Source organism: Eumetopias jubatus, unplaced genomic scaffold, assembly GCF_037043125.1.
Source record: "Eumetopias jubatus isolate StellerSeaLion01/CBP00866 unplaced genomic scaffold, mEumJub1_p1.0 scaffold_3, whole genome shotgun sequence".
Lineage (NCBI taxonomy): Eukaryota > Metazoa > Chordata > Mammalia > Carnivora > Otariidae > Eumetopias > Eumetopias jubatus.
In genome coordinates, this window is record NW_028274809.1 from 46,906,556 (window position 1) to 47,050,734 (window position 144,179).

At 34.4% G+C, this 144,179-nt stretch overlaps 1 protein-coding gene and 1 pseudogene across 1 annotated transcript; both read left to right on the forward strand.

Moving 5' to 3' along the window:
- The first annotated feature begins 655 nt into the window (after nt 1–655).
- On the forward strand, nt 656–102,593 carry CALCRL (calcitonin receptor like receptor). The gene is made up of 16 exons (XM_028121223.2): nt 656–849; nt 22,305–22,372; nt 57,906–57,996; nt 58,184–58,267; nt 59,495–59,587; nt 62,867–63,002; nt 65,958–66,068; nt 66,164–66,276; nt 67,659–67,750; nt 85,784–85,910; nt 88,899–89,052; nt 90,529–90,589; nt 90,674–90,740; nt 95,343–95,561; nt 95,715–95,756; nt 101,017–102,593. Exons 5-16 carry the CDS (start codon nt 59,534–59,536, stop codon nt 101,230–101,232), a joined length of 1,392 nt encoding a protein of 463 aa, XP_027977024.1. The 5' UTR covers nt 656–849; nt 22,305–22,372; nt 57,906–57,996; nt 58,184–58,267; nt 59,495–59,533; the 3' UTR covers nt 101,233–102,593.
- LOC114222608 (ubiquitin-conjugating enzyme E2 N pseudogene) lies at nt 75,029–75,700 on the forward strand (annotated as a pseudogene).
- Nucleotides 102,594–144,179: the final 41,586 nt, after the last annotated feature.

Here is a 144,179-nt window from a genome sequence, read left to right on the forward strand (position 1 = left end):
TACACACACAGTGGTTTTGTTTATGACACATACACACATAGTTATGTCATGGACAAAGTAAAAAAAGTTAAAAAACCTACAGGATAAAGTTTCATCATTTCATTGTGAAAAACTGATCGGGTAATGGCTCTGGTTATTAGAACTCAGTAAGAGTTGGATCACAGAGTTAATTATGATGGATGCAGGTATTATTTTTGTGTTTACTTATGAAGAAAGACATGTTAGACAATAGTTCCTCAATGCTTTGTAAAGTATAATTCAACACACACATGCACACACCACACTCACACTCCCCTAACTCCTTTAATTCTTGGAGCAGAATATTATATTCAGATTTCCTTCAAATCACAGGCAGCTCCATGTGGCAAGTTCTAACAGAACTCCGTCAAGGTGAAATCCAGCCAGCTTTGCTGCTAACAATGTATTCATACAGCATATGATCTCTGTCTGTTCAGGCTGCTTCTTGCTCATGTCTCAGAATAAGAAAGGAGTGCTGCTTTCCTGGGGTATGCTATTTGAGAAAGAAAGTAACCTAACACTAACTGCAGGCGGGGTCAGAGTGATGTAACAGGAAGCTCTGATGTTTCCCTTCTGCTGCTGAGCACATACAATGTGACAACACTTCCAATCTACTCAGAACAACCCTCTCTCTCCAGCAGAGAGTATCACCTCCTGATTTAGGATCATCAAGCTCTGCTAATTGGACCTCAGCCTGCCTGCGGGATTACATTGCAAGGCTTTCCCTGTCCCTCACCTTGCCCCGGGGGTAAATCTCTTCTGTGGAATCTCAGAAAATCAAATTCCATCCTAAGAATATTTCACCAAGAATTTCTTTAGAAGCTGTGCTGGGTAAGTACATTATTCAGAATAAATCTATGTATTCTGAATAGTATTCTCATTTAGTTTGGCAGTGTTTCTACTGTAGAATTTAGTGATATTGAAATAATATTGAAACATATTCTCATTTATTTCATATGTTAAAGAAACTCCAGTGTATTACTCCAAAATGTATACAAAATCTATTACTACTGGATATTATTATGTACAGTGATATTCTAGAAGATAAATTTGGCAAGTAATAAAAATCTAAATGGATTAAAAGGCATACTTCAAACAAGTAACTTAATCAGGGAACAATGCCTTTTAAAATTTGCTCTACTATTAGCTAGGCTTAAATTTTGACAGCTGGAAAACATTTCCCCCCCAGGAAGGGTCTTTAAACTTTTTATATAGTTAGTACTCTGAGAAAGGGGGGACAGAGTGACTACTTACGGGGTCCTGGAGTCTCAGTCACTCTGTAGTTGAACAAAATGGAGAATTAAAAGAAAAGTAATTACTTTGAATTTATTATGTGTCTTCTATTTGCCTTTCACCTTTATTTACACATATATATCTCCAACTATTGAACTAATAGAATTTTCATTGTTCATTGTTGCCAGATGTGGTTAAGTCTCTCTCTTGCTAACCCTGAATTGTTTCCGCCGTATTGGATCATGAGGTGGGCTACAAAAGAAAAAGAAAAAAAAAAAAAACCCAGCTAGGATTGAGAAAATGTTATTTGTCCATTAACTGTAATTTTACAACTCTTTAGCTAACAGCGTATTACTTCAATTTGTCTGGTATCCCTCTGCAGGCTTTTGGGGGAGGATGTGAAACAGAGATAACTGTGAAAAAAGAAAAGTAACAAAGTTTTCCCAAATATGTATGTCAGATTATTAAACATACAGATATCAATATGTATGTCAGGTTATTAAACAGAAATTAAAGTGTGTTAAAAAAATGTCCAGAAAAAAACTTACAGTACTGTTGAGATGAAACATCTGTTAATGCTTCCTTCACCAGTGCAGACTGTGCTGGACTGTTAGGAAACCATTGTCTACTCGGGTGTTGGTATAGAGCTGTCACAAATCTGTTGCTAAGAAAAATTAGCTGGCAGATTTGGGTTCAAATTATATTGACTGATATAATTTATTTATATAAAAATTAGATATCGGATTTGGGTTCAAATTATACTGACTGACATAATTTGACATAAGAACACACACACACACACACATATATATTCTTTCTCACCTATATAATTATACCCTGCAAAATGTCCTTCAGTGGAGAAATCCCGTACTTAATCACCCATAATCTGGCACAACAACAGTGGACTACAAACTCATTCTGAGTAACTCCCTCATAATTTTCTATGCATTTTTTCCACAAATTTCTCCAAATAATGGAAACTTCAATTGAGTCTTATTTTTGTGATTCTTAAAAATATTATGGCTGATTTCCTATTTCCTTTCCATCATCAATTGTACTGAATTCCCTGACACATATGTAGAAATGGAAAGCGTGTTTTTAGAAGGTGACTTTGTAAATAGCCATTAGATAATTAGGGAAGGAAATGAAAAGAACACATTAAATGCCTAACCCAATGCCATCGATTAGTAACAAAAATTAAAATAGCATTATTTTTAATTTAGATTATTTTCTTAAAGGAGGTATTATGTTAATATTGTATTTTATAAAAAGGAACTCCCCATAATTTTCTTCCATAATTTAATTAAATTTTTAAAAGTGTACTAATAGTATAACTTATAGGTTTTTTTGTTTTTTGTTTGTTCGTTTTTTTCAGGAACTACTGTTGAAAACCACTAAGAACTGAATTTCGAAGGTCATTAGGCAAAGACTTGTTATTTGAGAAAATAATTGAAAGTTAGAAATAAGAACTCATATTATTATATTCTAAAGTTTGCTTTCCTTAATGATAAGAGAATATCAGAGGATCAATGCATGCTTTCAGCCATAAAGAATTAACTTCTTTTTAAGATGCTATAGGATCATAAAATTAATGCAGAGTCTAAGGCCAGTTCTAAGTATGAAACATAGGATTCAGAAATCATAACAATAATGTGAGCTGAAGTATGTTTTACCTGCAATATTCAGTTATCTTTAAGAAATGTGCTTAATTATTACTACAAGTTCTTTTTTTTCTAACATATCTTAGCACTTTCCAAAATATTGTTTTGTTAGTTAAAAAATGTAAACTTTTAGAATATATAAAACTTCATTCACTCTAAAAAACAAAGATTGGAAAAAACAAGAAAACAAAAAGAAATTAGAATTGGTTCTGTAATTTTAAAAATTGTGTTAAATGAGTGACCAAGGTGTATATACTTTACTCGCTGGTGATGCCTAGCATAAGTTTAAATGGAACCAAAATGCTAGCATATTTAGGAGAACCTTCACATTCACTGTATTTTACCATTATTTTATGCATAATGAATTTATTTCAGTAAGAAATTCAAAATAATATTAAGACAAAGAAAGATGACCTTATATGCTTTATGTTAATGTGGATAAATCTTTTGATAACACATAAAACTAATCAAACTTCAGTTAATAGTATTATTACATATTTTTAACTTACATCATTTTTGTGACCATTATAACACTATTTACTTTCAATTTTTAGCTCCATGGTTAAAATTTGATAGTAACTTAATTTATAAGAATTGTCTTAGAGATATTTATACAAAAATTAACAAAACATTTTTTAAAGGGTCAAAATATACATTCACAAAACAAAACTGATTTTATACTCTGTGTATGACTATCAACACAGCTTGAAAAAATAATTCTTATTTTAGAGATATCAGGATTATGGTATCAACTTTTCAAAAAACATATATATTCAAAGGACATTATTTGAAATCATTGGCTTTATTCTCTATCTTATCTTTGCTTAGGATTCAGAGATGGCATTAACCCCAAAGCATAAGCTGTATCATTGCAATGGTGTTAATGAAAGACACTCAGTGTCAAATGTGTAGCACCTGAGTTTTTGACTCAATCAGACTAGCAGAATACTCTTAAGATGAAAAGTCAGTACATAACTGTTTAAAACATTTGTCTGTATCTGGGTTTGAAGTCCATGCATGAACTATAAACATTTATAATTTCTTAGGAAAGCGCTCTTTTTCTACCAAAGTACTTCTACCATGCAGCACTATTACATTATTTCAAGAAATAATAAGAAAATGTTTTGATGAAATTAGAAGGAAAATAAAAATTTACAAGAAACAGATCAGGGCTACAAACTAACCAGATATTTCAATTCCCATTTATTCCCATAGAATTCCCATAGGAATTCCTGCCCAAATTCCTTCATCAATAGCAGTTACACAACTCAAATAGTTTTCACACCTTAATTTTGGTTTACCTACCTATAATTTGGTTTATAATTTTGAAGATATAGAGTCTTAATTAGTATAAAATTGAAGCAGTAATAGGTAGAATACCTTTAATTGTAAAATTTGGAATGTAAGTATTGAGCTAGTGTTATTTAGGATAAAAGAACATATAATTAAATAAATTAAGTAAGCAAACCATTTAAATAATAGAAAATATATTTTTATACATTATATTGCCATTTCAATTTAAACAGAAAAGTCCTCAATAAATCTAGATTATTATTTTTTCATGTCTAATTAGTATTATAATTTTATTGGGCATTAAATCAATAATTTTTGCATTTTCCAATATTTGTGTAATCTTGAAAGCAAATTAGTTTTTAATTTAATAAATTATTTTACAAAAAATGAAGAAATGAATTTAATTTTTAACAACACAATAAAAGTCTTATTATTATTTAAAAATAAAAGAGAATCACTGGCTGTGAACTGAGTTAGAGTCTATGTTTATGAGATTACTAGTATTTTCAGATGATAATTACAAATATTTTCCTAGAACATGTTTCTTCCTTTTTTTCCTTTAGTTTGTTTACTTAAAAGAGATAGTATTCTACAAAACTAACACACTAATATATTATCGTTTGCAAAAGTGATCAAAATAGTGAATTTATTTTTTAAATGTAAAACAAGTTTTATCTTTTTATTCCTTTGTGCTTTGAATTAAATGTATGTTTTTTACCTTACTACCAACTAAAAGGTCAAAAATCTCAACACAGCTCAACCCAACATAAATATAAATAAGTAAATAAATAAATAACCAACCTACCCCTATAGTATTAAGGCTATAGCTCTATACTTTATTGAGGTTGTTGGATGGAGCCCAATTTTCAGAGAAATCTTATACCCCTTAACATGCAATGTATTTTTTAATTAGAAAATGTTAATATGGGGGCGCCTGGGTGGCTCAGTTGGTTAAGCGACTGCCTTCGGCTCAGGTCATGATCCCGGGGTCCCTGGATCGAGTCCCACATCGGGCTCCCTGCTCAGTAAGGGAGCCTGCTTCTCCCTCTGACCCTCCCCCCTCTCATGTACTCTCTCTCTCTCATTCTCTCTCTCTCAAATAAATAAATAAATCTTTAAAAAAAATGTTAATATGGCATAAACTTTTGTATAAATCTGTCATTATTTTTCTATTTGTGTTTAGGTTAACCTGAGCTCAACTGTGTTTCTTATGAAACCACAGTGACTCCTGAGCATGTCATTTGGTATATTAAATAACGGTGATACAGTAAATGGCAACTATCTGGTTTATAAGAGTGCCCCTCTCCTCACAGCTTAGTCACGTGGAGGTTCATTAGCATATTCATGAGCACACAGGCTTGGTTTTAGCAATCAAACTAAGATAAATTTGTCTAATATCCAAGTATCAATTTCATAAATTCTGCAAATGAGTATTAATCGAGTCCATCTTCATTAACATGATACCAATTGTTGTTTAGATATTTGGGGCATAAACCTCAATTTTGCCTTCTTTCCAAGGATAATTTGAAGGGAAAATCAGAACTTTGGTAAGTACTAGAGAAGAATAAAGCATGTTATAACTGAAAATAAGGAGGATTAAAACTATGCGAAAAGCATGTCGTCAAAATGTGTGTGTGTGTACGTGCTTTTTTGCTTAACTCTGTAGTTGTTTTCAAATGTGAGGCAAAAGAGCAGACTTACTTTTACTTAAATAATGGAAACCTAATATTAGACTAACATGTTTAAATATTTTATTAATCAGTCTACATATGTCTTCTTCAAAAAGTTATTTTCAATAAAACGTTCCCTGTTTGCCACAACTGCCTAGAATGGAGTACATTTCAGACAGCATTCATGTCATACATAGTGAGGACGCTGCTACATTTTAATTTTATTAGATATTTTAGTTAGTGAACTGGGAGTTTAATTTCCCAGTTCACTAACTAAAATATCTTTGAACTTGTCAGGTTTATTTGGGTAAATATATATATATATTGTCAGCTTAATCCTCTGGTCCTTGACATTATTAGATGAGTGCACATATCCTCATATTCCTGAGGGACACATAAATTTTATTTTTGCCTCAAACAGGAGAGTCTGCCTTCCCGGCTGCAGTTCTCCCTCCCAAAGTTAGCAGTGGATGAATTTTTCCATACTGCACTAATACAGGAGAACCCCTTTTCAAAGGGTGGCTTGCCCTATTGAGATCATTTAGCTGATTTCTTTGAGGATTTGCCTTCTGCCATGTACATTATTAATTACTCATGTATAAACTCATTTAACCTTCCCCAAAGCCTCAGGAATTATTATTATTGTTGTTGTTTATTGTTGCTTGCCAATAAGAAACTCCAAAATCAAGGCACAGAGCTTCTAAGTAATGGGCCCAAATCAGATAGTAATTCAAGTGGAGGTATCAAGAACTGAATCCTAGGAATCCAGACTCCAGAGCTCATGCTCTTAACCACTCTGCTTCCCTTTCCCATTGGTGGCTGGTATTTAGTCACCCCTAGTGTGAATGGATGCTGGTCCCCAAACCTTAGGTTAAAGTGCAGGTGGACCTCAGATATATTGAGGGTTTGGTTCTAGATCATCTCAATAAAGTGATACCATAATTAATAAAGCCAGCCGAATGAATTTTTTGGTTTCCCAGTACATATAAAAGTTATGTAAATAGTATAGTACAATAGCATTATGTTTAAAGAACAACACATATACCTTAATTAAAAAATACTGCTAAAATATGCCAACCATCATCTGGAGCTTTGAGTGAGTTGTAATGTTTTGCTGGTGGAGGGTCTTGCCTTGATGTTGATGGTGGCTGCTTTATCAACTAAGTTTATGGAGTATTCTAAATCCTTTGTTGTCATTTCAACAATCTTCACAGCATCTTTCCCAAGAATAGATTCCATTTCAAACCACTATCTTTGCTCATCCACAAATAGCAACTGCTCATCTGTTAAAGTTTGATCATGAGATTACAGCAATTCAGTCACATCCTCAGTCTCTCCTTCTAATTCTAGTTCTCTTGCTATTTCTACCACATCTTCAGTTATTTCCTCCACTGAAATCTTGAACCCCTCAAAGTCAGCCTTGAGGGTTGGAATCAGCTTCTCCCAAACTCCTGTGAATGTTGATATTTTGACCTTTTCCCATGAATCATGTATGTTTTTAATGGCATCTAAAATGGTGAATCCTTTCCAGAAGGTTTTCAGTTTATTTTGTCCAGATCCATCAGAGGAATCACTATCTATAGTAGTTTTAACCTTAGAAAATGTGTTTCTTAAATAATAAGACTTGAAAGTTGAAACTACTCCATTCATGGACTGCAGAATGGATGCTAAGCAGGCATGAGAACAACATTAATCAACATTCATTTCATTGTACATTAATCTCATTGTACAATCTCATTGTACATCAGACCTCTTGGGTGACCAGGTACATCTTCAATGAGCAGTAATCTTTTGAAAGGAATCATTTTTTTTCTGAGCAGTAGTTCTTGACAGTGGGCTTAAAATATTCAGTAAACCATGTTGTAAACAGATGTGCCATCCTCCAATCTTTGTTGTCCTATTTTATAGATCACAGGCAGAGTAGATTTAGCATAATCCTTACGGCTCTAGGATTTTTAAAATGGTAAATGAACACTGGCTTCAACTTGAAGTCACCAGCTGTATTAGCCCCTGACAGGAGAGTCAGTCTGTCCTTTGAAGCTTTGAAGAGGCATTGACTTTTCTTCTCTAGCTACGCAAGTCCTAGAGGACAACTTCTTCCTGTAGGAGGCTGTTTTGTGTACATTAAAAATCTGTTGTTTATTGTGGCCACCTTCATTAATGATCTTAGGAAGATCTTCTGAATAATTTGCTGCAGCTTCTACATCAGCACTTGCTGCTTCACCTTGCACTTTCGTGTTACAGAGATGGCTTCTTTCCTTAAACCTCATGAACAAACCTGAGCTAGCTTCAAACTTCTTATTCAGCTTCCTCACCTCTCTCAGCCTTCATAGATTGAAGAAAGTCAAGGTCATGCTCTGGATTAGGCTTTGGCTTAAGGGAATGTTATGGCTGGTTTGATCTTCCTTTTTATTTTTATTTTTTTAATTTATTTATTTATTTATTTATTTTTATGTAGTGTTCCATGATTCATTGTTTGTGTATAACACCCAGTGCTCCATGCAATACATGCCCTCCTTAATACCAACACCAGGCTAACCCATCCTGAAACTTTCTCCATTATCATCAATAAGACTCTATAGTTCTCTCAATATTTGTGTGTTCACTGGAGTAGCACTTTTAATTTCCTTCAAGAACTTTTCCTTTGCATTCACAACTTGGCTAACTGGTACAAGAAAGCCAGCTTTTGACCTATCTCAGCTTTCAACATGTCTTCCTCACTAAGCTTAATCATTTCTAGCTTTTGATTTTAAATGGGAAATATGCGACTCTTCAACTTCAACATTTAGGGGCCATTGTAGGGTTATTTTTTTTTTAAGATTTTATTTATTTATTTGAGAGAGAGAGAGAATGAGAGATAGAGAGCACGAGAGGGAAGAGGGTCAGAGGGAGAAGCAGACTCTCTGCTGAGCAGGGAGCCTGATGCCGGACTCGATCCTGGGACTCCAGGATCAAGACCTGAGCTGAAGGCAGTCGCTTAACCAACTGAGCCACCCAGGCACCCGGCCATTGTAGGGTTATTAATTGGCCTAATTTCAATATGGTTGTATCTTAGGGAATAGGGAGGCCCATGGAAAGGGACACAGATGGGTGAGCAGTCAGAATACACACAACATTTATTAAGTTTGCCATCTTATATTGGCATGGTCAGTGATGCCCAAAACAATTACTATAGTAAGATGAAAGAGCACCGATCGCAGATCACCATAATAATATAATAATAATGAAAAAGTTTGAAATACTCAGAGAATTACTAAAATGTGACACAGAGACATGAAGTTAGCAAGTGCTGTTGGACAAATGGTACTGATAAGCTTATTAAATGCAGGGTTACCAAAATCTTCAATTTGTAAAAAATACAATAGCCGAGAAGCCCAAGAAAATGAGACATGCCTGTGTATGGTAGGTAGAATCTGCAATTGGTAATTTCCCATCTTTCTTTCTGTATGCATTTTCTTCCACTAAGTTCCTTCATTTATACCTGTTTAACCCTCACCTTCCTCCAAACCAAACTCCCAGTAGTTACTCTCTATCCTCTGGTAGTTAAGAGTAGCTTGGGAAACAAAAATTTTGAAGAACTCTGTCTTCTTCAGAAAACCTCAGTGTTGCTCTTAAAGCCTTCAGCTAATTGGATGTGACCCAGACACATTATGCAGATAATCTCCTTTACTTGAAGTCAACTGATGTTAGATGTCAATCATATCTACAAAATACCTTTCAGCAACATCCAGACTAGTGTTTGATCAAACAGGGCACCATAGCCTGGCCAAGTTAACACATACATTTAACCGTTACAACTAGTTAGGGGCATTCGTCCATACTTGCTCTTTTTTCCCAAAAATTATTTAGGTTTTTAGATTTTGGAAATTCTTTAAAAATTCCTGCTGGAACAATAATTGGAATTGCAGTGTAGTCATTAGTTAGATTGAAAATGATTAACATCTTAATAATGTTAAGTCATCTAATTATGAGCATGGTATATATTCTCCAGTTACTCAGTGCTTTTTTTTTTTTTGGAGAGGGGTGGAGTCTGATTTGGTTCTAAATATAGGTAGAAGAAATATTTAAAACAATAACATTATAAATGAGGGAGGCTAAAAGATATAAGGTTTCTACACTCTCCCCCAAAAATGTAGCTTGTTTTTGCTCTACATGATTCACATAAGACCTTTCAGAATTGTTCTTTCTTTTATGAAATTAAAGTCTGTCTCCTTGCATATCTTATTTGGGGAACTTTCTGTTCACACCAGAATTTAATCCTATCAGAGAACAGTTATATGACTTATTGCTATGGAGGGGTGCTAGGGTTAAACAGACTGATCCTCAGTTTAGCAAGCACTCACAATGTGCCAGGCCCAGTGCTAGATGTTAAAGGTAAACAAGATAGGACCCCTGCTCTGGACAATATCAGCTCCACCTCCGTGCTCAATCCCGATTAAAGTATGAACTCTTGGGGTGCCTGGGTGGCTCAGTCATTAAGCGTCTGCCTTCGGCTCGGGTCATGATCCCAGCGTCCTGGGATCGAGCCCCGCATCAGGCTCCCTGCTCTGCGGGAAGCCTGCTTCTCCCTCTCCCGCTCCCCGTGCTTGTGTTCCCTCTCTTGCTGTGTCTCTCTCTGTCAAATAAATAAATAAAATCTTTAAAAAAAATAATAAAGTATGAACTCTTCATTTATTCTCCTGGCCTCCACTCGACTTTTCATCTTGTCCCAAGTTCAGGACTGAATGCCTGAAGCAGGATGTTTTCTAAAATGACAAAACTTGATAAATCAGATATTTTCTGTACATATTTATTATATTTGGGAAACCTTGGATTATAGATGAAACATAAAAAAAAAAAAACCCAACCCTGAAATAAAGAACAGTCTAATGGACTCTACCTAGTTCACAATTGTATGTGCTTTGGTTAAGATACTCTGAAATATCTTATTTTCAACTGCTTCTAATATAACTTTGACTTTTCATACTTTAACAGAAAGATTTCCTCGTATCTAAATTGCAAACATCATGGTTGGGTAACAGAAACTGTTCATTTTAAAGACAGAATGTGTTTAAAGATATTTTAAGAATAAAGCTTTGAAGAATGCTTGGTTTCATTAATTTGAACAGAAAGGCCTTCAAATGAGATATGAGCAAGTATTAAGGTTTAGAAAAAACTGGCAGGGGTGAAGCCCATAAAATGATTTTCCTAAATATTGTTTAATATTTTAATTAATTGAATTCCTCACATGAGTTAACTTCCTTAATTATACACTTTCCAAAAGGATTTCCTGTGCTGTGTTCCATGTTATCAGTTCAAAATTATTAGAAAACACTTACTGAATCTTTTTGATCATAAAATTAATATATGTCCATATTTAATGAACCAGATTCCAGTCTACTTCCTTCAAAATAAATACACCTAAATTAACAAAGAGTTTATGTTTGAGTCATTGTATAACTCAAATATCCTTTAAAAATTCACTAATTGTATGATTTTTCAGATTTAATCCTGAAAGCTGATTATTCACTAAATTCTCAACGTCACAAAAAACTACATATTTAAGGTTGCAAGCTCTCAACTATATCAGTTCCAGTACTCTCTGTACCATAAAGGACTACATGTTCAAAACTTTTCATGTTACATATAGTTCCTGAAGTTAGAGTCCTGAATAAGGTAAATAAATCTAGTTAATGGGTTTCTAACAGAAGTAGGAGACTCTAGCTCCATACGTCCTCAGAGGGTTTCGTTAAGTGTAACTATGATGTAGATCTTGAAGTAACATCTGCTTTAAAAAAAAAGTTAGATTCCTACATTTAGACAACATTCCACTCCTAATTACTCAAAGTCATATAGACTTAAGGGATTGTTCTACATTCTGGTCTATGATTTTACTTCCAGATATAACTGCATAATTTTATAATCAGTGAAGGACACAGACTGTAAATAAAACGTATGAGCTTTTCTAGCTTTTCTATCAATTCTAACTTGGATAACACTTTAGAATTAAATTTATAATAAGCAACAAAGGTCATTGTGCATCATATTTATTGATATAAGATTATAATAGAAATTAATGAAGGAATACCTATTTGAATGAATTAACCAACTTTTTTAAGTTTATTATGTTTCCTTTACTCTTCATCATTTATCCGTCATTACAGCACCTGAATATAGAAAAAATGCTAATCTTCCTTATTTGTGGGCCTGTAGTTCCTGGATTCCAGACTTCAGTATTTCTTCTTCCTTTAGACAAATATACTTCTTGTTAGTACTTCTGGTATCAACTGGCATAAAATTGAAGAAAGGTAAACACATTATCTGAAACAAGATTAAAAATTATCTGTGGATTTCTTTTAAAGAGCATAGGATGCTCTTCTCTCAGAAATTCATATGCCACCTTCCTCTCCTCCCTGGAGTCTTTGCTCAGATACAGACCTTTTTTGGGGACCTAACCTAGACACTATTTAAAGTCAGCTACACCTACACCACCATAACCCTTTTGCTCATCTTCATCTATTTTAGTTTGTGCGAGCTTTTTCCTGTAACATCAATCCCATTGCAACAAACCATCAACTATAATTTACATATATTCTATGTTATTGTTTATTTTCTGTCCATATCTTTAACACATAAACTCTACAAGTACAAGCACTCTGCTTTTTTTTCACAAATATATCCTAAGCATCTAGATAAGTGCCTGAACCTAGTAATGCTTAATACTGCTCAATAAATTATTAAATGAATGAATATATTTCTTTGTATCAGTCTCCACAGAAAACTAGATGGTGACTCTATGATTTTGTATGCAGTTATACAATAGATGCTAGAGCTGAAATTTTGAAGGTGTTAGAAACATGACCCATCGCCAAAGAGAAAATATTCAGAAACTAATTATCATTTTATTATTCTTAGGTCAACCTAATATTTATCCCACTGCTCTTATAAAGGGAAATAAATTAGTAAAGATGGTTTCTGTAACATAGTTAGTGTTCAGGTTTCACTGAATTCCAAGGAGTGACCTTTCAAACTAGGGTAAATGAGAAGGTTGCTTGGTATTTTAACACAAAATGTTGAAGCATTTCCTCAAATGGCCAAACAATGGCTGAACTTGGCAGAATTTCTTGTTGAAACTGGCAGACTTGCCAACTGTTGTCTCCCAACAAAAGTCTTACTCCATTACTTATTGCCTTTCTGGACAGTAACACTAAAAATTCTATAGAAGGAGGAAAAACTTAGCAGTGAAGTTGAAAAAAAGTAAAGCAATCATTTAAAATATGTATATATATATATGTAGAATACAAGCTTGTTTAATTCACAAAAAATTGTACAACTGTGTGATAAGTTATGTGTTTGAAAATCTATTATTTATCAAGCTTCTAAGTGTTGATTTATAATATTTAAAGATAATTCTAAAAAGAAAACCAACTGTCAATGCCCTTTCATCCTTGTATAGTTTTGGACATTTTCCAAACATTAAGCCAAAGAATTTTTTTAATAAACTGAAATATATATTTGTCATTACATAAAGTCATGATTTGTTTGAGGGCTTCATGATGGGTTTTCACAAACTATATCTTCTGAATTGACTCATCTCACAAGTTATGATGATACTTGTTTTTTTAAATTCAGATTCTCTATGTGTTGAAATTCATATATTTAACTTTATTTTCTTTTAAAACAGAGTGCTAATCATTCATTTACCTAGAAATATCATAAGAGGGTTTTTTTCTTCTGAGCCCAGATACGCATGTCACTTGTGTGTAACAATAATAATTGTTATGAAAACATAAATGTTATGAAACAGTAATTTTCCTTTGAGAAAAAGACTGCTTCTTAAATTATGCTCATAATATTCAGAGAAAATGTGTATATAAAATGTGTTTAAGTTAGTTTACTGTTTATTTCAACATATCATCTAATAACACACTGGCTGAATTTTAAACCACAAGCAACAAAACCAGCTTGGATTAAACAACTCTCTGTCCTGAATGAAGTATTGCTCAAAACGTAAGAGCAAATTGTCAAATAGCTTCTTCTTCCCACCATCCTTTCCTATTCTTTAACTTTTCTTGCCTGACTTTATTGGATATGGTCATTATCAAATAATGTACTTATAATAAATTCTTGATTACAAAACATAAATGATAACAATGCCCTTATAAAAACTGTATTTTGTTTTAAGGATTAGTCTACATTCAATTTATTCTGGTATGTTTATAGATAGCATCACAACCCAATATTCTACAACACATTTTCTTTGTCCCAAGTAGCTTAAAATAGACAAAATTAATAATAATAAAATAAAGCTGAGACCAACAGACAATTGACAAATTTTAATCTAGATGAGCTTGGCAAAATGCTGAAAAAAAGCACTTAAAAATAAACTTTACATCAATAAAAGCCCCAATAGAAGTTTCAATTCAAGTACTTCATTTTAAAATATTTTACAGGGGAACCTGACTGGCTCAGTCAGAAGAGCATGCGACTCTTGATCTCAGGGTTGTGAGTTCAAGCCCCACATTGGGTATAGAGATTCCTTAAAAATAAAATCTTTTAAAATAGGAGCACCTGGATGGCTCAGTCGGTTAAGCATCTGCCTTCAGCTCAGGTCATGATCTCAGGGTCCTGGGATCGAGCCCCACATCGGGCTCCCTGGTCAGCAACAAGTCTGCTTCTTCTCCCTTTGCCTATGTGATATCTCTCTCTCACTCTCTCTCAAATAAATAAAAAAAAATCTTAAAAAAATAAAATAAAATCCTAAAAAAAAATTTAAAAATAGAATGCAAAAAGGACTAATTTCTTACAGTGAGCAGACATACTTTATACTTTCCTCAAGCTAGTATCAGTCCTTACAGTGACAAATAGATACTCACAGTAGTCTGATTCAGAAAAAGGCAGTGCCAAAATATTTGTTCTCTCTCATCAAGATTCAAGGGAGACACCACATATTCTCGAGAGCCTTTTCTAATAGTGCTACTTGTAGGATGAAAAAGGCTGTTTTGAGGTTTGAATAATTGCCTGATATAAAAAATTGCTGTCAATTTAAAATAGTTTCACTAAATATTACAATTGGCTCTTGGCTGCATAGTGGATTTTAAGATATATCCTAATATACATATATATATATTAGTAATTTTTCAGCTTTTATATCTGCTAGATCACCTTGACTGTGTTAAGTATCTCTGTTCCAGGAGATTGATAGTAACACCAGAGACATAGTTAGCTAGCCTACAGCATAGAATAGGACCTTAAATCAATTTTGTAGTTCATGATGTTGCCCAAACAAATGTTATTAACAATTCTCTAATTAGTCCTATTTTAACTAATTCCTCTTTCTAGCTGTCCTCACCTCAGACATCTCTAGAGGAACAAATGTGCTGTCTATGTTTACATGCATCGAATCCTGGAGTAAATCCAGAACACTGCATTTTGTTACAGGTCTGGCGACAGTATCTTTAGTAAATGACAAGATGAAGGGTTTGAAGATTCACCAGAAATTGATAAAACAAAACATGAAAGGAACAAGTTAGGGAGTGAAGGGCCAATCTGGAGAACAGAGAAAAGAGAAGATTCAGAAAATTTTTCATCTAGAGAATAGATATATATGACTGTAAGAATACAGTCATATATAAATGTGCCATTAACTTAGTAATTATTGCTTACTGAGTAAACAGACTGACATAATATCAGAGTGCGAGATGCGTTTGAAAGTAAAAGAAATTAGATCAAGAAAAGGGAGTGAACAAAATAGAAAAGAGAGAAGATAAAAGGGGAGGCAATAAAAGAAGATAAATTGGTTCAATAAGATATATTTTATTTGCCAGAAGGTTAGAAAGTACAAATCCAGCACTGAACTGCATAAATTAAGATGCGGAGACACTTTGAATACATGGCCATGGACAAAAAGTTAGTATGCAAATGCCTTCCAACTGCTTGGCCAAACAGTTCAGATAGGAAAACTTTATCTACCCTTTTTTTCCTTTAATTTTTTTTGTTATGTTAATCACCATACATTACATCATTAGTTTTTGATGTAGTGTTCCATGATTCATTGTTTGTGCACAACACCCAGTGCTCCATGCAGAACACACCCTCCTCAATACCCATCACCAGGCTAACCCATCCCCCCATCCCCCTACCCTCTAGAACCCTCAGTTTGTTTTTCAGAATCCATCGTCTCTCATGGTTTGTCTCTCCCTCTGATTTCCGCCCCCTTCATACTTCCCCTCCTGCTATCTTCTTTTTTTTTTCTTAACATATATTGCATTATTTGTTTCAGAAGTACAGATCTGTGATTCAACAGTCTTGCACAATTCACAGCGCTCACCATAGCACATACCCTCCCCAATGTCTATTACCGAGCCACTCCATCCCTCACCCCCCAACCCCACTCCAGCAACCCTCAGTTTGTTTCCTGAGATTAAGAATTCCTCATATCAGTGAGGTCATATGATACATGTCTTTCTCTGATTGACTTATTTCAGTCAGCATAACACCCTCCAGTTCCAGCCATGTCATTGCAAATGGCAAGATCTCATTCCTTTTGATGGCTGCATAATATTCCATTGTATATATATACTACATCTTCTTTATCCATTCATCTGTCGATGGACATCTTGGCTCTTTCCACAGTTTGGCTATTGTGGACATTGCTGCTATAAACATCGGGGTGCACGTACCCCTTCGGATCCCTACATTTGTATCTTTGGAGTAAATACCCAGTAGTGCACTTGCTGGGTCGTATGGTAGCTCTATTTTCAACTTTTTGAGGAACCTCCATACTGTTTTCCAGAGTGGCTGCACCAGCTTGCATTCCCACCAACAGTGTAGGAGGGTTCCCCTTTCTCCGCATCCCCGTCAACATCTGTCATTTCCTGACTTGTTAATGTTAGCCATTCTGACTGGTGTGAGGTGGTATCTCATGGAGGTTTTGATTTGGATTTCCCTGATGCCGAGTGATGTGGAGCACTTTTTCATGTGTCTATTGGCCATTTGGATGTCTTCTTTAGAAAAATGTCTGTTCATGTCTTCTGCCCATTTCTTGATTGGAGTAGTGGTTCTTTGGGTGTTTAGTTTGATAAGTTCTTTATAGATTTTGGATACTAGCCCTTTATCTGATATGTCATTTGCAAATATCTTCTCCCATTCTGTCGGTTGTCTTTTGGTTTTGTTGACTGTTTCTTTTGCTGTGCAAAAGCTTTTTATCTTGATGAAATCCAAATAGTTCATTTTTGCCCTTGCTTCCCTTGCCTTTGGCGATGTTTCTAGGAAGAAGTTGCTGCAGCTGAGGCCGAAGAGGTTGCTGCCTGTGTTCTCCTTTAGGATTTTGATGGACTCCTGTCTCACATTTAGGTCTTTCAACCATTTTGAGTCTATTTTTGTGTGTGGTTTAAGGAAATGGTCCAGTTTCATTCTTCTGTATGTGGCTGTCCAATTTTCCCAACACCATTTGTTGAAGAGACTGTCTTTTTTCCATTGGACATTCTTTCCTGCTTTGTCGAAGATGAGTTGACCATAGAGTTGAGGGTCCATTTCTGGGCTCTCTCTTCTGTTCCATTGATCTATGTGTCTGTTTTTGTGCCAATACTATACTGTCTTGATGATGACAGCTTTATAATAGAGCTGGAAGTCCAGAATTGTAATGCCACCAGCTTTGCTTTGCTTTTTCAACATTCCTCTGGCTATTTGTATCTACCCTTTTGTTTGGGAAATTGGGTTGAGGGTTAAGCCTAGAAATTATTCCTTCTGATAAGAGGTGAAGAGTGTTTATGAAGAATTCGTGAGAGGCAAACACCACCTCCTGGATGATAATCATGTTCTAAGGCTTGGGCCCTATTAGTCAAGATAATGACCGTACTTTTGAGGGTTCATAGGGTCTGACCTACTGGCAAGTCTTAGTCTGTCTAGGACACTTTTTCAAAAGGCAGCACAGACATTGGGCTATATTCATCATACCACATCTAAAGCAGCAGAACTGTTTGGTAAAATACAAATCCCTTGGCTCATTCCAAATCTACCAAATCAGGCTGAGATCACTCAGCATACAGAGGGAAGAATGCTTAAATGATCCCTGTGTGCCCTGAAAATAGTTTTCTCTCTACTGAATTCTGGATGTGGTGAGACTTAAGACATAAAAACACAGTTAGGTTCAAATTTATAATAACAAAATAAAAGCATGAACAAGACACATGTTTAAACCAAGTGATTCTCTTTCTAAATAATAAAATAAGTGTTAATTCACATGAACTACATATAAATAACAAGACATATATATTACTTTCTCTTCTAATTTTGGCTTTGAGAATTATTAGTTTTGTGATTTGGGGGTGCATTTTCCCTGTCTGAATCATCCTAAAAGTCTTGAGAACCTGGTAATAATCCAAAATACAACTTTACTGACCCTTTCCTCTTTCACTGGACTCAGGGGTAAATACACACACACACACACACACACACACACACACACAATTGATTCATGGGCTGTTCATCATTGGTGTTCCAAAATTTCCTCCATACAACTAAGAGAGTAACCTAAAGTCAAATAGAATTCATACACCTAAATCATATTTATAAAATTCTTAGTGTTTAAATTGTGCATTGACTGTGATTTAACTGTGAAATATTCAAAGGGGGTCTATCTTAACAATATCCTGACAAAAGTAAGGTAAACTTTCAACTTGGATTGGTGATGTGTGAGGCAGCTGCATTTCTCCCACCCCAGTGCTCTGACCTATCCCAAATACATTGCATTTTGATATTTTGATCCATAAATCCACAACAAATGCATAATCCCAGATTAAGGAATTATACTCTTCATACTGTTCTACAAAAATGTTTTCTAATTTTGAAAATCTTGTACATACAGAAGATTATACATAGCATAAATATACTGTTTAAATAAATAAATGCCTGTTTATAGAACCCAGCTTGTCCAACATGTTCCTCTTAGTTAAGTCACACACATGGCCCCAGAAGTAAGCCATTACCCAAACTTGTATTTACTATTCCTTTGCGTTACTTTATGGCATTATCACATACGTACATTCTTTTAAGCAATGTGTTATTTAGTTTTGCTGTTTTTATTTTTATTTTTATGAAAGTGCAATCACTCTGAATATAGTCTTCGGAGATTGCTTCTTTCATTTAGCATTTTGGAGATGCAGCCCTATTAATGTATGTAGCTGTCTTTCTTTTCACTGTTGGAGTGTTCTATGGTATGAGTATACCATAGTGTATTTCATGTGGATTACTTCCACCATTTTACTATTACAAACAATGAAGCAGTGAACGTATTTTTTACGAATCTCCTGGTACACATATGCCTGAGTTTCTTCAGGGAATACTGTTTCGAGTGGGATTTCAGGATTTTAGCAATTCAAAGTGCTTGTACCAATTTATCCTCTCATCAACAGGGTATGAAGTTTCCACTGCACCACATCCTTTCCAACACTTTCTATTATTGTTAAACTTTTAAATTTCTGCCAGACTGGTGGGAGTAATGTAGTATTTTCATTGTGACTCAGTGTAAAATCATTGTGATTTTAATTTGCATTGCCCTGATTATGAATCACAGCAAATTCGTATGTAGAAAGAATTAAATTTTTTCTCTGAAACATTTGTTTTTAATTGGGTAGCAGTGACTTCATGTTGTAGAATTATGGGTAAGCCACTTTTGTTCATAATTATTTAAGAGAAGGACTATCTTGTTTTGGTTAGGTGGTCCAGGAAAAGGAGAAAGTGTATTTTATTACTTTTAAAACTGGGAAGGTATAAATAGCATTTCTCAGCATGTCAAGAACACAAACTGATAATGCCTAGAATCCTATCTCTAACTTCCCATTTCCTTTATTCAAATATCCCATCAAACACACATCAAAACCTCTTTTAAAAATAAAGAGAGGAAGAAAATGAATAATTCCATTCAGATGCATGTGCACTTTTTTAATAGACTTTATTTTTTAAAGCAGTTATAGGTTCACAGCAAAATTAATTGGAAGGAACAAAGACTACCCATACAGCTCTGTCCCCATTCATGCACAGTTTCCCTCACTATCAACGTCCGCCGTCAGACTAGCATATTTGTTACAATTGAGGAACCTACAGTTGACACAGCATGATCACCCAAAATACATAGTTTACATTAAGGTTCATTCTTGGTGTTTAACAGTCTATAATTTTGGACAAGTGTATAATGACATGTGTTGTATGCTTTTTATGATTTCTTGAATAGTTAAAATCATTTATGGAACTTACAAATCTCTTGAAAGAGATAGTGTCTCTCTACTGTGGTAAAAATTATTTCTTATACAGAAAAACACTATAGAAGGCATTAGAGTTTGTGTCTTTCACATAATCCCTCATTTTGGAAACCACTTGATTGTCCTTATACATATTAGCTGAATCTAACCAATATATTTTTTCAATGTTTTGTTTCTTCTTACTAAATATACTTAGAGTTACATCTTTTTAGCTGAATTGTTGTGCTTCATTATGACATTACATTAATAAGGTTTATCTATTATTCTTATTTGTTATATTTCTTTTCTTTGTTTTTAGGGTTTAGTTGATTTTGATTTCATTTTCTAATCAGTTCAGCCAATGGCACTACTTGAACAAAATTAGCTTTCTCTTGAGTTTTCTCTAGATAGATCTATCTAGAGGCTTTATGTTTTCTTTGCATCTTTTCTTCTTCGATGTTAGTTAACCTTTGGTACTACAGACACAGATATTTTTCAGAGAAAAGTGGAAGTCAGACCATGCTGACATATGCATTATTTTATTAAAATGTACAACACTTTGGGGTGTCTGGGTGGCTCAGTTGGTTAAGTGCCCAACTGTTGATTTTGGCTCAGGTCATGGTCTCAAGATTGTGCAATCGAGCCCCACAAAGGGCTCTGCACTCTATGGGGAGTCTGCTTGAGATTTTTCTCTCTCCCTCTGCCCCTCCCCCTGCTCATTCTCAATCTTTCTCTCTTGCTCTCAAATAAATAAATAAATCTTTTTTAAAAAGTACAGTGTGTTTACTAATCATAATTACTTCATCAGTAAATTTTCTGATAGCCAGAAGAAACTACTGACATATTTGTTTTTTACTTATCCCAAATCCCCAAAATGGTGGAAAGAAGCATTTTCAGCTGGAGTGAAAATAAAATCTCTAGAGCCATGCAGAAGAAAACCAGTAACACTTCATGGTCCTTTCTATTTCATGTGCTATTTTCTAACAAGTTGGGAAAATACTCAAAATAAACTTCAACTTTGAACCTTCTGAATTCTATATATATGCCAGTAAAGCCTGAGACTGACAAGAGTTTTTATTTTTTCCAAAATAGCTTGTAGAAAATCCAGATTCTAAAAATGTGCAGTGGTTGTTGGTGTAAAAATACACATCTCCTTAATAAGACTAGATCATGATCCTAATTGTAACATATACTACACAATTTAAAATAATATATAATAAATTATTAAAAATATGTGAAGATGGACAACTTTACAAACTAATCCAAAATGTTTTTTGAGTCACAAAAATCTGATTACAGAGATTGCTTTTAACATAGCTTTCTTAACTTTTGAGTTTTCATTTAAATATCCCTATTGACTTCATAGAAATCCTTGGCAATAATTCAAAGGTTATTTTTAGAAGTAGCTACAAATTGATGATCCATAAAAGTAAGTGCAAAAAAACCCTCTCAAATCACAATATAAACTAATGGAGATAAATAATTTGTGAACACAAATTTGACATCTTTGAAATTCAGTAAGTCCAAATACCATGTAAGTGCAAAGCTGGATTAAATTCAATTATAGCTATATCTTGCCTTCAACATTAGTTTGAGTCTGAAAAGAAGCATAAACCCCATTTATATACATTAAGGCTTTGTTCAGTGGTGGGTGAATCTCGCTTTTTGGTAATGTCTTATTTAAAGAAAGTTAAATGCTAACCTGCCATGATTTAGCTTCTGCCTCCTTTTTTGACAAGATCTGTGATGCTCTTTGCCTCTCACTCATTCCAGTTTGATCACATTGACCTTTCTGTACTTTGAACCAGCTACGTCATTCCACCCTCAGAACCACTGACCAATCCTTCCATACTTCCAGGAACAACCTTTCTCCCAAACATTTCAGGGCATCCACCCCTTCCGACTGCTAAGATCTTGAACAACAAGGACCATCCTTCATGTTTGTGCCCCTTAAAATCTTCATTATTAAAAAATAAGGTGCCAAGAACAAAGTTCTTGATTACTTCCAGGTTAGCATGATGGCAACCTGGCAACCTAAAAGTTCCTGACACATCTCCCAACTTCCCATTAAAATTCAGCATTTAAAATACAGGGGTTTATGGTTTGAACAAAAAACCCACACTGGTATATAACTAAGTTAAATTCTGTAAAAATCCCATTATTCACTACTAATATTACCAAATTCACAGGAATGTTCTCTTGTCATCCAGGGTTCTACGATGATACACCAACCACTTGTGCTGCCACCTGTCAAAACTTTGGATGGCCCTACTTTCAGGTATTGCATACATTACAAAAGAACATTCAGGACCTAAATAAAGGAACATGTTGGATTTCCAATGAAGTTGAGAATAATATGAACATGTTAACAATAGTAAGAAAGATTTCACAGAATGATTTATAACTTAATGTCAAACAACTCCCGAATAAAGGAAAACTTTGAAAGGTAGTCTAACAAAATGCTGGTAGAGATGGACATATGGACAACTGGAAACCTTATGAAGTTATTTCCTGGACCTCAGGGTAGGCATTTAGTCCCTAAATTCTTGTTCTCTTGGCCAGAGAACTAGGAGTGTTTAATTAATTTGAATGGGTCCAATCAGATTTATTAATATTAGTAATTTGATAATATTTGCCACAAACATACGTGTATGTACATACATGCACATATACAACGTCTGTAGTTACCCTTATTATAACTATATATATATATGTATTTCTATATGGATTACATAGAAAGCAAATTAAGTTTAACATTATTAAATAATAGAGCTAGGTTGCTCATTTGAACTAAATAACTTTCCTCTGTAGAGTTCTTTCTTTTCTGAATCATATAGTCACTGTTCTAGTCCTATATATGATTGTAAAACTTTCCCATAATTGGAACATAAGAGGATATCACTTATAAATAAGGGAACAGGAAAATGGGGGGTAAGCTGTTTTAAAGATCTAAGTTGTTCTAGAGACTATTTTTAGAACTCCCTGGCCAAACAGTTTCCACTTCAATCCTGGGCATTAATTACAAACTTCAGGGGCACTGGTGCTTCCAAAAAGATTACTGTTGTAGACAGATATGTCTTCTAATTTATATTTAGCATTATACTTCCATGTCAATAACATATTAATTATGCAATTATTATTACACCTCACAGCCCCCTTCCTGACAAAATTAAAGTAGTTTTCCTGTCCTAACTTATTTTTAGACTGCAAAGTATTTAACAATTCAATCATGTATCATCCTGATAAACTATAATAGCATTAATGAAAAAAGGCTCCTAAATAATTTTATCTTAAATTCAAAGCTGAGTGACATAATTCCTTCTTCTGATTTTTAAATTCCCAAGTCATTCTGCTGGACCCAAAAATAGACCCTCTAATTATTCTTTTTCCCACAGCTTGTCTTTGGGAACTCATCATTGTTGTTCTATCCTTTTATGTGTCAGCTTCCTTTGCACATTACATTTTATATGACTCACTGTTCCTTAGAGCAAGGTTTATGCTCAAAATGCCTACTTATATCTGAAAGCTGGATTTTTCTTCCTGAGCTTTTTTTGTCAAGTGGAGCCAGATCAATTTTTATAAGCCCCAATTTTGCTTAATGAAGACATATAGGAAGGAGCATAAAATGGAAGAAAATTCACTTACTAGGCAAAAACTGATTTTGACCTCCACTGTCTGTGTGTACCAGTCATCTTTATGTGGAAACTAAGAGGATTATACAATATTTTTTCTAAGTGTCTTTCCAACTTATAAATTTTAACATCTATTGATGCTTTGAAGGAGATAAATTGGAAGTGGCTTGAAATGAAAGGTACAAATTTAAACTGTTTTCTCTTCATTAGATTGATCTCTGACTTGAGGAGTATTGCTAAGATTTTTTGGGAGAAGTTTAATAAAAGTTTAAATACTACTCTTCTGTAGTATTTAAAATTTTATTTTTAACAAGTATTGTTTAGAGTGAATATGTATTTAAATTCCAGCAGAAAAGATGTTGAAAAATTGTCTCTGGGGAGATTAAAAAATATAAATGAGAACCAGGATTGCAGTTTGCTATCATATTAGTTTGACTCATCTATGGTTTAATTTTAACCTAATGAAAGAAGCACAGAACTGAAACTTAGAGAACTCCTAGTCTTAGATCATCTACTATGGCTGTGGGATAGAAGGCAAAAAGTCTCCTAAATTCCTACTTTCCAAATCTGTAAAATCAGCAGCTTTCACTATAAGACTTCTCAGGGTCCATTCAGCTCTGAGATTGTAGAACCTCTGAATGTAACTATGGTGAATTAAAGATAGGAATGAGATAAAATATTATCTGAAGTTCTTTGTAACAAAGTGATTTGTAATAGTTCAATTATAACTTTGAATATTTTTGCACTGCTTTATTTAATCATCAATTAGACTCAAAAACAGAACCGATGGTTGTGAGGTGGGAAAGAAAAAAATAAAGAGAATATCTCTGGCTAGATTGAATTTTGGCAATAGAAGGATCTGTTTCTAGTTACCACTACTGTTTAATAATCTTACTAAAAATCCTTTTATGTCCCAACATAGCAGCAATATTAATTTTTAAATTTCTAATAATTTGATAGTCCACTTTCACATTTAAATCTTAATCCAACTGAAACTGAATCTCAGATATACATTTTTCCTCCAAATTGATAGACAGGTTTATCGATACTTTTCATTAAGTAGTTAACCTTTTCTATTACTGATTTGAAATTTAACTAAATTGTTATATTTACTAAATTCTGTTAACAAAATTATTTTGAAGGGGTGCCTGCGTACTCAGTTGGTTGGGCTTCTGCCCTTGGCTCAGGTCATGATCCTAGGGTCCTGAGATAGAGCCCCATGTCTGGCTCCCTTCTCAGCGGGGAGCCTGCTTCTCCATCTCCCTCTACCACTCCCCCTGCTTGTGCTCTCTCTCTCTCTCTCTCAAATAAATAAATAAAATCTTAAAAAAATTATTGTGGATTCTAAGGTCCATTTGTCTTCTGCTATTTGTTCAGTTAAACTTTAGAATTATTCATTACCTTGATTGCATTACATTTATAGATTATCGGGGAGATAATTAAGCATCTTCATACATTTTAGTTTTTCATCTACTAATACAGTGTCTATTATTAAAAATTATTTTATGCCTGTAAAATAATTATATATATTTTCAAAATGGCTCTACCTGCAGAAATTGTAATAGTAATGCAATCAAGTAGGATTTTTAAAAACATTCATTGACAGTCATTTGTACAGGATTTTTTTAATAAAATTTCACCAAGGTGCATATTTTGTTGCATAGAAGATTTTGAACAAGGAAGACTTCATTGAAAATTTTCCTAGGAAAAGATTAGAAGAGTTTTGCACAGTAGCCAGGCAATCACTTCAAAGGAAAGGGAAGACAACAAACATTGCAGTTTTTCTTAAAATGTCCTGCTCATTCAGTGATTTATTTTCTACCTTTCTCTATCTTTCTGGCTTAATTACAATAAGATTAATTGGATCTGGAATAATGTGACTAGATACTATACTACATATAACATATGGAAGTGAGCTGTTGGTGCTACTAGTAAGCGAATAAATACAAGGCTTTAATAAGCAATGGGCTGGAACATACCAAAAAGGCTTCTTTTGTTATTAAGGATAATAAATTATAAGGAGGCTAAGAAAGTTCCTTTGAACCTGGGGCTTATAATTCTATGTGTAATAACTTATATTTGTAATTTATGATCATTAACAAATAGCTTACTTTTATTTTTTGATAATGAAGTTTTATTTTTGATAATGAAGAACATTATACCTTTGCAAAAACATAAGAGGTTGCCATTAGATGTGGGAAAACTCCCTAAACTTTTACCAAGATGCACTGACTCAGAAAATTAGCAATCAGTTGAACAGAGAGTACCTATATTGAAGGGATTTTTATATTGAAAAAGTTGTGTAGTGGGATAGACCCATACTTATGATTAAGAATTAGACCCTTGCGGCCAAATCTCAGCCAGAGTCCATCAGACTCCAGATGAATTCTAACAGTTGATGTGATGTGGATTTCCCCTATGTAGGAAAACCCCACATTAAAAGAAAGCACCTCCCCACCCCCCCAAAAAAACATTGTTTGTTTTGCTTAGATATTTTATTATTGTTTCATTTGTCTTCCATCCTATCTCCCAGGCCTTCCTTAAGCTTCCGTTCAAAGCAACCTAGTTATCTTTTTATGGAATATATCGATTTTGACAAAATCTTTCCTCCTCCCAAATTATACAGACCTTAGCCTGAATGTGACAAAGTAAAATTATCAGTTGGCTTGTGCCACTTCATTTATACCTATCAGGAGCTAGTTCTTAGCTTCCAGCCCGCTTTTCCTAAACTGCCCATACTTATATCTTTCTGAGATTATCTCATTTTCTGTTTATGTTATTCCATCAGTCACAATATACTTATAAATGCCAGATGGGGGGTGCCTGGGTGGCTCAGTTGGTTAAGCATCTGCCTTCTGCTCAGATCATGATCCTGAGGTCCTGGGATTAGCCCAGCATCAGGCTCCCTGCTGAACAGGGAGCTTGCTTCTCCTTCTCCTTCTGCCCCTCCCCCCAGCTCATGCTCTCGCTCTCTCTCTCTCAAATAAATAAATAAAACATTTAAAAATAAAAAAATAAGTGCCAGTTGGGCAAACCTTCTACGTTGTGGCTTGGTCCATTTATGTACATTGTCCTGCTAATATATTTAATCATATATTATTTATAAGTCTATGAGTTATTAAAAAACTGAAAAACATTTACATGTATTGCTTCCTGTAAAAGTGAACAAATTTTTACCTAAGAGAGTGGAAAAATGCCTAGGACCTAGGAATTAAAAAAGGATGTGAATATGAGGAAAGCACAGTCATTTATTGTATTTTACAGGAAATTCCTGCTGTGGCTAAAAGTTCGTTGCTCTCTCAGACTGCTATAGATATAAGACAAAGGAAAACCAACCCAAACTGTTGTAGCTTTTAATAGGCTGAATCTAAAGTTTGCCTGCCGTGAGAAACAGACTGGATTTAAAGAAAACTAAAGCTATGATTCAATAAACCTGGCAAATAGATAGGTGACAATTAGTTAACTCAAGCCAGCCTTTAGACCTACATTTATTTGTTTTAGGCTGTTTTATATGACCCCAACCACCAGATGAAAATTCAACACTTCTAGCAAATGTTTTGTCTACACACCAAAAAGTAAGAGAAATTTAAGTAACCAATAACTATCAATTCCCGTTGTAAAGAATTACCTAGTTGCAAAGATTATCCACATTATAAAAATAAAAGTTAGCTACTGTTAACGAGGCTTTAAGCTCTGGATAGCTCCTATCTATAAGGAAAAAGTTATGCCATGCTGAATTTGTTATTTTTTTATTATTTCAAAATAGGGTCAACTTGTTTTTCACATTTGCTGCATAATTAGTAACAAACTCCAACTTTAAATCATTTGGAATTCCACTTTATTGAGCGTGCTAATCTTAGTTACTTATTTCCAGAAAAAGTTTATTATTCCCTATTTACTCTCAATTTCTTCCGAAGTCTTTGAACATTCAACAAAAGATCCAGAAAACAGTGCTATGACACATAGGCTGCCTTATCACTGGAAACACTAATACACACACACATATAAAATCATAAAATACTTTAGAATGAATGTTCCCATCGTAAGTGTAAATTTTCTGAATCATAGCAGACCTTAGAATTTATGATTATATCCATATCATAAAAATATTCCTCAACAGTATCAAGATAAATTTTGTGTTTTCTTTACAAGGGAAAAATAATCTTAACTACTTCTATAACATCTCAGATTCTGCATTACATTTGCTAGGATATTTAGTGGAAAATTATATACAAACATAAATACATATATATTTATAACTTTGAAAAACATTAGCTGAACTTCAGGTGCATTCTGAGAAAAAAAATTCATGCAATAAAATGGAGAGAAAGAAGTGTGTTCACACAGATATATTAAGTTAAAAAGCATAAGACTATTTTGATTTACAGTTTGTAATGCCTGGTTTGGAAAAATCTACATATTTTTGTAGCCAGAAAAATTCTTCTAGGGACACCTAGGTGACTCAGTCAATTAAGCATCTGATTCTTGATTTGGGCTTAGATCATGATCTCAGGGTCCTGGAATCGAGCCCTGTTGTGGGGATCCCCACTCAGTGGGGAGTCTGCTTAAGGATTCTCTCCCTCTCCCTCTGCCCCTCCCTCTGTGGGTCCCTCTGCCCTTCCCCTGCTTGCAGACATGCACACACTCTCCAAATAAATAAATAAATAAATCTTTAAAAAAAAAAAAAAGGAAAGAAAAATTCTTCTATTACATTCTATTATTATTTTCTATTACTATCTTTGAAGGTCAAATTAATCTTTGCAAAATTTTAGTAGTGAACAGGGAATAGCCGTGTTTTCTCTAATAAGACTTATCTACCTAAATATTATAATGTAAATTGTAATTTCTATTCTCTCTATTACAATTCTATAACTTGGAAGTCTTTGATGCCATTTCTGGGCACAGAGCTTTAAAAAGCCTTATCTTCAACATTCTAATGTATTAGCTTTATAGCTTTGTAGGACCAGAAGATTCCTTACAGATTTTTGATACAACCCCCTACATTTTTGAAATGAAAAACAGAGAAACAGGCAAATAAAAAAATGGTTAAAAGAAAGAAAATAGTAACCTGGTATCACAACCAAAATTAATATGTTTCTTTTCAATATACTTGTATTGACTAATCTATACAATGACTACAAACTACAGAATCATGCCTTTTAGAAATTATCTATAAGCAATACTCCATTCTTCACATAAACTTAATTTTTCTCCAATTCTTCTGGATGTTCTCTTATACGGTGAACTTGATTAAGGGTATTGTTATCCCTAGGATATCACTAGTGTTAGAGTTGATAAATCCCTTTCACGATGCCCCCAAATAGTCACATTCTGTTCAATCTGTACTTCAAGAAGTCACCCTGTTTTGGGTTCATGTCCAATCCAGTGTCCACTGAATTTGTCAAGTTATTTTCTAACTGGGCTCACATCCTGTGCTGATGTATCTTAAACTTCAGGATAGTTGTTGCCTCAAGATCTCTCATGCAGTTTTAGCGCAAACTCTGTTCAAATAAGCACTGTGATTGTATCTCTGTTGAAAAAATTTGACCTATCAAATTTTTGAAATTGCTCTCCATAACCTGACATGAAAATGCTACCCAATTAACAGACAACGCACACATGTGCATAGAGACTGGCCACTGTGTCTATTCCAGGTCTTTCAGTTGCCATTTTATTGTATTTTTCTCTCTTTATGTAGCAACCTACTTAGCACGAGGGCCTTAAGAAACCCACTAGGCATTAGGTTTTTATATTGAAAAAGGTTTGAGGTAAAATTTATTTTATTACAGAAGATAAAGCCAGACTTAGCAGGGGTATCAAGCCGACTTCAAACATTGGTGAAGTAGACAAAAATAAAGACAAAGCACAAACTCTATTCATTCAATATAACTCCTTGAAGTCACTGATTTTTAAATCTGCCTGAACCCATATGTAAATATCTATTTTCTACTGAAATCTTAGTAATAAAGAACACATGACCATTTGTGGATATAATTGGCTGTTCACATTTTATCTTAAAAATGCTGTTAGCTCGGGGCACCTGGGTGGCTCAGTCATTAAGCATCTGCCTTCTGCTCGGGTCATGATCCCGGGGTCCTGGGATCGAGCCCCATATCAGGCTCCCTGCTCAGCGGGAAGCCTGCTTCTCCCTCTCCCACTCCCCCTGCTTGTGTTCCCTCTCTCGCTGTGTTTCTCTCTGTCAAATAAATAAATAAAATCTTAAAAAAATAGATATATTAAAAATGCTGTTAGCTCAGTTCACAGGATTTTGTATATTTGGGATCATTTCCCTGAGACAGCATAGGATGACAAATAGGGATTTGAGTTAGGGGACATATTTCTAGTCTCTCCTCTGCCTCTGACCGGTAGCATTAATGTGGTCAGGACATTTCACATCCCCGGTCCTGAGTGTCCTCATCTATAAAGTAACGGTTTTGTACCTATTTGATCTTGTTTATATTGTGAAATTGATATTTAAACAAAACAATAAACATAAAATGCATATAATCGGTTCTCATCAAATAAAAGCTTTTATTACTATTATTACTATTATTATTAATAAAACCATTAAGTCCTTCTAACTTTAATTTCTATGAATGGCACTGAGTTCAGTTTTGTCTGACAGTGTTCTGTTTTGAATCATTTCAACAGTCTGTGTTTCACTAGAATTGTATGTAAAAACATGGGTACTTACTATGTATCGCTAGTATCAAGATAAAATACTGAGTTAAAAGTGTCTTCTATGATTAATTCTCCTCAACTGTTAACTGGTCACACATGGATGGCTTATCTGAAAGATACCTCACTACATAATCTTCCAAAATCATGTTATATACTGTTTTACTAATTCTGAAAAAAAAAGATACTTTCTGGAGTCAGAAAGATTTCAAATTGTATGTGATTGCTAAAATGAACAATTTCAAGGCAGAAGTTGCATAGTATTATTTAATATGGTCCATTTTTTTCTTGAAGTATATTTTTATTCTCTTACTATAAGCAAAGAAACCAAGTTGAGTGGAAAAGTAAGGATTATTTATTTATTTATTATTATATTATTTATTTATTTTCATATCCTCTCTCTGTAGGATCTACCATGGTGGTGGGCACATAGTAAGCAAATGCTCCACAAACATTGATCTTTTAGTGATGGTTCTATGGGGGGGGAAGCATATGTTTCATATGAACTTCAAAATAGTACTGATAAATATCTATATAGCCAGTGACTATTTGGGGAAGTGAAATATAACAGGGTCCAGAAGTAGTTCTGGTTAAGGGTGTATTATGCTAAGCAAAACAAGTCAATCAGAGAAAGTTATGTATCATATGACCTCACTGATATGAGGAATTCTTAATCTCAGGAAACAAACTGAGGGTTGCTGGAGTGGTGGGGGGGTGGGAGGGAGGGCGTGGCTGGGTGATGGACATTGGTGAGGGTATGTGCTATAGTGAGCTCTGTGAACTGTGTAAGACTGATGAATAACAGACCTGTACCTCTGAAACAAATAATACATTATATGTTTAAAAAAAAAGAAGAAGAAGAAGATAGTAGGAAGGGAAAAATGAAGCAGGGGAAATCAGAGGGGGAGATGGACCATGAGAGCCTATGGACTCTGAGAAACAAACTGAGGGTTCTACAGGGGAGGGGGTTAGGGGGATGGGTTAGCCTGGTGATGGGTATTAAAGAGGGCACATATTGAATGGAGCACTGGGTGTTATACGCAAACAATGAATCATGGAACACTACATCAAAAACTAATGATGTAATGTACGGTGATTAACATAACATAAAGAAGAAAAAGTGTATGTTTAGGAGTCAGGGAGTCTCAGGTTGGAATCTTAGCTTGCTCCCTTCACTAGTGAGATGACCTTGAGCTCTAATTTCCTTATCTGGAAAAAATAAGAGAAAGAATGTAATGATTTTTCACTCTCAAAATTGAATATGATAATATATAGTGCCTAAGACAATGCTTAGCATACAGTAAACAATAAGTGGTAGTTATTACTATGTAAATTATCCTAAAATCCTGATTGAATTGTTATAAATAACATCAAATTAAACATTGGTTTATAGTAATTTATTTTAGATAACATTTAGATATATTTTTTTAAGATTTTATTTATTTATTTGACAGAGACACAGCGAGAGAGGGAACACAAGCAGGGGGAGTGGGAGAGGGAGAAGCAGGCTTCCCGCAGAGCAGGGAGCCCGATGCAGGACTCGATCCCAGGACCCTGGAATCATGACCTGAGCCAAAGGCAGACACTTAATGACTGAGTCACCCAGGTGCCCCAGTATTTAGATATTTAGATAGTATATCTATTTTTTGATATTTTGTTAATAGATTATTGAAAGAATTCCTGACAATTTTTGCTTTCCTTTTACTAATTAGAGGAACCAGGATGAGATGCTTGGTCCAAACACCCTACTTTTGTCCACTTCCTACTACCCTCCACCAACATCTATATGCTTAAAAAATATTCAGAGGAACTTTGTTGCTGAAGAAGGAAATAGGAGATTGTTTTGTTTTATTTTGTCGAGACCTAACTATGATGAGGAAGACATAAAGATTCAGAGTGTGGCATGGTGCCTATACTTTACTGGACATTTGAATTGGTTTGGAGATTCTGAGGACCTGAAGAGGGAGGCAACACTTTCATGAGAAAATTAGCAAAACTCTGGTGAGGAATTGTGCTGTCTTAGGGCCCAGGTGGCAGAGGGTAAAGTTAGAGGCCTTTTTTTTTTTTAGAGGCCATTTTCTACCATTTCTGCACAGAACACAGAAGGACTCTGGCACCTGTAGATTTGAAGACTCTGAGAGGATTAGGGTATAGTCTTTGTGATATCACTGTCAAGTTGAAGTAGTAAGATATGGCAAGATTAAGGTCACTTACAGTGATTCTAAGGGCAGAGGGCATAGACAAAGGAAGTCAGAATGCTAGAGAAAGAATGGTGTTGGTTGGTGCTATGAAAGAGACTGGCTTGTAAACCATCTCTTTAGAGATTTCAAGAGACACTTGAAACTGCAGGATGCTGGAGGTCCTATGTTCTAAGGGGTGACAAAATCAGAAATTTGTGGGTCATTGATAACACGACTTGATATCCATAGGCTTCTGGGGCCTAACAAGATTTCAGTCACACAAAAAAGAGTTTTTTAGTCTTAGTCCTTAGTTAGTGTTACTGATAATTACGATATTTCAATAGTATGGAACCAAGAGTAGGTTTCAAAGGGTTTGGATTTATGGAAATAGTTAGGTGAACTATGGTATTATCCACTTGATTCAAAGTATCTTGTGGTTTCACATGAGTCACTTGGCAATAAAGAAAGTATGTGATATTTCCTAATAAAGTTATTTTCAGATAGGAAAAAATGAAGATAGCTACATCCACATGGGAGGTCTTGCTACTGTTCTATGTAACCCCAAGGATTAATCTATTCATGGTTTAGATAGTTCTACCTAAGAGGCAACATGTAAATTCTTGTTAAGTCAGCATTTAGTGTGTTCAGAGGAAACTCTCCAATGGCTCTGAAACCCTTAACTCAATCATTTCTCAAAACCCATGCAAAGCATTCAATACTTGATATAAGTTTACTTAAAGATAAACTCCTAGACATGTATGATTGATATATTTATGTGCAAATAATTTAAGACTAGATATTAGAAATTTTCTTTCATTTCTTGTCTGAACACTAGACTTCCCCCACACTTTACTGCCTTGTATCCCTTTCATGTACATTTCAAAATTATTTTTCTTTTCCTGAAGATACCACTGAAACATATATACTCTTGAAAAGTAAGTTCATATTATCTCCTGTTGAGTTTGGACTCCCAATTCAGTCTTATGAAGCCCTTAATGATTTATTTTCCTCCTGGAAGAAGCTGACAAGAATTCATACTCACTTTCAATGTATTCTTTTAATAGATTGTTTTTGGCTTGCTGAGCTCTTTGTAGCTGTAGGCAAATACGTGAAACTTGGCAAAGGCATCATGTATGCTCTTCAGCACAGAGACAGCTGCCTCTCCCTACTGGTCCACGTCTTTTCTTTTAAAAAATTATCAAAAGAAGAAGAAAAATAATTATGAGTATTAGTCTATTTGAGCTATACTTTTGGCCAGTTTCATTATAATGTTATCTTTACACTTTGAAAAAAACAGTAGTTCAATAAATAAGAGATTTTTCCAAGATATGCATTATGAACACTAAGTCATAATGTCATGAAAGAACTTTGATCTCATCCAGAACTAGTTATTTAAATTATTCTTTTAGGGATGCCTGGGTGGCTGTCAGTTAAGCATCTGCCTTAGGCTCAGGTCATGATCCAGGGTCCTAGGATAGAGCCCCATGTTGGGCTCCCTGCTCAGCAGGGAGTCTATTACTGCCTCTGTCCCCCCCTCAGTTCATTCTCTCAATCTCTCTCGCTCTCTTTCTCAAATAAATAAATAAAATCTTAAAAAAATAAATGATTCTTTTAATCAAACTGATTTTTGATACAAAAGACAAACTTCTATCTTATATTTACTATCTTGGAAAGATATGATCTTTTAAAAACATGGAATAACAGATTTGATTAACGTTAACTACTCCATGAAAATGATTTTCAATATTCTTATTCTGAAAGCTCTCTTAGAAATGTTAGCATCTATTACCTTTTATAGATTTTGGAATCACAACTGAAGGTTCAGTGATTAGTAGGGCAAACAGAGGGTGAGTTGGCATTTGAGCCAGTCTCTGCTTCCAAAAAGGTGAGCATGTGACTCCAGAACTAAGAGTTATTAATCATAGCATTTTTTAAACTGCTATATTTAATGGCTTAATATTATGCTATTCATCTTTCTAATGCCTTCAGGCAGATACCATAGATCCTTTAGAGGTAGATTTATGCCACTAGTTAAACTAACCTAAGGAAGGTCTTTTCAATGCATTTTAATTTAGCTTCACGTGTAGTATTTTCTTTAGTTAACACAAATTGTTCTTTTTTTTTAAAAGATTTTATTTATTTTTTGACAGAGAGAGAGATAGTGAGAGAGGAAACACAAGCAGGGGGAGGGGGAGAGGGAGGAGCAGACTTCCTGCAGGGCAGGGAGCCTGATGCGGGGCTCGATCCCAGGACCCTGGGACCATGACCTGAGCCGAAGGTAGACCCTTAACGACTGAGCCACCCAGGCGCCCCTAGCACAAATTGTTCTTTTACAAATTAAAATATATTTCTTTGTTCTAAATTTTGAATAAATGAAATGGCCTATTCATCAATAAGAAAGTGTTTAAAATGAGATAATTTGTAATAATACCATTTATAAGGTTAAAACCTAACTGTATTAGTCTGCAAGAGTTGCTATAAAAAAAAATCACAGACTGGGAGGTTTAAATAAATAAATTAATTTTCTCACAGTTCTGGATGCTGGAAGTTCAAGATCAAGGTGTTGGCTGGTTTGGTTTTTCTCTAGGCCTCCCTTTTTGGCTTATAGATATCAACCTTCTGACTGTGTCCACGCATGGCCTTTTTTCTGTGTGTGTGCATACCTGATGTTTCTTCCAGTTCCACACTTATGACCTCATTTAACCTTAATTACCTCCTTAAGGACCCTATCTCCAAATATAGTCACATTGTGGGGTAGGGCTTCAACACATAAGTTTTTGGAAGAAACAATTTAGTCCATAATGCCAACAATTTCTAAGGCATTATTTCGAAGGAGTAGATGTAAATAGGTAAGAGTTACTTTAAAAATTTAAAGTTATCCCAGATAATAACCGCGTTGAATCCTTAAGTAGAAAATAATCATCATGTCCTCTATATGCCAATAACTCCCCAATTTAAATTGTTGTGTAAGAACTTCTTACATATCAATCCTTCAAAAAGAATTTTTCAGCCAAATATCTCATGAACTATACATAATTAAAAAACCTTTTATGATTGAATGTCAAATTGAGAGCAGAGATACTAATAGTTTCCTCCCAGAGACACTATTAAATGCCACAATGGTTTATGAAAAATTTTCTATATATTAGTAAGCATACTTTTCAGATCTATACTCTTCCTCAGATTCTTCAGAAAGATTTCTCTTTCCCTATTCTTCAATATTTTTCAAGCATGCCCCTTTAAAGAACAAATTTATTTTATTTTGTTTGCTGATCATGGCCTGAAGAGAGACCCACTTGCCGACCTACACATTTTGAGAAATGACCTTTGCTAGCTCACTGTTCTCTAGGGGTTCCCAAAACCTCTTTTCTGGTCAGAAATTCAAAGGCAAGCATATAAGTACTGATTGTAGTCAAATTCCCAACACTTAGGAAGCATTTATCTAAACATTTACCTAGATTTTTCTAATGTGGAATTGTCTCATATCTTATATATATATCTATATATCTATATCTATATAGATATATAGCTATATATATCTCCCATATCCTGTCATCTAGAGCTCGTACACTTTGACCAATAGAATGCATAAAAACCTCTTCTCCAGGAACTTCAATATATTGCTACTAGGGCTCTTGTTACTTCCTTCCTTCCCTATAGGGCTTGATTTGTTAGATTAACTCTTAACCACAGAGATTATTGAGACAACACCAGTGTCTACTCCTAACCAAATCAATCAATCAATCAACAGACAAAATGTATTTTATTTTCCAGAAAGTGCAATTCCAGAATGATAGAGGTGGGGGATGGGGGGTGAGAGGGTGTGGGGGTAGGGGGTGTGTACAAAAAGAATAAACTCATTTCTCTGGATGCCTTAAAAAAACAAAACCACCTATACTTATTAATTTCCTGATAAGCACAACTCTCAATCCTATGAGCTTCAGAAAAGACAGTAATTTGGGGGTAATGTGTTTGTCAACTTTTTGTCTGTTGGGTAGGGGCTGATTGTTTCTGAATCCAGTTCTATGTTAATTAGAATGCCTCCATGGTCCTGGAAAAATCTGTCTTAAACGTCAGTGTTTCCATGGGTTTTTCTTCAACTTTTGTGTATTCAATGTGTGGTGGGCATAAAGATAGCAGATGGCATATAGTTCAGAGGTTGCCAGTCAGTTGCTATTTTTAGCCAGGATTCACATATGTACTTTGAGTTTAGGTATGATTTCTTGTATTATGATAAAGAAAGATCATGTTTTCAATCTCCTACAGATTTGGCAGCTAATAATTATGATCTTTCTTAATAAAAGTGGACTTAAAGGATTCCATTATGACATGCTGCTGTCTACATTAATATGTGAGCAGTGAGTTTAAAATGTGGTCATCTACTTAATAACTTTATTATTTAAAGTAACTTTTATATTTATAAATGAAATATTGTTGATGAATAGTCAGGAATTAAAAAACCTCCTTGCATAAAATATGCTAACTGACTTTCTTAGGCAACTACAATTATATAACTTTCCCATACTCACACTCTAATAAAACATAATGGAAAAAGAAACATTCCTCCCAAAAGTGAAATTTTTGTATAAATAAAATATTTGCTTACTGATGTCCCAATTTAGATTTCATTCCTCCTGCTGGATGACAACAAATGATAATATTAAATTTGCATTATAATGATCCATAATAATAACTAACATTTATTAAGTGCTTACTAATTGCCAGAAAGTGTTCTTAACTTACTACATACAAATTTTACATACATCAGCTCTAAATAGGATATACTATCATTATCCCCATTTTATGTAGAGATCAAGGTTATAGGGGTGAAAGAATTTGCCTAAATTGGATAGATACATAGTGTCAGTTTATATCAGAGAGCAACAAAATACAGACTCAATCAATGACTAACTCCAAAAAAATAATCTTTCTCACTTCTCCCAAGATGTAAATGTGAACAAAGCAAACTCTGGGTTGCCCTTTGTGGTACTTTATATCTATTGAGACATGAATCAAAGGTTTTTGGATGTGTCAGCACACAGTTATACCTTCAATAAAAAGGATTATTTCAAGATAAGGCCAATGACAACTACTTTGCACAGTTTTGTATCAGAATTGCTAAAGAGAAGAATAATTCCCTTATTTGCTGGAAACTGTCTGCCCCAAACCTGCTTTTGTCCTTTTGGTGTGCAAATAACAGTGTGGTAATTAATATTATAGTCCTATAACATCCTCTCGCTTTCCTCTTATGGCAGGGGGCAGATGGAATTTACTGAACTTGTAAAAAATTTAACAGTTATAGGTAGAGCAGTCATCAGATAGAGGAATTACCCTTATAAGATTTAAAATATAACAGCTGACAATAATCACATATAATAGTTGTCAAGGAAAACAGAATGAATGTTTTAATCTCTGAAATTTGAAATTCTGATATGTAAGTATTATGCCTATCTGATGTTCATGCTTTTCTCCCTGTCTTTTGTTACTTTTTTTTGCCCATGTTACTTCCCTTCTGGAATAGCCTCTCGGGCTCTCTCTCTCTCTCCATCCCTCCCTCCCTCTCTCTTACAGTTGCTTAGATCACAATAATATCTTCTCTATTGTCCAGAGGAAAATCCCGATCTTAACTAAGATTGATTCCTGAATCAAAACAAATGAGTTTGAAAAACTGATCCAGTGGAAGGGGGGAAAAACTTTGATGTTTAAAACATTTTCCCAGGGATTTCAGGGCTATTATCCATCATTGTTTGGTAAACCGAGTCAATTAAAGGCATTCACATGTAAAACATTCCTTTACAAAGAGCTCACAGTGACTGTTACCAAGTCGTGGGGCAGAACGGGGGTGGGGGGGCGAGGAGAAAAAGGAGAGAAGGGTAGGCTTTTAACCAAGAGTATTGTAAACACTTTATATGATCTGAATTAATCTATGTGTACTCTCATCAAAATGTAACTGCTACTTATTTTTTAGGAAAGAATTTAGAAAAAAAACAAATTATATAACTCCATGAAACATTTTAATTACAAACTGTATAGAGCACGGAAAATGAGAGACTAGCATAAAAATGTTAAAGAAAACACTGCATTTTTAGTCTTTTTTTTTCTTTGTCTAGTTATCGTTATTCTTTAGCTATCACTGGTGTATAATCATTTCATCCACTATACAGTGATTAAAATACTTAATTTCTTTACTAAAATTTTATTGGTAACTTTTCTGAGGTGGGAGAATTTATAGATGAATTACAATAAAGTCCAAAAGTTGTTCTGGATTATCATAAGAGCAAAAAAATAAAACTAGGTGCAGAGGAGGGTTTTTAAATTTTCATTTGTACGGGACAAAGTAGTCCAGTCCAAGATTATAGTGAATTCATTTCTTTATTTCTGTAATAGGCCTTTGGGCTCTGTATCATCCTAACTTTTCCAAAGGAAGGTACACAGCACATGATAGAATTTTATGAGCATCATATTATGCATCTTTGGGGTTTATTTCTAGATTCCCAATTTCTAAATAGTGTTTCTTAGGAGTGCTGACAACTCATTTATTAATTAAGGCCTTGAGGAGAAAAGGTGGGGAAAAAAACTCCCTATAGCTAAAACAAAATCCAAAATTAAGTTTTCTAAATATATCAATAAATATCAAAATAGCATTATTTTGCAAACTAATATTTTGTGCCTGTCTATCTGATATAAATTAGTGGGGAAAAATTCCTTTTTTTCCAGTTTGGCCTTTGATATTTAACGTATTTGCATTAATATATATATCTTGAATGTAGTAACAGTATTTTCCACTCAGAACAACAGAATTAAAGAACAAAAAAGAACCTTAAGAATCTAGTCCAATACCCTTATTTTACAAATAACAAAACAAAACAAAACTGAGACCACCAAAGATAAATGGGTTTGCTCAAATTATATACAGCTTGTTTAGTCACAGAAGCCAAGACAACATATAGAGGTGAAGATATTAGTAACCTTAATGCACCATGCACAGGAAGCCATAGGTCAAAACTGTTGCTAGAACCAGCCCTCACTCCCTTCCCTCTGTGATCCCCAGGTTTGGTTAAAAATCGAACCTTGGGTTTATTCATATTCAGCTAGAGGCTATTTGAATTTTTTTAAAGCAATATTTTACCTAAATATATGCTTATTGCTGAGGAAAGCTTTAATATCAATGTATATTTATATCTCACTGTACCTCAGTCCTCACCTTATGCCCAAAGACTTCTCATTCTTTTATTTTTAAATTTGGATTTTTTTCTCTTAGAATATAAAAGTCAATGTTGTCACAAATTTCTAGGATTAACAGGCAAAAATATACTACTAAACTTTTGAATATGCACTATTTAATAATTAGAAGTAATAGTTCATTTGAAACTGTTGCTATTTCTCCATTTTGATTGCCATAATATATTCACCTATCAATTTTTAAAATTTTTTTCAGAATTATGAAAGAACACTTTTATGACTAGTTTAATAGTGTTCATCTTTATTTTACAAATGGGTGGGATGGGGCGGGCGCCTGTCTTGCTCAGTCAGAAGAGTGTGTGACTCTTGATCTCCAGGTTGTGGGTTCGAGCTCTACATATGTTTATGAGAAAAATACAAAAAAAAAAAAAAACACAAAAAAACAAATGGATGGGACAAACCATCTTAACTTTTCTTTTATTCTTCCTAAATACACTTGAATTTTACTGTGATCAGGTTTTGTAAATCATTAAAACAATGTTAATCTCTATTAACAGTTTACACTTAGGAGTGTTGGTTTGGTAATGGGTGATATTTACTTAATCATTAAATAAAGGATGCTACACACCAGGCAATGCCCTGGAGACTTAAAGATTAGGAAGGCAATGCCCTCAAATAGCACTTATATTTAGTGGGGAAGATAAAAGATCAGACCTTACCAAGTCTAGTGTTATAATGTGCCATTTAGAGGATGCATAAAAAAGGACCACAAAGCCATGTATGGTGGAGGCATAATGTGGGCAGGGAGGGGAGACTACTGGAATAAGTTCAGAGTTCTTAAGGATGGCCAAGTTAAAATTAAGTCCTGAAAAGACAGTAATGAGATCCTTCATAAAGCAATATTAGCCTTATTATATAAAACAGTTTATTTTTTTCCAAAATTCTACTCTTCTTACATCAGACTAAAAGATTTTCCAGTTGATTAGTTAACAAGTGTTTTTAAGGATGTTGATTCTATCACTCCTTCCCTGAGTAGGAAATAAAACAGGAAAACAAGTCCTATCTTCTAGTTTTTAGCTGCCTTTCTTTCTCTCTCTCAATCTCTCTTACACACACACACACACACACACACACACACACACACACACCAGAAGAGGACCAAACCACATTTTTTTTCAGAGACATATTCAGTCGCTTATTTTGAGTACTAACCATAGCATTACAAACAATGATTAGTTAAAAATCCATAGAAATCAACCAACCAACCAACCAACCAACAATATTAGGTTCCCCTCTGCTTCCTCTTTTTTTCTTTTTTCTTACCAACTGGGACCCTCTCTTATGTAGAGGCAGCATCCTCCTAAGATTTTCTTCATGATGAAGATGTATAGTAGAAAATTTCAGTTTCATTTGTAAATTGAATATTCTGTACATCTTTACTAGTTAAAGAATTTATTCCAAATTTTTAAAAGCACATGTCTTCTTACAAGTAATTTTTATAAAATACTAAGAACTAAATCAAAATATATGCAATTTTACAGAACAAGAAAGTATTTTTTAGTTTAAAAATCATTTTGTTTTTATTATTTCTTTGCCACACACAGACATATCAACTTTTTTTTTTTCCTTGGGATGGTGTAGGTGGTCCAGAATCAAGCTTTGGCAATAAGAATGAAGTGATAAAGCCCAACTGCATCACAACCCCATATTGGCACTATTTTATATTAAAAGACTACATTATGTTTTAAAACACAAAACAGTAAATTTTATTTCATTAATAACAAATTATTAACTTAATTATTTTGTTTTGTGTGTGTATTATTATGTTTTGATTATTTTGGACAACAAAATAAGCTTAATCAAGAGCTGCTCCAGCCTTTGCTTTCTTTCTCCTTGAATCATTTACATTTTGCACCTGCACAATTTTATCTCCAACTAATTACCCCCTGCTATTTCCAGGTGATGCCTCTGATACCTTCAGTTTCATTTGTTTCTTCATCCAGGAATTGATTTTATTTGCCTTAAATAAAAACCAACATTTGATAATGCAAAACAAGTCTTCTTAGGGTATGTGTTTGTGAAAAAGCATAAAAGATTTCACTTCTTCAATAGTGTTATCCTGGGGATCTAGAGAAATGATGTGAGGGATTTAACAAAAGGTGTTTATTACCATTTTTAGAAGAAAGTCCAAACATATATAGGAAAAGGCACCTCCTAACAGAGGTCAGGAGGACCAGTAACACTGGTCAGCAGTGTTACTTACTGAGTGAAGTAGTTTTGGTAAGAAGACAAGTGCTTTTGGAAAGAGTGCCTTTTGTCCACACTCCCTGGAATATGGTAATCCCATGCCTATGATGGCTGATAAAGCCCTTCTGTAAAAAAAAGCTAAGAGTTGGCTTTGTTAAATATCCATATATAATTTCACTTAAAATTACAAATCTTGTCACTGGGACCGATTAAAGCAAACCAAGGCATTCCCTCTCTACTGCAGGGGAGAAAGATTACTTCTTAAGCACTTGTCATGTTCCAGAATGTGATAGGTGATTATGTATGTATTTAAGAGACATTGTATCATGCTAAAGAAACCCAGGGAGGGGGACACCTGGGTGGCTCAGTTGGTTAAGCATCTGCCTTCAGCTCAGCTCATGATCTCAGGGTCCTGGGATCAAGCCCTGCATCGGACTCCCTGCTCAGCAGGAAGCCAGCTTCTCTCTCAACCTGTTTGTGCTCTCTCTCTCTTAAATAAATAAAATCTTGAAAGAAAGAGAGAGAGAGAGAAAAAGAAAGAAAGAAAGAAAGAAAGAAAGAAAGAAAGAAAGAAAGAAAGAAAGAAAGAAAGAAAGAAAGAAAGAAAGAAAGAAAGAAAGAAAAAGAAAGAAAGAGAGAGAAAGAAAGAAACCCAGGGAGAGCCTGCAGGTTAAATTTCTGCTTAGATTCCCAGTTAGTAGATATGGCAGCTAGTATCCAAAACCAGAGATGCAAAAAGCTGTGCTCCCTGCCCTGCATCTTACTTTCCGTTTTCCTGTCTCTTTTTTTTCCCAATTCAAGTCCCTAGTTATTTTTTTTAATTGTTGTTATCTGCTGCCAAAAGGTAGGTGGACTGACTCTTGCCCTAGAAGGGCACACGTGAGTTTTCTAGCCATAGCCTCTATCAAGATGGATGTTGGACTTTTATCTTTTATTGACTTTTGTCATCACCTTCTTTTATTTGCCCTGAGATTACCAGGGTTATTACGGCTCAGAAAGACTTCTGGTGGGGAAACACTCCTTACTAGGAAGACAAACACACATAGTACTACTACCCAAGTTGCAATTTGAGAAACTGGCCCCAACAATGCATGAGATTCATTTGAAGTAACCAAGTCAGACCTCAGGATGTTGTGGATCTTTTCTTTTCCTCCAAAAAAAGAAAAAAATAAAATAAAAGATCAACTTTGAGGTACCTAGGGAGCCATTCCATATGATGAATCGGTTTTATTTTAGGTTATCTTAACTTTTATTAAAAAAATTATTTCTCTATAGTGATTTTTTTTTCTCTTTATTAGGAAAAAATCCTAGTTTAGTGGACAGATTTTATACTTGAGTTTTTGGGAAATCATCTCTTGTTTCTTCAGGGTATTTTGCATTTTCATGAAAATGCATTGTCTTAAGATGCAGTGAGAGGGGGGCAGTCAGGTTAGGAAAATGTTTTACTGTTGTTGTTAAGGCCTCCTATACCATGTCAAGCGTGACAGGGCATTTTTTTCTTTAACACATCCTGGTCCAGTGAAGGCTGAGATTCAGAAAAAGTGCTTGACACAACAATTTAGCAGGAAAGAAAGCTATTTTAAAAGTCTTTTGGGAACATGTTTGTGAAACAGGAAAAAACATACAATTGTGTTGATAATAGCACCCCGTAAAGGTTGGACTCACTGAAATGGATTTGCAATCTTTTTTCACAGGGACCACGTTCTTCTTAAGCAGCAGTTCTCACTTAAGCAAGGCTTAATTCAGCAAGGAGCTTCTTCCTGTGCAACTGCTTTTGCATTGGAAAACCTATTTTTAAATTGCAACCCAGACTTAGTCACAGGAGTAAATAATTAAAAATAAGCCGTGCTTGGTATGTGCAAAATTACAGCGGTTTATAGAGTGCATCATGGGACTCTGTGCCTAGCAAAGGTCCAAATGACATAGCCAGGTTTCCACTCATTAATTCCCCAAAGAATCTCAAGTTCCTCGCAGGCCTGCACCTTTTCCTTCATTCACACAATCCTTGCTCATTCTGGACCTATGCCTTTGTTTTTCTAGTTCCTTGTCCCTAGACACCCTACCTCTGCCCTCTATCAACACACATACTTACGCTGAATTCCTTCAACACTAATGTTTTGAAATGTGCTCTCATTCCATTCATATACACATCTCAGAATGCACTGTCTTCTCCCTTCCCATTATGACAGTCCTTCTGGATGAAATTTCACCATTTACTATTCTATTATATGATGATGGGTGTGAACTTTCCATTTCAAAGCCCTCCCTTAATGGATTTCCAGAACCATTTAGACAAACTCCCAGGCACTTTCTTCTTCAAAATGTCTGATCTATACTCAGATATTTTCCTACCACCCCTTTTCCTCTGCTGTACCCCCTATATTAGTGATTGGACCTTATTCAGATACTCATGGTAGAATTTGGGGAATCTGTTTAGGTTTCTTACACTCCCTAAATTCTCCTATTCTCACAGATTAAATATTTTTAATATCTCTGTTAAATATTCCTTTCTGTCCCCATTATTATTCTTCTTAATTCTAGCCTTCATGATTATTTTCTTGCTTCACTTACTTACAAGTCACTACAGTATTCTAATTTGTCTCTCTACAACTACCCTTGTTGTCATCCTTGAATTAATTCTCCTGCTTTCTTTCTTTTTTTTAAGATTTTATTTATTTATTTGACAGAGAGAGAGAGAACACAAGCAGGGGGAGTGGAAGAGGGAGAAACTGAGCAAGGAGCCTGATGAGGGACTTGATCCTAGGACCCTGAGATCATGACCTAAGCCGAAGCCAAGACACTTAACTAACTGAGCCACCCAGACACCCAATCCTCCTGCTTTCTAAAACAAAAAACTTGTCACAGTGGAGTTAGCAAATCTTTGGGATATATGTTACTCCTTAGGATGGTGCCCATGGCAGACATCAATGATGGATCAGTGCCTCTCACTGAGTCTAGACTCAAGCTCATCGCTGCTAATCACAGTCCTGCTAATCACAGCCACAGCACATCACAGCAAGCATTCTAGATGAAAATCTCTAGTCTGGAGCATTAAACAAAAACTCCTCAATATGACAGAAAATACCATCTCTAATATGCCTCTCTGTTTCCCTGGAAAGCCTCATCTCTTCTGCACCTGTGTCTTTCAAGTACCTGGCACTTCAAATTACTGATTTTTTAAAACTACACTGAAGTGTCATATTCTCTATGTCTCTCTCGCTCTCTCCACATGTGTGTGTGCGTGCACACTCACACTCACACATAAACCACTCCCATGTAAAATGCATCATTCCCTCTGATTAAACACTAAAAAATATTTATTGACTACCTATAACACTTCATTATCCATATTTGTACATGCCTTTTTTCACTTACAAGTTTTTAACCAACTCTAAGAGCAAAAATTGTATCATTTCTGGATCCCCAGCACTTAACATTGCTTTTGGAATATATTGGGTTCTAAATAAATGTTTGAATGAATGAATAAATAAATGAATATATTAAAAAATATGAAGATGAAACTATGTTTAATGGTTGTAAGAAAAAGAGATCCTGTAAAGGAACAAATTTCAGGATTACCAGGGTGCCCGGGTGGCTCAGTTGGTTAAGTGTCTGCCTTGGGCTCAGGTCATGATCCCAGGGCCCTGGAATTGAGCCCCCCTGTCGGGCTCCCTGCTCAGTGGGGAGTCAGCTCCTCCCTTTCCTTCTGCCCTTCCCCCGCCTCCTGCACAGGGACACGCTCTCTCTCTCAAATAAATAAATAAAATCTTTAAAAAATTTTTTCAGTATTATCAACATTGTTTGCTTCTTTACAAAAATAATGGAAAATGTGGTTAATTTTAAATAAAGTGTGCATTTACCTGAGACACACCCATGGATCTTTCTCTTTCCTCCGTCCCTCTACCTTCTTCTTTTGTTCCTCCCTCTCTCTTTTCCATCCTTCTTTCGCTTTTCTTTGACCTAGTAACAACTTCATAGACGGGAAATAGTTGGGATGTAAGCTTTTTAACTTGGGTTAATTTCTAAGAATGTACTAAAGTTCCTTAATTTTTCTTGCTAATACTCCCATTTGTTGTTTCTTTGTTATTGTTTGTAATAATACAATTTCCATATGTCACAAGCGGAATACAAATATCTACAATTTCTTTTTGTATATAAATTGTAAGTTTTCCACCCCTGTAAGAAAAATAAAATAAGACTGTAGAAATGTAAAGAAAAGAAATTACTGACAGGAGAAAAGAGATAAACAATTATCAATTCTTTAAACCTAAGGAATATTTTCTAAGTTTATCACAATAGCTTTTGCCTCACTTATGTATAATGGTTATTTGTATAAACTAAAATTTTTATCTCAAAGGAAATATAATATTTTTGTGTATGAGCTGAAAAGCAAATTTCAAGGAAAATGTACTTTTCCTTACAAATAAAAGAGTTCTAAACATGTAAAATAGAGTTGATGCATCAAATTGAAGGAACACAATTGAAGGAATAATTCAGAGTTTACATCCATGGGATACACTGTAAATTAGGCAGGTTTTGCTCATGGTGTTTTGTTTTACAATGTGAATATTATCTCTTGACAAAGGAGAGAGAGGAAATTAGATGTTCTGCTCAGCACAAATCTTCCTTTATATACACATACCTTTTCTCTTGCATTTACTTTTTAAAAAACAGCTTTATTAACTTACAAATCACATGCTAGATAATCTGCTGATTTAGTGTATAGTTCAATGATTTTAGTATACTCACAGGATTGTGCAACTATCATCATAATTTAATTTTAGAATATTTTTATCACCCTAGAAAGGATTCCTGTACTCATTAGCAATCAGTCCCCATCATCACTCTCCCTCAGCCCCATGAAACCACTAATCTGTTCTCTGTCTCTATAAATTTGCCTATGCTGGACACTTCATATAAATAGAATCATACAATATGTGTCTTTTGTGATTGGCTTTGTTTACTTAGTGTAATGTTTACAAGGTTTATCCATGTTGTATTACTACTCCTTTCTTTTTATTGCCAGATAATATTCTATAGTATGGATATATCACATTTTGTTGATGGATATTTGAATTGTTACCACTTTTCAGCTATTAAAAATAATACTGCTATGAATATTCATGTACAAGTTTTTTTTGGACATATGTTTTCATTTCTGTCATATATATATGTATATATGGTAATTCTGTTTAACATTTTGAAGAACTGTTAAACTATTTTCCAAAGTGGCTACATCACTTTACAATCCCACCAACAATGTAAAAGTTAAAATTTCTCCACATCTTTCCTATACTTATAATTGTCACCTTTTTATTATAGCTACCCTAGTGGGTATGAAGTGGTATCATTGTGGTTTTGAATTGCACTTCCCTATAACTAATGATGTTGAACATGTTTTTCACATACTTGTTGGTCATTTGTATGTCTTATGTAGAGAAATATCTATTCAGATCCTTTGCCCATTTTTTAATTGGGTTGTTCCTCTTTTTATTATTGAATAATAAAAGTTATTTGTATATTCTAGATATTAGTCCTTTATCAAATATGTGACTTTTAAATATTTTCTCCTAATCTGTGATTTGCTTCTTCATTTTTTGATAGTATCATTTATATCACAAAAATATCTAATATTGATGTAGTCCAACATCTATTTCTTTGTTACTTGTGCTTTTGGTATTATATCTAAAAACACATTGCATAACCCAAGGTCACAAAAATTTATTCATACATTTTCATGTAAGAGTTGCATATATTTTTTATTTTTAGTAAAGCTTTTATTTATTTATTTGTCAGAGAGTGAGTGAGAGCACAAGCAGGGGGAGCGGCAGGCTGAGGGAGAAGCAGGCTCCTTGCTGAGCTAGGAGACTGATGTGGGACTCGATCCCAGGACCCTGGGATCAGGACCTGAGCTGAAGGCAGACACTTAACTGACTGAGCCACCCAGGTGTCCCATTATTTTCTGAGCAAGATATAAATATCTTGCTGTAGGCACATACTAGTTGTGGACTATCCAAGAACATAGACTTCCAAATCTATTTCAGATTTAAAAAAAAAAAATCACTTCATAGATATACTTGGGGAGAAAAGCTTCTGAACTCCTATTGGCTGGGCTTCCGATAGGCTTTGGGAATGAATAATGATATCTTGCTTTGGTGAAAAGGAAAATAATTTGTAGATATTTAGATTACAAAATGGAGAAGAGCTCTAAGTCATCTTATTTTACAGGTCAGGAAACTAAGGCCTAGCAAAGTCACTAACCTGAAAACATTCAGGCTCTGTAAGCTAGGCAAAATGCAAAATGGAACCTTCTTATTAATCTTTCCACTCCACCAGCATTTCTAAAAATGTTAGAAATGGTTTGGTTGCAAATGTTTTGGAGACAAAATTCCAAATCAATCCTGTATAGGCATAAAATATAACTTACTGGCTACATTGATGAGGAAGTCCATTATTATAGCTTATTTTGGATGTGGCCAGATTCAAAGGCTTTAATAATGTCATCGTATTCTCCACCAATCTCCACCTAACTCTCAGCTAATTGACTTCATATTTTACAATATTTTTTTCCATATCGTAAGCAAGATGCATTAGGATATACCTTCTCCTACTTGCTTTGCAACCCCCCAGAAAGAGAAAACCTTCCCTGATAACACTAATAGAAAAGTCCTAGGGAGAACACTAATGGTGTAGCTTGACCATGTTTCCATGCCTAAACACACCAGAATCAGAAGATTATGCTAATCTGACCAGATTTTAGTGACTTCCTACCTCTGTGACCAGGAGGACAGACTCATTTGAACCAGAGGGGATAGATTCTCTGCTGGAAAGAGGGATTCATTTTATCAGGGAAAAAAGGAAATTGTGCTGGATCGACAGTATCATCAGCTTCCCAAATGCTGAGACATGCTAGGAGGTACTGTATAAATTTTGATTTTTTTAGAAAAATTGAAAGCCCCAAATAACAGAAATACAGTGTTGATAATGAGCTATTGTGTTAAATTAAAATTCCAGGGGAATTATATGTTTTCTGATTTTATTGCCTTTGGAGAAAACATGTTTTCACGTAGAATTTGACTCTTGACTTTATGAAAGGGAAATAGGTGTAAAGCTCTTAGTCCAAAGAGCTGGAAAGATATGTTTTGTTTCTATGCTCATTGAGCAAGCAATTCTTTCCATATTAGATCTCCTGGAGGGAGAGTGTTTCCATCAAGTACAAAGCATTTTTTTCAGTCTCCCTCCCACCTTTTACTAATTGGGCTGAGATTTGGCCACTTGCCTCTTTCAAATAAAAAGAAGGTGACCAAAATCACCGGAAAATGGCTAATCATGCCCACAATGGGAAAATTATTCCCATGAGTACATACTTCAGAGTGTAAAATGAAGTCCCAAATTTAATCACAATTTTATCTGTCTTTAATGGCTATTCAGCTATTCAACCTGGAATGTTCATTAGATAAGCAAGTAAGCAAAGAGTCAATATTTTTTTGTGGTACCAATACAGTATCAGTAAAGGCTATTATGGTCAACCTAAAATTAAACTCAAATTTGGGAGATTTTATATCTTGTTTTTAGCTGGATTAGCATGTTATATTCTTTAAGATGTGACTATTTGATTATGATGTATACAAACAATTTGCTAGAGCTTTAGTTTATTTAAGTTCAATATTAGGAAATATACAATTATGTTAATTAAATGGACATCATATTTGGGAATATACTTGTTACCATTCACTTTATTTGATATTTTCATAATTGGCTTAAATAACATAATAAAAACCAAACACATTATTTCTAAAGAAGATAAACTCACAATGCATACGACCACCCCTTGAAATATAGGGTAAATTTTCATTTATAATGCTACAGAAATTGTGGCAAATAATTTAAAAACATGTATAATCTTGTTTATGTTTCTAAAAATTTTAATGTGATATAATAAAAATAACAGTAATAACAATAATAGCTAACTTTACTGAGTTCTAAAAAGTCTATGTACATTATCTCATTTTATTTTCACAATAGCCTTTTAGTGTAGGAGCTATTTTGCAAATGAGACAGCTATTCTTACAGAAGTTGTTTAACTTGAAAGTGTGAGGTTGAGTTGGGTTTTCAAATCAGAATTTGTAACCAGTACAACTCCTGTCTCTACTTATCACAGTTGTCCCTCTATTAGGCTAATTATTAAATATCAGGTGGATGTTACTTTATTCATTTTATAATCTCCCTAGAAAAGGGAAAATTGTATCATTGGTCAGTAGGGCAATATTTATAATATATATTTTCTTAGCATGTGGAATTTAATAGTTACAGTTAAACACTGATGTCTCTTCAAAATAAAATAGTTTCTGGAGGTTTTTATTGACTTTTTAAAATTGGCTATTAGAATGCTTTTATATACTAGGTATTCATAAGATTTTGATGAATTAAATGTAATAATCTTTCTTGCTATTTCATTGATTACCTTGTTGAGTTTATGCATTGTTGAATCATTCCTTAACATGTCCTGTAATTTCTGAGCTGTATAATTTAAAATTTTTTTACCTGTCATTTTTTGTTAAGTGCAAAAGAGATAAAAACCCATTGTCTCCCAAATTCATAAATCGCTGGCTTCCAGTTCCAGGAGCATTTAGGCTTATTGATGACAATAAGTATATCTTGGCTTAGATGAATTAATTAGATCCCATTCTGTAGAAGTCTGGCAAGGGGCCTTATGAAGAAGTATGTTTGCTTTTCTAATTTCAGTTTTCTGCAGTGGAGAAGAGAGAACTAGACTTACCCCAAACAGCCTTTCAAAAATAAGAATAGCTCTAAAAAGAGGCAGTATATGAAGAGGTGAAATCAAGATGTGATTTCTTTTGATCTAGATACATTTTCCTTGAATTCTCATGTAGCAAAAGAAAAAATCATGGGTCTACGTTCCACTGTCTTAGATTCAAACTCAAACTCCTTTGGGCAATTAGAAGGAAGAAACCTAGGGAAAGTCTTCCTGAGCCAGAAAAAACTGTGTCCGAGAGGCTTGGTTTCAAGGATATTTTGGATTTGAGTTAGTTTGAACAAAACTGTTCCTCCTGTCTTTTACATAAATTTTGAACATTTACCCAAGGCTTAAATAAACTTATTCTACTCTTTCATTTTACAAATGAGATACCTGGGAAGGTATGTAACTTGCTCAAGCTCACTGAATGACAGCATATTGACTGAGCACCAGGACTAACTTCCTATCTTAAATGTTGGTGAAATCCTCCCTCTTTAGAACCTTACGAATGAGTCCTATGGACTCTATTTAAAAGTAATGAACTAAGCCACTAAAATAAGATTACTGTTCTCTAACTTGATAAATATTTTTGTTGAGGAAACTTAACTTATATTCACTTACATCTCCCTACACAACTAGGTGAAAGTAGATGCTCAATAAATAGGGTAAGATGACTAATCGAATTTCCAGAAGTATTTCTTAAATTAAAGTGCATGTGGTTTTTATCTTGGTACCTTACCAGAATGGCAAGTCTGAGTTGTGAAACTTACTAATATAAGTTTAAAAAAAGTAAAATATCCTGACTTTACTAAGACAAGGAATCAAAAGAAGAAATTGTGTGAGAAAAAATAAAAATGTGTTTGATAAATGAAAGTGAAATGAAATGTGAAAATTGGATGGTTAGGCAAAATAACTGAAAAAGCAAAACAGAAATGTATCCAGGACCACTTTCTAAATCCTAATTATCCAAAAAATGGCTCAGTTCTCCGAGTCAGTAGAGTTTGGGCAAAGGGCTTCAGATTTAGAGTTGGAGAATCCGAGTTCTTAGCTTAGGGTCAGCCCTAAGCATCTGTATGCCCTTGGCCAAGATAGGTATGAGATATGAGATTAATACTGCCATAACTAATTAAAATTATAGAACAATAAAGATAATAGCAATAGCTAATGCTTATTGGGTGTTTATTATAAGTTCTTTATATCTATTATGTAATTTAACACTTAAAAGAACCTGACAAGATTAATTATGATAAAAATTCTAAGCAACATTGATCAAGCCACTATTTGTACTCCTTTCCTTGTCAGGAAATAGTGAGTTTAAGTGTTGTAAGAACTGGAGTTTGAAGCTATGCCTCTCTGACTCCAGCACATATCTTTCAATAAGTCTGCAATATAGAAAAGGGAGCTAAAGATTAAGTGCGCATTTTCTAGTTGGGTAAGCCAAGCAGAAAAGAGTTGAAATGATTTCCTAAAATCACCTAACAATTTAGGAACATCTGGAAGAAATTCAGCTAAAGTGATTGCCTTGCACTATGATAAATGTGTTCTAAAGTTAGGAGGAATGACTGGCCAGTTGTGAAGCAAAAAGTTACCACTTACATTTGATGGGAAAATGTAATTTTTGATCAGGTGAAGATTTGCAGTTAATTTTCTTTTACGGCTATAACAAATTGCCACATATGTAGTAGCTTAAAACAACACAGATTTATTGTGTCACAGCTCTATAGGTCAGGAGTCCTGTGGGCTTGGCTAGTTTCTCTATTTCAAGTCTTACAAGGCCAAAATCAAGGAATTCTGTTCTGGAGGCTCTGGGAGAGAATTTACTTCCTGATTCATTCCTGTTGTTGGCAGAATTCAATTCCTTGAGATTGTAGAGCTGGGGTCCCCATTTCCTTGCTGGCTATTAATTTAAGAGCCACCTTTATCTCCTAGAGGCTTCTTTCTGATCCTTGGACGTGGGCTCCCTCATAAAGCTGTTAACTGTGCCATATCTCTTCTGCTTCCTTTTCTTCTGTGGCATCTCTGTGGTTGACTATTCAACCTTCCTCTTCTACTTTGAAGGGCTCAAATGATTAGTTTAGCCTACTAGAATACTTCATGGTAAGCTAGGATAATCTTCCTACTTTTAAGGTCCATAATCTTGAAATGACAGATTCTGGAGATTAGGTCATGGAAATACTTGGGGGCTTATTATTCCACCTACCACAGAATTCTTTTATCTGTACCACTGCTTCTCAACTTTAGCTATATACTAGAATCACCTTAGAAACTTGGAAAAAAATGCTTATCCCTAGGCCCCAAATGATAAACTGAATCCAAATTTCCTAGAGTAAAATCTAGTCAATGATTTTTTTTTTAAGGTGTCAGAAATTCTAATGTGCTTCATAGGGCTAAGAGCACCCTCAAACACCAGTTTTTTCAACTTAATTAACTTCATTTTGTAAGTAATCCATTCAAAATGCAATTTCGATTTATTCTCTTTATGCCTCGGGTTTGGAGTTACAGAGGTAGATACAATGCATGTCCTATTTTTACTGTGTTCACAATCTAGTGTGATTGTGTGCAGGGGTGATAAACAGATACACACAAAAATAATTACAACATTACAGGATACATTTTAAAATAGATATTTGAATAATTTGCTCTGGGAGTTCTGAGACATTTCTTGTGCCTGGGAACACGGTAGAATATTTGCTTGATTTATACTTGATAGTCATTATTATTATTTATTTATTTTTTGAAGTAAGCTCTACTTCCAACGTGGGGCTTGAACTTACTTTTTTTTTTAAAGATTTTATTTATTTATTTGACAGAGAGATAGAGAGAGAGAGCACAGGTAGGCAGAGAGGCAGGCAGAGGGAGAGGGAGAAACAGCCTCTCTGCTGAGCAGGGAGCCTGACACGGGGCTCTGTCAGAGGGATCAGGACCAGAGCTGAAGGCAGCCACTTAACTGACTGAGCCACCCCGGCGCCCCACGGGGCTTGAACTTATGACTTTGAGATCAAGAATCACAGGCTCCTCCAACTGAGCCAGGCAGGTGCCCCCTTAGTAGTTATTTTTAAAATAGTCTGGCAGTGGGCACTGGCTGGCTCAGTCAGTTAAGCAACCAGCTCCTGATTTCACATCAGAGTCCTGGGATCTAGCCCTGTGTTCAGGCTCTGCATTCAGCCGGGAGTCTGCTTAAGGATTCTCGCTCTCCCTCTCCCTCTGCCCCTCCCCACCTCTCTCAAATAAATAAATAAATGAATAAGTCTTTAAAAATATAAAATAAAATAGTCTGGCAGTACCTAGAGACAGAGGAAGTGTGTCCAGGTTTCAGCATGGTCCTGTTAGGCTGTTGTATTATGTCGTGTTTCACAAAATTTAATAGGCCAAGAATTTCCTTGAAGTCAGATTCCTAGTTCTTCTCCCAAAGATTATGATTCAGAGGGTCTGTGGTGGAGCCTAGACATTCTAACATGTTCAGCAAGTTCTAGTAGTGATTCTGAAGCCAGTGATCCATGAACCCACAATTTGAGGAACACTGGTTTATGCCACAATAGAGATTTGGTACCTGTTCATTCAATAGTCTCAAAAATTATGGAAGCCCCAAGTGATGTTATTTAAAAAAAACAACAACAACTTATATTTGAGTTTCTTACATCAGACAGATATTTAGGAAGAAGAAGTCCTTATATTTTAATTTTTTTTACTGCTTCTTGTATTAAAAGTGTTAAGGACATTCCAGGCCAGGATGGGGGTAGGGAGTTAAAACCTTATCCTGGCATGTATTTCTTTTTTTTTTTTTAAAGATTTTATTTATTTATTTGAGAGAGAACAAGTGGGGAGGCGAGGGGCAGAGGGAGAGGGAGAAGCAGACTCCCCACTGGGCAGAAAGCCCAATGTGGGGCTCGATCCCAGGACCCTGGGCTCATGACCTGAGCCGAAGGCAGACATCCAACCGACTGAACCACCCAGGCGCCCCACCTGGCATGTATTTCTTAAAGATTTTATTGGAAGTAAAGACAGTAATTTGTAAGAATAATTCTAGCAGAAAGACTTAGGATTTTGACAAAAAAAAAAAAAAGCAGTGAGGAGAAAATAAGAGGTAACTGGGATCTTGTACTTTGACATTTTTACTCAGTGGCACAATCTCTTCTACACAGTGTAGAATGACAGAAAGAAGTTTCCATTTGCCATCCAAGTGTGAAAAACTGAGTTTGGAGAAGAGTGCTTATTCCCTGTTTTGATTGAGAAATGTAGCATGAGACAAAGCATAAGAGACTCTTAATCATAGGAAACAAACTGAGGGTTGTTGGAGGGGATGGGGCCACTGGGTGATACATTATATGTTAATTAACTGAATTCAAATTACAAAAAAAGAAATGTAACATGTTGAATTTGCCACAAGGGAAAGGCATGTACTAAATAGAAAGTCCTCACTTTGCTCATACAAAAGTTCAGGACACTTCATGGTAAATGAGGTATGTATGGGAAATGCTTCTGTTAGCCCACTTTATAGTGACTGGATAAGTAAGGGGAGAAGAGAATATGGCATAGGGCCCATAGAAATCCAAGATACTTTGGAAATGGAGGAGTAGAAGTTAAAAGTTTTTTTTTTTCCTTAATCGTGGCACAAACATATACTTTTAGTTTCAGGGTTAGGTAACAACTAAAACTAAGAACTGTTATAAAGAAAAACACATTAATGAAAAGTGTGTACAGGAATAATAAAATTTTGAGAAAATAAGAAGCAGGTTTGCAAGGCACTGCTATGCATTTACAGGATTTAGGTTTTTGTGTTCTGATAGTATTGATTAGGTCACACTGATTTATAATTTTTTTAATGCAGAATAAATCATGCTTTTACACTGAAGAAGGCAAAAAAGATTGGTTAAAAGTTTTGTTCTTGGAAATGTAGCTCTATGAAAAGTGTTTTGTGGTAGAGATCAATGGTTATTTTAGGAGATGAAACCAGAATGAGATTACATAAAGTCCTGAGTGACTAGGAAGCTATATTTCAAAAGTTCTTTGAGGTTTTACAACATTCTTCATCTTCAAAGTTCTTTCTGTGATGAAATAAATCATTTTTACTTTATGTTGGTGATTCTTTGCACAAGAAGAATGACGACTATTTAGAAATAAGCTACTTTTTTTTATTCCATGTGTACCGTAAATAAAATTATTTTGTTTCTAGTAGTAGAACCAAATCTTCCACTTTGTATAATTTTGAAAAGTGAAAATAAAACAGTACTGATAGGATCCATGAGGCTAGCAGTTAGAGAAAATGCCAGTAACTACTATTAGTACCATTATGATTACAAATTCACTTAAGAGTTTAAATTAGAGCTTTCTTAGTTTTGAATAAGCCCTTTTCCTACTAAACAAACCTAAGGATACTCGGAAAAACCCACTGGCAGATTTAGTAATTTAACTTGACCCTTCATTGCGTATTTTATCTCTCTTTAGAATTATGGAAACTACTGTATCTCACAAGGCACCATGCAACTCATTTGTCAGTAAATAATTTAACAAGATCTGAAACAGATTTACAATGATTTACCTAACAGCTTTAGTCAGTTAATATCGAATGTATTTTAGCAAAGATAAATTTGGAATAAGCTAAATATAGAAAAGAGAACGACTTGCTGAATGAACATATTAGAGGGAGTATACAAAGAACCACCTCCATTATTGACCTTGAGAACATTTGGTGAAAGTGGCGATTCCTACCTAACTACCACTCACCACATGTGTCTGCTGGCAAGAAAATTGGATAGGTCCTTTTCCAGGTGGATGACTCAAATGACTTAGATCACCACCTGAAATGGTCATTGTTAGACTTCATGGAGAGTACAGGTGTCCACCAGGTGTTTCAAAAACTGCCACCCAAACTTGCTGCTGCATCCTTGATAAAACCAGGGCTATAGACCCGCCGCTTGATTAGGAGTGCTACAAGTTTACACAGTGCAAAAAACAACCTTGTTACTAGTAACACATTTTCCAGATCACTAAGAAATAGGGTAAAGCAGGAAGTTATAAAAGTGGAATTATTTGCATTGGTATTTAGTGAAATGAATAAAGTCTTCTTAAATTGCAGGTGCCAGGATAATCTAGTAAACACTAAAAGGTATTTCACTAACATACTTTTTGGAACTCTGATTTTAAAGCCTCTGATTAGATAAGCAACACAAACAACTGCTAGTGTTGGGTGAAATGTTTTTCAAATATACTGGGTTTGGCAAAACTCCAAACATGTTTTTGAAGGACTTTTCCCTTCAGTTTTTGAGCCCAGGTACATATTATAGTTAGTTTAATCCTGACTCATGTGTAAATCATCAAAGCATTGTTGCATAAAAAAACCTATCTGATTTCCAAATAGAATAATATTTCTTTACATTCTTATTTGTATATTTAGTACAAAGAAATGTGAACTACCAATGCTTTAAGTTTGGCTTAACCTTTATAAAGACTTCCAAAGTCAGTAAACTATTGTTTATTCAATACCCAAACAACCACAGAACTTGAAAAATAAATATTTTTCAGGACATTATTTTTTTAAGAAAGTAAAATTGCTGGTATAAGAACTTTTCTTTTCCAATTTTCATTGTCAGTGTAGATTACAACACTATCAAAGCCTTCAAAGAGAAGAAAGGGCAGTTGTTTAATAGTTATGATTATTTTTTCTTGATTGTAAGTTTAAAATCCTAAAGTAGTTTATTGGTTTATTTTTTTTCATTCATTTACTCATTCATTTATACAGCCAATGTAAGTTAACTGCCAGTAACCAAAGATACATGGATCAATCAGATATGTTTTCTGGCTTTGAGAATGGATATGTGTAACTAAGACTATTAACACACTCAAAGACGTTATTTAAAAAAGTCATTTTAAGGAAAATTAAACTGTAGTTTAAAATTTCAATATCTTAACCATCTTGGATGAATGGAAATTAATTTAAGTTTCCCCAAATAATGGAAAACAACAAATATTTGTGAAAAAATTCAAGTATTGTAAGCAAAAGAGATTTTTAAAGATTGGAATAGCTTAATAAAAATATTTTAATAGTGGTATTTTCTTTGAAAATTTCAATTTACCATGGAAATTTTGTTGGCTCATTGAAATAACATTAAATTATTACCTCAATCAACATTTCAGGTCATGACCCTTGGATTTAAGAAATTCTTCAAGACAACGTCCAATATGATCCGAGGGAAAATGTGATTTGAGTCTGGAGACAATTGTGTATGTGAGTATTGGAAAATTAAATTTTCTCGTGGTAAAATGTAATAAAAACTAAAATATCAATGCATTAATTACTAAACTGCAAAAACTCTGATTCATTGTTTTCCTTCTGTTACATGTTCTTTAATATCTAAAATTAATACATTTTTTGTATTAATTTTACTGATTTTTTGGTTATATATATTTTTTAGATCAACTAATAATAAAAACCCAGTTGATACAAGAGAAAACATTATTTGAAGATTGCTACAGTTAAAAAGAAAAGCTGTGTCTGGGTGAGTCATTGGTGAGGGCAAGCAATGATACAGATTCTATGTTCTAGAAATTGGTGTGCTCTCGTTGCATGTAATAATAAAAATAATAAGTATAATATGTGGAAATGGCTTTTATAATTCTTTGCCCCTAATATTGGCCCTATAACAAAAATCATGACAACTTTCTTAACAAAATTAAATCTAAGTTCATAGTTTTCTGGCAAATATCTATTGATCGGATTTTTAAAATCTCCCTTGCCTTGAAAAATACTTCTTACACATTCAGTTAAGTAAATACATTATGACTATACCATGATAATTTATATCTCATAAAAATGCTGTCAGAGTAGGTTGCTCATTGGCCTTATAGTGAGTAAGCAAGTCCAGCAATGTTTGTCTCTAAGAATTAAGAAGTTAGGGGTATTGTTTTAGAGGCCATTTTCATTAGCTCAGAATTGTATCTACCTTCAGAAATATTTAACAGAAATACTTTATGTGGTATTGGCCATGTCCTGTAACTTTATTTTAATAACAGATGACTTAGGGAATCTCTTATCTCCTGATTAAATGATGAATTTTTATTAAATTATAAGGCCATTTTTATGACATATGGTTGTTGATTCTTAAGATACTGGCCTGAGAACAATTTTCCCCCTTAAATTATTGAAGAGTCAGAAAATTAAAAATGAGATTCATGTTTATAGGAAATAAAGGTGAGCTTTATAGGAAAATATACTATCAAAATTTGTGCTTGTATGTCCTTGTGAAGCTCTTTATTTTGATACTTTAATCATTTTATTCCAATTTTGGTAAAGGCAAAGAAAGCAAGATGTTTTCTTATTACTTAAAAATATATATGTAAGAAGCTTTCCTGTTTGTAAGACTAAAATGTATTTAGGCTCTTTAGTACTTTAAGCCATAATGCTCTTAACATTTTTTTAAAGATTTTATTTATTTATTTGAGAGAGAGAGAGAATACAAGCAGGGGGAGGGGCAGAAGGAGAGGGAGAAGCAAACTCCCGCTGAGAGGCTGGATCCCAGGACCTTGGGATCACGACCTGAGCCAAAGGCAGATGCTTAACTGACTGAGCCACCCAAGCATCCAATGTTCTTAACATTTGCAATACATAAAACTATTAATCAAATCCTTAAAGCAAAATTATTGTATAGTTTTTAAAAATTTACCATTGAGTACCATCTATATTTCATAAATATTGATTAATTATATTTATTTCATTTTCTTTGCAGTTTGATTTATATTGTATAGCATATTTCATTTTGGGTTCAATGATGGAGAAAAAGTGCATCCTGTATTTACGGCTAATCTTGCCTTTTTTTATGGTAAGCATAAATTCCTCTAATAAAACTCTCTATTTATGATTATTTGTTTTAACTTCCAATAAACCTATAATTAATAAGGGTTAATAACAACAGAATGACATGCAGTTATTTGATGCATAAATTAAGTACATTTTTAATCCACAAAGCAATATTTTATTACCTTTTAGCGTACACTTTCAGGTTTTAGTCAATGGGAGGCACTATAGGATGGTGAGGCAGTCGCAGTGGGGGTGGGATGACAGAGTGAGGAAGGTCAATGATAAAATGTAAAAGACACCAGAGAAAGGTAATTATCAGTTTGAAAGAAAAATGAAATGGCTCTGTATTGTAGTTATACCTAGTAGATTAAATATTTTCAGCCAGACCTGTTGATTCTGAGTTAGATCTATTTAAAAAGCAGATTCCAACCTGTTGGTTTTTCTCTCATTCTGCCAACTGATTGGTTTGTATTAATTGAAACCAAGCACTGTTTTAAATTAATTTCCTTACCCATTCATTCAAATAAGTATTAAGTGTCTGTTTTCTGACAGGCATTGATACTAAGCTTGGGGCAGGTGTGTCTGTGAGTGTGTGCACTCATGCATGCCCCTGCATGCACGTGCGGGGAATGTGAGGCTGAAGGTGGAAGGTAGACTAAGGATGAATACAAGCCTATTGCTGTACTGGAGGGGTCGTGTTCCTTATACATATCATGTTATCTTTATTTACAGATATATCTTGTTCACATTTTTCTCTGTCCCACATGAAAAGAGTGACGGTACTCTTATCTCATTATATGTATTAGAAACTGGGAGATGTAATCTCATCTAATTCTGTGCCAGCAAATAATCTTCCTGTGGTGTTTTCAAGCATAAAAAGATTCAAACAAAGAAACTCAAGAAAAATATAGAAAACCTAGATGGAAAAAAAAGCAAGACTACATTCCTGTCAGCATTTGTATTTGAAAACATTCTCCAGTCTAGGAGCAGTCCAAATCCTGAGCTTCTTAGATGTTATCTTAGGTAAATAGACTAGAATTCAAGAAGCAGGACTCCTGTTTCTACAGCTCGCTTCCTCCACTGAGCGTGCCAATGAGCTGCACCTGCCAACTCTGGTTGCCTGCAGGTAATTCTGTATCAGATTACCAATCTGAGTATTGTAATTTAAGGATTGTGACCATTTTTCTTGAATTCATCCAGACAGTGTGCAAATCTGAGTTTTTAAGAATAAAAATGATATTGGTTTTATGCAATTCTATAAACTTCCTGAGAACAGGAGAAAAATACTAATTTTCTTGATGCTGTAAATTTACATTTATTGCAGCACAACTGCTTCATAAATCTTTATTAGGAAATTAAAACTAATCAAAGAATGAGAGAGAGGGTGAGTGTTAAATGGTGGGCAGGCTATAGTGAAATTGAGTGGTGCCACACACTGAGGGAATATTACTATTTAGACTTTATTAAATACAAGTTTGGGCTAGAGAACAGAGAATCAAGAATAAGGGGACAAGGGAAATACAAATCAAAACCACAATGAGATACCACCTTATACCAGTTAGAACGGCTAAAATGAACAAGACAGGAAATAACAAATGTTGGCGAGGTTGTGGAGAAAGGGGAACCCTCTTACACTGTTGGTGGGAATGCAAGTTGGTGCAGCCACTTTGGAAAACAGTACGGAGGTTCCTCAAAAATTTAAAAACAGAGCTACCCTATGACCCAGCAATTGTACTCCTGGGTATTTACCCCAAAGGCACAGATGTAGTGAAAAGAAGGGGCACCTGCACCTCAATGTTCATGGCAGCAATGTCTGCAATAGCCAAACTGTAGAAGGAGCCAAGATGTCCTTCAGCAGAAAAATGGATAAAGAAGATGTGGTTCATATATACAATGGAATATGACTCAGCCATCAGAAAGGATGAATACCCACCATTTACATCAACGTGGATGGAACGCAAGGGTATTATGCTGAGTGAAATAAGTCAGAGACAGACAATTATCATATGGTTTCACTCATATGTGGAATATAAGAAATAGCAGAGGATCATAGGGGAAGGGAGGGAAAACTGAATGGGAAGAAATCAGAGAGGGAGACAAACCATGAGAGACTTTTGACTTTGGGAAAGAAACTAAGGGTTGCTGGAGGGGAGGTGGGTGGGGGGGATAGGGCAACTGGGTGATGGTCATTAAGGAGGGCATATGATATGATGAGCACTGGGTGTTATATGCAACTAATGAATCAACACTACATCAAAAACTAAAGATGTACTTATATGTTGGCTAATTGAATTTAAATTTTAAAAAAAGAATAAGGGGACAAAATAAAAGAAAATTACTCCTTATGGAAAATAATAGAAATAATGGAAAAGTGAAGAAGAAATAAGGTTGAAGAGAGGTTATACAGCTTCGTGTTACAAAACAAAAAGTCATATAGATATTAAAACTGAAGTGAAGCTTAAAATAGTGCTACTAAACTGGAAGATCATAAATATATAGCTTGTCCAAAAACATTTATTGATGTGCGTTCAATGAAAATTCCATTTACCCACACCATAAATGAATATTCTCAATATTGTGATTATCAAAATATGGTGATAAAAATGACGACAATTTTGAATATTTGCCATGCGTCAGATACTTCCCCTCTGTTATCTTGATACTATTTTACCCCATTTTACAATAAGAAAGCAGAGGATTAAATATCTTGCCTATATTCACAGAGCAGGTGAAAAAGTAGAGGTGGACTTTGAGTACAGCCCTGTGTGTATTCCAGAACACATGTCGAGCCAGCTCCCACAGACTTCTGAGAACTGTCTATAGACTACACTTCCCAGAGCTGCCATTGGCAGCTGTTTGGGGGCACTTGAAATTAAACATGGCGGGGATATTTATTTATTTATTTATTTATTTATTTATTTATTTATTTATTTATTTTTAAAGAAATTTATTTGTTTGACAGAGACAATGAGAGAGGGAACAGAAGCAGGGGGAGGGGCAGAGGGAGAAGCAGACTCCCCGCCGAGCAGGGAGCCCGAGGCGGGGCTCAGTCCCAGGACCCTGGGATCATGACCCGAGCCGAAGGCAGACACTTAACCGACTGAGCCACCCACGTGCCCCCACGGTGGGGATATTTAAACCATGAAAATTGGCAAACACTTCAGATCAGGGATTTCCCCCACCAGAGCCAAATGACCATGTAGCATATCATTGCAGTGACTGTTTCCCACTGTGACAGAATGCCTCTGACGGACATTCTCACAATTCTGAAGTTGTTTCTTTTTTTTTTTTAATCCCTTAGATTCTTGACATAGCAGAATCAGAAGAGAACATTGAAGGCTTAAGTCAGTTGGGTGTCTATACTAGAAATAAAATCATGACGGCTCAATATGAATGTTACCAAAAAATTATGCAAGACCCTATTCAACAAACAGAAGGTAAACATGACTTCTTAATTTTAAATGCATTTGATATATTTTTAAAAGAAAACTACTCCATTACATCATTTATGGGTTCCTTAGGTCCATTACTAAAAATGGGTTAATGAGAGACGATGGACTCTGAAAAACAAACTGAGGGTTCTAGACGGGAGGAGGGTGGGGGGATGGGTTAGCCTGGTGATGGGTATTAAAGAGGGCGCATTCTGCGTGGAGCACTGGGTGTTATGCACAAACAATGAATCATGGAACACTACATCAAAAGCTAATGATGTAATGTATGGTGATTAACATAACAATAAAAAATTAAGAAAATAAAATACTTAAGATTATAAAAAAATGGGTTAGTTGTTAGCTTTCCTGACGTGTGCATTCTTAATTATATTTGAGCATTTTATGACATAACTTATCTTGCTTCTTTTAAAAAATTCTAATAAAGTATGTGTAACAGGAATATTTTTAGTAACATTTTTTATGGTACAAAGATACTTAAAATATCAAATGTGTGTCTTGAATTAAATTGGTGGCTGTTGATCTTCAGTTTATGTAATTTGTATTTCTTTTTTTCACAAGCTGCTTGATAGGAGTTTGCACAACAAAATTATAATTTTTTTGTATAATGTGCTTTGCATAATACATTTAGTAGCAATGCTAATGAAGTCTAAGTGCTTCTGTTTCTATTAAGATATTCTTTAGATATTTTTGTAACATTACTGAGAGACTGCTAAATGCCAGATGTCTGCCTTGATTCTGAAGATACACAGATGAGTAGCACAATTAAAGTTGCCAGATTTAACAAAAGCAAAATCAAAAATCAAAACCAAAACCAGGCCCTGTATTTTATCTGGCAACACTAAAGACAGGGTATATCTTCAAAATAGAAAATGCAAAACTCACAACAAAACATAGCAAAATGTAAAGACTTGATATTTATAAATTATCAGTGGAAACAAAGATCCTAAAATTTTTGGAAAAATATTGGATGGTATAATATATAATGTTTCTTATATAAACAAAATGTTAAAAGTAGGGTATTATTAATATTTATAACGGACAAAATTAACTTGCTTGTGAGGAAAAAAGTGATTTTTCCACACTGGGCAACTTTTAGAATCTTAATGAACAATTCTTCTTAATGAAGAATCTACTGAACAATATAATGTGCTTATCTTTTGAGAAGTATTTACATATATCTATCCAAACATTTTTATTATGAGGAATTTATTCAGTTAAAAATATCTTTGAAATATACAGACAATGACAAACTATCTGATATTATGTCAATAGGGGCTAAATTATCAAGTACATGAATTGTATACAAATTCTGTGTTAATCCATCTGGCTTCTCACTTTATTCCATTAAAATCTAAGTGTTATAAGCTTAAAATGATTGAATTAAACCCTTCCAGATCATGTAGATATATGTAAAAATAGTCTTCAAATCTAATTGTCAAACAACAGGAATATCTTTATGAGATAATTTTGTGATAAAATAATTTTAGAATCACTGCATAATCAATCTTCCTGTTGGAGCCTCATAACAGACTTTATGATTTTAAATAATCTAGAAAGTCTTGCAATAAAGAATGTCGTTATTTTAACTTTGTGCTTCCCTAATTTTTTTTTTAAGATTTTATTTATTTATTTGACAGAGAGACACAGCGCAAGAGGGAACCCAAGCAGGAGGGTTGGGAGAGGGAGAAGCAGGCTTCCAATTGAGCAGGGAGCCCAATGTGGGGCTCGATCCCAGGACCCTGGGATCATGACCTGAGCCGAAGGCAGACGCTTAACTGACTGAGCCACCCAGGCACCCCGCAAATCTTTTCACCATAGAAACTCTTTTAATGGAATACCTATTCCTGTCTTGCTCAAATGCCATACAACACAGTTTGAAAGTTTCTGAACTTCCAATCTATCATACTGCCAGTGTTGTCATTAATTAGATAGAATCTTTTGGACCAGTGATAAGGACTTCTTTGAGATGCTTTCTATCAGGGAATTCTTCTCTGATAGGCCACAATATACATTTTATTTAGTAATATATGAATGCAGACTATTTAAGTAAGTGTTTGAAAAATCACAGGAGGAAAAAACTGAGATGATCTGAGTTCTTTTTTTAATTAGAATTATTTATAGTTTCAGGCCAGTAGAATTTTCCTACTCCCATGAAGGTTAGATTGATTCTGAGATTGTGGCACAAATCTGTTATAAATAATAAACATCTCATACAACAGTCAGGCAGATGCTTGCCTGACAAGGTGGAAAATTATTTTCTTTGATTATAGACTGTTACAACATTGGAACACTGGTCATTTTATTTCTCTATGCCTTTAAAAAAATTTATATTTTTTCATGTAAGAGAGGTACTTTCTCTTCAGGTTGGTAAAAGGAAACTGTGAGAATGTTAAACACTGTGTTTTGAAAAGTAAAGGAAGACAAGTAAGAGCTAGAATTTGGTAGAGGGGTTTAAATACCTGTTAGGGTCAATGTAGTGAAATGGGAAATGTTGGAGTGTCCATTTTTTTTCCAGAAAATACTAACACCTTGCCCTAAGAACACAATTCCTAAGATAACACATTTTCTAAGATAACACATTTTCTAAATTCCCATATTTTTTAAAAATTTTAAGCGTAGGGACACTAACTACTACCTTTATGGTTAAGGACAACCAGCAAAGACTGTTTGATTTATTGAATGAATGGCTACCTTTGAGAATTGAAATTAAAGTTAAACTTTTAAATATACTCTTATAGATATTTCTAAATTGAATTTTGCAGTTATTCCAATAATACTTGGTGAAAAATTTAAGTAATAGCTATAGCTTTTATAAGATGTCTTCATTTTCAGTCGGTGGTCTGTATTTCACGTCAGTATGAACCCACCAGTAAGACTTTACATCTTCAGGTATTATTACTAGAGGGACTAGTAATCACTGATGTTTACTCTCCCCTTCAGGCATTTACTGCAACAGAACCTGGGATGGGTGGTTATGCTGGAATGATGTTGCTGCGGGAACTGAGTCAATACAGCACTGCCCTGATTACTTTCAAGACTTCGACCCATCAGGTAAATGCAGAAATGTATATATAGATCTGCTTGATATTAAATAAACCCTAAGTTAACTAAGTTACCATTTTCTTCTTTCCTTTTTAATTTTAAAGAAAAAGTTACAAAGATCTGTGACCAAGATGGAAACTGGTTTAGACATCCAGAAAGCAACCGAACATGGACAAATTATACCCAGTGTAATGTTAACACACAGGAGAAAGTGAAGGTATGGAATACATATAAATGGAAATGTAATTGATACTCTTTAAAAAGTTAGTTGCTGATACGGTATTGGAGAAAATTTGCTTTGTGTTCTATTCTATTGTAAAGTCTTTTCATAATATACTTTGAGAAAAACAACAGAGAAAAATCTTTGTGGAAATAATCATTCATTCTGTCATGACGTTGAGGAAGCAATCGTGTTAGGTAATACTGTATTTACAAGTCAATGTGTCAGTATTGGAGTTTCAAATTTCCCAAAGAAAACATACTTTAAAAGTATAAGAAAAGGGAACATTTCATTGGTATTGGAATTTTGAGAACTAAGTTCAGGAATTGTGCTCAAGTAAACAAGGGAAGCCCAGCAGGGTTTAAATAGCTCTCTCTGTCCCTCAACAGAAGGCTGTCCTTCCGACTGGCTGCTAGGTTATTCTTGCTCACATTCCCACTTTTAGACCATACATTAAAGTCAAGGTTAGTCACAGTTTGTCACAACAATTAAGCTTTTATAGAAAGTGCCTGCATATGTTTGCACATGAGGGACACAGAAGAAGTTTGTCAGTGATTGAAACTGAGTCCTGAAATCTGATTTCCACTTCCTGCTCTTTACCAGCTAGATGCCCGCAGGCAAGCTATAACCCCTCTCTGCCTCAGTTCCCTTGTGTATAAAATGAAGATAACAATAAACCCACTCTCAAGGTTTTCATAGGGATTGACTTAATACAAGAGAAAACCTTAGAAAACTACAGGCATAGAATAAGCACTTGATAACTGTCAGCTATCATTATAATTATAAATCATGTATTCTTTGCTTATTCAGAGAAAGGTTTAAAGAGAATTATAAAAATACACAATAAAATAAGTTACAAATAGATGGAATACAGAAAAATAAAAAATCAAAGCAGATCAGAGACTCCTATAATTACTATATTGAGATTTGTCTTAGAGTTTCAAATTGTCAAGGGAAAAAGAAAAACCCAGTAGGAAAGAAAGCCTTATCTAAAGAAAACACACAAAAATAATTACATAGCATTTGATTTAATGTGCACAAAGTGATAGAGTGAAAATTGTCGATATCTTCCAAAACATAAAATGCTAGTTTCATATATTACACAACCTAGATCAATAAAATTATTCCTTCCTATCATATGACTTCTAATTTCTTAAATAAAAAGGGCATACAATTTATAAATTTTGCTGTCACTTGATAAATTTGCATATACTCTTCATTCCAGATGTATTCAAATATCTAATGCAAGCTAAATGGTAAGGCTATCAGAGCACATATTTTTAAAAATACAGTTTATTCTATTGATTTGAGCTTATACAGATGGAGGATTATATTACTGATATGAGCCTTACTTGTTTTTTTATCCACACAAATTGTAGACTGCACTGAATTTGTTCTACCTGACTATAATTGGACATGGATTATCTATTGCTTCACTGCTTATCTCGCTTGGCATATTCTTTTATTTCAAGTAAGTACATGTAAAATATTTTTTAATTTACAAGTTGTCATTGGTGAATGCAGTGCCATGTGCGTGTTTATGTCATGTGCTGATAAAATATATGAAATATAGATGACATAACATTTAAAATAAATTGAATGTTTAAAATAATTTGAAATATATTGAACTTATCTTGACTTTGTAAAATATATAGAGCAGAGATTGGTGAAAATCTGAAACTCAACTTTACAAAATTAGTAGACATATAAAAACAAAGTCATGTGTGAGAAGAGAGCCAAAATCATTATGTAAATCCATCTGTATTTGTTTTAGAAACTGTCAAATATTATAGGCTTTCTTAATTGAATTTTCAACTTCTAGGTCAATTTTTGTGCCAGTATACATGGTACATTACAGAAACTGGTATTTTGTGTGAATAATGGCAATGGAATTTGATATATATTATTAAGTCTAATAATGTAAATATATTATGGTTAGATTACTTTTCCTTGTTTGGGAGGTCATCACTAATATAGTTAACTTATATTTTGAATTTTACTTGAAATATACTTCCTTTTTTTGGGAGGGAGAGTCAACTCCAATTTCTTGATTTAACCAATCAACAAGTGATGTTTTAAATTAATGGGAAGGAAATTCCAAAATGTGCATACAATATTTTACTCATTAACATGGTTTTCATAATTTTGATCACCACCAATAATTATAGAATGCAGTGTGAAGAGTGAGTAGCTGTACATTGTATCTTCATTACGATTGTCATTATCTCCCTCCTCTTCCTCTGCCTCCTCTTTCTTCTTCAACAATTGTCTTGGAACATTAGCAGCTTCAGAATCAGCTAGAGTAGTAGTACATCACAATAATCCAAACCCAGAAATTATCAGGCAGCTGGATGTTAGATACATATGTAACTAGAGAACCAGCTTTGGCCCACAGTCCATCAGATATTCAGAGTATATAGAATAATATATGAACCAAACAACGATTGTCTCTCATGGCTTCAAAATCACAGGATCTAGAGATTGCATCAGAATTGCTGTTTTTGGAAACCTGTGCCTTTTTAAACATCTTCAAGATCAGTTACTTTGAGGAATCCACATAAATACTTTTTAATGGCACTTTTGATTTATAACATTATCTAGGCACCATTAGAAAGTGACTTTAAAAAACTCCCCTCTGAATAAAGCTAATTAAGCATTTGTATACATTTTTATATTTGACATGTTTTCTTTAGTAAATTATGTAAAAATGTATCAAAGTCAGTTGAAAAGAATTTTTATCCTAAAATATGGAAAACATTTCTTAAGGAATTAAATTTACTGTACTATATTTTACAACAAGTTATCAAAAGTTTCTTGCTCAAAACAAATTGCCAGTTCTCAGTCAATGCCTTTATAATTAGTTATGTCATATCAGTTGCTTATATATAACTTAATAAAACTTCATGACTTTACTCTTAAATATATTCTCTCCTTACACAAGATTTTTAAATGAATACTGTCTCTGGAGTAGGAAAAACTTTATTATGATTGTATAATAGATTAAAAATATCTGTTCTAAAAAATAGAAAATAAACCATTTTCCAAAGTAATAATTTTTATTTATTTATTTCTTAATTTTTTAAAAGATTTCAATTATTTATTTGAGAGAGAGAGTGAGAGAGAGAGAAGAGAGGAAGAAAGCATGAGAAGGGGGAGGGGCAGAGGGAGAGGGAGAAGCAGACTCCCAGCTGAGCAGGGAGCCCACAGGATTCTGGGGTCATGACCTGAGCCGAAGGGAGATGCTTAACCGACTGAGCCACTCAGGCACCCAAAGTGAAAATTTTTAAATAAAGTCCTCTGGTCCACAGTGATATATAATTTATGCTAATTGACAAAGTGAAGCAATGTTGCTGATGCTAACAAACTTATTGGTAAAATAGGGCAATGAAAATTAGTTAATATTTAGTGACTTTAAAAACACAAAATGAAATTAAAATTTCAAGTCTCATTTAGTATAATAAAATGACTAAACAGTTTCACAAGGATATAGTTCATTTCTTTTCTTATTCATGAAGACAGAATCTTTACAATTTAAAAATACAAAATTGTCTAAATTTGAAAATAGAATTCTCTTGGCTCTTAGAACTAAATAATGCAATTAACTGTCATTAAATTTATGCAGTACTCCTAGAACTCAGATTTTTAGTTCATGAAAATTACGTATCTACTGCACTGTACATACCATACAAAAACACAGAGAGAATGAATTTATTTATTTATTTATTTATTTTTAAGATTTTATTTATTTATTTTATTTGAGAGCGAGAATGAGAGAGAGCGAGAGAGCATGAGAGGGGGGAGGGTCAAAGGGAGAAGCAGACTCCCTGCTGAGCAGGGAGCCCGATTCAGGACTCGATCCCGGGACTCCGGGATCATGACCTGAGCCGAAGGCAGTTGCTTAACCAACTGAACTACCCAGGCGCCCCAGAGAGAATGAATTTAAATGTAACTATTAGCTAAGTTTCTTTTTTCTTAGCGTGAAAATTCTTACAACTATGACTGAATATAAAGATCAGCCTCTATCCTAAAGGCATAAAATAGACATTGGGGAGGGTATGTGCTACAGTGAGCGCTGTGAATTGTGCAAGACTGTTGAATCACAGTTCTGTACTTCTGAAACAAATAACGCAACATATTTTAAGAAAAAAGAAAAAGAAGAAGATAACAGGAGAGGAAGAAAAGGGGAGTACGTCAGAGGGGGAGACGAACCATGAGAGATGATGGACTCTGAAAAACAAACTGAGGGTTCTAGAGGGGAGGGGGGTAGGGGGATGGGTTAGCCTGGTGATGGGTATTAAGGAGGGCACGTTCTGCATGGAGCACTGGGTGTTATGAACAAACAATGAATCATGGAACACTGCACCAAAAACTAATGATGTAATATATGGTGATTAACATAACAATAAAAAAAATAAGAGTTGTTTAATTCTATTTCACAAATCTTGGGGAAAAGTTACAAGTTTTAACTATTTCTAACCTCAGGAAAAAGACTTAATTAAAAACAAACTATAATCTTGAGAAACAAGACTTGTCCTTAAATTTGCAATACTTTTTAAAAAATCAAAAACAATTTAAGCATGTTACTTAAATAAGGAAAAGAAACATATACACCTGTAATTTTAAGATCTATTCAGCACCTGTAACTTTAATATCCTATTGAGCAATTTCTTACATTTTTGCAGTTTAGTTCATTTTCATTTGTTTTTACTGTTTTGTTATATATAAAGTGTGTTAACTATTTTTATAATTTAGTGTTATATAAATCTTTCCATGTACCTAAAGAGTTTTTAAAACTCTTTAGCTTATTATTTAGTCATTTAATTTGCTAAATAATATTGCATTTAGTAAGTCGACAAAGGTTTATTAAATTATTCCTCTATTTTTGAGCACAAATATTACTTTCAATTTTTCCAATTAATAAAAAACACTGCAATGGACCTTTTTAGATATAACTTTTCCCATATTTCACACTATTTTTTAGGCTACATTCCCAGAGACTTGGGATTTCTTGGTCAAAGGGTATATATCTTTTTATGGCTCTTGAAATACATCATCTTTTTTTATTATGTTATGTTAATCACCATACATTACATCATTAGTTTTTGATGTAGTGTTCCATGCTTCATTGTTTGCGTATAACACCCAGTGCTCCACGCAGTACGTGCCCTCTTTAATACCCATCACCAGGCTAACACATCCCCCCACCCCCTCCCCTCTAGAACCCTCAGTTTGTTTCTCAGAGTCTATAGTCTCTCATGGTTGGTCTCCCCCTCCGATTTCCACCCCCTTCATTTTTCCCTTCCTGCTATCTTCTTTTTTAACATATAATGTATTATTTGTTTCAGGGGTATAGGTCTGTGATTCAACAGTCTTACACAATTCACAGCGCTCACCATAGTACATACCCTCCCCAGTGTCTATCATCCAGCCTCCCCATCCCTCCCACCCCCCACCACTCCAGCAACCCTCAGTTTGTTCCCTGAGATTAAGAATTCCTCACATCAGTGAGATCATATGATACATGTCTTTCTCTGACTGACTTATTTCGCTCAGCATAATGCCCTCCAGTTCCAGCCATGTCGTTGCAAACGGCATTCCTTCTGATGGCTGCACAATGTCCACAATAGCCAAACCATGGAAAGAGCCAAGATGTCCATCAACAGATGAGTGGATAAAGAAGATGTGTTATTTATATACAATATGGAATATTATGCAGCCATGAAATACATCATCTTAAAAGCATCTCAAAGTCAACATGTCTGAAACAAATCCATAGCATGTACCTCCTCCTAAGCAAAGCAGTTTTTCTTCCAGAGTGACCCATCTTTGAGAATACTACCACCAGCCATCTAGTTGAATTAGGAGCAATCTGTGGCATCGTCTCAATTTTCTTCCCTGTCCTTCTTCCTCAGACTCGGTGGATTTAGCCTTGCAACAGCCCTCCAATCTATGCAATTTTTTTTCATTTCTACTGCCACCACCGTCACCCTTGTGTTATCTAGCCTCAGTAAATCCCCTTCACCACCTTCATTCAATTCTAAACAATGCAGCCAGAATATTTTCAAAGCTTTAGATGAAATACAGATGTGATTTTGTCATCCTTTGCTTTAAAAATCTTAAACTTTCTACTGTAATTTATATAAAATCAAAATCATTAATGTATCCTATAATTGAATATCTTGCCTATCCTCCCACCCCAGCCTATTTAAATGTATTCAACTTTCAGATCTAAACTGTAGCATCAGTTCCTCAGTGAAATCTTCCCAAATTCCTTATTGTAGCATTACTAAAACGCAACTAGTTACAGTGGACGTGGAGTACATTTTTAATTACCATTTTAGGAGACCGACCACCTATCACTGTAGATTTAAAACTAATACAACTGAGACCCTTTAGATTAAATAATCGCTTTTTATTTTCCACGTAACAAGTGAAAATGTGCAAGCACGTTAAATATCTGAATGACATGAAGTTAAGCAGCATAGCAATTACATTGCATGCCAAAATCAGAAGTCAAAAAGAGAATAATAGTCCCCTAGTATACAAAGTCCTAGGGTTGCAAACAAGTTTGAATTTAGCAAGGATGTAAATAAAGTCCCGCACTAATTCTATAAAGTCAGATGTAAAATTAACAAAGCTTCTTCGTGAAAGAATCTGTGACTTAACTGAGCAAATGCTTGCTGTGAACTAATGAGGCAGCAGTGGGACTGCCTAGTGAAAACAATGCTACAAGCCAGAATATACCAGTAAATGCAAAGTATTAAATTCCAAATCTCTAATCAGACCAGTCCTTTACTCTGTCACTATGGACTGACTTTGTAAGAGGAAAAGAGGATGTTAAAAGATTTGGCTTATCACAACAGTGAAGCAATTGAAGAAAATAATGTCTGATCACAGAGTCAAGGTACCAAAAATGTTAAGCCAGAAAAAGACAAAATATAGGGGCACAATAGATGACTTCAAGAATCCAAATGACTGTAATTGGGAATAGAATTTATATAATAACATAAAAAAATTGGCTCAATTAAAAAAATATAAACAATTCTGACAGCTAAACAAAACAGAATGAACCACCAATTGACCAACTGACCTTCCTGTCACTCAAGACAGAAATTAGATGTCAATTTATCAGGAATTTTGAAATGGGGGATTCCCATACTGGGTTAGTTCATAGCTAGTCCTAATGTTCTGTAATGCTATTTCCAGACCCAAGTCTATGAATGAGCAGTAATTTAGTAAAGAGGATTAGAATGAAAGAATTAATATTTTTTATTAAATCAAAATAGATAATTTCAGTATCAGGGAAGTTAGCATTTGTGAAAGTATTTTGCAAGCTAAGAGCAATCTACACAGAAAAACTTTATTATTGATTAGAAATTTCAAGAATATCTGGTTCAGTATCTTTATACCTATATTTAGGTATGTTTTATTTAAAAATGCAAACACTATTCAATCAATACAAGTAATTTTAATTTTTACTTGAAGTCTTAAAATTTAAAACTTCAGAATCTATTTTCTCTATGAAAAAACATTTTTTTAAATTGCAATTATGTACATATATGCAAAGTACTTTAGCTTTAAAGATAGAATCTAGACTCATACCTCATTTTATTTTATTATTTTATTATTATTAATTTTTAAAAAGATTTTTATTTATTTATTTTAGAAAGAGACAGTGTGAGTGGGGAGAGGAGTGGAAGGGGAGGGAGTGGGTTGGGGAAAGAATCTCAAGCAGACTCTATGCTGAGTGCAAAGCCCTCCACTGGGCTCCATTCCACAACCCCAAATCATGACCTGAGTCAACACCCAGTCAGATCCTCAACTGACTGAGCCACCCAGGCCCCCACATACTTCATTTTAAAAGAGAAGCTAGAAATTTCTTGTTGCCCCAAATATTGTCCTCATATTTCAATATAAATAGGCCTTCTCTTTTTCAGAAAGAAAGCGAGTTTTTTAATTGAGATTACTATATGCAATAAATCCATGTATCTATTATTTGCTAAAATTTCCATGCTTTTATAAATGATATCTAGCATGCTACATGGGCAAAACCTTGTTAAAGCAAATGAGTGTCTTGCCAATATATGGAATTTGACCTTTACGTTAAAGAAAAATTAAGGTTTTCAATTAATTACATTGCTTACACTTAAACTTTATGCAGAAAGTACAATTAACTGTTCATTCTCTAGTGAACTTAAAAAAATCTTTAATGGTGATTTACCATGAGAAACGTTAGTGGATAGTGTCATACAGTAATTAAAACTGTAGGATATATTCAAGTCTTGCCATCACCACTTACTAATAGTGTGGATTTAGCTTGATTTTGCTTTTCAATAAGCCTCAGTTTCCTTATAACGAGTCATAATGTTGTTTAAAATATTGGGCAAAGAAGACTTACATAGTACCTGGCGTATAGCAATCTCTCAATAAAGGGTAAGAAAGAGGTTCTACTTGTGTCATACAGTCCATCTATAGATGGACTGTATCCATCATGTAGGCACAGAGACTGCGCCCACTATCTCGTCATCTAACATTACCCCTATCTAATAGTAATACAAAGTGGAAAAAAAAAAAAGCTGTGGTGGTACAACAAGCTACGGGAAGACAGAGGAAGGAAAGACTCATTCTGACTTAGAATCATAAGATTCTTAAAGCGATAATCTCACTGAAACAAGGGTTAAATGATGTGTAAAATTTCAATAGGTAAAAATTGTAAGCCACAACCAGGGGCGCGGCAACGTCCCCCGGAAGTGGAGCCCTGGACTTCCACTCGTGCGTGAGGCGAGCGGAGCCGGAGTCGAGACCAGAGGCCGAACTCGGGATCTGACAAGATGGTTGGGCTGCCCCGCAGGATTATCAAGGAAACCCAGCGTTTGCTGGCAGAACCAGCTCCTGGCATTAAAGCAGAACCAGATGAGAGCAACGCCCGTTATTTTCATGTGGTCATTGCTGGCCCCCAGGATCCCCCCTTTGAGGGAGGGACTTTTAAGCTTGAACTATTCCTACCAGAAGAATACCCGATGGCAGCCCCTAAAGTACGTTTCATGACCAAAATTTATCATCCTAATGTAGACAAGTTGGGAAGAATATGTTTAGATATTTTGAAAGATAAGTGGTCCCCAGCACTGCAGATCCGCACAGTTCTGCTATCGATCCAGGCTTTGTTAAGTGCTCCCAATCCAGATGATCCATTAGCAAATGATGTAGCGGAGCAGTGGAAGACCAACGAAGCCCAAGCCATAGAAACAGCTAGAGCATGGACTAGGCTATATGCCATGAATAATATTTAAAATCGATCTGATCATCAAGTTCTCCTGTTCTCCTGTTCTGCCAAGACTTCTTCCTTTTTTGTTTGCATTTAATGGACACAGTCTTAGAAACATTACAGAATAAAAGCCCAGACATTTTCAGTCCTTTGGTGATTAAATGCACATTAGCAAACCTATGTCTTGTCCTGATTCACTGTTGTAAAGCATGAGGAGAGGCTAGAAGTACCATCTGGATTGTTGTGACACGTTTACAAGCAGTGGCCCTTCTCTGCTTTTATTCATTTCCCCATCATGGTTTGAGTATAAAGCACTGTGAATGAAGGTTGTCAGGGTTGGCTGCAGGGGTGTGGGTGTTTTTCTTTATTACCTTTTTTGAGGGGGAGAGGTAGTTTTATTTTAATTTTTTTGGCTCCTTTCCCCCTTTTTATGGTGATCTAATTGCATTGGTTAAAAGCAGCTAACCAGTTCTTTAGAATATGCTCTCTAGCCAAGTCTAACCTTATTTAGACGCTGTAGATGGACAAGCTTGATTGTTTGAACCAAAATGGGAACATTAAACAAACATCACAGCCCTCACTAATAACATTGTGACTTGCTGTCAAGTGTAGAATCCTTCCTTCAAGAAAAAGCTTGTGACCATTTTGTATGGCTTGTCTGGAAACTTCTGTAAATCTTATGTTTTAGTAAAATATTTTTTGTTATTCTAAAAAAAAAAAATTGTAAGCCACAACCAATGAAGAGATTACCTAGTCCAATACCTAATTCTCTTTATGTTCTAAGTAATTAAGTTATCCACACTTCCTCTCAATCTGTGTTCTTTCTGCTTGGTTTAGTAATTTTATTTGACTTCAGTTGTCATTTAAAAATGGAGCACTTGAACAGAAAGAAGTAAAACTACAAATTAATTTTTTTAATTATACATTCTCAGGCTTTATGTAAAACATGAAAAACCCTCTTCAAGTTAAGACCCAGGTATAGCATTCGAAATCCTTTTTATATGTCTAGACATCCTGACTCACAGAGAGTACTTAAGAGTATGTTCTCTAGACAGGCACCTTTGGTCTCAGGTACCACCTCTGTCATTCACCTGCTCTGAGGCAACTTCTTTTGTTTCTGTAATCCTCAATTTCACATTTTATTCTATCAATATCTATATCATAGATTTGGCATAAGGACTAACATAGTATATATTCAGTGTTAAGTGGAGTGTCTAATTTGGAAACGTTGTCTATTATTGGCCTAGTTATCACTTTTTCTTATTAGTCCATTAAAATATTTTTATATAAACATTTAGCCCTGATAGGCACACTATATCAGTAAGCACTTTAAAAACAAAATTAAAGAGGGGCGCCTGGGTGGCTCTGTCGTTAAGCATCTGTCTTCAGCTCAGGTCATGATTCGAGGGTCCTGGAATTGAGCCCGGCATTGGGCTCCCTGCTCCGCGGGAAGCCTGCTTGTCCCTCTGCCCCTCCCCCTGCTTGTGTTCCCTCTCTCGCTGTGTCTCTCTCTGTCAGATAAATAAATAAAATCTTTAAAAAAAATTTTTTAAACAAAATTAAAGAACACAATTTTTAGTTTTGTATCTATCAAATGTATAAAGAAATTGTTTTAATGTTCAGGTAGAAAAATAAGTAAACAGTGAATGAAAAATTTTATAAACAAATTAGTAGTATAATTATATCAGAAAAAAATTATCCTTAAGTAAATTAGTCAAAAATAATAAAACTTTTTATGCCCACAAGATACCATCTAGCTTACTCAGTACTTGAAACCATATTAAAGAATTTGTAGCCTTTGATTTTAAGACACTTCTACTATATACTCCTAAAACCACCTACCAAAACAGTAAAAGCCACCATCTCCTAAAAACAACCACCCACTGAACAGCAAGTAATGGAAAGAACATCACAAAGTTAGTTCCGGAGAGCACAAATCATCTCTGCTTTTTTTTTTTTTTTAACACATTCCAGGGCTTAGGATAAGGCCTTGCTCATAGTAGGCACTTAAGATATTTTTGAGGAATGGAAGACATGAAGTGATTTGGAAGCTTATTTCTAAGACTGACTTTCCCATGACTTATCTATGACCTTGGACAAGTCCCTTGAGTTTATCCATTCTTTGTTGTCTCCATCAACAAAGAAAGGCATTCGAGTAAGACTCCTTAAAATTCTAATTAGTAGGAGAATCTGTATAAAACAATATAGGATCCTCTGTAGGCAGATTGAGGGTAGACCAAGACCACCTCAGAAAATAGTGAATTGAATGGTTAATAAAGCACATTCAAATAGTCCAGAGCACTGGAAATTTTAGCTTTCTTCCCACCATCCTGGAAACATCCTATAAGAGCTGATGTTTTACACGAAATCGTGTATTGAAAAGCTACCAATATCTTTTTTTCTGCTTCTTACCCCAGTTCCCCATACTGTAGTCACTCTTGCTTAGTCTTCGGTAGAGGTAACATTTTTTTGTTTTCTGTTAATTCAGGGTTACTGACCCATCCTAATAAAAGCCAAGAACCAAACAAAAAAGTTGATTTAGGGTGCTGTTTGTTATTTTTATTTAGAGAGAAAAAAGAAAAAGTCTCCTACTCATCCATGCTTTAAATTAGAAACAGAGAACTCAGAACACTATTTACCAGATATACTTCAGTTTTATATTAGAGCCAATTAAAGGAAAGAATCAGAGTGGGAGATAAAAAGAAAGGGAACTGAAAGGGAGGGGAACAGAGAGACAGAGCTTTGGGATTTGCCAAGCCCTAAGAGGCAATGACTCTTACTCATAATGATCCTTAGAAAAACAAAGCACAGCCCTTTAGATAAAAAAAATAAATAAACTTTACCAGAATTAGTTATAAATTATATTTTAATTACTGTTTAAAATTTGAGAGCATAGCAAATCTTGTTTTTACTTTCAACCCAGATAAAGGGCTCCATCTTCTTGCACATAAAAGAGCACATATAACATCTGACTTGTATGGGGAAAAAAACGGTTCTTTTTATTTTTTGACAACTTAATTTTGCTGATCTTTCAGACACTGATTCCAAGTAATTTCAAAGCCAAGTTGAACATTTGCAACTATATAGACAATGATGTAATTTCTAGGTAGTTGAGATAAAGTCCTAAATAAAATCCAGCAAAAAATCCATCCAGTAGATAGGACAAACTTTCTTAATAAAATAATCCTTTAATGTGTGTATTTCTACTTTTCAGGACAAGTGATCCAAATCTCACCTTTTTTTCTCAGCTCATATATGAATATATTCAATCAATATTGTGAACACTTACCTCAATTCATTTCTTCATATATCTCTTGAACTAGAACAAAGTATAATGTTTCTTCTTTAAGCTATGAATTTTCTCCTGAAAACTGTTCATGATTCAATCTTCAAATCAATTTTAAACAAAGCTAACTATTTAAAGAAATCCTACATAGGAACATGGAGAACAAAAAGTCTTACTCTACAAACCATATCCTGATGTTTTTGTTTTGGCAAATTAGAACTTTCACTTACATAAGTTGTTTAAAACCTGGCAAATATGCCCCATCAGAGGTCTGACAATGGCTGAGTTCAGAAAGAGTCATCAAGTGGTCCCTGAATAGCATAGCTCTCAGTGCCTACCCAGGATCATTCTGGTTTTCTCAACTCTTTGGTACATTTCACTCATTGTAAGTTTGTTATGCAGTATGGTTTTAAGACATATTTTATTCTGCTTTATGCATCCCAGGCTTCTTTCAGCTTAACATTGAGTATTGGTTAATTAACCATAGTTTTTCATGTAATATTTTATTAGATCATACTCAGTCTATTTCCAAATTAAGGAATTTTGATCAATGTGCTGAAAAATCCATCCCCCATAAACTGAACATGGTGAGAACTGAAAAGTCTTGGTTGGAAAGCTTTGGATAAGAACAGAATAGTACAAGAATTAATGGATTTACTCTAACAAAAACCAGTTCCACTATAATATAATTGCTATTACTGGTTTATGGAATAGAGTCCCAGGTATGGAAATATAAAGTAAATAACTGAATTAAAGATTTTGGACTTATTTTAAACAGAAAATTTATTATTTAAAGCTATAACTGAATGTTAAAGATCACATAATTTCTATTAATATTTTTGATAAATATGCAACTTCTTTATAAGTGTAATCTATTTTGCTTGAGCAGGTTGAAACATAAGTGCTATTTAAGCATAACTAAATTTTCAAGGGAATAGAATGACAAATCATTTTAAGAAAACAAATGATCCATTGCTTGAGGTTAAAACAGTCATTTGAATGGATTAAAACTTCATGATTTGAAATAGAGAACATAAATAATATAACATTTCCCTCCTCAAAGTCATAATATATTTTGCAATTTGGTTTTCTACTCTTGTGGGCGTAGTTTATTTTGTTAGACTGTACCCACAGATATGACTATATAACAGGAGAAAGCCACAGTAAACTCTCTAAAGTGTAGCATCTTTTTAGTAGTTAGGAAAAACAAAAACCAGACATGACTGGATAGTATGCTGCTAATGTTTGCTAATAGAACATTAAAATGTAACACAAATGAGTATGAGCTTCAGAATCAAAAAGTCTTTTAGTAAATTATGCTCTTTAATTTTCTTCATGTTACAATAGGAAAAAAAAACAACATGGAGTCTTGCCTTATGCATTTATTCACATTGTTCTTCGTGCCCTGTAAAAACTCTAAGCTTATGTTTTTTTGGAGGGGATGATTCTGACTCAGGGTAACTTCTTAATCTGCTTGAAATGCTTTTCTCCCCTATCTGCTCCTGTTTCAGTTCTATCTTGAGTCTCCCCTCACTCTGGCCACAGTCTTTATCTATTTCTTAATCTTATTTTCATTTCTAAAAAGCATATAACACTATCAGGAATTATGTGATGTAATTTATGTATTTACCCTCTATTGTCACATGAATGACATCTATATTATTCAGAAGTGTTTCCTCAAAATCTAGAAATAGTGCACAATATATTACTTATGCATCAGTAAATAGTTATGTGATTAAATGAATATTAAAAGAGACAAAAGCCTTACATTTTCTTAAAATTCAACATTCAAATTCAACAGATCACTTAATTGGTTTGTAATCTCGAGCAACTTAAATTCCATTTTATTAAAGGATAATAACACTTCAAGGGGTTATTATAAGACATAATGAATGTGAAGTACTTATCTCTGTGTCTGGGATATTCTAAAAGCTCAATATATGGTGGCAGCTACTATTAGGAATTTTATCTCTAAAATTTTGGGGAGTGTAAGAATCACAGGCATTCAGAAAGCCTGACTATTTCTTCTCTTGGTTTCCTGCCCATTAGTAGACCAGGAAGAGCTCTTGCATGGGGCAGCTCCCACATGAGGGAAAACCATTTGGCAACACAAAATGTGCCCATCTGTTCCTTATGCAGCCCATATTCATATGTTATCTTAAATGAGGAGCTGTGAAAGGCAGGGACAAGGGAGAAGGGAGCATGATGGAGTAAAAGCAACCATTTCCCTTCAAAAGGACATTCATTGATCACCTTGGTTGAAACACTCATGTACTCTTTCTAATCTGACCAAATGGATCACCATCAGCCTCCCAAGAGAGCCATTGATAGAGATTATATCTGCTTTGTGTCATACCTAACCAGGTGAGTCCATCAACTCAGTGCTCCCTTCAGTAGACAAAAGATAGCCATACTGCTTTTCCTTTTAATATATTTATTGCTTTCGGCCTACTTTTCTGGCAGTGTTCCAATTGGCATGAGCTTTCCTCCCAGATACATGATTAGTGTTTTCTTGGGAAAAGAGCTAAGCATTAAGAAATTAAATTAAATACACTAGCATTAGAAAGCAGTACTTTGTAGCCTGGGCAGTTCTTATATTGCTTGTATTTCCTCTTTTTGTTACTAGTTTTGCTCAGGACTAGTATTGAGTGAAAGTAGTTTGGAAATTTCTATCTCCAGTCAAAACCAAATGGGAAACAAAGGCAAGTATTTTGTTCATACTGTGGCGGAACTTTGACTACGGAGCCGCATAATACTTGGGGCCTGTATGGGGCACCTGGGTGGCAGTCGGGTAAGCATCCCACTCTTGATTTCGACTCGGCGCATGATCTCAGGGTGGTGAGTCTGAGCCCTGTGCTGGGCTCCGTGCTCAGTGGGGAGTCTGCTTGAGATTGTTCTCTCTCCCTCTCTCTCTGCCTCTCCCCCCCTACATGGGCTTACCTGGTCTCTCTCAAATAAATAAATAAATCTTTAATATTTGGGGCCTGTGTGATAATGAAAGTGGTAATTTGGAGACAACCCTGGGAAGGATGAAATTCCTTGGGGGATAATTCAGATGGCCTCCTCTATTGCTCTCCATCACAGGAAATTGTCTTTCTAATGCTAAATTCTTTTGTTTTGTAACGAAAAGATGGCAATTCAGTGTTTCATTGTACTACTTAAAATATGGGCAGTTTTAGATTACTAAGGTGAACCTTGATGCTATTTTATTATTTGTGGGAGAAAATCCTTAGAGAACTTGATTAAAATCAGCCATATGATAACTAGGTTAAAAAAATAAGAGCTAACTTGACATGGGTGAGATATTATGTTAAGCACTAGACATGATTAATCTCACTTCACCTTACAGCCAATCCTATGAAGTACTATTGTTATTCCTATTTTACAGATACAGAAACTAAGGATTAGAATTTTTAAATAACTTGCCCAAAGTCATAGTGTCAGGAAAGAACACAGTCCAGATTCACTCTCAGGCCAGATTTCAAAACCTATTTTCAAGTGTGTGTATAGACTGGGTGCTACCCACTCCTAATTGTTCCAAAAGAGAACTGAAAGACATAGGTACCTTATACATGAAGAATAATGGTTTGTTGACATGCTTACATTAACTGCCTCTACTACTCTGCTTGTCAAATTGCATACTGAAAAAGTATCCTAAAATAATTATATGTAAAAATATGAAATGGAAACAATCCAAACCCACAAACCATATTTTCTATTCTGTGGTTATGCTCAAATAGAAAGGAATATTATAACTTATAAAGAAAGCAGAAAGTTTTTTGAAAAACATTCTCCAAGAGTATAAAACAATTATTTTAGTATTTTGAGTAAAATAAGCACATTTTAAAACTTAGAGTAGGTGAAACTGGTTTCAGGTTAACATTTGAAAAAATACCTGGATATTTTTAGGGTTTTATTTAAACAAAACAATGTGTTTACCAAGTACATACTTTGGTTTTCATTTACCAGTTGATTTTATTCATACTGATGAACTTACATGTGTTAATGAATATGTTTAGAGAAAACAATATGCATCATTAGAAAAATTTAAGCATCTTTACCACTAGACATTGATAGAAAACATATGTCAGATAGCATCTGTCTGCATTTAAGTTGCACAGAATCTGGAGGAAGAAATGGAAGAAACTAAAACAATAGCCATAGGCTAATATTATAGATAGTTGGACAAATTTACACAACACAAAGTGAATCTTTTTTGCAATGGTTCAGTTCAACAGAACAATATTCACAGCTAAACTGGATATCAGGGTTTACAAAGCAAAAGTCTTTGGTTTGAATTATATAGGGTGGATTATCAATGTTGACCATATTTTGTAAAACACTCAAAATAAGCTTTATGTCTCTGTTTTGAAATGATTTCATGTATCCTCTTAAGTATTTGTTTGGTTTTTATATTAAATATTTTATTTGTAATAGGATTTCATTTTATTATTTCAAAATTTTGCCCATAGTATGGCATTATTTTGGTTCTCAAAGGGGAAAATGCAATATATCCATTTATCACAGAGTAAGAGAGTAAGAAGCAATTTCTTTTTTGCTGGTGGACTCACAATAACTACATCTTTAGAAGAGCATAGATGCCAGAAGCTCATTTTTAGGTCCTTACCTTTCAAACCAGATTGAGGTGGGAGCAGTCATCAGAAAAAGTGGGAATTCTGAGAGGAACAGAAATATACACTATCATAGAGGAGAAAAGGAAGTTTAAGTGTACACAAAGAAAATTAAAATTGTTTTCAACTAACTACAGTTAGCATTTCATTTTACATATTTTTAACCTTTGCACATGTGAATATTACAAACACCCATAGTTATAATATAAATGCTACTCATTTTGTATTCCTTAGGTCATCTTTAGGCTCTTCTATCAAGAATTGCTATTTTTAAAAGTCTTATTTAGTGTTTGTTTTCCTTCATTCCAATTTACTCTTTACAAACATTTCTTATTTGCTGTCTAAGCAAACTCTCCCAGTGTTTTGGTCATAATTTGAAAACTGTGAAATTTTGTTGTTTATATATTATGTCTTAACCAATGGACCTGAACCAATGTTCAGCAGAAAAGGGCAAAATAGCCCAGCTAAGGAAAACATTTTTTATTTTATTTTTCCCATGGTGGTAGCTGAGTTATTCAAATTCTGTTATGAAAAAAGTACATATTTGCATGGGTAGGCAGTTTTCCCCTAAACAATAGTTGGCACTCCACAGACACTGAGTAAGCTCAAGGAAGGCATTTAAAACTAAGACCAGGTAGACAAATTTTATATGTTCATAATGTGAAGAGTGACCAATTACAAAAAAAACAAACCATTCATGATACAAATGATCTGAAAAGAATATTCTTTACTAAACCTCTTCTCACATTCATTAATTTTGTTTGATCCCTGCCTGCCTCTCACGCCTCTCACACCTCTCATACACTGCACCATCAAATCAAAGACTCTCTAATACGAAAATACAAGCAGCTCTCAGAGCTGTTTCTATTTTGAAGGACTCCAGCTACACTTCACATACTTATCATGTATGACTGTCTTATGCTCAGTTGATTGCCCCAGAGCCATCTCATTCATGAAGTCTTTCATCGTTTCCCTCATAGCACCCACTTCTGTGGAAGGCATGTATTGAAAATCAGTAAACACTGGTTTGGACTGAATTCACTTCTAGACCCTTTAAAATACTAAAGCTATATATAAAATCACAGATCTATAGCTGGAAGAAATTTCAGAGACAATATAGCTTAAACTTTGCATTTTTAAATATAGAAAACCTTGGCATCCCAGCCTAACTATGATATCCTGGGCACATGGTTTATTTAGGATAAGGTGATACAGTGATAAAATTAAATTAAAATCTCCTTGAAGTTCCCAAAGTAGAAGTCATTAGTTTGTGTTAAATAGGGTGGATTATCTAGGTTGACCATATTAATTGCATAATTTTATAAAAATACAAAACGAACTTTTAAGTCTCTGTAATGAAATCATTCCTGTCTCCCTCCCTACATACGTGTTTTGTTTTGATATTAAGTATTCAGTTTGAAGTGGATTCCTTTCTATTAGTTTAAAACTTTACCCATAAGCATTCAAATAAATGCTTCATGAAAGAGGTAGAACTTGAGTTGGTCTTTGAGCATAGAGTCATATGTGGACAATCTGGTAGAGTAGATGTGGATTCAATCCGAGGAATGGCGTTACTTGTCATTAATAATGACTTTTCCTAAAATTTATTTCTATATGAATTCCAAATAGCCAGTTCTTTAATTTTGTTTTATATAGGAGGACCTCCAGTCACAAGTGGTAATATTTTATGCCTTACATATGGCTGGACCAATTAGAAAGAAAATTCAGTAAAGCTAAACAAACAAACATCATTGGTTGCTAAGTCTATATTTTTATAAATTTATCTATTCTGAATACAATGTTATTTTTCTCATGGTTGGTCTGCATAATCACTATCACCACACAGAAGCTCTATAAATAGAACAACCATAAACAATCATAAACAGGCTATATAAACAGAACAACCTTTGTGGTATAATGAAAAGAGCATTATCTGTGTAAGATTCTGACAGACAAATCCAAAGTTTTCAAATTAATTAGCTACAGGATTTTTTGATCAGTTAACTTCACTGAATCTCAGTTTCTACATTTTCAGAATAAATTAAAATATTAATCATGTTGAGAGATTCACAGAAGAAATTTATTTAGAAGCCTTGTATGGGCAAATTTCTATTCCTACAAATGTCTACCTGTACCGAAGCAACTCATTTGTTCTCTTTTAAGGAATTATAGGTTTTCCCTAATTAAGATTTTATCATGAGTCAATCTTGGGGAGAAAAAAATAATTCTTCCAGATTTGGAACAGCTATTATGAATTGTGAATGTATCTTATTTGAATGATTATTAATAAAAATAAAATATTTGGTTTCTCTTGCCTTTTAGGAGCCTAAGTTGCCAAAGGATTACCTTGCACAAAAATCTATTTTTCTCTTTTGTTTGTAACTCTATTGTAACAATCATTCATCTCACTGCAGTGGCCAACAACCAGGCTTTAGTGGCCACAAATCCTGTAAGTAAAATGAGGTTGTACCCTTAGGTTCAAGAGGTTAGAGGGAAAGAAATGTGAGTGAAAGGTGGTGGTGGGGTGGGGGGTCCTGATATATGTAAATGTGTATAAATACTCATATATATATTTTAAGGTCTGACATCTAGAGAGTATATATATCTATATTCCAATCTATAAAGGTATATACATCTCAATCTTTCCCAAGTTATAAAGGAGGAATACATTTCTTTGCTTCAATTATTTATATATGTTATACACATCTTCACCTCATTTGATGGCTAGAGTCCTCCTGCTGGTGGGACTTAAGGGTTTATGACCATGTAACATTTACTCGATCGAATTTAAAAAGTCAATCAAAGCAACTAACTACAGATGTAGTTAGAAACACAAGGCATGAAAACAGAAAAATTTTAATTAAATTATATATTTGGGATCAGGTGACTTTAAATAGTTAATAAAACCAGGGAAAATGAATTGTACATCCCCTATGTAATGTTAAAGTTTCTTAATATGAGACTTTTTTTTTAAAGGACTCTACCAGGTCCTCAGTATCTCAGCAAATATTTGTAAGTTGTTTCCTTATAATCCCTTTGGAAGCACAATTTGTTTTTAAGTTTTTTTTTACTGAAGTGTAGTTGACACACAATGTTACGTTAGTTTCAGGTGTACAACATAGTGATTCGACAACTTGATATGCTATGCTTACCACGAGTGTAGATACTGTCCATCACCATACATCTCTATTACAATACCATTGAGTATATTTTCTTATGCAGTACCTTTCATTCCCATGACTTATTCATTCCACAACGGGAAGTCTGTATCTCCCACTCCCCTTTACCCAATTTGCCCATCTCTTGCTTCTCTACCCTCCATCCCTGGTAACCATACATAGTTTGTTCTCTGTATTTTGGGGTCTGTTTCTGGAAGCACAATTTTTAGGATGAGTATCAAAAGATACATAAAAATAAGCACAGAGACTGTCATAATATAAAAGCCATATTTTAAAACATAACCTAAAATTTACTTATATAAGTGTATATATTTTATGCAAACTATATGCATATGTGAGCTATATTTAAAGTATCTGCATAAATAACAAACATATTTTCAAGTATTTAAAATTATCTGCTTTCATAATGTTTATAGTATCCATACTACAGTTTTGGATATGGATTTGTGGAGGGGTGTATATATATATATATATATATATATGGTGTACATAAAGTGGTTTTTTAAAGATTAAGTTATCTAGTAGTAACTAAATAATTTAGTAACTAGATTTCAGTAGAAACCATGGAAGGGAAGGAATTTTCACTCAGTGGCCCAATAAACAATACTCTCCTATGTGTTTTACGTGTGTTTTAGGGTAATTTCCAAAATCCTAAAATTCCCTGCATTGTTTGCACACGTGTATCCAGATTGCTTAATCTTGTGTATGTTCCACTCTAATGTCACTAGGTGAGGAAACACACTGGGATAGATTTAGCAACATAAAAAAACTGGCCAATGACCTACCACTTTTGAGTGACTTTCTCTAGAGCAAAGAGATAAGTTTCATCATGAAGCTACAGAGCAAGAGATTCTAAAGCTTACATTTAGTTATAAGGATATTGTGTTTAATGTACAAATTGCAGGCTGTAATATATTTTTAATATATTCTTGGAAAATTTATTGTTTGTTTATATCAGCAATGCCCTTCATAAAAATACTTTCCTGAAGCATGTTTTAAGTTCTTTTTATCATAGTGACTTATGGATGAATTTTTTAAGTGAAATCAGGAGTAAGAAGTCCAATTAGAAATGCACGTCTAAAAACTATACCAGATAAAAACTTGAAGCTGAAGTCTGTTATTTCTATATAAATATAGTTGACTAACTCACTTTTACCCTTGAGAAGACTTTGTTAATATAACATGATGTTTGACATCAAGATACTTTATTTTAAAGTTTAACGTTATGCATTCTACCAATGTACTTAATGGAAGAATAGGTTTTATAAATGCCCTACGGGCAGAAGGCATTGTGTATAATCATGAAAACAAAATTGGAATTACAAGACTTGTGTTCAGGGTATAGCTTAGATTGATGTTGTATGAATATTAGCAAATCACTTAACTTCTCCAGTACTCAGTTTTCTATCTGTAAAATATGTGACTAGTGATAAATTATGTCACACAGAATTAAAGATTAAATGAAATAACATTGAAAATATTTTAAGCTAACTAATGGGCACATGTCATGATTACTATTCTACGAGAACCCCAATATCTATTTTCTACTGTATCTCCCTTCCAATTTTCTTTTTAGTGAAAAAAAATATTTATTTCAAAAATAATGATAATTGCCACTAAATATTTATTGACCAGACTAGAAATTGGGAGCTGTGGGGAGTAAATGGCCATATATTTCTGGGAGAGTTTTAAATTTATTCTCCTTTCTAAGGGAGCAAAATATATCTCTTACTCCTTCATGTTTACTTTAGCCTGTATTTGAACCTTCCTCTTCTGATCTTTTTAAGAATAGAGAAGAGAAAGTGGGGATCTCAGAAAAAGAGGAAAGAAACCATAACTTTTTCTTCTTTTTACTTACATGAAATCCTCAACCTCATATTTGAATAATATCAAATACGGGCCCATTAGATTGTTATTTACTGAGTAATTGCACTGGTAGCAGTAGTATGCAAGACTTTCAATTATTGGTCACTTTTCATGAAAAAATGTATCTGGAAAAAACACATCCACTAACTGTAATAAATTTGGAATTTACACATTTCCTGGGAGGTGTACCATTATAACTCTTTAGAGTCAGTGCTTAAAAACTTATCAGGATGAAGACTGGCATTTTACAAATCTGAATCATCAGTATATAAGATTTTGTGTAGAGGAGAGAAAATTCCAGGTCTCTATATAGCTAACTTAAACTAGACTATTGCTTTACATGTGAATTCACAAACAACTAAATATTGATGGCTTTCTTTTTTTTCTCACAGGTTAGTTGTAAAGTGTCTCAGTTCATTCATCTTTACCTGATGGGCTGTAACTACTTTTGGATGCTTTGTGAAGGCATTTACCTACACACACTCATTGTGGTGGCTGTGTTTGCGGAAAAGCAACATTTGATATGGTATTATTTTCTTGGCTGGGGTAAGTGCCATTACGCGTGTCTGCTGACTCACCTTTTAAGAAAGCTCTTAGAGGATGCAGAGCTCCTTTGTAATAAAAATATACTTATTATTAATCATTCTCAAACAACAGCAGGTGATTAACCTTTGCTTATTGCAGTAAATTGAAATATTTAAACAAAGAACTACTGACTCATGGTTTTCAGTAGTCACAGGTCAATAATACAATGTTGTTGGGTTTTTTTCTATTTAATATTTCAGTGTGTATCTTGGCTAAGTATGCAGTGGCTAACACGACAGAATTAGAATCATGAATTAGTGAACTAGTCTTCATATTGTTCGAATCTCTTTTTCCTTTGTGCAAAATGAGGGCGTTGGGCTTAGCCAGCTTTGAAATTCCACTCAAAAAAAGTTTGTTTTTAAAAAATATCATTTTATCTTAAGAATAGAGGGGTCAGTAATTGAATAAAAGCACACGAAAGATCTATTTTTTCCACACAATCTCCTGACATGGTATTATTCACAATGCAAATAATGATACACTTCTAGCATATTTCCTTTTCTTTTTTTTCTGTTTTTTTTCAGTTTTAATTTTAATTCCAGTTAGTTAACATACAGTATTATATTAGTTTCAGGTATGCAATATAGTAATTCAGCACTTCCGTACATCACCCTGTGCTCATCACAGCAACTGCACTCCTTAGTCCCTGTCACCTATTTCACCCATCCCCCATCCACCTCCCCCTCTGGTCATCATCAGTTTGTTCTCTGTAACTAAGAGTCTGTTTCTTGATCTGTGCCTCTAGTGCATTTTTAAAAACAACTAGAATAATTCAAAATATAAAATGCTGAAAATGAATTCAACTGGACTAGTTTCTAGAAACATAACTGAAATTATAATTATCTATCATATATCAATCTACCTATCTATCCAGTCAGACAATAGATACAGATATATAAAGGTATGTACACACATACACACACACACACACACACACTTTTTAGTATATTTAGTATAGGTTACCTTTATAAAACATGTCTTCATTTCATGTTGGAAAGATCTCATTTAGAATGCTAAAAACATGCAAAATATCTAATATATAAACCATCTCTCTCTCTTCCTCTCTTTTTCTTCACTTGATCAGTCTCAACTTCTTCCCACATCCTACTAAATAAATATTGGCTGATTCCATATCATAGAAAATATATATGAATTCTTCTAAGCCTTGGGGCTTAGGCAGCACATTTATGGACTTAGGCTCTCAAGTCCACTGATTCAAAATGACTTCACACAGACACACAAACCTGGACATACAAATAACTAATATTTACCATATTTATTGCTTGGCTATACAGAAAATATTTACTCATTAAACATATAGTGACCAGTTATTTTTGCTCCCAGAGTACCTGAGTTTCATATTTTATGACCACATTTTAGGAATTCCATCTACAGAGAAAGTTGCCTGTTAATTTTCTTTTTGTTTGATATTTGCAGGATTTCCACTGATCCCTGCTTGTATACATGCTGTGGCGAGAAGCTTATATTACAATGACAAGTAAGATAATCTCTCTTTCTGATTTCTATTGGAACTACATAAATGAAAATATCCAACATAATTTTGCTGTTTTTTCCCCCCAAGCTGCTGGATCAGTTCTGATACCCATCTTCTCTACATTATCCATGGTCCAATTTGTGCTGCTTTACTGGTACGTAATGAAAATTTTCCTTGTTTCATCATTGTTCATATTTCAACTTTATTTCCTGAATCATCTGGCCTATGGTATCTTTCAGGACCCTGGTGTACGTAAATGACACGTTCACAGTGTTTAACTGAAGAGAGTTTAATAAAGGTGTTAATTTGAGGTATTTGCAGGAAGAGGAAGGGAGCTAATTCATAAGGAATGGCCAGGCACCAGGGACCTGCAGTGGGGAAACTCTTAATGGCTTTAGACCTAAAGAGGGGACAGAACAGTGTTTTGGGATTTGGGCCAGTGCTGGGAAGCATGGCCTTGAGTAGAGGAACATAGCCACTGCCCAAACCACAGCCTGGCAGGGAAGAAGAATGAGGAAGAAATACTCAAACTTCTCTTTTCCTATGCCCTGATTACTTGGTTCTTCCCTTTGGCCAAATGAAACAAATGTCAGAGAGCAAGAAGCCTGGGCAAGGGTGCAGTCTTTCGAGGTGCCTCAGAGTTTCCTGGGATGCAGAGCAGAACAGAGAAGGGTAGAGGATAGATCTAGTGAGAGGGAATGGCAAATGGGGAAAACTACACGCCTATGTTGCTAATAAGAGTAATATTCCAATAAAGAAAAGACTGTAATTTGGAAAAAGAGAGTATTGGTTAAACTGTTGTTTTACTGTCATAAGTATCATCACTTAACATGAATACACCAATTGGACATTTTTAAGTGTGGTTACAGGGAAACAGAAGTCACATTCAGTGCTTTTATTACATTGTTTCGATGTGGGGAAATAAATTCATCCACATTAACAGGGTTTTTTTTTCCATAAAGCATTAGACACCAGAATGTGATTAATGTCTGAGATTATAATTACAGGTGATATTCAATTATACAGAAAAAGATAAAGGGGCTATGTTTTTTGGTCAAAATTCAGAGCTTCCTAATCCTTGTTTTCAAATTCTTTTTTTAGACAAGGATTCTTCTATTTTTTTTACTATATTTGCTAATTGCAGCTTAGCATACGATTATGTTAGAATACTGTTCGAGCCATTCTCAAAAGCATGTCACAATTCAGAGAAACTTCTGGAGGCTGAAGGCCTGGGCTTGAACACTTCTTCCACCTTTTACTTGCTGTATGACCCTAGGCAATTAAACTAATCACTCTACATTTCAAGTGCCTCATTGGTAAGATAAAGAATACAATAATAGTGATTTTTAATCGTTTAAACAAGGAGTCCAATGAGTTAACACCTATAAAGGACTTAACTTGGCATGTATAAAGCATGTAGCAAGTGTCAAACTTCTGATTTGTGCCTGACCACATAAGCTTAAAAATTAATCCATGGAATTTATTACAGTGATTATGGAAAGTTTAACATAGCTTAATGTAGACTCTAGTGAGAATTTCATAAGCAGAAGCATTTCCTTCCTTTCTGCCCTGCACATACTAGGGACATGCATGATACACCGGACTTAAGTTACACCTTGAGATGTCCTAGCTTTGTAATCTTAGAGCCAACATTGAAATCTAATTCTACCACATCTGGCTGTGTGTATCAGGGCAAGTTCTGTTTTTTGGGGGGTGTTTTGTTTTGTTGTATTTAACCTCTCAGTACTTTTGTTGTCTCTTCTGTGATTAGGGAATAATAATAGATACCTCATAGGGTATTGTAAGGATTAAATGAGACGCATCTTGTCAACACAGTGCCTAGAATACAATAAACTCTCCCAAAAAATGCTCTAAAAAGTTTCTTGTAATTTCTACATGATACCATGATTTTGCTCTGAGGAGTGTTCAAAGAAATAAGATATGTTGTTTGGGCCACCCAGGAACTTACAGAACAAATATAAGGCAAAATTTTATTACAAGAGATCTGACTGATTCTTCAGAGGGGTAATTCAAATGCTTAAATCAGAGAGGTTCAGGAAATTAAGTAAAAGCACCTAGCAAATAAAAAATGTAATTGCAACTAACACAATCCTTGGAAAAGCCCATCCACATCAATTTTGGGAGGGAAGAGTAGATGGTGCAGTTAAGGGTAGAATATCACAGGATGCCTGGGTGGCTCAGTTGGTTAGGCGACTGCCTTCGGCTCAGGTCGTGGTCCCGGAGTCCTGGGATCGAGTCCCACATCGGGCTCTCAGCTCGGCGGGGAGCCTGCTTCTCCCTCTGACCTCCCTTCTCATGCTGTTTCTCTCTCTCTCTCCCTCTCTCTCAAATAAATAAATAGAATCTTTAAAAAAAAGCGTAGAATATCACATAGAAATATAACCCATCAAGCTACTCTAAAAGAAAGAAAGTGAAAATCCACATTATTTGCCTAAAACATTTTCCATTTTCTTGGCTTAAAAAAGAGCAGGAGCCTGTTTTTCTAACACCATAAATATTTCTGTCTTTGTTTGAGTTCTAGGGCTCCTCACTGGTTCTGGCCGATTCCAAGGTCTTGGGAGGGGCCTTAGCAATTGTTTATATGGTCACATGCTTAAGTACAACTTTTATAAATAAAATATTTCAACCTCAATCAGTTTCTTTCCACTCAGACTTCCCTTGTCACATTTCCTCTTGAGCAGGATGGTATCTGAGTGGTTACAGCACTTTTGAGATCTTGCCAAAGGGAAGTTGAGAGAGGATACATTTAATTGGTGTTTAGTGAGAGATTTTTAAGTCAGTTCAGTTAAGTGATTGCTGGCTATTCTAGTCTGGGAATGGCTTCTAGGAATCCCCCTGCCATCACTGTGCTGAGGTACACTGCTTCCTTTCATGACCCGAGTGTGGGATCATGAGATGAAAATGTCCTATTGTGCCTACCAGTTACATGATCTTTATGAGTATTGGAATAAAAACAGATTTCTTTTCTTCCCCTTAACTAGTTTTGCTCAAAGATAGATGAGATTCAGATATAGGTCATCTGAAATTTAAAATTCTTATTCAATTCCTATTCAAAATAAATGGAAGTATTTGCAGAAAATAAAGTAGGATGACTTTCTAGTTCTAGTTTCACATTTTAAATCAGATTTGCCATTTTGGAAAAGCACTTTGCATTTAGAGATTTTCACATAATGAGCATCTAAATTGCAACATTTCTACTGATTTTATAATTTATGACTTTTGCATGTAAGGATTATAAAATATTTTATATTCTAAATTTATAAGCAGATAAAAGGGCATTATTATATTTTCTTTCATGGGCTGGTAGTAATTTCCATTTAGTCAAAACTTTGCAATAACCATGAGTGCTTAGGAAGGGAACATAATAGGATGGGTGGAAAAACAGCTGATGTGTTGATTTGTCATGTTTCATTCTTACACCTGTTAAAATGGCTTATTCTGCTTTTGTCTTTAGCAGAGACATTCCTGTGTCTATAACCATGTTACTTTTCATAGATGTGTTTCCATCGGGATTGTGGTAAACTTTGGAGCACATGTCCCATTAGATTCTCTAAGAATAGTAGTGGAATATTTTTATGCCCAGTTATTTTCATAACACATGTCTTAAATCAGCATATGTATGTTATTTGTTCATTGTTTTCTATATTAAATGAGGGGCTATCATTATTATTCCAATTTATTAAGGTAAGCATATATAAATTACTTATCAGGATGTAGTTTAAAAGCTTTAGATTATTAAAGCACAGATGCTAGAAGTCAGGGTGAAGAAAAAGGAAAGAGAATATAGTGTAATGACGTAAGAGCCCTCAGGGGCCCTTCTGGAGTTAATATCCATAATCTTATTGAAGGCGCAAAATATGGGCACAGAAAAAATAGACAAGCATAAAAGATATTGACTTGGATGAAGATAAGAAAGTGGTATTCAAAGTGAGAGAGAGAGCGAGAGAGATATATTAAAGCAGTACTCTGTTTCCTGAGTGACTTAGTTATTCACACTAAATTTTTGAAGTTTTATATCTCCCTTTCAAAGAGAATGATTTCTCTTGGGAAAAGTTTTTAACACAGTAAATATGTAATTACAGAAAGTAATTAACAGATGGTCCTGTAGGATGCCAAAATTGTTTTAACTCTAGGATGATCTAGGTTGAACATCAGCTGGTTTTAGTGTGTGATCAGCCTCCTCAGAATGATAAAGAAGCTTACAGTACTATCTCAGGAGTTGTGAGGATTACTGTTACAAAAGGAAACACAGGAAGGAGAAACCAAAAAGATGAAAATGGTTATTATGGTATAATATGTATTTAGAAAGTACTAGTATGGACGGTGATAAAGAGGAGACACTTAAAAAATTAGCATTTGTTATAAACAATTCTTTCCTTTGAGCTGAAAATGTTCAAAAGACTTAGTTTTTGGACCATTGCAAAATTCAAAAAAACTGCATAAGAAAATGAGCTGAGAAAAACACTTAGATATTCCTTAACTGAATGTGTTCCACAATAATTCCACCGTAATTTTATTTTTCTAAAACTAAGTCCACTAACATTGATGTGCTTGTTAAATTAATAAATCACAATTCTAGAAATACAAATTAATATATTAGGCATATATTCTCTGCAGTAGAACATATTCTTGTACATTGAAAATAATCTACAACTTATAAAATCAAAGATCCTTCAGTAATGCTTCTTAATATTAAATATTAAACAGTTTTCAATATGCCATTTTATTTTTTTAGGTGAATCTTTTTTTTCTATTAAATATTGTACGTGTTCTCATTACCAAGTTAAAAGTTACTCACCAAGCAGAATCCAATCTCTACATGAAAGCTGTGAGAGCTACACTTATCCTGGTGCCGTTACTTGGCATTGAATTTGTGCTGATTCCGTGGCGACCTGAAGGAAGGATTGCAGAGGAGATATATGACTACATCATGCACATCCTTATGCACTATCAGGTATGGTGCTCTTGAATCAGGAAGGCAGCTTGTGAAGTTTGGTATTAAATTGCATATAGCTTTGGTTTAGTTTTGACTATGTATGTAGCAAGTTGGTTACAAATAATATATCTTTTCCATTTGGAATCAGAAAATTCTGTTTTTCTTTTACAGGGTCTTTTGGTTTCTACTATTTTCTGTTTCTTTAATGGAGAGGTATGGTGATTATTTTTATTCCTTTTATCGTTTTATATTTGCAATGTATCTTTTTCTAAAAAGAAAGACAATTATACATTCCCTAGGAACAACTACTTCAAATTCCATTTTGATCAGGAAAAAAAACGAATCTCTTTTCATGGATGCAACTCTTCTTCCCAAAAGCTTGGGTTATACTGGAGTTCAAGAATAGGGCAAATCCAGCCTCACTTTAAAATAGTCCATCAGTGACTTTTAGTCATGTAGCATTTGACCTACCTTTTGCACTAATCCTAGTAAGTCCGGCCTTTGTCGTAGGTACAATGCTAGTCAGTCCTTAACCTCATAAAACATACACTCTAATAGGAAATAGAATTGGCTCATTTTCATTTTCCCCTTTTCTCTATTTTTTTGCTTTGCCTGGCTCACAATGTGGTTTGGAAAACAGTTTTATGATGGTTACAAAAAGATTTTAAAGAATTAAACTCTTAGTTATACAGGGAGGGCATGCAGTAAGTTAGAAAACTGAGGAGAACAGAATGCTGTAATTTGTAACATGGCAATGTGCTCTTGGATATTTCAAGATTTTTATCCAAGGCTTTCCGAGCAAGAAAGTTTGAGGTGTTTTAGAAACTGGTACCAAGTTTCTTATGCATATGAATAGTGTTATAGCTCAGTGGTTTGAGCTATACTGATTTAGCTCTTTAACTGTTTTTAATCGATTTGACAAATTTTAACCCTGTTGGAGGATTTTGTAAAATTCAACAAAGTTTAGAAATCCAGACAGCAACCGAGTGAGGCTCAAATACTTGGTAACTGTGAAGCTTATCGCAAAGCTTCAGATGGGAAACATATGGACCAGTAGGTGTAACATTATGAGAACTATTCCTAAAAAATAAATCAACATTGGAAATCATGTACATGTCATGAAAAACTATAAAATATTGCTCTCCTTTGCTTAATAATCGTTTACTTCTTTCTCTTAGCACATGATGAAATTTCATGTTTGATTTTATTAAATTGATTTTTTAAAATGTTTATTTCATTTATTTAATTATTTATAACAGAGTGTAGAACTGTCAAACATAGTAGGCTATATTTCATATCTTTAAGTGGTGCTTCCATGAGTCTTCTGTTATACAGTGGACAACAGTGACTTTTTCTGAAGTTAATGAGATGTACAGATGCAAAATGCAATAAGGAAGAATAGATAAATCATTTGTTTTGATAATAAAATTCAAATAGCATTTATTATGTACTTCTATAAATTTATGATTGCATGAGCTGAATTAGACAATCCTATCTGCTGCCTATATGGGATTTTACAATTAAATATAGATGAGAGAGAAATGGACAACATGCCAAAGAACAGGCATACAATATGAACAATATACCTCTCCACTTGCAGAAACAGATTTCATTTTAATAAAGGGTAATTTCTAAATGTATTAATCATAATTACTAGTAAAATATTTTGTGATAAGAAGCAGTGTAGAATAAAAGCATAGATACAACAATGTGTTTTTACCCCAAAGATGCCACTTTGTTCCTGATGCTGTAATACTTCGGGCAATATTCTGAGCCTCCTAGAGTCTCAGTGTCTACTTTTATTAAAAGGAAATAAAAGCAAGTTCCTTACACAGTCTCACAAAGATTAGTGTAAGCTAAGAATCTAAAGCTTTTAGCAGCATGCCCCACCCTTAGTAGATTACCAGTACCTTATAGATTCCTTACTAGATCTGTCAAATCGTTCATTTTCAAAAATACATGCACAAATGGAAGCATTAGTCATATTGGAGTCAATCTCAAATTGGACTTTTTATTTGGAAAGTTTGCCCAGGGAATATCTAAACTAATGCCTAATACTCTTATTGCACTCTCTATGTAACCAAAAGAGACCCAGACCTTGATCTTCTGCCATGTCCTAAAATTGAGAAAATTTGGGCAGTAAAAAATTACAATAATACAAAATCTTGTAATCTAGTTGTTGCCAAATCCTTTGGTTCTTTACAACATCTCCAATATGTGTCCCCTTTTCTTCATCTCTCAAGATACAGTCCCTATTTGTGGATGACTCATTTCTCATTTTAAGAAATACTATAATCCCTCCTTTTTTGTCTCTTTGCCTCTTAGTTTTTCCCACTCTCATAACATGAAGGCACAACTGCCAGATTCATTTTGTGTGGTTCCAACTATGTCACGTAGTTCTCAAAATCATTTGCTCAGGCTTACGTTCCCTTCTTGCTTTCCATGGGAGGTCAAGTAGCTTCCCTTTAGCGTAGTCTCTACTTTTTTTTTTTGACTCTCACATTTTGTTTATTTTTTAGTCAAAATATTCCTATTTGCATTTCTCACTAGTTAAATAATTGTGGCATGACAAGTGCTCAGGACACGTTCATCTCATCTCTAGCCCACTCAGCCAAATATGGACTGTTAGCACAAACTAGAGATCTAGTTATTAGAAGTGCCCTCCCTAGCCTCAAGGGTAAATCTAACAACACCTGAGAGATACTTTTATAAAGTGAACAAAAAGATTTATTGAGAATAACCAAACCTATATTTTATAATGAGAACTAGGTAGCATTTTTATATGAAGCCCTATTAACTATTTTTTAACTAATTTAGGTTAAGGAATATAGAATTGATTCCTTATCAAGTGCTAATGGGCATATAAAGTTGTAATGTTACATTATAAAAAGAGTTGCCTTACTATTTGTATAGCATTTACATTTTCATATCTTTAATAACATCAGGTTATCTTCCCTTCCAATTGCAATTTTCCTTGTTGTCTTTCCCCATTACAGTTTTCTCATTAAAGGTGTATTAAGAGTGGCCACTTTAATGTTCTGTTGAACAAGTATGATATTGTATTAGAGGAAGCAGATGAAAAACAAATCCTTATAGAGAATAATATAAACAAACAGATCCTTACAAGGCCAATGGGTCTTTAATTAGTTTCATTTTTAACTTCAGTAAGTCCCCAGAGTTCAGGAAATTGAACTTCCATGGTTTTTCTGATGATTTGGTTGTAAGGAAGAAATAGGGTGATGATTGTAATCAAAGCAGATATTTCAAGAGCAGTCAGATATTTCAAAAGTCATTTTGACTGTTGGAATTGAATTTAAGCTTTCATTTTCAAGAACATAATTATTAAATTCACAGCTAAGATACTTCTTCTTGTCAGCTGCTTCCCAACATTTATGTAGAATCTTTTGTGTAAAATTACATTCTATTTTCTTTCAAACAGAAACTATATAGTAAATGTATTCAGTCAGTCCATCATTTAGTAACAAAGTGAAGAGAAATGCATTTAGCAGAAAATCAGGATCAAAAACAATTCCCATCAGAAATATCTAGAAAATTGGCCAAAAGTCATTTTTGTTGTAAATCTTTGAATATTTATTTAAAAAGCACACTCTAAAGCCATTCCATTTGTCATTTGCTTATGCTTATGAAGATATTACATATGCAGACATTATTTTTAAATTACTTTAATTTAAACATGGTATTTGGAGAATTAAGAAAGACATTACTAAATCATGAGGGAAGCAGTAGTGTATACTTTTTTGCAAGATAAATGTATTTGTTGTCCTATAAATGCTTTTATTTCAAAGAAAATTTACAAGAATATAAATTATTCCCTTTAGATACAGTTTATATGTGTCTGTGTGTGTATATATATATATATATATATGTATATATATATATACATATACATATATAAGCTTGAAAGTCCTGAAGTTCTGAATTTCATAAAAATACATTTAAAACACATTTATTGCATTTCTAATTACATAATTAATACCTGAAATTCTAATAACTCATTTTGAATTCTAACTAAAGAAACCCATTGACTTTGTATTTGTGTCTTCCATTTTTCTACATGTTAAAATATAAAGTGAGACAGTAAACTTTGTGTTCATTTTAAGTGACAGAGTACAGGAGACTCTAAAAGGACTTTGAAGTATCCCACAGAGTCCTCTCATTAAAAGAGCTCCTGGGAATACCTATTAGTAATAGATTGTTCATAATTTGGAGAAGTTTTCTAGATCTATTAGACAAAAGAATGTAGACTTAAATAAACCAGCCCTATTTTAATATTTATATTTAATATTTAATATTAATTTTACACATGAATACAGTGAATGAAGAGTTGAGGAATTCTATATAATTAGTAGCAAGGTAGACAATTATTGCATGAGTATATTTCTAGTACATGGATAATTGGAAAATTGCTTTTAGTGATGCTCAGATTGCCTCTGAGGAACAATCAAAATGTCAAAGAGCAGTTGAGAGCTTGGGGAAGACAATTCAAAGCTAGACATGTTTTGGACAGACCTAACTTATGTCACAGGCATGTGGCTAGTTCACTCGTAAAGTAGGAGGAGATAGCCCCACACTGGTCTGCCCAGTCATCACCTGGAAATATCCAGGTTACCAAGTGGGAGATGTATTTGAATATTCTCATTTCCACTTACTGAGTCAATATGAAGAAAATCCCCTTAGTGTCTCATGTTCAGTTAAAACCAAAGTCACTATATGTGGTCTACCAATCCTGATCTCTAGCCCTAGGGAAGAAGGAAGTCATTAAATATCAAATTCACCCAGTCAGAGGGGGATCCAAACACAAAGAAGTGGAGTGGTGACATTCCTAAACTTTTTCACAGGCTTATCCCATTTGTAATTTACCTGTTCAACACTTTCTTCCCTCTGGGTAGTAAGTTTCAGGAGGACAAAAACCTTAATTTTTTTTTCCAGAATGTAGCACAATACCTGGCACATGATAATCACTCAGTAAAAAGTAGTTGCTGCTATTAATGATGATGATGAAAATTTGTAGTCCTTGTATCCCTAACTTCTTTTTCTTTTACCTCTTTTCTCTCTCCTTTTGTACTCTCACTAATTGTCTTCTCATTCTATTATTAAGATACTGATATAAAACTAAATGTTACACATGCAAGCTTGCAAATGGGGGTCTGGGTTAACTACTTATTTGACAATAATACATTCATATGCATTATTAAAGCTTCAAAGATAAGGTATAAAAATATTAATGGGATCTAAGAGTAAAGAGTAATGCAATGAATTTCCTAAATATAAATTTCTTAATGTTCTCAATTTAATTCTTTTAATTAAGAAAATAAAGCAGTATTATTCACTAATTAACATCAATACTTTTTTTTAAGTTTTACATAAATCATTTTATTGTACTTTTAAATACAATATCTTTATTTCAGATAATGGATTGTTCTTGTCCTTTCTGTTTCTTTTTGATTGACAGGTTCAAGCAATTCTAAAAAGAAATTGGAATCAATATAAAATCCAATTTGGAAACAGCTTTTCCCATACAGATGCTCTTCGAAGTGCATCTTACACAGTATCAACAATCAGTGATGGTACAGGTTACAGTCATGACTGTCCTAGTGAACACTTAAATGGCAAAAGCATCCATGATATTGAAAATGTTGTCTTAAAACCAGAAAAGTTATATGATTGATAATTGAGGGAGTACTGCTTAACTATTTTGTGCCACTCCTAACTAAAGGACTTGGAACTATGGATTTACAACCAGAAGACTTCAATATTCAATGAATTTCTTGAAAGCCACAAAGAAAAAGAAAACCTTCACATCAATTCAGTAGTGTGTTGTTAAATGTTTAATAACTAGCTCTTTGGGAGAAAAAAGAAACCCTGATTTGTAATGTTTTCCAGTTTCTGTGGTATATTCCCACCATGGCTGATTTAAGGCTACCAATTTGACATTGCTGAATGTGAAATTGGGAAAATATCAGTACAATCAAATCTCATAGGCTGGTATGTACCAGCTCTAGGACACCACTGCATGAATTCACAAATGAGTAAGACTGTAAAAGTTCATATACACACTGGGCACAATTCTACTCTTACTGACTAAAAAGAGCTAGGTAAGACCTCCAGACTTGGAGGGAAAATTAGCTTTTCATTTGTCTGTTTTTAAAATTTTTATCCCATAATTCATTGGTGCAGTTGATTTTTTTTTTAACCCAGTAAATCTTCTAGCCTTTTTTGTATTTACCCTTTCAAATGGACTGGATAAAGAAGTAATTATTTTCCAAGAAAAGTGACTGAGCAGAACTGCTATTGTCTACTCCTTGGCTGATACATCATAGTCATATCCAATATTATATCTGTTTTTGAAATTTGATGAACAGTATGTAGGACATGCAATCCTACTTTGCTATCATTAGGGAGACATCTTGGTTGATATTACAAACACCTTGTCAGCTACTTTCCTATCTTACTACACAAGTGGGAGGGAATCAGTTTCCCTGTATCTGTAAATAGAAACTTTGGCCCTTCCATTTCTACTGTGTAGACAAATTCGCAATTATTTTACATGAAGGAAATCAGTGAAGGATTTCTTATTTTCTTGGAAGTTTGTAAAAAAAAATTGTTGTGAAAATAAGCTTGTAAATACTCTGTTATTCTATTTTATAGTCTCAAATCAAATACATATAATCTAGATAAGTTTTTAAAAAAACAAATACATAATGTAACAATGTATGCTTGTCAATATCTGATACTGTGTCTGGGCTGATTTTATAATAAAATAGAGTCTGGAATTCTATATTGGGTAAATATTTTAAAGACAACCAGATGCCAGCATCAGAAGTTTGTTTGAGAACCAAGAGAACAGAAATATCCTTGATATGATATAAAATATTTATTAAAAAAACTCAAGGCCACTGTTTTATTACATTAGCTTAGGTGATTCTTTCATAACTTAGTAGTACGTACGTTTGACATATTTTTCCTTTTATTTTGACGATGAACTTTCATTCTAATCCAGAAATTTTAAAGGATTCCTACAGTAATAAATGTCAGTCTGCCATTCTTACGGTTTTTACACCAGTAAAAATATTACTTTTCTGACTCTTACTGTATAAATATAAATGGATTTGGAAATGTTCCAGACTATTAAAAAAAAAACTAGAGGAATACTATATATATATATATATACATAAATATCATATAAAATGCTTTAATAGAGCTATTATGATAATATGATACTAAAAATCAGTGAAAGACTTTAATATATCAGTGAAGAAGAATTGTCAGAATGTTTAGGGAGTAATTCGGTTAAGATGGAAGAAAGCCTTACTAATGAATTAAAGTGACATTTAAATGGGATTCAGTTTCCCTAATGTTATTTTCCACTCAAATTTCTGAAAAACGAAAATGCCTTAAATTAGTAAAAGTCAATTTGAGGAGGAGAAATCACTATGTGTATGTGTTTACCCAGTGTGTTAATTTGTTTAAAATGGATTAAACTTAAGTAATCATAGCTTTTCTTTTTTTTTTTTTAAGATTTTATTTATTTGACAGAGAGAGACACAGCGAGAGAGGGAACACAAGCAGGGGGAGTAGGAGAGGGAGAAGCAGGCCTCCTACAGAGCAGGGAGCCCAATGCGGGGCTCGATGCGGGGCTTGATCCCAGGACGCTGGGATCATGACCTGAGCCAAAGGCAGACACTTAACGACTGAGCCACCCAGGCGCCCCAATCATAGCTTCTTTCTTAAGCTGTCAGTAGATTGTGAGTTCAGAAGTCATTTCAAATTGTCCAGGAAAATTATCTAAATTAGTAAGAATTAACATATTAAATAGTCTGGTCAATAGATTTATAGTTTATCTGTATACATGCAAAGGTTTTACTGTTAGTTTCAAATTTATGGATTTTATAGCAAGCTATCTTAAGAAGGAATGCAGGCTGTTCTGGATTTGCTACTGTTTAAATTATACAAAATTCCTTTAAATAATCTCACTTTTTAGCTACTTATTATTCAAAGACAGATTCAAATCCTTTGTTCGACACTGTTCACATATTTCTTCATTCTTCCAGACAAACTGTCAAGTCTCAACCATAAATGACAGTAGAAAAGGTCAAACTCTCCATGAGCATTCTATTAAAATTATTCTGTAATTTTCCATTATTTTTTATTGTGCTTTTATCTTATTAAGTTCAGATCAGATTTCCCTTCTGGCCAAGAATCATCTATTGCACAGTCTTCAGGTGAAAGAATCCAATAATTACTTAGTGTTAGTTTTGTACCCATATTTTTTTATGAGTAATGTTTTTAAATATTAGACTTCTCTAAAGCTGACATGTTAATCAAGATCTCCTTTATGTCTTACTTATGAAGAAAAGATAAAATCAATACTTTTTAAAAGGAAACTTTTTTGGTATCTACTAAAAACTAATTGGGGGAATTTCTAACTTTCAAAATGGAGATCTGCTAGTTTTCTGTGAGTACTTGTGAAAAGTTACATTTTAATTAAAAAAAATTCTAATCTGTCCTTTTTGAGTTTTCTGAAGCTATTTTCCAGTGCATTTATTTGTAAAATACCCATTCTGGAATTTGGTGTTTGCTCAAATGTAATCCAGTGTACATAGAATTAGTGGTAGGTGTAGTGCTGTAATTATTGCTTATAATTTTTTTAAATGTGAATTTATTTTAATTTTCTTTAATTTTAATTGGCTAAGAGAAACCACCATTTCTTTTACCTGTAAGTCATAAACAAGATATTCTGATCAATTAAAATAAGTCATGTTATGTCTACTTAATGAATATCTCTATTTTTTGGTTGTATGAAAATATTAAAGGTGTGAGTTAAAGTTGATTTTCACTCATGTGTACTGAAGTGCTGAATAATTTATAAACATAATTCTTTACAGTGGTCAGTGGAATACTACTTAAAATCAATAACTCTATCTCTACTACCCTCTTTAAAATCTTCAATAAGCCAGTAAAATATCCCAAAAACCAATTTTTTAAAAATTATGAATTTAAAAAAGATTATGAATTTGTTTTCCAAGCTAGAAAACTCCAAATAAACTTCAATATACCCAAATTCCTTCCTAGGCTGAAAGAAGGGAAAGGATGCCCAGAAATAGGAAAAGGTACAGGGATTTCTCTCCTCTTTCCATTATATTCCATTGTGTAGTTTTGTTTTGAAGAGCAGAAAGTAAAAGAAGGAAAGGAACTATTTAAAGATAATTTTTTAAAAAAAGAACATAATCATGACTCACAAATATAAAATGAAAACATGTCAAGGAATTTGTTTAGTTCATTCATTAACAGGGGGACAAGATGTTACAACAATTCATGGAAGAATGTAAAATATCACACATATAGAAGAATATAAGAAATGCTGAAATGAATTTATAAATAAATGCTCTACTCATAGGGCAATAATCAGTTGCATTCTATTGAATAACTAATGTGTATTTCTATGATCAAGAATAATGTACATCATGATCAGTTTTCTGTAACTAACATATCTGTAAAATAGCTCAAAATAGTGAAAGGTAGAGATAACCCCTAAGGACATACTAGAAAGCACTAGAAAGGACACTTTAATGACTCTAACATATATTTTGCCTATACAAATGAGAGAATAATATGATGCATATGCAATAAGTACAATAAAAATGGGTACATATGTACAAATATATACAGATGATAGATATGGACACATTTGAAATGCTAACCTAAGCAGTAGGAGAATTCAGAAATCTTGCAATCCACAGAGTAAATGTATACAGATCAATATGTCCCATATATACCTATAACAACCAGGTAGAAGCTGCAGTGGGGTAAAAAAGAGCAAATTTATAGCAGCATCAAGAGAAGGTAAAATATATAGGAACAAATTAAATAAGAAATGAGTGAAATACATTTCAACACTATGAACAATCGCAACAGAAGACATCAATGAGATCATGGAAAGACACCTGATGTTCTTGAATAGGAAGATCACCATAAAGATGTCAATTTGCCCCTAAATAAATTGTATGGTACCTATGATCCAAATAAACATAATGGTAGATAATTATTTTGAAACAAGACATGATAATTCTAAATTTCATAGTCATGAAAGCTCTAAACAAGGACAGGAGATAAAGCGTGATGTATTTTTTTTTTAGATTTTATTTATTTATTTGAGAGAGAGAATGAGATAGAGAGGGAGAGCATGATGGGAAGAGGGGAAGAGGGTCAGAGGGAGAAGCAGACCCCCCGCTGAGCAGGGAGCCCGACGCGGGACTCGATCCCGGGACTCTAGGACCATGATCCGAGCCGAAGGCAGTCGCTCAACCTACTGAGCCACCCAGGCGCCCAAGCCTTGACATACTTTGTAACCTAACAGTTAAAACAGGGGTGATAGCACATGAAAAAAGGACAGACAGAATGGGGGAGAAGTGTGTAGACCACTCTTTAGAATATTTTGCTGGAGACAGAGCCAAAAATGGTAATCCAAATAGGGAGTGAAACGACATTATCACCCAGGGACTCATTCTTTCTTTTCTTTTCTCACTTTCTGTTCTTGAAAAACATGCCATCCCTGGAATACCAGGTATAAGAAATGGGCTTACTAACAAGTCACATGACTGGTGTGGCTGCTGTCTTGGCTTTAAAAGAGTCAATGTGTTGAAATGATCACCTGGTAAGTATAGAAGTCTGCGGAAAAAAGGAGGAGGATGCTCCTCATTAATTTTTGGGAAAGGAGCGGAGATGCCAATTCGCCAACTGTCCGTTTCAAGTTACAAGTAAAAGCATGCAAGCATAAACATAAGAAGACTCGGCATATAATGGCTTATGCTCATACCCAGGAACTATACAAGTCTTTTGGCTGTACTTCCCTTCTGATGATGGACCTTGCCTCTTCTATATCCACCCCTAGTCTCAAGGAGTAGCTGTGGGACCGTCGTTTATACAGAGAAGTGGATAGATTCAGGTATGCATGCTGAAGGGTGCACTTAGATTTGTATGGGAGGCCCCGCCAGTGCAAGGAGAAGCTGAGGATGGGCAGAAAGGGCTTTCTGAGGCCAGGGACGAGTTCACCCAATACCAACATGTCCCTGCACAAAACTCTGAGAATTCTGAGAAATCTAAATTTGAAACTAATCCACGGGCGCCTGGGTGGCTCAGTCGTTAAGTGTCTGCCTTTGGCTCAGGTCATGATCCCAGGGTCCTGGGATCGAGTCCCCCGTCGGGCTCCCTGCTCGGCGGGAAACCTGCTTCTCCCTCTCCCACTCCCCCTGCTTGTGTTCCCTCTCTCGCTGTGTCTCTCTCTGTCAAATAAATAAAATCTTTAAAAAATAAGTAAATAAATAAATAAATAAAATTTGAAACTAATCTTGAATGTTTTGAATATTTGTTTGTCAAGATAGAAGAGAAAGCTACTTAATATTTTTCTGGCTTCCTTTAAATACTTGAGCTATGTCAAATATATGGGCTTCAATTTGTACTCTTGCCTCAGGCTCCACAGATATTAGGGAAGAGCCTGAACAATTTTCTTAAACATTTCTTGGTTTGGATAATGAATTATATGTTCCCTAATTCACTTCTACTCTAAACCTTCCCTGACCCCCACTGAAACATACTTATTAAATGGTTAAGACCATTTTTGTTTTTCCCGGAGATCTATTTCATGCTTTTATTATGTGTACTAAACCTCACGTTTATCTGCTATTTTCAATCAGTCACAATTCAATAATTCTTGGCAATAACCATGAAAACAGTTAGTTTTACTAGTGCTATTCTGATAACTCTATCGATCAAATATCATGCCTCATGGTCCTGTCAAACATGGGCCACTCCTGGAAGGAACTAACAATCCTTATTTTTGACTTGCTAAGTGGAATTGCAATAAGATTCCTTTGGAAGTCATAAGCTTCTTCCACTGACACATTTTTGAAAGAAGCTTCACTGTTGTTCTACAGATCACTTTAATTATTTGTTTCCTGGCGTTAACATAATAAATATCAACTGCATTCCCAAACCCTGAATTAAGCGTCAGAGCTGTGGGCCCGTTGTTCTTTCTCTGGAGAGAAGCCCCTTACGGAAAGGATCCTCTCACTCCCTCCTGCACAGAAGCTCTGTGACTTTTTCTCCTCGCTGCTTTTAGTCAACTCTCCAAATATAGATCTTATGTATGATAAATAGCAACTAACAGAAAACACTGGTGTCCCCCCTCTTTCTCCTTTAAAAATGCAGTCCATTCTGTTCCACATTAGACAAATTTGTCCTGTCGTCCATCTTTCTTAAATTTTCCCTCTGTAGCTGCCTACAGACATTTCCATACCCATAGCAAAAGCTGAAGGAGAAAACTCAGCACTCCACATAACTAAACTACTTTGGTTGGTTCCTGCTACTACTGATCTTTTGCAGACACTTCTACCTCACTCAGATGCTCATGGGTTCTTTCTATACTGTCCTCTGTTCTGTGCCTTCTTCCTGCCAGCCTCTGGCTTCCTGAATAGCTGTAACACCTGCAGATGTTTCTTTTCTCTTTCTTCTCCTTTCCCCCACCTGCCCAACTGGATGCGTTGCCCCCTTCCCTGTATTACATCGCTTCTTCTATACTGTGAGAGCTTGGCACATGGCAGGCACTCAATAAATATTCATTTTTTTCCCTGCATCTCTTAAAAACTATATTTGAATCAGTAGGGCAAATGTAATCCTCAGATTATTAATAAAACTGAGCCTTCGAAAATTTGTGTTAATGTCACTCTGTTTCCAAATTATAAAGTTAAGACTGATTCAGTGTCAGTATTTGATGCTAGAAACAGTATCAAACTATTCAAACCAAAAAGAAATAACACAGAAGAAAATACCTTATAAGAAAGCCCTTCAGAAGACCTTCTAAATGTCCTTTAATAATCAGGGTGTGGGGGAAGAATCTGTCAAATAAAATGAGCTGAAAGGCAAAGACAAGACTTTAAAATAATGGCTTCTGAAATAAAGAATTGGCAAAAAGTCCTATTGTACAATGTCCCATCTGCAAAATAGGGGCATGGTCCTTTCCTGACAGTCCATTGTCTCCTCTGTCTCATAATGAAAGTAGATTTATCCTTTTATACTCTGATTATTTCCTGTTTGAGTAGTCTGTCATCAACGGCTTAAATAGAAAGAATCCCTTTTTGTTCTTTTTATTCAACTGATAACACCACTCGGCTATCTCAAATGGTGGCCAGGCCAGGTCCCATTGGATCCCTGCCCTTCTGCAGCCATGCCAGCAAGGCCGGAATGCAGAACAAGAAATGTGGAACTCAGTGGAAGTCAGGGCCCCGAATTGTGCTCCATGACCTTGACTTGTTCATGTGCTCTTTGATTATCCATTTCCTCAAATGGGGCTAGCAATGACAACATGAAGAGTTGAAAATTCACTGTTTCTAAGAGGTTCTAAGGAATCGCAGGAGGTGTCAATTAATACATAAAGTGACAGGTAAAGATCTGCAAAGAACATGTGGGAAAAAATTAAAATTATAATGAATACAAAGGTTTTGTATGATTAAGCAGGAAAATATGTAACACTGTTGGTAATTTCCAGTAAACTATTAGATCAGCTATGTTTTCACTGTCACAGGTGTTAGACCACGAGGGGGGAGAACAATTTATTCTATGGCTTTCAGAACACATTTGATTCACATCCTGTCTTCTATGTTGTTTTAAAATGTATCATATTTATCATTTGAGGAGATGAGCATTTTTTTTAGACAGGCTGCAAATCACCCATCGTGCAAGACTTATTTTTTCCTAGGGGATTGTGGATAGAATCCAGGAAAACCCATGAATTTAGATGCATAGAGAACTTATACTTCTATTTTCATTAACTGCTGTCTGAAATGCAATATCTCCTTCAATTATGAATATAGGAATAAACTGCAATAGTATTAGCAATATCTATGACCAATATAATCACCAATATAAATCATAGATATAGTCATACCACATCATGATTGTTGCAGATATCTGGAAATAACTTTTTTGATCACCAATATTTTAAAACTATGATAGTTATTTATTAGACTCACCCATGAATCTTGTTAGTTAAATGTGTTAGTAAAGAAATGTATGTATTATTGTGTCACAAATTTGTTTTTAATATTTGGATAATGGAATTTCAATATAACCTATTTCCTTAGTAATCTATGTATTTTGTTTTGGATATTTAAAAATATCATTCTGACAAAAAGATCCATAAGCTTCACCATTACTGCCACAAGGGTGAATTATACACAAAGTAGTGACAAGCCGTAGTTTAGAAGAGCAGTGTTTCTCAAAGCTGAGCATGCATCAGAATTCCCTGTAGAGCTTGTTAAAATGCTGATGACTGAGGCCCATCCCCAGAGTTTCTGATTCAGCCAGTCTGGGGGGGACCTGAGAACTTGCATTTAGAATAGGTTCCCAAGTGAAGTTGATGCAACTGGTTCAGGGACCACGCTTTGTAAATGACTGCAACAGCATTGCTTGGAAGAAAGAATGGGCAGCTCTTAAAATGAAAGCCTAGAATTGTTTTAAAAAATCAGATAGATGTTGGCAAATAATAGTTCAGAAGAACTTGAAATTCGTACACATTAAAAAGAAATGCTCAAATGACTTTTGCTATCAGAGCATAGCAAATCCACTGTATGAAGATTTATACCTTAAACAGTTGGTCCCCACTCATAACAATAATGATATAAATCAATAGAAAAATCAACATCATTAGCAAAGATGAACACATTTTTACCATTAGGAAGGAAATTTGCAAGTAGTCAGGATGCTGTATTCAAGAAACCAAACCAGAGTAAATGTATCTAGTTTTGATATTCTCAAATGTACATTCCTTAAAACTCAGTGTCTCTAAGTGCACCATGCATGTGATGAATGATTCATTGCAACAGTAAAAAACTCATTCTATTTCTTTTATTCCTCCTCAGGTCACTTTTCAGAAACCTGTCCAAGATAGAACATTTTCAAATCCAACTGTGTAGACGTTACTATGAACCAATGAATAGTGAAGGGATCTTTCCATCTACAATTGATTTAAATTCTGAAGGTTGATTTTGCATTTATAATTCAGTTATTCTTGCTCCGAATTAGAATAGTTGCCTCTGGAACCTTTAAGTTTCTCTTGAGCAGGTCTATTTCTTCTCAGTCAAAAGCATTAAAAAGATTGTGTGGTGGTGAACTCTCTTGTTTCACAGCCTCTCCTCCTTGTGACTGTGCATTTTTAATTCACATTAGCTCCTGAGTTACATTTGTGTTAATGGATTAGATTATACATTTAGCAACCCTTCCTAGCAGAAGGAAGAAACAGATACACAGACAACAGTTGAAAGGAAAAAAGGTAATGTAACTGTGAATCAACATACGTGGTATTCTCTACTCACTATGTTCTAGAAACTGATGTCCAGCTCAGAATTCTAACATCATCCCAGTCTCCTGAACCCAGTGAGTATACACAAGTTCCTTGCTTATACAACCATTCCATTTAAGCTGAGCATACATATTAAAAGAAGAGGTAACATTTGATCACAGAGGGAGTCCAAATGACAAAAAGTATGGTGGACCAGCATTAATGTTTGTTAGGTAAAAGGAAATGTGTACACTCAAATAATATGGTGGGGAGCTGCTAGGCCTTACCGTGGAGCTACATTGCTAAATATGTGGGAAAATAAGCAGCCAAACAGGCTTTGTAAATTTAAATAAGTCAGCCAAATTTGGCTGCAGCATTTAGAATTTGAGAATCCCAAGTAAAAAGGCACTTAGATTTCTAAAGGATAAGGTCTGGATCATTTCACTGTTAAATATTATTATTATTATTATTTTTATTGACAAAAGAGGCAGCAAGGAGAATGATTGAAATACAGATGCTAACCCATAAAAGAAAAAGATGTCTTAGTTTCCTTTTTATCAAAATAAACGAAAGCTTTCATAAGTATCCAAGATCTCAAAGACATTCCAAGATTTATTCTAGTTCAGAGAAGAAGCAGCTGACAAAGTGTTAGTAGAAGCATTATCATCTCTAATCTTTTCAAGTACAAGGAAGGAAGAACACTCTCTGCATTGGGCATGGAGTTTGCTTAACATTCTCTCTCCCTCTCCCTTTCCCTCTGCCTCTCCCCTCCTGCTCATTGCTCATGTGTGTGCACATGTGTGCACATGCGCACTCTCTCTCAAAAAAGAAGATTAATAGTTAAAAAGGCAGGGAATGTTTGTGTTTCTAATTGAAAAATAAAAAAAAATTCACTTATACAATTTCCATTTTCTCCAGTAATTTTAGATAGTGATGTGTGGCTGTTAATAATGGATGTGTGGTGGGGATGACTGGGAGAATTTTCTATTGAATTGTCATTTCAGGTAAACAATATTTCGTAACCATTTTGATAGAAGTCCCCATTTGGTTCATGTCTTTGATTCATGATAAGAGGTTACGCACCAGTTGGTGATAGATGCCATATAATGAAATGCCTCTTTGATAGGATTACTATTGTTAGGGAGAAGACTGCAATGTAAAGCCTAAGTATAACCATGATGGTCTATTCTTAATGGAGTACTTTTTTGGCAAAATTATTGACAGTGTAAAAATCTCATTTCCCTGCAATGTACATTGTGATATATATTGTTGATATTTTTGTACCAAGCCCAAACACATAGAAGACCTTTGAAAAATGCTTATTGAATAAATGAATAATTAAAATCTTTCACACTTAATGGCTCCTATCAAAGACACCAACATCCTGTTACTCCTCAGCCTCTGCAGAATTTGCTACATTCTCCTCTTTATCTTCTAAGACATTGACTTTTTTTTGTTTACCTACCTTTATGATCATTTTTTTCTCTGTCACCTTTACTGACTGTCTTCTTCTAACCATCTCTCCAATCATACTCACTCTCTCCGGGTGATCCCAATCAATGTTATGGCTTAAACTATATCATGTTTATATTGAAGAAACAGAAAGAGAAGGGGGGGAAGTTCAAAAAGAAAGAAGGGAAGGAAAGGGGGGAGGGAAATTGGCTTTGGAAATATCAAACTAATATCCCACATTTATCTCATATCAATATGTCTAAAGCAGAACTACTGACTTATCTTGTTAATCCTCATCTTTCCCATTATTTAATAACCATTGTCACATTCTGCCTTTGCTTAAGCTCAAATTTTTAGAGTCCTCGAACACACTCCCTTTTACTGGCTACTTATGTTCAACCAATCTCCAGTACCTGTTAATTTGTTTTCATCAATGTCTCAGGGATATCATTCTGTTTTCCTCTTCCATTGCCTTAGTTCAGTTTCTTAAAATCTTTCAGTTGGAGCATTCTTTCTTTCTCCTATCTGGCTTCCTTCTGTGGATCTCTCCTTGCTCTGGGCAATTATCCACATGCTGCTCCCAACAGTTAATATTCTTTATCCGGAACAAATTAAACCATTTCATTTTTCCTCCTGAGACCTTGCCTTAGCATTACCTGTGGTATAAGCTCAAAATCTTTCACACAGAACATTAGGTCTCTTGTAACCCAGATGCAACTTATTTCTCTACCCATCTTTTCCTCCCTTCTCCACGGTTTGGAGCCAAGCATGTTAATCTTCTCTTCATTCTTTGAACACACAGCATGCTTTCAGAACATTATGCCCTGAATACCCTACCCCACCTCCTCCTCTTGGCAAACTTCCACTCATCATTCAGTGCCAGTTCAAATGTATCTCATCGGTGGCTTTTCCTCAGTCCCTCCGGCAAGTAGTTGTTCTGTTTTCTTCTCCCAAAGGACTCAAGTTCACATAGTGATTATATCAGTGGTTACAACTATTGTAGTAACTGATTTTGGTATTGTCTTCTTCACTACACTGTTTTATTCATCTGAGCCTCCATCCCTAATATAATAAATTTACAATAATTTAAATTTATGCATGCATATTTACATGCCAAAATTTCATTCAAATATCCTTTTAAATTTATTTCATATCTCCTTTTAGCTTAATGTTATAGTAGTCAGTGTAGTAATGATTTACACTGGTTCAAAATTTTGGTAAAACCTAATGTAATTTTAACTATTTAAAATATATAGTTTATTTAAACACTTTTTTTTTTTTTTGAGTGAGAGAGTGTGAGCAAGGGGAGGGACAAAGAGAGCTGGAGAGAGAAAATCTTAAGCAGGCTCCATGCCCAGCACAGAGCCTGACGTGGGGCTCCATCTCACAACCCTGAGATCATGACCTGGGCTGAAATCAAGAGTTGGACACTTAACCAACTGAGCCTCCCAGATGCCCCAAAACACCTTATATTTTTAAAAATGATGGTCACTAATATAATCTGCATGCCACCTTACAGGCATGTGTAACTTCGTCAATATGAATTCCATCTCTTATTCTAGATCTGTTCCTTAGTCTTAGTGCTTCAGGCCTTCATGGTTATGGTTTCTCTTGCTTTTTCTAAGTCTACAAATTACAATCAATCCATATATAATTTTTTGAAATATGATTTGGCTTGGAGGCCCTGGGTGGCTCAGTCGGTTAAGTGACCAACTCTTGATTTCAGCTTAGGTCATGATCAGGGTCGTGAGATGGAGCCCCATACTGGGCTCCACATTCAGTGGGGAGGCTGCTTGAGAGTCTCTCTCCCTCCCCCTCTGCCCCTGCCCCCCAGAGCATGCTCTCTTCCTCTCAAATAAATAAATAAATTTTAAAAATATTATTTGGGAAGGAAAAATAAAGTAAGATGAAAATTGAGAGGGAGGCAAACTGTAAGAGACACTGGACTCTAGGAAACAAACTGGGGATTTCTGGAGAGGAGGTCGGTGGGGGGAAGGGATAACTGGGTGATGGGCATTAAAGAGGGCACTTGATGTAATGAGCACTGGATGTTATATGCAACTGATGAATCGCTAAATTCTATCTCTAAAATGAATAAAGAATAAAAAATAAAAAATAAATATGATTCAGCTTGAAGATTATAAGTATGTTATAATTGTGTTGTAAAGAATAAATATCCCCCAAGGAAGAATGCATGGGCCTCTCTGAGAGAATAAAATCTATGGCTTTAGTGATGAAATTTTGTGCAAGATATTGTGGGCATTTCAATCATCTGTTTGACTTCCTTGCGAGGGTAAAGGGTATATTCAGGGACACTGAAGTTTACTAGGAACTAGTGTAATCAACTTCTATTCAATGGCAATTGTAATATTCTGCCTAATTTGTAATTATGTTTTTTTAAATTCACTCATTCATTCAACAAATATTTATTCAATTCCTGTAGTGTGCAAGAGATGTAGTCAGTAGTGAATAAGCACAGAGAGCACACCTGCCTCACAGCACTTACAGTTTTCCATTATTAAGTCTCTGATGTCCAAGAGGTTTGTAAAGCATTGTGTTACGAAAAACACATCATGAAAAATTCCTATAATAAATTGTAGATGAAAAGAGAAATCAGTATACTATATATAATAAAAAAAATAAGTTAGAGAATTTAGTAGCTAAAATAGCTAATAAATAAGTGGATGTGAAAGTTTTAAAGGGTATTTGGGAGAGATTCGGAAAATATTATTTAGGCAGTACATCACCAGATTGCCTAACCTGAAAGTGCCAATGTCACAAATTCAATAAACTGTATTAGAAATGTGGAAAAGGAAAAGGATTTTCTTTATCTTAGTCTTTACCCCAAAATTATAAATGTTTCATGACAGTATGAACATACATGTAAAACACAGCCCAGAACTGAACTACAGAAGACCTTCAACAAAAGCATAGATTTCAATTCAGTTCCAATGAACACGATCATCATGCCCTTTAACCATAAAGTTGATATTATTTTGTCTACTAATATGCATTCAGGTACACAGATTTGAGAGAGAGTCAGATAGCAAAACAAGTGTTCTTAATGTGCCATCAAGAATGAGCTTTAGTACATGAAATGATTTGTAGTATATTTTAATGGAGAAAGAGTCAATAACATTCATCAGATCCTCCAAGGGACCTATAATTACCCAAAAGTTTAAGAGCCCAAAAAACAGGAGGGAGAGAAAGAGAGAGAAAATGAGATTGGAAATGAAATAATTCCAAAGCAATAATTAAGAGTACTTTTGAGGCCCCAAATTAAAAAAAAAAAAAAGTTGAAAGAATTCTAAAACAGGATATGTTAAAGCCTTAATTACCTCTCAAAAAAAGTTGCTATTTTGCTTAGTATTTGGAATGCAGATAAAGGGATAAAGGAAACAGAAATTTTCCCTATTGTTTAGATGTTTTAGTTTTTGCTACAAACAATTTTGGGGGAAGGTAATTTTAGATCTACAACTCTCAAAATGATCTCAGTCAAGACTTGCCTTTGGTTTATTCATATAAACTTTACACTGAATTCTGTTCTTAAGGATGCCTGACACTGTGGTTTGTATTCTATATTATCATTTGATTTACTATTAAAGAAAAATTATTTTTAAAAATACATATATAGGGGCACCTGGGTGGCTCAGCCAGTTAAGTGTCATGATCTCAGGGTCCTGGGATTGAGCTCCTGGCTGAGCAGGGAGTCTACTTCTCCCTCTCCTTCTGCCTTCCCCCCTGCTCTCATTCTCTAAAATAAATAAGATAAAAAAAAATACATATATAAACACACACACACATATATATCTCCTTTGTTCTTAGGTATGGTACTAGATCAATAAGATGTTTCGGAAACAAAAGCAAAGAGATTAAAAAGCAAACACACCCATTTCAACATGACCTTATTTCTCCAAATGATTAAAAAAATGTAAATCAAATTAAATGCAATGAATGTCTCCATATATAGATTTTGAAAGAGTAATTTTTGAATACAGCATATGTACCATCCTTTTCTGAGTTTTGAGAGTTTACTTAATAAATGAATTACAGCTCTTTACTGAAGTCACTTCCTGATAAACAGCCAACATGAAGAAATAAATAAATATAAGGCGGTTTGTGAATTCCAGGCTTCTTGGCTAGTCATAATCGGTGTGTTGTTATCTTGGCTTGAGGACAATAATCATAATTTCTTTCTTCTAAAATAGCTGAGTTCAATTCAACTCAGAATGTCATAAGTTTATGCATCTGTTAGAGTGAAAATTAAGGTTAGCAAAGATGACAAATGCCACTGGATTAACTTTTTTGAGACCTTTCCTTTCCCCCATTCCCCCTTCTTGTTTCATCAAACCGGAATCACTGCCAATTTTAAAGGACTCACAGACTGAATTGTACTTTCCCAGCCACTGTTTGCCCAGTGAGCTAAACAAACACATATGTAGTCAGAAAAATCTCTCCTTTGTATATGTGACTTTTTATGTGTATTAAAATAATAATTTTTTGCTTAAAAACTATGATTATTACATCTTTATAAACACATTTATGTATATTTATAGTAGATGACAATTTCTAAGACATATTTAAATGATGGTATCATGATTATGTCTCATAGATTAAGAATTTTTTAAGAATTTACTAGATTTGAACAAATAAAAATTGTTGATCTTTATATTGCTCAATTTTCCAAACAATATTATTCGTTCAATAATACAAATTAAAATCATATTTATATCATTTGTTACTGTTCAAAATGGTCAATAATCCAATGATTTTAAAATTATTCAATTTATTAACAGAAATTGAAGGAAAAAGGTGAGTTTGTGATGAAATAGAAAGAGAGAAGTCACATAGATCAGAAAGAATCTGAGGACCTTGAGGTCCTCAGCAATGAACTTGGAAGTTCAAGAATAAGAGAATCTGCAGGTTAGGTGGAGGATTTTTATCAAAAACAAAGGAGCATTGATTTGAAAGAAAACGACATGATGTGACTAAAACTTTCACTAGGGATAATCCTACTAGGGTAGATAAAAGAGGACAAATTAAATACACTTTTTTCTCAGAGGAATACAGAGGAATATTTTGCAAGATTTTGATTATGAAGAGTGAGAGCAGGAGGAGATGGGGAAGACTGAAAATTGTGCCCAAGGGCCTGGAAAGATGATGGTTGAAGTCATTCGAGAGAAGGAATAGTGAGAGAACATTTAAAGGAAAACAGATGGTCTAAGGTCAAACATGATAATAGCCATAGTAGAGAAGTTATTAATGCAAATTTTAAAATTATAACATGTTTATAGTGCATTTTGTGTCACCATGTTTTCATGTGCATGTTACCTCATTTGACTTGACAGATAAGAGGAATGGCTATATAAAAGCAAGAACAATAGCTGAAGTCAACCAAACAGTAAATTATAATTCAGATTTAGGAAAGATTAGAAAACAGCTAATGCCATTTATTTAATGCTACCCTATCTGCTTTACAGGATGCTAAGTTTTCCAAAATCTGTTATGTTAACCCTCACAATAAATTTTCACACAGTCATTATGGCTCCATTTTGCAGATGAGGAAATTAAGATTCGCAGAGCTTTTGTAACTTGCCCAAGATCACATAATTAGGAAACAACAGAACTAGCATTCATCCTAGATATGAGTGGCTAGAAACATTTAATATATTAAAAAATCCTGGATCAATAAAAGCTGAGGGACCTTTCTGAAAGAGTGACAAAAGATCAAATTTCCTGGCCACTCATTTGCCATGCAGCACTGTGCTTTTTAAATTAAAAAAGTAAATGAATCAAAATTAATCTATATATTGTTCTAGTTATAAAAAATTTTAACTATGTATGATGACAGATATTAGCTAGACTTATTGTGGTGATCATTTTGCAATATACACAAATATTGAATCATTACGTGATACACCTGAAACAACTCTAATATCAAGTGTACCTCAATTAAAAAAAGTAATCTCTAAGTCCTATGAACTAAAGAAAAGATAAAGTTAAGTGAATACATTTATTGAGTGTAACTATCACCCTACAACATTATCTTCACAATTTCTCTGATTTCACAATTTCATTCCTTCACTTGTTCTTACATTACTCTACGGGCTCAACAACAGAAGTAGGATACATGGTCTACAAACCTCCCTTCCTACAGATGGAGGGAAGTGGGAATAACAATAGCAGCTAACATTCTGTGTACTGCTCCTATATACCAGGACTATTCTAAGCACTTTACGTACATTAATGCAGTCGGTCCTCACAACGGCATTATGAAGTGAGTACATTATGATCTTCATTTCATCAATGAGTGAAAGAAGGTGCATGGTAATTAAGTAGTTTCTAGAAGTTTTCAGAGATAAAGAGATCCAGGATTTGAATGGAGAACCCCTGAAGCATATGCTAATAGTTTGTATTGACTTTGTACAATTTAACAAAGGATACTTAATGCCCCTACCATGGTTCCAGAAGCCTGCAGAGGTCTGGGATAGAAAAAAATGTTTACCATTTAAAAAAACAGAAAATAAAAACAGGATAAGAAGCCATATTTCTGACTGCAATCCAGTCCCTACCAACAAAACAAAACGAAATACATAACATAATAGAAACAACTTACGTACGTTCTACTGTTTATATTTTATGAATTTTTAAATACATGACAGAAAAGAGATTTCACAAATATCAAAACAAAGAGCAGTTAAATTAAGAACATAGATAACTCCTGTTGATATTTTCACATCTAGCATTGAAATGCCAAGAAAGACTGTGAGAATGTCTAATTTTAAACATTCAAAGGGTGAATATAACTAAATTTTCAGACAAATGGAAGAGGAAAAGTGGAAGATGCCCTTTTGTTCCCTGATACAGTCTGAAGAATTTAGTTCTTGAAAATACAGATATCAATGAAATAAATAACCAGATAAAATCATTCCAGAATCTTTTTCTAATTCTGAAGGTAAAGAGATGTGGTTTTATGCTTAACTCTATACCTTTTCATCAACTGATGCTTCCTCCTTGTGTTGTGATAATGATATGAAAATTTTGAATCACAATTTTACTTAGGTATAAATAAGAAATTAAAAAGTGATACAGTTCTTATAAAAACTGTTTCTGCTAAATATAGACTGACAGAATTGGAACATGCTAACATTGGATTTTTATTGGAATTACACATAAGGTCCAAATATCAGATAAAGCAATACTGTACGCATTACCCCATTCAGTTCTGTGAGTTAGACATTCTGAGAAGTTCCTTTGATGCCATTAATTCTATATACTCCATACTGAAGTTCTCACTTTCAGCAATTACTAAACTGAATCAAATTATCCTTTCAACCATCCTTTGCACATGACCACCACACAAAGCAAATCCCACAATAGCATCCTTATTCCCAACTGTGTGTATTTAAGAAAAAGATTTTCCTATGGTTAATAATATGGTTGACAAGGAAATACTAAAACAAAATCAGTCAAGAAGCCTAATAATAGTATCTATGCTTTATGTGAGAGGGAGTTTGAATCTCTGTCTCTAGCTCCTAAAATCTACTACGGTTTTATAGATCGATCTTACATTGTGTCATTATCAAATTTTGAAAGGAATGCCAAGAAGATCTCTCATATTCTCTGCTAAGATCCCCCCAAAAATGAAATTATTTGCCTAATTTAATTTGTAAATTAATTTATACTTTTAAATTTATAATGTATTACTCTCAAGATTCTATTTGAAAAACCAAAATTTGTGGACTAAATGAATGAATAATTAAAGTATGTCTTTCAGGTGTGTTTCATGCAGTTAATCATTTTGTTAAAGATCTTGGGGAAAAAGGTAGGCTTTTTCTGATAAAACCAATTTATTGACTGGCTTCCCATGAACTAGGACAAATGTCACTTTCTCAGAACAGTCTTCCCAAACATTCTCTATAATATATCTTCTCATCCTTCTTCTCCATTTAGTTACTTTTCATCCTATTAGTAGTCTGTTTGGTTTATTTTCTTCAATTATTTTCATCTTTTCACTTATTTGCTTACATATTAATGGTTTGTTTGCTTCCATTAAAATGTAGGCTCCGTAAGCTCAGGGATTTTTTTCTGTCTTGCTGACTGTTATCTCCCCAGTGCCTAGAGATAGATGCTCAATAAATATTGCTTGAACAAATGAATTAAATAATGAAAATGCTAATGATTGGTGGTGATGATACGATATCTTTATTTGTTTTAGGTTTGCGATTATTCTAGTTTGCTGACATTGTCACAATTATCTACCTATTATTTTCAGTTTCACTCGCTATTGGAGGCAACTGGCAACGATGTGCCAGTCAAGTAACAGGTGTATAAACGTGAAACTAAAAATTAATGTGACAGATTGAATTATTCCAATGGTCAGGTTAAAAACTTAATTAGCTTATTTATTGACTCAACAAACATTTATTGAGTACTTCATGTCAGTCAACTTGCTAGGTGCTGAGGATAAAGTATGGATAAGCTGAATATCAATTATATATGTGTACCATCATGAAGCTGGCGATATGTTTGTGGAGAGGTAGAATATAACTCAAAAGCATAACTAAAATTGTGTAGTGTGTTATAAAAGGAGAAACATACGCCATATCTCATCTAGCCTAGGAGAAAAGGCAGAAGGATCAGTGAGGTCTCCCTGGGGAAGTCACATTTAGAAGGGATCTCTAAGGTAGTCAAACACACAGGGGCAGTTAGGGAGATTATTTCAAAAAGAGTGATTTAGAGTTGGAAATTCAGTTAATTTCAAAATACTACATTTTCTACATACCTATACTACATTAAAAATATTTCCTCCACATGTTTATGCATAGATACAAATATATTATAGGGAACTAAAACAATTTATCAGTAATATCTTCCAACTATCCTACAGAAGTAAACAATTTGTAAGTATGACTTAAAACCCTTTTGAACTAATTGTACTACGATGCTTTTATAGCCAAAGAATCATTTAATGGTATCATTTTAGAACACCCAGCACAATTTTACAAGCAGGAGTTTTCCACTTTTTTCTGAAATGTATCTATTTTTCATTTTCTTGAAGGGAAGATAATGGCACTTGAAATTCCCCAAAACTACTGGGAGTCAGAGATCCTCATTAGGATTGAGCAGTTTATCAAGGCCAAACTCATTAAAACAGAGAATAAAATGGTATTTACCAGGAGCTCTGGGATGGGGAATTGAGGAGATGTTCGAGGATACAAACATGCAACCACTAGATAAAATAAGTCCTGAGGATCTAACGTACAGCACAGTGATTATAGATAACAATACTGTATTATAAACTTCAAAGTTGGTAAGAGACTAGATCTTAATTGTTCCCACCACAAAAAATAAATGATAATAATGTAAAGTAATAGAGTGTTAGTTAATGCTACGGTGGGAATCATACTGCAATATATAAATGCATTGAATCTACTCATGTACATCTTAAACTTATGCAATGTTATATGCCAATTATATTCCAATAAAGATGGAGCAGTTTATCACAAATAATGTTGGACAGCAATGGTTTAGGAAGACAGACACTGCCTACTTTATGTAAGCATCTTAAGTGCACATTGCCAAAGACAATGGTCCAGGGTGGTGATTTAAATGGGTTATTTCTTTCACTTTGAATCTATTCCTCTTCTCATAACCAAATGGTTCCAAACGATCAGTAAACTAATTTTGACTTGTGGGAAACTCTTCTTTTTGCTCCCCAACCAAGAGGAAAGCCTTTTAATAAAAAATAAATAAATATTTTGCGAACAAAATAATATTTTTACTATTCCTACTTATGACTTGAAGTGAAAAACATGCTCATTTAATACAAATCAATTTTAAGTAATTATTAACTCTCACTCTGAAGTATGGAGAAAAGCGAAAGTAAAACTATCAATTTTACATTTTTACATTGTTTCTTTACATTAAAATGTAAAAGCATTCTTATTTAAAGAAATATAAAAACTGAAAATACACTATGAATCAGTAAATACAGGTGACATTTTTCTAACACAACAGAGCATATTTCTTTTCAGTTTAAGTGTGGTCACCATTACAACACAAGAAAACACAGAATTTTCTCAAATATTTTACTATCCAAGAATTTAACATAGATTTTTATAAGGAAGATATGGTTCTTTTAAAGCGGAAGTGCTCCATCCCCATTCATATTGACTAAATATAATATAAAGTGTTGGCTACTTCAAAAAGTCTCACACTTTATTTAAAAAAACAATCTAGATCCCTGATAGGACAGCAGAAGGCAAATGGACTAGTATAATTAGGAGATATCCTTTCCTTTTTAAGGAAAGGATCTTTTAAAGATAACGTTGGAAAAAAATCTGAAAATCACAGTTTTACTTAAAAAAAAGTGCATATATTCCTCTAAACTGTGTAAGACAGAATATATTTCCTCCTGAGAGTCCTTTTGCTAGCTTATTTTCCTCATCTTTTGTGATACACAGAAGTAGAGGCTTTATAATTTTTGTTTTCTTTTTGGTTTAGAGCACTGGGGTACTTTGCAAAGATTCACAGCTGGCAAATCTTTCCCTGGCTTAATGAATATTCATCACCATTTGCAAAGATAGAATGACAAGAAAAACTCAGTTCTTTTAATATATAACAGAGTCTGGCCCACTCCTAATGATTGCTTCCTGTTTTTGAACATTGAATTACTCTAGTAAGGAATTAATGAAAGAAAACTTCTCTGTGAAAGAGAAAAAAAAAACATGGAGAAGTATGAACCGGTGTGATTGTAAAAATCATAATAGAAGTTTAATCTCAAAGTGTTTACTGTTTCAATTAATATTCCGTTTGCTCTGGAACTGCACTGTTACTCACAAATACAACTCACTGCATTAATATTACTATGTATTCATCTTAAATCACTTGAATTAATTCTGAAGTAGACTAAAAGAATGGTCACTTTGGACTTCAGCACAAAAAACTACTACAATGATATACTCTTTTAAATATTGAAAATAAGACATGCTTCATTGTCAATGCCCTCAGATCTTAATGACATTGAAGTTCTTACTTGCTTTACTGAGTAGAGTCTTTTTTAGATAAATTCTGATTACTGAGTGAGCTGAGAAGATTTTTAAAAACACCTACCACATGGATATTGTATCTAACATCATTCAGACTTTTGGTTAACAGTATTAGTGAATTCAGAAAAGAAAGCTCAAAAAAAAAAAAAAAAACCTCTGCTGCAGTAATGTAAAATTAAGTGCAATTTCATTTAAAACAAACAAAAATGTAAAACAACCCAAAAACAAGTACTCACAAACACGAGCAATTTCTCATTTTATTTCTTTGCCTTTTCTCATAAAGTCTTTTTTCTTTTATATTTGAAAATTGTTGGAAGTAAATAATCATTACAAAATTGCACAACATAATAATAATAATGGGAAACGTTAAATGTGGAAACAGTCCCCAGTGGGATATTGGTTCACCTAAGGATACAAAATGTAACATACATGAAAAGAGAAAACAATATGAAAATTTTAAAGTTTATTTAAAATCTAACCAGGTTATTATTGAAACGTATTACATAACATGAGGCAAACTATGTTCAATTATTAATAGAAAATACTAATATTTAAATCAGATATCATTATAGTTAAAAACCAGTATATTTTCAAGTCCTTAATATCTCAAGCTATTAAATAATTCTTCTACATATAGTACTCTGCTCCCTGGTGATTCTTTAGCAATGTTATGAGGCTGCTAAGTTTAACACACGCACACACACACACACACACACACACACACACACACACAAGGTCTTTAGACTTTCCTGAATACTACAACAACAAACTATTTTTATTCAGACACTTTATAAGGGAGAAAGCTATTTTTAGGATGAATCACATCCTGGTCTTCAAAAACAATGGGATAAAACTGGGTACTAAATACAGGGGCAATATTTCCACTGTGAAAGGAAATGTGTGTGTGTGTGTGTGTGTGTGTGTGCATATGCACACACACCTGCATACATCTCTCCAAAAAACAATCAATAATTGAATCCTCTATATATTTTGTAATCCATTTAATGCCATGAATACTGTGCTTTCAAATGATTCCAAATTATTCATTTTTACTTGCTTTTCCTGCGTTCTTCACTAAATAACATCACACTAGTTATCAGTGGTTGTATTTTGTTTTCAAAGTAGAGTTCTTATTATTGCCAAATAAGGGATTATTAGGTTTACTACTGTGTACCTATTTCTCCTCCTGAGTAGCACCGAAATTTCCCTTCAGTTCTTAGAGAAATGTGCCCTTTACCAAAGGAAAATGGAATCCCTGTGAATCCAATGGTCCAGGGCAGCTTGCAAACAGATGGGAGAGTCCCGCTGCTTTTGAACTTTTGCCAGGCAGGGTTAGTATACACAGAAAAGCACTCTTCCATGGTCACTTTTGTGTTTTCTCTAAATGGAGGTGTTGTTGACTGGATGCATAGTCGAAATGAATTTTGCTTTTTAAAAAAATACAAAGAAGTCTTGCCAAATCAAAACTCTAAAAATAATACACATTGTAGTGAATGGGTATCTGTTTCTAATACAACATGACATCTGTAATATTTACCCATTTCTTTCCTAGTAACAGAAAAAATTAAAATTTACTATCAAAGTTGTGAATGAAAAGAAACTTCAGAAGAATATCATTTTTCTTCAGGTCAATATTTAACTTCCATTGAAAATTATTTTGCAATATTAAAAATACAGTTCTGAAATTAACAGAAAATATGAATTTACTGTGTAATGCTCTATTAGAAAGCCTAGGCATCAAGCATAAAAGATTTTCATTCCAGTTGGAAATATTTTTTCTAATGTTTAGATTGGAAGTAGAAATTGTAAGAATTATTTTTAGAGTATGTGTATCTTTAATTCACCAACTAAATTGTAGGGCTATTATGATTGAACATTTCATGCTTAAACATACATTTATAAATGTATTTTATTAAAACTGAAATTCCTTTTTTGAAACAACATACAGATTTTGGCTTTGTCATTTGAAAATCTTAATTGCATGGCCATTATCCAGATAATTATTAAAAGCATTGCAGACTTGGTTAAAATAAAAATATTAGAAACAAATTTTGTTATATACTACAATATTACTTTTTAGAAATCTCAGAACTTTATGTTACAACAGCCAAAAAGAAACAAAATTTCCCTAGAGAAACTGGTGTTCCTATACTATACTGTGATCTGCTTTTAGAATATAGAGATGAAATTAGACAGTGACCTTAGAAGATTTGTTTTTGCTCCTGGGGTAGTTAAAATAATATTTCTCAGACAAAACTTTCAACCTAGATATTGGTATATAATTATGCCTGTTCTATCAGTGAACAAAGGGTCAGGTAGAGCTTATTTTCAGTAATTAATTCTCCTAATCAACCAACGTTGATTTTTGATCTTTTTACCAATAAGATTTACAAATGCTGTTTTACTGGGCGTAATACACATTGATTAAATTTAAGATAGAAAAATGTAAACAAATATAATAATAATTAGAAAGCGTGGAATGTGACTCAAATAATCAGGAAGGTAAGTTGGGTAAGGCCAAGGGAAAAAAATATTTATGAGGAAAAAGGAAACAATGAGAATTTCATTTGGTTGGAGAAATTTTCTCTTCTGCCTATCAGGCTTCAAAATAAGAGAAAGGGAGAGAGATTGGGGATGGGTAGGGAAAATTATGAGCACAAAATGTGTGTTTTTTTAGAGTGGCCTTCTGATTGTGCCCTTGTGCAAATGCGACTATGTGACAGAAATTTTTGAGATTCTCTGTGTTGGCAGTTTTCTGACAGACTTGCAGCGTAGACGAGGTTTTTCGGCACATACTTCCTCTAAGGATAAGGCCCCAATTCAGAGAATCCTTCTGCAATTGCAACGGCAAAAGAATTGTGTTAATTTTGGCTGTAATGATCACCCATTCAAGTGCAAAATAATAGAGTACTATTAGAGTAATAAAAAATATTTCATCTACGTTGGGGTAAGTACTAATAGTACATTCATTTAATAAAGATTGCTCAAGAGCCTAATATACTATCCTGTCACTACCCTTGGACAGTTCAAGCTCACGTAAAACTGGCATAGGTTCATCAAGTAGGAAAAAGGCAGTAGGACTAAAATGACTAGGTTATAAATACATCAGACTCGACTTTAAATGCCATGCTCCACCCCTTGGCAATAAAGAGATGTCAAAAGATTTGAGTTCCAACAAGACAAATCTGGTAGTCATGTAATGTCTCACACTGATTCTGGGCATAACAAAGCATCTTGAATCAGGAGGGATACTATCCAGGACTTCAGAATCCATTCCCAATATCCTTTTAAAGCTACTGTGCATCTTTTGTGGAGGCTGATTCTGTCTCCTAATTCTGGCCTTCTGCTGCTTTCATTTTGCTTCTGATTCTTAGACTCTGCTCTTGGCCTTTGCTTTCCTGGTTGAAATCTTACTGGCTCTGCCTCTTGTCAGTCTGACTTGCTCATGTTCATCTTGGCTGGGTTTTCAGAGAGAAGTCATGGCTCTTCTGTTGCCTGCGAGTTCCCTCTTTGGGTGTTCTTTCCCTCAGGTGGTGTCTAGTTATTTATACGGCGGAGAATTGTTTCAAAGATTAAAATGTGATAAGGACGGTAAAAACAGTATTGTTTTCATACTTCTTATTTTATCAGTTTTATTGTCTACTGTCCCTGCTACAAAGACAGCAGATTAGTTTATTGGGTGTACATTTCTCCACTGCTGGATGCTGCACCCACCCTCGATGGTTCTTTCAGGTATACTTTTCATCTCCTCTCGGGCCATTTTGTCAAGTCCAGATTTCTGACCGGGCTGCACTTTGCTGCCCTCTTCTGACCCACAGTCATCATGGTTTTTCTCTAGAATTAACTCTTCAGGTTCAACTAATGCCACCTTTTATATTCCTGCCTATAGTAATAATTGTTATTTCTCTTATATTTATCAGGCTGAATATATATAATTATAGGACAAAGCACTATAGTTGTCTACCTTTAAATTAATGGCAGCAGTAAAAATTAACCTATTTCCATGATCATTTCCACTGTGCCAAATTTCAGAAGTGATCTATAATTAAATGAGGATTCCAAGATAAAAGCATAAATAGACATATACTAGTTATTATAAACACATAGAAGCTTCTTACTTGGGGGTTGCACAAAAAAAAATCCTAAAATGCCATGGATATATTTGTCCAATCACCCACTGGACAGGTATTTAAGTTTTTTATATACCCACTACTATTCTGTAAAATGGATAATTTATTCATTCCCTCAATCAACAAAAAGCAAAATGATGGGCGCCTGGGTGGCTCAGTTGGTTAAGCGACTGCCTTCGGCTCAGGTCATGATCCTGGAGTCCCGGGATCGAGTCCCACATCGGGCTTCCTGCTCAGCAGGGAGTCTGCTTCTCCCTCTGACTCTCTTCCCTCTCGTGCTTTCTATCTCTCATTCTCTCTCTCTCTCTCAAATAAATAAATAAAATCTTTAAAAAAAAAAAAACTAAACATGCTTTTAAAAAAAAAAAAAAAGCAAAATGATGAGAGAATTATGTGAAAAAATTAGAGAGGAGACTTAAGTAATTGTGCTGACAGAAGTCAGAGAAAAAAATCCTTCCTGGATACTTACAGTGCATTTTCAAGGAAGAAAAGATATAAACACAAAGAAGATAAAACCATTTTGGGCAGAGAAAACAGCAAATTCAAAGACATAAAGGCATGCCATTGAAAGAAATTATTTCTTCATTACCATGAGATAAAAAGGTATTCTGAAAGATATGGGAAACAAGACTGGAGAGAAAGGCATGAATCAGATCATGAAGGTATTCTGAATTTTTGCAAACCTGTATGCAACGAAGCAATTGGCAGCCATTAAATGTTAGTTGAAAGGTGATGGGATCAAAAGAGCATCTTGGAATTGTATCTCCAACTACTGCTTGACTGAGCGGCTGAAGGAGAGGATCATATGGCAGTGGCAATTAGAATAGGGGTGCAAAAGGCAGAATAATTGAGACTTATGTTGAAGATACATGGAGTCTTAAATGAAGCAATGGAGAATGTAAAACAAGTGAGATACCAGAATCGCATATTTGACCACAATGCAATAAAACTAGAAATTAATAACAAAATAATGAACAGAAGACTCAGACCTCTTAGAAGCATTCCATATCCACCCCTTCCCATGCCATTTTCTAAATGTTGAAGACACAAAGAAAATTTCAAACATTTGAAAATCAGAGGATTTTTCTAAAATTAATATAATTTTTCTTAGCTAATATCATGACAGTCAAGTTCTTCATATATTCCCCATTGCCTTCTGAAACTGAGACTGGATATTCAGGTTTCCCTAGGATCTACTTTCATTTTGCTCTCTTCTTACTCTTCCTCACATCTAACAGCCAACATGGCTTTCATTAGCCCCCCGACTAACATCACTATGCATGTTCCTACATCTTTTCTATCTCTATTCATTGTATTTCCATCATTTTTTTTCTGAACTAATTTTACTTCTTTCTTAATCTTTTAGTTATCCCTGCAAATGCTCTTTCTCTTCTCAGTATTCTCATACCCATGTGTTCATTCTCTAATAAGATTCTTAACGTCTTTAAGCTGTGTATGTAGTTTTTGGTTTTCTTTGGTTTTCTTTTGTGCTTGTCTGAGGCCTCTATCCTTAAAGTACACTTGAATACATGGTTGATATGACTTATTTTGTTTACCACTTGAATTTCTTAACACAGGTCTTTGTCCAAAAACAGTTTTCAGAAAATAACAAAGTGAGAGAGAAAAGGTAAAAAGAGATGGAAGGAGGCAAAACTACTAATTTTAAACAATCATTTAATATGATAGGGTTGAGAAAATAAATGTCTTTGTTGGCTGGAACTTTTCACTGTTTTGGTAAGACCTCATTAGGCAACTATTTTCTGGCATGTAAGATCCCATATATTATATGTTTGTGGCTAAGCAGAGTCAATGAAATTCAAGGTGAATTACATAAGAAGCAGAAACCTAAAACCATATGTGTCTCATGAAGAGACCATTTATAACAGATTCTGTGAGAGCTTGATTTGAAAATACGATGTTTCTGTTATGATGAAATGCTATAGCACTACCTTTGATGGATGAACACAGAAGCACATTCTCATATGAGAACAAGAAAGCCCTAGGAGTCCATCAAGTCAAACGGATGCACCATTCAGGCACTGTTTTTCTTATTTCCACGATATCTACTTCCTGCATTCTTGAATAGCACGAGTAACAGAAGCTCATTTTGCTAAGACATGTCTCTGGATAGTCTGACTAAAGCTAATGCTCCTCTCCCTCACCTTCTTCTTCTCTCAGCTGTTACTTAAGAGTATTATAGTATTTTATTGTTTTTTTTTCCAGAAAGCAATATGCAATTTCTCATCAGTTTCTCATGCAAACCTTTGAAACCAACCTCATCTTTAAAAAAAAAAAAAAAAAAAAACCAGGCCCATCTTTCAGATTGATAAAATTGACTATATTAGTCCAAGGTTATTTACAAACTAATGCTTTACCATTTTAAGTCACTACAATGTGATTTAAGATACCCTTGTGTTTAGAGTTTAATCCCTTTATAACTGTGGGATATATTTTAACAGATAAAATATATAACATATCATCTGAGAAATATTATAAAGCTTTTAATTTATCTGATCTTTTATCTGATACACCAAGTCATAAAAGGCTGAACTTTTGCTCAACAGAAGACACATACGCACAATTCTTTTTCAAAAGGTGATTTAAACACCCATGTTGAAAAAATAGCATCCTCATTTATTACACCTAGGCACTAAGTGTGGAATTTTAAATTTAGTATATAAAGCAATATATGTATTCATTATAGTCTCATAATACATACAAATTATAACAGGCATGGGAATGATAAAAACCAACCTCATTTCCACCTATGGGGAGAGAACAAAGAAGAAAATCAAGGGAGTGTGAACTACAGATTATATTTTAATTCTTAAAAATGAGACAGCTCTAAAGAAAATATGGTTAAATATAAAGACTTAACCAAGTGGAACATGTTGTATTAAAACCACTTCTATTTACTGAAGTCTCACTAATCCCATTAAGTCCTTTATATCTATTATTATAACAACCTATAAGAAGAACACCATATTCTTTCCATTTTATGGGATAAAAACTGAGGCAGGGAAGTTAAGTAAGCTTTCCAAAATTACACAGCAAATAAAGGTTGAACTGGGTTTGAACCCATGCATTTTGTCTCCTGAGGCCAGGTTTTTAATCACTGCATTACATAATTTGTTTTATTTTGTTCTTTTACTTTTCTGTGTGCCTGAAGTTGTTCATATTTTTTAAACAGACACAAACACAGAAAAATCAAAATGTAAACGTCAGTTAAGCTGAAAAATTCCATTTTTTAACGCTTACAAAGAAGCTTTGGCAACTTATGTAATGGTCTGTGACTATATAGAAGATTAGTAACAGACATCTGTAACAATAGTTATTCTCATAACATTATTCTCCTAAATTAGGTACTGTTTCACAGAAGTATATCTTTAAGAGACTTGAAGAGTGAGACTGAGCATTTTCATAAGAAATGTCTGAATTCTGGTTAACATATTGATACAGCCATTTTTAGGAGTCAGAGTGTTAGTATATTTTTCTCCCTGTGTTTCTCTTGTTTTAACAATGTTTTGGGATTTTCTGAAAGGTCAGTGTAGGAGTGAGAAGTATGATATTTAGATGTTCTAAATCCAGAAAGATCAGAAGATTGGATATTCTGAAATATTTCAATGACGCCTAAAGTTGTTCAAATATATTTTTCCCCTATAGTCCATGATTGGTTTAAATACCTGGGGCAAATTTTACAATCAATGGTACAATAATTCCTACCCTCAGGTCTCCTGTTGTTTCTCTGTAAAATTCCCTTTACTCTGGTACCCCACCAATTCCAGGCACTTCAGTACCTGTAAATGACCAATCTCTGTTTTGTCTGCTCAGCATGATCGCTATGATCTTACTGGACTCCCCCACTCTCTGTGCTGACATCCAGAAAGGGCCGCTAGGCAAAAAGCTGACTATTCTGGGACTTATCTCATTTATTTCCCTTATGTTAGGTATTATCGCTTTGTAATATTTTTGTTGGAAATCTGAAAACAGTTATTTCACATATTTACTCCATCTTTTTAACTATTTATAGTGGGCTGCCCCTTCAACCAGCTATTCGATTATTTTTAGAAGCAGAAGTTGTCATTACAGATTTGAGGTGATCAGAAAAGACTCATCCTTGATATGCACTATGTATATATGTATATGTTACAATTATTAAAATTTAGGGAATGATTAGTAGTAGTAGATTTCACAACCCCTATCTATCTTGGCATATAATATATTTCTATTAGTTTTATTTTTTCCTTTCTGTTATGGATTAAGATGCTTAAGCTAAAGAAGTTAGTACAAGTAGCATTTGCCCAAGACCACCCAACAGGATTGGAACCTAAGTATTTTAATGCTAATTTCTGTGCCCTTTCCAAAATGGTGCACTGTCTCCTTAGATAATGGATAGAAAGAATGAGCCTAGGCTATTAAGGAACATCTTACTATCTACTCAAATCTTTGGTAACTTAGGCCTCAGTGTGTACGCTCATATTCCATCATCAGGCTTTAATTCTGACAGGCTAAGCTACAGAAGCCATCTGGAAAGAAGAAAAGAACTTTCCCCACCCATCGCTTCTTCCCACTGACTTTAATATGACCCATGAATACGGTTAACAAATACCAGCTGTCTTGACTCCATACAGCATCTAATTCCTATTTGTTTGCCTTAGCTTCTTGCAACTATTTCAGGAGGGAAATTCATCACTGACTCATCCTTGACATCCTGACATATTGAACTACAATAATTAGATTTGCTTTATTTTCATCTCTTCAGTGTCACTTGTATTCTTTTACTTGCAAAGGATTGGAAATCCAGCCATAATAATAATAATAATAATAATAGTTTCAGATATATTAAAAATATACTGTAGTATAGATGAAGAAATAGGTGAATGGGATTAAGAGGTACAAACTTCCAGTTATAAAATAACTCACAGACATGAAAAGTACAGCATAGGGAATATAGCCAATAATATTGTAATAACATTGTACAGTGAAAAAAATATATATACACACACATACAATGTTGTAGGAGAAGTTGTAAGTAAGAGAAGTCATATAATAGGATTACTGGACAATGACAATTTGTGTTTTCTCTGACAGTTTTATGTAGTAGATTAGGAAAGGAAATTTTTGTCCCCTTGGTGTATATTTTTACTGTTTTTCAAACTGTTTATAACAGTTTCTTTGTCTGTAAAATGAGTGGGTTGGATCCTTGAAGTCTTTCTGGTTCTTCATAATTTATAATTCCATAGAGAGATATATTTCTACTAAAGGCAGTGTGTAGGCATCAAAGCACCCCTCACCTACCCTTTGATCTTTCCTCAATGAGCACACACAGAGTCTGGGATTCACTTAAGAAAATCTGAAATGAAATCTCTTCTTAGTTAGGTACCCTTGGGAAAGTTATTAAATATATATGCCCTTGGGAAAGTTATTAAATATATATGAGAAAGCTATAGGGAGATTATTAGTTCCCTTAATGGGAAGATGAAAATACCTACTCCAAAATATGCTTTAAAAACAAAGTAAATATATGAGAAAATGCTTTGCAAACTCTGAAGTATTATACAAATCTGAAGAAGTCAATATGATAATAATTAAGTTCAAAAAAGAAAGAGAAATAAAAGAAGTTGCTTCAGCTAGAATACCCATAGGCATGTCTTAGCAAAATTAGCTTCTTTTATTAGCACTGCTCAAAATTGCAGGAGATAGAATCATGGAAATAAGAAAAATATCTCGTACCAACAAGACTGTATTGATTTGTCTCGTAGAGACAAAATTTTGAACAGCATCTACAATTTGATTAATTTTAATGACATTTAATTAAACATCATTTTTTTAAGACCTGCCCACCCTTTGCATGTATTTATTCTGCAGGCAATTATTTTTGCATGCTAAATAATTGAGTAAACTTGAAATGTGACTGTAATCATATATGAATCTTTCAAGTTTTCAGTGATGGCATTGATTTCTGCAATTCCACCACAGAGTATTGTTTTGGTTTATTCAGGGAGGTAGGTTCATTTCAAAGCTTTTTACATGATCTTTCTTTTTATAATAGCTGTTGTTCCACAGATCAGGAAGCCATGTGGGTGTTTTGCCAGTTGCTAAATATGTGTTCCAACAACTCATTACAGAAAGGGAAAATAGTCACAAGTTATATCCACAGACCCACTGGATCCTTTGAGAAGGACTTGGTTCAAATCAATATTTATTACTTGTCATCAGTAAATCCCAACTTTTCTGATCAGTGGACTATAATGATGGTTCAGATCTCCAGTGATTAAAGCCAATTCAAAGCTATTGTTTTAGTAATCCCATAAAAAGATCCGAATATTTCCATTTTTCTAATACATACTAATTCCAAAAAATGGTTGTTGGTTCCTTTGGAATGAGGATGAAAGAAAATTAACAGTACATAGTTGTGGTGATTTCTCACATCCCTTTTCAAGGTGACAGACTTCTTGTTCATTCAAGAGGTTTTGGTCTTTGTTTGGCAAATGTAGAGAAAGTGGTTAAATTCTTGAAACTGTACTATGCCTATTTTGATGATGTACGTCAGGTCTAGGGTTGGTTGTGCTTTATGTTCTTTTGAAAATACAGATCAATAGTATTTTAGGAGGCTCCCCACCTATTTCAGTCACAAAACCTGAACAGTTAATCAGTGCTAAAGAAAAAATCATTTTGACATTCTGATTGTCACCCAAGCTCTTCTGTCCTTTACAGCAATTATGCCCACCTGACTATTGTCCATTAAGCACCATGACTTAATCTTTGCCATTGCCAGCATTTCCATTGAAATCAGGAAATACATTTTTTTACTCAATCTTGCATCATCATCTTCAAATTTCAGAAAGCAAGCAATGCAAAGATTTTTGAGATTATTTATTTTTTTATTATGTTATGTTAATCACCATACATTACATCATTAGTTTTTCATGTAGTGTTCCATGATTCATTGTTTGCATATAACACCCAGTGCTCCATGCAGTACATGCCCTCTTTAATACCCATCACCAGGCTAACTCATCCCCCTGCCCCCTCACCTCTAGAACCCTCAGTTTGTTTCTCAGAATCCATAGTCTCTCATGATTCATCTCCCCCTCTGATTCCCCCCCTTCATTTTTCCCTTCCTGCTATCTTCTTCTTTTTTTTTTTTTTAACATACAATGTATTATTTGTTTCAGAGGTACAGGTCTGTGATTCATCAGTCTTACACAATTCACAGTGCTCACCATAGCACATACCCTCCCCAATGTCTATCAACCAGCCACCCCATCCCGCCCACCCCCCACCACTCCAGCAACCCTCAGTTTGTTTCCTGAGATTAAGAATTCCTCATATCAGTGAGGTCATATGATACATGTCTTTCTCTGATTGACTTATTTCAGTCAGCATAACACCCTCCATTTCCAGCCATGTCGTTGCAAATGGCAAGATCTCATTCCTTTTGATGGCTGCATAATATTCCATTGTATATATATACTACATCTTCTTTATCCATTCATCTGTCAATGGACATCTTGGCTCTTTCCACAGTTTGGCTATTGTGGACATTGCTGCTATAAACATCGGGGTGCACATACCCCTTCAGATCCCTACATTTGTATCTTTGGGGTAAATACCCAGTAGTACAATTGCTGGGTTGTATGGTAGCTCTATTTTCAACTTTTTGAGGAACCTCCATACTGTTTTCCAGAGTGGCTACACCAGCTTGCATTCCCACCAACAGTGTAGGAGGGTTCCCCTTTCTCCACATCCCCGCCAACATCTGTCGTTTCCTGACTTCTTCATTTTAGCCATTCTGACTGGTGTGAGGTGGTATCTCATTGCAGTTTTGATTTGGAGTTCCCTGATGCTGAGCGATGTGGAGCACTTTTTCATGTGTCTGTTGGCCATTTGGATATCTTCTTTGGAAAAATGTCTGTTCATGTCTTCTGCCCATTTCTTGATTGGATCATTTGTTCTTTGGGTGTTGGGTTTTATTTGATATGTCACTTGCAAATATCTTCTCCCATTCTGTCGATTGTCTTTTGGTTTTGTTGACTGTTTCTTTTGCTGTGCAGAAGCTTTTTATCTTAAATACATTGCTAAAGGGAATGTCCTCTGGGCTAGCTGGTAAATAGGAAGAAAAGTCACACATGATAAATTCACTTCAATATTCTTATAGCCATAAGCCTTTGGGTACTCTCTTTTATGTAATTTTAAAGAGGTATATAGAAGGAATATTCTGGGATCTAAACTTCATTGAATATGAGTTAAAGTTTCAATCAACTGAGTGAAGTATTAGATCCACTCCTAGTTGTTGCTCAAGATAACACATTGATCCAAAAATCTCTGGTAAGTACACTAATATTGGTAAATTTGACTTAAATGTTAAGTTTTACTTTCTTTGGTCTAATATCCATAGAAAAATTCCTATTGAGTATTATGCTAAGTGAAATAAGTTAATCAGAGAAAGACATGTATCATATGATGTCACTGATATGAGGAATTCTTAATCTCAAGAAACAAACTGAGGGTTGCTAGAGTGGTGGGGGGTGGAAGGGATGGGGTGGCTGGGTGATAGACATTGGGGAGGATATGTGCTACAGTGAGTGCTGTGAATTGTGTAACACTGATGAATCACAGACCTGTACCTCTGAAACAAATAATACATTATATGTTAAAAAAAAAAAAGAAGGAAGATAGTAGGAAGGAAAAAATGAAGGGGGGGTGGAAATCGGAGGGGGAGACGAACCATGAGAGACCATGAACTCTGAGAAACAAACTGAGGGTTCTAGAGTGGAGGGGGTTGGGGGGATGGGTTAGCCTGGTGATGGGTATTAAAGAGGGCACGTATTGAATGGAACACTGGGTGTTATATGCAAACAATGAAGTATGGAACACTACATCAAAAACTACTGATGTAATGTATGGTGATTAACATAACATAATAAAATAAAATTAAAAAAAAAAGAAAAATTCCCATTGCAGAAATTAGTGCCATTATACTGTGTTTAAGCTATCTCACCCTGGGTTACACTTTAAAATAAAAACTGGCAATATTATGAATTCAACTCACTTTTTAATTTTTCATCCACAGAATCAAATTTGGGGTCTTATTTTTATCTGTAGAAGCCTTGCAGCTTTAAAGAAAATAATTAATTTTAGGGCAATACTAGAAGTACTCTGGTTGTCCAACAATGACTTGAGCTGATTAAAATATTCAACTTGACATTTTATTTCTATAATCTCTCCAGTTAAGTCAACAACAGCTGGGCTAACCCAGCTTTTAGTCATCATTTACTCAATTATGATCAAGTGCAGTAGACCCTTGGTTTCCCAAAATTTTGTTTTCAATAGGCACTTCATACAAAACAACTGCAGCAAGTGACTTAAATGACTATTTTTCCACTGCATCATTTTGACTACCAGGCTCCAATTTTCCACTAGCACTGAGGTCATCACTGCATTTCAATCCAATTAGATCAAATCACAAATCCTAGATGCTTATTTTTGTGGATATGTTTCCTGATCCCATTCCTAAAACCAAGAAACCTATCAATCAGTGTTCAGTCAGAGGAAAAATAATTTTGGAAATCCAGTTGATGGTCATTATTTAGGCCATGAAATCTGTTATAAAGCTTTTGATAGTGCTGAAAGACCAAGTGGCATAAATGGTACTGGAAAAGCAAAAGGGAGAAAAGGGCTTTCTGAAAAAATCAAGAAGCTGTTATCTAGTCTGAGGCTGAATTGCTAGAGAGCTGCTATTTTCTTTGTTTCTCCTGGAAGAACATAAGAGCTTTCCATCTTATAAACAAATGAAAGGAAATGCCTCTGCTTGCCTCCTTCCAATCTTTCATCAGTGTCACCTACTAGTGTAACATAACAGGAAGGTTGGGAGTGTTAAATTAGTTTTCAGTCTTCTAGCCCGCATGACAAAGAGAAGAGTGTAAAAGAAAGGTGACAAGTGATGCTATTCAGTACACAGAGTAATTTTTAGATCCTTAGCTTGAATCCCATCAAAATCTCCATTCAATCAAAATCACTATTTCTAGATAGTCTCACTAATGTCATATTCAGAGACTACTATCTGGGTACTACCTCTACCTATGTATATTTAAGGTTCAACGGTGTTTAGTAGCCATGAGTTATAACTAGTACCATCAGAGGTAATTGCAGCTAATATTTGTGGTAAAAGAGAACTGATGGAACCTAGCCACCTACGTAGTCTGATAATAATGCAAGATCCATTTCTTCAGAAGTTTGGCACTCTCTGTATAGCTGTTAAGACCTTGCTAGGGAAAGGAAGACTCACCTTAAAATATACCTATCTTCCATACATAGATGTATTCTCAACAATGGCTGCTGTCCACAAGACTGAGGAAGTAATACACAGCAGAAGTCTAGATAGTGAGGTTTGGACCAACATCTTTCTAGTGATGTGAACTGATAACAGACAGAAGACTGGATGCTCCAAAATTGGTTTGCTTTAGATGGTTTCTTGCTTATTGTCATTGTTTTCTGTATTTAGACATGACTGAGAAAATGGTATTTTTCTCTGTTGGGAAATGAGGCCCTGTAGCTAAAGAAAAAAAAGTAGATGATGGAAAAGATTATAAGGAAAATTAGTCAAGACACAGGCGATTAAACTCTGACAAAGAGAAAGATCTTGGGAGGAGGCAATGTTTCTTCTCAGTAGACTTTCCTTTGAATCCCTAGTTTTGGGATATCCCTATGGAAGTTGCATGAAACTGAGACAGTCTGTGGTTCCATAACAAGATAATCAGCTTTTTGAATGGAGTTTTCTCCCAATGTCACTTAAACCCAAACATTATAACTTTTTGACAGCTGGCATGAACTGACTGGTAGCCCAAAAAGCCAGAAACCAAGATTTTCATTTTTGTTTTGTTTTGTTTTTGTCTTACATGTATCCTGTTCTTTCCAAATAGCTCTGAGCCTTAGCTGTGGCCTATGACTGATTAAAGCAAGAAGGGATCCAAATTAATCGTCACGGGGTTTGGGTGTATTATTCTTTATTGATATAATGGAAATGAAGCTTAGATAATACATTTCTGTATTATCTCTGATGATTTTTAAATTTGTTGAGTGTGGGGCTACTTTTACTGAACCTGGTTATTCTTGAAATTTTGAAAAAGTGAAACACATAAGAAATGGGATTGAATAAATCAAATTTGGGTCTGCTGAGATGGCTACACCCATTCCAGTGAGCATGCTGTAAATGCTTGTAAAAGGGATTTGGACCACCCGAATGTTTGAAATCTGAGTGAAAATCCTTCTGAGATGAACAAAATAAGACAATAAGAAAGAGGAATGCAATGGACTTTAGTTACTTTGGAATTTTATCCAGAGAAGAGAAGTTTCATTTTGAGAATTTAATGTCTCTGTGTGATATTTGGGATTTTTTCCATCTTTCCTATTAGAGTGGTAAAAAAGATGTGATTATAGGCTTTCTGGTACTTCTGCAAGTGTTTAGAAGTGGGGTTTATTGGCACTGGCTTAGCTAAAAATAAAGTGATAATTTGTTTCCCATTCACTATTATTCATTGGGCCTCCCTCACTCAGAAAATGTTATCAGAAGAGAGATGATGGCAAGGCAGGTTTCCAGCATGTCAGGAATCTAGTCAAATACTCTCAAATTCCACCAAACTGCATACTTCTAACAAGTAGTGATGGATGCTGCTAAGAATTCAGAGGATGAAAAATAAGGTAAAGCATGTTAAAGCTTCAGGAATAGGTGTCAATAGAAAAATGGTAGTAAAAGCCAAATTTAAGAGGGAAACAAGGGACTGTAGCCTATTAGGTGACTTAGTTAAGAATAAAAGTTTTAGGGTGCCTGGGTGGCTCAGTTGGTTAAGCTACTGCCTTTGGCTCAGGTCATGATCCTGGAGTCCTGGGATCGAGTCCGGCATCAGGCTCCCTACTCAGCGAGGAGCCTGCTTCTCCCTCTAACCCTCCCCCATCTCATGTACTCTCTCTCTCTCTCTCATTCTCACTCTCTCAAAATAAATAAATAAATCTGTAAAAAAATTTAAAAAAAGAATAAAAGTTTTATTAAACTAAGTTTAGGCTTTAGTTCAATGAAAATGAAGAATACAAATACAAATATAATTAGTTAAGGATAAAAGAATGGTATTTTTTATTTTTTTAATCTTCTTTTTTCTTTTTTAAGATTTTATTTATTTGACAGAGAGAGAATGAGAGATATAGAGCACGAGAGTCGGAGGGAGAGGCAGACTCCCTGCTGAGCAGGGAGTGCGATGTGGGACTCGATCCCGGGACTCCAGGATCATGACCTGAGCCGAAGGCAGTCACTTAACCAACTGAGCCACCCAGGCGCCCCAAGAATGGTATTTTTTAAAAGCTTAGAAAGAACAAACAATGTTTTTATAGGATGAAAACCCTCAAAAATGCTTTTAATCTTAGATAGCTAGAGAGTGGGAAGTTGAAGATGCTGATACGAAGATAACTGGTCTAATGAATGTGGAAGAAAAGGGGATTAGAGAAGTTAAAACATTAATAAAAATCAAAAGATAAGCAATTTTTCTTTAAGTAAGATGAAGAGAAAAATAGAAAAGATACAGGGGAATGTTTAAGGAGAAAACAGGCAGTTCCTTTAACAGGGAATTAAATAGTGCATAAGAGAGTTTTAACTTATAGATGTGTTGATAAGACCAAGACTTACAAATCAAATTTATTTTGTAAATATTGTCATATTTATTCTGTCCTTATTAGAGGAAATGTTGGAATGGAAAAGATTTGGAATATCTCTACTGATCTAATAGGTTTTGAGAAGCAAAGCATTAATTCATAGTTATTATTATAATTTCCTCTTGGACACTATACCTACCACAGGAAAGGTTAACAAAGGCAAAAGATATTCTGAGCCAGGGTTTTCATATTACCCTTCAGATTAAATAAATCCCAGTATCCCTTGCTGTAATAGGAACAAATTGATTAAAGATGGTCGTAAAGTCAAATTGAGCTCATCTTATAAACAAATGACATGGCATTATTCTCAACAGTCATGTTTTTCAAATTTTCTATGCTTTGAAACAGCTTTGTGCAACATTTATTTTCTCCACACATCATGTATAAGCAACATGATATTGTTTGTGATTTACAAAAAGCTAATTTATTTCAAGCAAAAGATGCACTTGCTATAACTCAGAATCTTATGGAATAAGAATTCATTTCTGTAGTATTTAATTACAATAGGTTCTCACAATTCAGACTTAGTGGCATTACTGTGAGATGGGCACCATTATGTTTACAGATGAGGAAACTAAAACTCAAAAATTAAAAGTGACTTGTGTTAAGATCATGTACTTAATACAGTATGACTGGGGACTTGAAACTGGTTTTATGATTCCAAACTTGGTATTAGTTCTACCCCAGTATATGTCTGTAACCATATAGTAAAAAAATAGTTCACCCTCTATTCTAATTTCAATCTCTGATCCAATTTCCATGGTGATAATAAAACTTCATAGGAATACCTCTTTTAACTGAGCACATTTTAAAAATGTGGTTGCTCTTTCGGAAGTCAGAGCAACTATCTAAGATTTGAGGGATAAGTCCAACTAGCCTCTTGGTTTGATTAAAATGGACATTGGGGAGGCTATGTGCTATGGTGAGCGTTGTGAATTGTGTAAGACTGATGAATCACAGACCTGTACCTCTGAAACAAATAATACATTATATGTTAAAAAAAAAAAAAAAGAAGATAGTAGGAAGGGAAGAATTAAGAGTGGGAAATAAGAGGGGGAGATGAACCATGAGAGACGATGGACTCTGAGAAACAAACTGAGGGTTCTAGAGGGGAGGGGGGTGGGGGGATGGGTTGGCCTGGTGATGGGTATTAAAGAGGGCACGCACTGAATGGAGCGTTGCGTGTTATATACAAACAATGAAGCATGGAACACTACATCAAAAACTAATGATGTAATGTATGGTAATTAATAACATAATAAAATAAAATTAAAGAAAAAATAGATAATCTGCCTGTTATCACCTAAAGGAAAGTAACCTTGCAATAACCACCTTGCCATTTTGCCAGTATAACTTCCTTGTTCCTACTGCTTTCTGCTTATAAAAGTCTTTCACTTTGTACAGCTCCTCAGAGCTCCTTTCTATCTGCTAGATTGGATGCTGCCTGACTCATGAATTGTTAAATAAAACCAATATAATCTTTAAAAAAAAAATCTTATATAATAATGTCCTGCCTCACATCATTTTGAATTTTAGTTATTGTCAAATTTACTTGATTTTAAGTCATAAATTAAAATGCTACCTAATTAACACATGTTAACTTTATAACTATCCTTTATTTTTTGGTAAATTTCATACATAATTGTCATAGTTCTATCTTGTGAGGAAAGAAATTCATTGTACCTAGTAATAATTTTTATGGGGAAAGTATTATTTTTATTTTGGATGAATAATAAGTAGATAAATATTTCTTTTATTATAGGCATGTGAACAAAACAAAGAAATTACTCATAAAATATTAGAAAATGTCACCAGTATGGTACAATTTCAAGCACTACCAATGACTCATTGAGAAAATGAATTTTTTTTCTGTCCTTTTCCCTGCATTTCTCAAGAACAGCAATTGATATTATTTGCATTCATTAGCCAAAACCCTCCACTTAACTAGGAGCTGATGATGGAGACATTTATTCTTCTAAAGTACTTTGAAGTACTGTTTCATAGCTAAAAACATGAAGAACAACATTACCATTACCACTTGCATTGTATATGTAAGGTCAGCAATACTTTATGTATGAAAGACAGTATTTCCTAGATTTAAAGCTATTCCCAGGGGAAGACTTTAAAGCCTAAGAATCACAAGATATACCCCATTCTGGAATAGATTTTTTTTTAAAAAAGATTTTACTCATTTATTTGAGAGACAGAGTGAGAGAGAAAGAGAAAGAGCACAAATAGGGGGAGGGCAGAGAGAGAAGCAGACTCCCCGCTGAGCAGAGAGCTCAATGCGTGGGTAGTCCCAGGACCCTGGGATCATGACCTGAGCCAAAGGCAGATGCTTAACTGACTGAGTCCCCCAGGCGCCCCTGCAATAGATTTTTACATTATACTTTTCTCTAAGAAAGAACACTTGCAGTATACATTTTTCTAATTGCTTCAAGTTTAGGCAATAATCATGTTTTTTCTAAAGGAAAAAATTAAGACTCTTGCAAGGTAACAATTTCAACAAGACAGAAACCTTCTGTAAGGTGTTCTTCTCTGTCTAATAAAGGGAAAACACTAGTACTAAAACCAAGATAAGGGGAAGAGTTTGCTAAACCCTTTCACAAGAAAACTGCAGTTCATTTTTAATCTTTCATCACTCACATTAGACTCAAAATACTAAATTTTCTGATTTTTTAAAGTACATTCTTCTCTCTAGAATAATAAAAATGTTATGTACTCTGTAATCTTCTGGAGTGCCAAGTCTTTGTAAAATGTGTTTCTCTAAGTGGATTTCTTTTGTGCCACACCTAATGACCTGAGGCTGTAAATTGGTGCATTATCTTATCAATGACTCTGATAACAATTTCTGAAAAAGACTTCATTTTGTCATGTTTTGTTGTATAATAAAACTTCATCTTTTCACAGTTATATAAACATTTATATCCTTAGGACCCAGAATGTTACCTTTTTTTAAAAAAATGAGCAATTTACCTTCTATAATACCATCTTTTTCCTTACTCTCAGCATGACTTTTCATGTTTAGGGATTAAACTATGTTTCAAACAGATGGGTTTCCACAACTAGTGACCACCTTTTCTTTGCAAATCTTAAATCCAGTGTCTTGCTCCTCACAGCAACAAAAGATATTAATGATGTACTTGAGCTATTTTCCATTTGAATGGACTGTTATGTGGGAAAATGAAACAAATTCTTTCAAGTGTATTTTTTCCAACTTTTTAGCTAAATTACTTTCTACTGTAGGAATATATTTTACATTGTGATACAGGCTATATCTCTATCTAGAAACAAAATATTTTTTTAAAAGATTTTATTTATTTTAGGAAGCCTGGGTGGCTCAGTGGGTTGAGCATCCAACTCTTGGTTTTCATTCAGGTCATGCTCTCGGAGTGGTGAGATAGAGCCCCTCAGGGTCCTCGCTCAGTGTGGAGTCAGTTTGGAATTCTTTCCCCCTTCTCTCCCTCCTCAAATAAATCTTTATTTATTTGAGAGAGAGAGAGAGTGTGTGTGTGTGTGAGCAAGTGCACGCAAGGAGGGGTTGCCGGGGTGTGGGCAGTGGAGAGGGGGAGGGAGAGAATCTCAAGCAGACTCTACCTTGAGTTTGGAGCCCCACACAGGGTTTGATTTCACAACCCTTGAGATCATGACCTGAGCCAAACCAAGAGTCGGACACTTAACTGACTGAGCCACCCAGTCCCCCTGAAACAAAATATTTTAATACAGTTTCTAACTTTTTTATGCGAGATACACTCTAATGATTTCCATTATTTAAAAAAAAATTAAAAGAACATTTGAACACTAAAGTGATTTCAGAATCCACTAAAAATAACCTTTCTTTCAGAGCTCTATTCTTCCTGATATTCATATAATAATGTGATCAACAATGCTGAATTTAAACATTTTAAATATCAAATTCTTTTGCAAAATTTCTAAACTTTGT

Excerpts from the sequence above, each read along its gene's own strand:
- CALCRL (XM_028121223.2), top strand. The coding sequence starts at position 59,534 with ATGATGGAGAAAAAGTGCATCCTGTATTTACGGCTAATCTTGCCTTTT. Across the intron at positions 85,911-88,898 it reads CTTTAGTGGCCACAAATCCT|GTTAGTTGTAAAGTGTCTCA; the intron begins GTAAGTAAAATG and ends TTTTTCTCACAG. Across the intron at positions 89,053-90,528 it reads GTATTATTTTCTTGGCTGGG|GATTTCCACTGATCCCTGCT; the intron begins GTAAGTGCCATT and ends TGATATTTGCAG.